This window comes from Vulpes vulpes, chromosome 1, assembly GCF_048418805.1.
Source record: "Vulpes vulpes isolate BD-2025 chromosome 1, VulVul3, whole genome shotgun sequence".
NCBI classification, from domain to species: Eukaryota; Metazoa; Chordata; class Mammalia; order Carnivora; family Canidae; genus Vulpes; species Vulpes vulpes.
Window position 1 is genome coordinate 151,010,827 of NC_132780.1, and position 144,179 is coordinate 151,155,005.

Here is a 144,179-nt window from a genome sequence, read left to right on the forward strand (position 1 = left end):
ACCTGAGCTGAAATCAAGAGTCAGATGTTTAACAGACTGAGCCACCCAGGCACTCTCAGAACATTTTTATCATCTCAAACCAAAACTATACTCAGTAAACAACGTCTTCCCAACTTCCCTCCCCTAAGCCCCTGACAATTACTATTGTATTTTCTACCTCTATGAATTTGCCTATTCTAATTACTGCATACAAGTAGAATCATATAATAGTTGTTTGTTCCTGGCCTATATCACCTAGCAAAATGTTTTCAAGATTTATCCATGTCGTATTATATATCAAAATTTCATCCTTTTTAATGCTGAATGATATTCCATTGTATGGATATATATTTTGTTTATCTATTCATCTGTTAATAACATTTAAGTTTTTCCACTTTTTGGCTTTGTGAATAATTCTGCTTAAATATCATTCAAATTTTTACTTGTAAATTCTCTATTACATGGTAATTCTCCACTTAATTTTTGACGAACTGACATACTGTTTTCTACAGCAACTGCACCATTTAACATTCCCACGTGCAAATGAACAATGGTTCCAGTTACTCCATATCATCTTCAACATTTATTGTTTTCTGTTTTTCTTAATAGCCATCCTAGGTAGTGTGAGGATAATTCTCTTTTTTATTCCATTTTACTGAGAAATAATTAGGTTACATCCCTATATAAATTTAAGGTGTAGAATATTGTGGTTTGATTTACATATATATATTTTAAGATTTTATTTATTTATTCATAAGAGACACAGAGAGAGACAGACAGACAGACAGACAGACACAGGCAGAGGGAGAAGCAGGCTCTATGCAGGGAGCCTGACGTGGGACTCGATCCTGGGTCTCCAGGATCAGGCCCTCGGCTGAAGGTGGCATTAAACCACTGAGCTAGGGATCCCTGGGTGGCGCAGCGGTTTGGCGCCTGCCTTTGGCCCAGGGCGCGATCCTGGAGACCCGGGATCGAATCCCACGTCGGGCTCCCGGTGCATGGAGCCTGCTTCTCCCTCTGCCTGTGTCTCTGCCTCTCTCTCTATCTCTCTGTGACTATCATAAATAAATAAAAATTAAAAAAAAATTAAAAAAAAAAAAAAACCACTGAGCTACCAGGGCTGCCCTTGATTTACATATATTATAAAATGATTACCACAATAAGTTCAGCTGACATTTATCTTTTCATAAAGATACAGTAAAAAATGAAACAAAAAAGAAAAAATATTTCTTGCTTTGAGAACTCAAAATTAGCTCTCTTAACTTTGCTGTGAATCATACAGCAGTGTCAGTTACAGTCATCATGTTGTACATTATATCTCTTATACCTTATACTTATTTGTCTTATAACTGGAAGTTTATACCTCTTGGCTACCTTCTTCCAAACTCCCCCTGCCCTCTATCTCCATATCTAGTAACCACAAGTCTGATCTCTTTTTCTATCAATTTGTCTTTTTTTCTTTTCTTAGATTCCACATCTAAGTGAGATCATACAGTATTCGTCTTTTTCTATCTTACTTATTTCACTCATCGCTTACTTCATTGAACGGCCTTAAAGTCCATCCATGTTGTCACAAATGGTAGGATTTCCTCATTTTTTAGTGCTTAAATAGTATTCCATTGTGTATACACACCCACACCCACACAACTCTTTTATCTGTATATACATTGATGGACACTTAGGTGTTTCCATGTCTTGGTTATTGTAAATAATGCTACTATGGACATGAGGGTGCAAATATCTCTTTAAGTTAGTGTTCTCATTTCCTTTGGATATATTTCCAGAAGTGGAATTGTTGGATCATATGGTAGTTCCATTTTTAATTTTTTTTAAGATCCTGCATACTGTTTTCCATTGTGGCTATAGCAGTTTCTAATCCCACCAGCAGAATTCCCTTTTCTCCATGTCCATGCCAGCATTTGTTATCTCTTGTCTTTTTGTTAATAGCCATTCTAACAGGTGTGGGGTGATATCTCATTGTGGTTTCAGAATAATCCTTTATTAATCTCAGAATGAAAAAAATTTTCTAAATATAATACAAAAAAACCTCACAGAAGCCATGAAATAACATATTGATGAATTTCATTACTTGAAAATAAAAATTTAAGTAATGACTGCCTGGCTAAAATCATCATAAGAAAAATCAATATAAAGACAAACTAGAAAATAATTTCAACTTTTAGATAAAAAGTAAATTTCCCTAATTAACAAAAAAAAGCAACTCCTTCTCCTTCAAACAAATAATCATCAACCAACTGAAAAGAGGGCAAAAGTTAGAATTAAAAGGTTAACAGAATAAAAATTCAAATAGATCTCATGTGTGAAAAGACAGTATGTGCCTAAGTGACCTAGTTAGAAATGGCCTAATGATATTTTCTTCATTAGGCTAATATACAGATTCAAGTGTGAAGTATTCAATTAATAAATTCTGTATGTTTTAATTAACATCTGGAGTCTCCAGAAAATAGAGCAATGCAATCCACTTAGGACTAGGACATAAGAAAAAAATAGCTTTTAACTTGGAACTCAGCTAAAAAGAAAGTAATTTCTTTAGCAGCAAGGTAAGGGACAAACAATAAACATAAGGTATTGGGATCCCTGGGTGGCGCAGCGGTTTGGCGCCTGCCTTTGGCCCAGGGCGCGATCCTGGAGACCCGGGATCGAATCCCACGTCGGGCTCCTGGTGCATGGAGCCTGCTCCTCCCTCTGCCTGTGTCTCTGCCTCTCTCTCTCTATCTGTATGACTATCATAAATAAAAATAAAAAATAAAAAAAAAAATAAAAAAATAAAAAACATAAGGTATTAAAATATGAGCCAGATTATTGAATTTGATTAAGTCAAATTAGTTTCAATATAGTTGTAATTACAGAACAGAAAGAATATAGGGAAAATTTTCAATCAAACATCTATTTCTAGAATAAATCTTAATCTTTTTGGATATTAGGAACAGAAAATTATTGGAGGAGGAACTACAAAAATCTCATTCAACATGCTCATCATCAGAGGTTGAGATATCTAGTCACATCATTCATGAAGATCTCTAAAAGTCTTTGCCCACTTTAAAATGTGGCTTTAGTGAGTCTCTGACTATTTAAGTGTAATTCTAAGAAACTTCGTTAACTTTGGGAATGATTCCTCCTTGAGCAAAACTTCTTGGTAAGGAAAATATATTTAAATTTCATAAACATTTAATATGGGAGGCATGTGTTTGTCATGTTCCATACCAAGAGATCAAAATGGTAAAAAAGAAGTCACATAGCAGCACTTCTAATCTTACCCATGAAGATATTATTAAATGAGTAATTAATATTCTTCCAGATGTATACAGAAAAGCAGTTAACTCAAAAAATTATTTTCTACAATAGTTATTAACTTTTCCTACCCCCCCACTAATAAACTTAATTTATTCTCTCATTATATCCTGAATGACTTCTGTGTGCCAAATACTATTCATTACAAATGTGATAAAATCCCTGCTCTTGAAAAGACTACATGCTAATAGGAAAAGATCACAAAAATCATAAAACAACAAGAAAAATGTTATATAAGGGGAAGTTTATAAAGAAAAATAAAGAAGAGTGAAAGGACTAATGAATGACTGGGGATGGTTCTCTTATGTGGCATGGTTGGAGAAGACCTCACAGATGAGGTCATCCCGAGGAAACCATGTTAATATTTGAGGGAAACATATTCTAGCCAGAAGGAATGGTGAGTGCAAAGGCACAGCAGTGAGACTATGTTGTGGGATGTACAAGTAACAGCAAAGAGGACAATGTGTACATAGAATAATGAGTACAGGGGAAAGTCAATGGCAATGAAATCAGAGAAGTAATCAGAGGAAAATTTGCGTATGATCTTTCAGGCTTTTGCAAGAACATAAGCTGTTAATCTGAGTAGAAAGAGATGCCATTAGAATGTCTTATTATGAAGAATGATATGATCAGATATGTTTTTAAAATTTCACTCTGGCTGCTCTGTGAGAATAGTCATGATGGGGCAAGAGTAGGGAGATGCGCTAGGAGGCTCTTCCAGTAATTAAGGTGATAGTCTCTTTCCAGCCATACAGTGACTAGGTATCTGGATGGTTGTTGTTGCCAAAAACAGCTACAAGTGCTGAAGAATGCACTATAGGAAAATGTGGCAGAAACTGCTAGATGCTTCTCAATATTTACTTTTCCCTTACTCTTTGGTAATAGTTCATTAGCTCAACACATTGATGGGAGGATTCACATACTACTCTACTTCTCTTATAGTTAGGCATGGCCAAGTGACGAAGTTCTGGTGAACAATAAGTGAAATTTTATGTGATGTCTCCTTAGTAATGGGAGTAATGTCTTTTTGTGCTTTCCTCCATCTTGGGTCCTCAGAATACAGACAGGTGCCCAGGCTGGAGCAAACATCTTAGATTTGGGGGCAATTCTCTTAATACAGGGCAACAGTGAGAAAGAGTTCCTGATGACCATGGAGCCTCCCGGAAGTTTCTGTCTTGTTCATACCACTACTGTGTATTCCTGTTAAATATAGCAGCATCTAAGCTTCCTGATCATAGAAGCAAAGGTGAATGCAGGTTGACAAGTGTGGAGGCTCTGCAATAGTTCAAGTAAGAAATGATCAGAAGTAACAGGCAGTGAAATAATAAGTGAAGAGATTCAAGATATATTTTAAAGAACAATTCAATAATATTTGTTGGTGGATTGAATGCAGATTATATTGTAAAAGGAGCAAACATGCATCCATATTTTTAGCTGACATGAAAAGACATGGAGTTACTATTTACTGGAGAAGATTACAAGTAAGGCAGAATTTTGATTTGTTTTGTTTTTGAAGTCTTAAAATACGTAAGTCTTTATTTTGGATATGTTAGTTTTAGGATGCTATTATTTTTCCAAATTGAAGTATGATGGGGGCATCTGATAAATAATTCCACAGTTCAAGGGAGAAGATGGGGCTGGAAATAAAATTATGGACTCATCAGAGATCACTAGGGAATAAGTATAAAAAATGATCAAAAGGTGAACTGAAAAGTGTCAGTGTATACAAATCCAGAAGATGAGGATGAATTAGCAAAAAAAAACAAAAAAAATCAGAAGGAATAGCCAGTGAAGTGTCTTAGAGGCCAAAAGGCATGGAGTAGAGTGTTGTGTTCCAAGAAGAATAGATTGACCAACTGTGACAAATGCTGCTGATATATCCAGTTAAATGTTAATCAAGAACTGATCATTGGAATTGGCAATACAAATGATATAATGTGGATGATTTTGTCAATAGCTATTTGTGTTAAGTGGGCTGGGTGGATGAGGGATCGGAAAGAACTCATCGGAATGGATTCCAGAAAGAATAAGACAGGTGTTAGAGACTCTTGGTACAGACAACTCTTTTTAGAACCTTTGTTGTAAAGAGGAACAAAGGAGTGAGAAAGTAACTTTTTAATTTTTTTAAATTTTCTTTTATAATGTGTTTGTATATTCACAGAAAAGATTTAGTAGAGAGAGTCAGTAGAAAGAATGAAGCAGGAGAGAGAGAAAGCATCTCCTGCCTTTGAGTGGGTGCCAGGAATTGAAATCTAGTGCACATGTGGTGGAATTAGCCTTTTTCAGGAGTAAAAATAGTTTATCCAAAGGTTAGAGCAGGATTTTATTTTTAAGTCTTTATATTTGGTGGCTGGAATGTTGGGACATTTTCCTTAGATTTTTGTCAGTTTTCTCAGTAAAATTAGAGACAAAATCATTAGCCAAGAGTGGAAAGGTGGAGATATTTGAGGTTCAGGGACAGAGGAGAAGATAGGAAAATAGGATGTACAGTATGGAGTGAATTAGACAAGGATAGGACAGGTGTTGTTCTAGGTGTTGCTAGAAGTTAGTAATCATAAATGTAAACTGGGACCACTTAGCATGGTGATGAGTTTTTCTCCAGCTGTAGTCAGTCTCTCATATGGTGTATGTAGGTACAGAATAGATGGAGGGTTATATTCACTCAGAATTGGGCTCTTGGCTAGGATTATACAATAGAGGGAAAGAGGGCAAGGGAATTGAGAGTATGTATAAGGTATGTATGTATGTTCGTATGTCATGTTGGACTATGGAATCTAAGCCAGGGAGGAGAAAAGTGAGGGGTTGAGGAGGCAAGAAAGAAAGGAAAAGTGTTGGAGTTGATGAACTGAAGGTCTACTAGAGTCAGTGTCTTAGATTTCAGAGGTGTAGTGGGAACGAACAGAAGAATAAAGGTGGTGGTCAGAGAGTGTGATGTTTGACATTGGTATCATGGAGGGGGCCATCACTGAGGATAATGGCAAAGTCCAAAGTATGACCACAAGAGTGGTTACTTGAGGTAAATTGAAGACTAAAATTGTTGGAAAGAGATTAAAAACTTTAGTCACCAACATATATTAGAAAGATTATCTCTGTGGATCCTCATTCACGAAGAATTAGAGAGCAAACCAGATTCTAAAATCTTCAAGGAAGTAGAGAGGGTGACTAAGAAATCTGTAGATGGCAGCGATGGCAACAACAAAAAGAGATGATAGGTAGCCGAACAATTTGTGTAACTCCTCCAGCTGAATTGTCTGAGGTATGTGAATACACTAGAACTGTGAAATATTCTTTGTTTGATATAATATTGATTCATTTTACCTGTTTTTATCAAAAGCTCACAGTGTACTAGGCATCCAGAAGGAAATGCAAATAAGGGTGGCACAGTTTCTGATATTAAGGAAATCGTTCTAATAGGAGAGATAAATATGAAAATACATGCTAATACAGTGAAAATGCCTCCCAGCAATCTGTGGCACATTAACAGGAAATTGTAATCATGATGAATTGTTGAAATGAAAGCCTTCTAGATCATATACAAGTCATCCTTGGATGCAGTTCAAATTAGGATCTACCTTACATTGATTTTCTTAAGAATATCTAGTGGGTACTACATAAAAGTGCACAAAGTGCGGTGGAAGATACAATGATATATTAGATTCAAACCCTGCCTCTTTATATTGAATTATTTTATGATGAGTCATGTCATAGGTAAGGTTTCCCATGGTTAACTTTTTCCAGCTAATTTCATTAAGGCAGTCACATGAGTTCTGTTCAGAAAGGGCAAAATTGTCCTTTCATGTTACATCAAATTGTCTGAGTCATGTAAGCATTTGCTTAAAATTTAAAGCCAGAACTTGAGCTAAGAAAAATATCAGAGGAAAATAAAATTAGATACTGAAGACAGAATGCCCTAAGTGCCATCTTTCTGAACAGATATACAGGATTTTTACTGAGAACTTTAAACAGTGAGATATCACTTTTTGCTGTTGTTGTTTTGGGGGATTTTTTTGGATCAAATAATAGTAACTGTCAAAATGACTCATAATGCCACCTGATGGCTGATATTTGCCTCTTAATAACTATCATACCATGCTGTTGAATAACCAATACCAACAAGAGAACTTGCTCTCTTCCTGTATCATACCATGCTGTTGAATAACCAACACCAACAAGAGAACTTGCTCTCTTCCTGTAAAAGGTATTCCTTACCTTTTCTGTTGGAAGTCAATATCAGTTTATTTAGAGGATTCTATAGTTATTGATTCTTTATTTTTTTAAAGATTTTATGTATTTATTCATAGAGACACAGAGAGAGAGAGTGAGGCAGAGACACAGGCAGAGGGAGAAGCAGGGTCCCTGCAGGAACCCCAATGTGGGACTTGATCCTGGGTCTCCGGGATCACGCCCTGGACTGAAGGCAGCGCTAAACCACTGAGCCATCTGGACTGCCCTGATTCTTTAATTTATAATAATGACTCAGTTGAATATCAGTTTTTCAATTAAACATAAAACAATAAAAAAACTTGTAATGATATATGTTAACATTCATTTCATCATTGAGTTAGGGATCATAACAGCTATCTCATGAGGTTATAGTGAAGAATAAATGACACATGTGAAGCTATGAAAAATGCTCAATAAATTTTAGCTAGCGTTATTATTATCATTACCATCAAAATTATTATAATTTCACAACTATTTTATTTTGAAACATCCAGTTCAAGTAAAGAGAACCCAACTAGTAGTAGGGCAAGAACACAATGCAGCTTAATTGAATTTGCAGAGATCAAAGAGTGACATAAGGGTTGGACTGGCATTGAGCCTAGGAAGACAATAGAATTAGGCCCAAGAGAACCATCAAAATTGTCCTTCCATCTCTGTTGTTTATCCCTGCACATCTGCATAATTATTTCATCTCCACATAATGGCTTTCTCTGCTTTTCTCTGAAAAAGGAGTTTCCGTGTTACTACAACATGTGAACTCAGAGACATTGCCACAGCCTCTGAGTTTACATGTTATATTTCAAGTCATATCCTGGGACTAACTATCTAGTTCTCAAAGCCATTTCTCTTGATAAATAGGAGAGAAAATGTGATCAATCCAACTGGATTTACTAATCTCCTGACCCTGTTAGGATAAAAGAGTTGGTAAAATTTTAAAATGGCTGGCTGTCTTCTCACCCTCATGATGTTTAGATCAGTTTCCTGAGGATAGAGGATTATTGTTAACACTGCAAAAAAGACCCACCATATTTTACTCTTGATTTCTTAGCACATATATATCTTTCTTTCCATATATCCAAAGATATTCTATCCATGCTTAAACTGCTTGATGCATAACAACAAACATACTCAACTGCTCCATAACAGGAGGAAACCTGAAATAAAATCCATTACTGCACCCTCTGGCATGACACAGGGCATGTATCAGAAGTTTTAGGAGAGAAACAATTCAAATCAATTTAAAATTAAAATGGAAATGTATTAAATCATTTAATTGGGAAGTGCAAAGATACTTCTAGATTCAGGCTCAATTAGATTGCAAAGTTCAATTTTCCAATATGTGTCTCTCTATCTCCACTGCTTCCCTCTGTATGTTATTTCTATTTCAAAAGGAATTTATCTATGTCGTGATCTATTAGATTCATGGTTTGTTCCCCCAGCTTTCTCTCCACCATCAAATATACAGTACAGAGAAGGACTCTTGTGATTAATCTCATTTTGGTCATAGGTCCATCTAGGATCAGTTGTTCAGTTTAAGAAAAATAGAATTCTTTCTGTGGCCATGCTTGCATCATGTGTTTACTTCTGAGACTAAGCATGTATATGAGGAGTAGGGACATGCTATATGATTGACAGCCCCCATGGTACCTTGTGATTAGGAAAAGAGTAGATCCACAAAGTAGAAGTACTGATAAAATACTTCCCAACCCATTCCTATATTCCAACTATGGTTGCCCACCATCTGTATTTTGACCAATTATTAAATGTCTTCACCGAACGTGCTGTAATAATTACAAATGTCACTGAATATATACTCAGTCCCTCTCCAAAGGGAAGCACATCAATATAACCAATATTACCTTTAGATGGCACAGCCACTGATGTGTACTCCCCCTGGATCAGGCCCAATGTGGGTCTCTTTGAAGCATTTAACCACCCTAACAATTACAATCCACAATGGGGGTAGAAGGAGAGAAAAAGATAACTATAATAAGCCTCCTATTTGTGAAAAAGGGGGTAAGAAATAATAGCTGTCACTGAGCCTTAGCATAAATCATATTCGATAGAAAGGGATAGTAAGAACCCCTCTTTGGCTGTGGAGTGAGTTGTAGATTTGGAGTAAATTCTGATCTACTTTGTTTTGCTCTCACTGCTGCGAGGATTATGAGGGACCATTTTCCTCAGTGGCCATGTCTGAAAGGAGCATATGGAAGGATTCCCTCTGTAGGGCTATACTTGCTTAATGTACCCACTTTCAGTAGATATGGTTATAATGACCTGAGTGTTGAATTAACTGAGCAATAGAATGCTCAATAGAGCATTAGAATAGATCGATTCTATAGGCTGAGCCTATAGAATAGGCTGAGCAATAGAATAGATTCTTGTTTTTCAGGCTTGAGGTTTTTCTGAAAATTAAATTTTTTTGAAATGCCCAGAACTCTTCTACTTGTTCATTTCTATCTGAAATTTCCACAGAATGATAATTAGCTATAGAAACCCTGGACCAAGAAGCAGCTGGGTGGCTCAGTTGGTTAAGCATCTGCCTTTGGCCCAGGTGATGATCCTTCTGGGGTCCTGGGATGGAACCCCAAGGTGGGCTCCCTGCTCAGTGGACAGTCTGCTTCTCTGTCTCTCTCTGTATCCCCCACATCCCTGCTTGTGCTCTCTCTCTGCTTTGCTCTCTTTTTCAAGTAAATAAATAAAATCTTAAAAAAAAGAAAAAAGAAAAAAGAAATCCTAGATCAAGAGCACTGAATCTTCCACCCATGGGTTTTTTTTCTCCCAAGAGTTGTTACTGTATTAACAGCTGATCTCTCGAAGTCACTGGTATAGGACTTCCACTTAGCCTTAAGCTGATGGTGAGAAGGGTGAGCCGACCCCTGCCTTGTGCTGCTGTATCCCAGAAGATAGTGCTTTACCTTATTTACCTCCTAGAGAGAGTGTTAACTGTCAGTTTGGGTACAAACATTTGGAAGATGAAGTCCATGATTTAAACCACTAAGTACCAATCGTGTTTTCTCACCTTTCTGCTTTTATTTGTTCTAATTTGGGGTGGGGGGTTCAGATAATTTGTTTTGTTTTATAATTAACAAGGCATTGGTTTTCTGACCTTCAGCCACCTCAGATTTCTGTCTTGTTCTATATTAACAAATCTAAATGTTCTCTTTCTGCTTGCAGGTTTCTGGCTTGGGAATCTAAGTGTGTTCTATTCTTGCCAGATTTCACTGGAGGCTGCTAAAAATGACCAAGATTTGCTAACATTCTCATATATTTGCTAGGTCCCCAAAGGTTCCACCTAAGGAAAGCAGAGGGTCTGAACTCTAGGATACACCAGAGACATATCAAATACTTCCAACTTTCCATGCAGAGGCAGAGACCATTGCTGCTCACAATGATACATGGACTCAGATAATTTCCTATTTCAGGGCTGTATTACCCAAAATATTCTTTTTCAAGACACCATTCTATATATGAGGACTCTTATAAGTGCAAGTGTCAAAACACAACTCAGATTAAAACTAAAACAGAACTGTGTTGATGGTTTTATACTTGACTGTATCTAGGACTCAATCATCATATAATATTCCTATCCCCCATTTATGGTTTATTTTCCTTCATAATTTGGCTTGATTTCCTCCTCCAGCATTCCCTCATGCAGTTAAGAAAGAAGGAAGCCAGTCCTCCAGGCTTCTTCACTTCAGGTCACCAATCTCAGCAGAAAGACAGCTTCTAATTCTCTAAATGCATTGTGATAGATTGATAGAATTGTAAACCTTACAACCCAATCCTATATGTCACTTAGGGATACATACATATAGGAAGAAAACAAGTATCAAGATAGACATGAAAAGGATAAACACCAAATTGAGGAGCAGGAGCTGATTACCTCTGCGAGATCACAGGGGAATGAGCTATGGGAGGTGTATAGGGACTTTAGCTGTGTTGGTTTACAAGAGTCCTTGTTATATTATTCCTTATACATTTTAGTATGACCAAGATACTAAGAAAAATATGTTATTAATGTTGGGAGTTGGATTCCAGAGACAATTTCTGATTGGCCCTGTCTGATTTGAACAGCCTGCCCCCTTTTCTTTCTTTTTCTTTCTTTCTTTCTTTCTTTCTTTCTTTCTTTCTTTCTTTCTTTCTTTCTTTCTTTCTTTCTTTCTTTCTTTTTCTTTCTTTCTTTCTTTCTTTCTTTCTTCTTTCTTTCTTTCTTTCTTTTTTTCTTTCTTTCTTTCTTTCTTCTTTCTTTCTTTCTTTTTTTCTTCTTTCTTTTTCTTCTTTCTTTCTTTCTCTCTTTCATTCTTTTTTTTCCAGTAAAATGTGAAAGGCTAGTCATATGCTGACATGGTGGGTGTGAGAAGAATGAAGAGGTATTATGGTTCTCAGTCCATCAGACACAAAAGGAACAGGGAAAATATGGTTTTTCCAAAAAGGGGGTTATTGGTCAGACAAAAGCAATTGACGGAGTTTTTAAGGGGTTAATTTTCCCTGAATGAAACTCATTCCTTCTCTAGTTCATTTGAAATCTGTCTTGGTATGGATTCTCACCACCTTATATACTATGACCTGAAAGTAAACATTAACCCTGGTCAACATAGCTGATAAACAATGATGGGGAAAAAAAAAAAAAACAAGATGAAACCTTAATGAGGTAAATCTTAATCTTTTCCTTATGCAGTGCCCTTTAGAGCCACCCCTAAGAGGAGCATGAGGAAGACTCCTCTGTGTGTGGGTGTGTGTGTATGCACACGTACATAGGTATGCAAACACCCCTTACTTCCTGGTGGTGCTTGGATTGGGATCTGAGGGTGACCCAGTCTCTCCACACTATTTGTTATCATGGGTCACTGTTCCTCAAAGTTTCATATTGCCCTGAAACTTCCTAGATTGTCTTTTGACTTCATTTTGGGGAACTCTATCCATTTTATTTTACCATAAAAGCTCCCTCCCTTCGATCATGAGCTGTTACCAATGTTCAACCATCCCAATTATTCTCTGCTCAGGGACCTAAGCCACAAATCATGGATGGGTAATAATGGGATAAGGAAGAGGCCTTTCGGGATGGAGGGGCAAGATGGCGGAAGAGCAGGGTCCCCAAGTCACCTGTCCCCACCAAATTACCTAGATAACCTTCAAATCATCCTGAAAATCTACGAATTCGGCCTGAGATTTAAAGAGAGAACAGCTGGAATGCTACAGGGAGAAGAGTTCGCGCTTCTATCAAGGTAGGAAGACGGGGAAAAAGAAATAAAGAAACAAAAGGCCTCCAAGGGGGAGGGCCCCCGCGAGGAGCCGGGCTGAGGCCGGGGCGAGTGTCCCCAGGACAGGAGAGCCCCGTCCCGGAGGAGCAGGAGCTGCACCAACCTTCCTGGGCGGAAAGGGGCCCGCAGGAAGTTAGAGCAGGACCCAGGAGGGCGGGGATGCCCTCGGGCTCCCTGGGACACTAACAGGCACCTGCGCCCCGGGAGAGTGCGCTGAGCTCCCTAAGGGCTGCAGCGCTCGGCGGGACCCGGAGCAGCTCGGAGGGGCTCAGGCGGCGGCTCCGCGGAGGGGGCTGCGGGGCGGGAGCGCGAATCCAACAGCGCAGGCCCCGGAGCACAGGGCGCGGGACACAGCCCAGGATCCGGCCTCCCCCCGGGACAGGCAGAGGCCGGGAGGGCCCAGGACAGCAAGGACGCTCCTGCCCCGAGCTGAGCAGATCAGCGGCCCCGCCCCGGAGCCCCCAGGCCCTGCAGACGGAGAGCCCCGGAGCTACTGCGGGAGCTGACTCCAGGGCTGCAGAGCTGGCCCCGCCACTGTGGTGGTTCCTCCTGGGACCTCACGGGGTAAACAACCCCCACTGAGCCCTGCACTAGGCAGGGGGGCAGAGCAGCTCCCCCAAGTGCTAACACCTGAAAATCAGCACAGCAGGCCCCTCCCCCAGAAGACCAGCTAGACGGACCAGTTCCAGGGGAAGTCAAGGGACTTAAAGTATACAGAATCAGAAGATACTCCCCCGTGTTTTTTGTGTTTTTTTTTTTGTTTTTTGTTTGTTTGTTTGTTTGTTTGTATTTCTGATTGCTTCCCCCACCCCCTTTTTCCCCCTTCTTTCTTTTTCTTTCTCTTTTTCTTCTCTTTTTTCCTTTTTCTTCCTTTTTTCTTTTTTCTTTTTCTCTTTTCTTTCCTTCTTTCTCTCCTCTCTTTTGCTCCTTTTCCCAATACAACTTGTTTTTGGTCACTCTGCACTAAGCAAATGACTAGAAAGAAAACCTCACCTCAAAAGAAAGAACCAGAAACAGTCCTCTCTCCCACAGAGTTACAAAATCTGGATTACAATTCAGTGTCAGAAAGCCAATTCAGAAGCACTATTATACAGCTACTGATGGCTCTAGAAAAAAGCATAAAGGACTCAAGGGACTTCATGACTGCAGAATTTAGATCCAATCAGGCAGAAATTAAACATCAATTGAATGAGATGCAATCCAAACTAGAAGTCCTAACGACGAGGGTTAACGAGGTGGAAGAACGAGTGAGTGACATAGAAGACAAGTTGATGGCAAAGAGGGAAACTGAGGAAAAAAGAGACAGACAATAAAAGACCATGAAGACAGATTAAGGGAAATAAATGATAGCCTGAGGAAGAAAAACCTACATTTAATTGCAGCTCCTGAGGGCGCTGAAAGGGACAGAGGGCCAGTATATGTATTTGAACAAATCATAGCCAAAAAATTTCCTAATCTGGGAAGGGAAACAGGCATTCAGATCCAGGAAATAGAGAGATCCCCCCCCTAAAATCAATAAAAACCGTTCAACACCTCGACATTTAATAGTGAAGCTTGCAAATTCCAAAGATAAAGAGAAGATCTTTAAAGCAGCAAGAGACAAGAAATCCCTGACTTTTGTGGGGAGGAATAATAGGGTAACAGCAGACCTCTCCACAGAGACCTGGCAGGCCAGAAAGGGCTGGCAGGATATATTCAGGGTCCTAAATGAGAAGAACATGCAACCAAGAATACTTTATCCACCAAGGCTCTCATTCAAAATGGAAGGAGAGATAAAGAGCTTCCAAGACAGGCAGGAACTGAAAGAATATGTGACCTCCAAACCAGCTCTGCAAGAAATTTTAAGGGGGACTCTTAAAATTCCCCTTTAAGAAGAAGTTCAATGGAACAATCCACAAAAACAAGGACTGAATAGATATCATGATGACACTAAACTCATATCTGTCAATAGTAACTCTGAACGTGAATGGGCTTAATGACCCCATCAAAAGGCGCAGGGTTTCAGATTGGATAAAAAAACAGGACCCATCTATTTGCTGTCTACAAGAGACTCATTTTAGACAGAAGGACACCTACAACCTGAAAATAAAACCATTTACCATTCAAATGGTCCTCAAAAGAAAGCAGGGGTAGCCATCCTTATATCAGATAAACTAAAATTTACCCCGAAGACTGTAGTGAGAGATGAAGAGGGACACTATCTCATACTCAAAGGATCTATCCAACAAGAGGACTTAACAATCCTCAATATATATGCCCCAAATGAGGGAGCTGCCAAATATTTAAACCAATTATAACCAAAGTGAAGAAATACTTAGATAATAATACACTTATACTTGGTGACTTCAATCTAGCTCTTTCTACCCTCGATAGGTCTTCTAAGCAAAACATCCAAACATCCATCTCGTTCCAAAGAAACGAGAGCTTTAAATGATACACTGGACCAGATGGATTTCACAGATATTTACAGAACTTTACATCCAAACTCAACTGAATACACATTCTTCTCAAGTGCACATGGAACTTTCTCCAGAATAGACCACATACTGGGTCACAAATCGGGTCTGAACCGATACCAAAAGATTAGGATCGTACCCTGCATATTCTCAGACCATAATGCCTTGAAATTAGAACTAAATCACAACAAGAAGTTTGGAAGGACCTTAAACACGTGGAGGTTAAGGACCATCATGCTAAAAGATGAAAGGGTCAACCAGAAAATTAAGGAAAAATTAAAAAGATTCATGAAAACTAATGAGAATGAAGATACAACCGTTCAAAATCTTTGGGATGCAGCAAAAGCAGTCCTGAGGGGGAAATACATCGCAATACAAGCATCCACTCAAAAACTGGACAGAACTCAAATACAAAAGCTAATCTTACACATAAAGGAGCTAGAGGAAAAACAGCAGATGGACCCTACACCCAGCAGAAGAAGAGAGTTAATTAAAATTTGAGCAGAACTAAAAAAAATCAAGACCAGAAGAATTGTAGAACAGATCAACAGAACCAGGAGTTGGTTCTTTGAAAGAATTAATAAGATAGATAAACCATTAGCCGACCTTATTAAAAAGAAGAGAGAGAAGACTCAAATTATTAAAATCATGAATAAGAAAGGAGAGATCACTACCAACACCAAGGATATACAAACAATTTTAAAAACATATTATGAACAGCTCTACGCCAATAAATTAGGCAATCTAGAAGAAATGGACACATTCCTGGAAAGCCACAAACTACCAAAACTGGAACAGGAAGAAATAGAAAACCTGAACAGGCCAATAACCAGGGGGGAAATTGAAGCAGTCATCAAAAACCACCCAAGACACAAGAGTCCAGGGCCAGATGGCTTCCCAGGGGAATTCTATCAAACGTTTAAGAAGAAATCATACCTATTCTACTAAAGCTGTTTGGAAAGATAGAAAGAGATGGAGTACTTCCAAATTTGTTCTATGATGCCAGCATCACCTTAATTCCAAAACCAGACAAAGGCCCCACCAAAAAGGAGAATTACAGACCAATAACCCTGATGAACATGGATGCAAAAATTCTCAACAAGATACTAGCCAATAGGATCCAACAGTACATTAAGAAAATTATTCACCATGACCAAGTAGGATTTATCTCCGGGACACAAGGCTGGTTCAACACTCGTAAAACAATCAATGTGATTCATCATATCAGCAAGAGAAAAACCAAGAACCATATGATCCTCTCATTAGATGCACAGAAAGCATTTGACAAAATACAGCATCCATTCCTGATCAAAACTCTTCAGAGTGTAGGGATAGAGGGAACATTCCTCGACATCTTAAAAGCTATCTACAAAAAGCCCACAGCAAATATCATTCTCAATGGGGAAGCACTGGGAGCCTTTCCCCTAAGATCAGGAACAAGACAGGGATGTCCACTCTCACCACTGCTATTCAACATAGTACTGGAAGTCCTCACCTCAGCAATCAGACACCAAAAGGCATTAAAGGCATTCAAATTGGCAAAGAAGAAGTCAAACTCTCCCTCTTCGCCGATGACATGATACTCTATATAGAAAACCCAAAAGACTCCACCCCAAGATTGCTAGAACTCATACAGCAATTTGGCAGCGTGGCAGGATACAAAATCAATGCCCAGAAGTCAGTGGCATTTCTATACACTAACAGTGAGACTGAAGAAAGAGAAATTAAGGAGTCAATCCCATTTACAATTGCACCCAAAAGCATCAGATACCTAGGAATAAACCTAACCAAAGAGGTAAGGGATCTATACCCTAAAAACTATAGAACGCTTCTGAAAGAAATTGAGGAAGACACAAAGAGATGGGAAAATATTCCATGCTCATGGATTGGCAGAATTAATATTGTGAAAATGTCAATGTTACCCAGGGCAATTTACATGTTTAATGCAATCCCTATCAAAATACCAGGGACTTTCTTCAGAGAGTTAGAACAAATTATTTTAAGATTTGTGTGGAATCAGTAAAGACCCCGAAGAGCCAGGGGAATTTTAAAAAAGAAAACCATAGCTGGGGTCATCACAATGCCAGATTTCAGGTTGTACTACAAAGCTGTGGTCATCAAGACAGTGTGGTACTGGCACAAAAACAGACACATAGATCAATGGAACAGAATAGAGAACCCAGAAGTGGACCCTGAAATGTACGGTCATCTAATATTCGATAAAGGAGGAAAGATTATCCATTGGAAGAAAGACAGTCTCTTCAATAGATGGTGCTGGGAAAATTGGACATCCCCATGCAGAAGAATGAAACTAGACCACTCTCTTTCACCATACACAAAGATAAACTCAAAATGGATGAAAGATCTAAATATGAGACAAGATTCCATCAAAATCTTAGAGGAGAACACAGGCAACACCCTTTTTGAACACTGCCACAGTAACTTCTTGCAAGATACATCCATGAAGGCAAAAGAAACAAAAGCAAAAGGAACTATTGGGACTTCATCAAGATAAGAAGCTTTTGCACAGCAAAGGATACAGTCAACAAAACTAAAAGACAACCTACAGAATGGGAGAAGATATTTGCAAATGACGTATCAGATAAAGGGCTAGTTTCCAAGATCTATAAGGAACTTCTTAAACTCAACACCAAAGAAACAAACAATCCAATCATGAAATGGGCAAAAGACATGAGGAGAAATCTCACAGAGGAAGACATAGACATGGCCAACATGCACATGAGAAAATGCTCTGCATCACTTGCCATCAGGGAAATACAAATCAAAACCACAATGAGATACCACCTCACACCAGTGAGAATGGGGAAAATTAACAAGGCAGGAAACAACAAATGTTGGAGAAGATGCAGAGAAATGGGAACCCTCTTACACTGTTGGTGGGAATGTGAACTGGTGCAGCCACTCTGGAAAACTGTGTGGAGGTTCCTCAAAGAGTTAAAAATAGACCTGCCTTACGACCCAGCAATTGCACTGTTGGGGATTTACCCCAAAGATTCAGATGCAATGAAATGCCGGGACACCTGCACCTCGATGTTTCTAGCAGCAATGGCCACAATAGCCAAACTGTGGAAGGAGCCTCGGTGTCCATCGAAAGATGAATGGATAAAGAAGATGTGGTTTATGTATACAATGGAATATTACTCAGCCGTTAGAAATGACAAATACCCACTATTTGCTTCAAAGTGGATGGACCTGGAGGGTATTATGCTGAGTGAAGTAAGTCAATCGGAGAAGGACAAACAGTGTATGTTCTCATTCATTTGGGGAATATAAATAATAGTGAAAGGGAATATAAGGGAAGGGAGAAGAAAAAGTCTCCTAACTTGGGGAAACGAACTAGGGGTGGTAAGGGGAGGAGGGCGGGGGGTGGGGGTGAATGGGTGACGGGCACTGAGGGGGGCACTTGACGGGATGAGCACTGGGTGTTATTCTGTATGTTGGTAAATTGAACACCAATAAACAAATAATTTATTAAAAAAAAAAAAAAAAGGAAGAGGCCTTTCTTACCAGGGCCCCATCCTTGTACTTTTTCCTCACCATGTAGTGATGGAATGAACTTTGTAATGAAATGCAGAGACCATTACTATCAGAGACAAATGTTAGAAGGCTAATTTAAAGATATAGGAGTGGGAGAGGGTGGTCAAGTTTGATATATATACACCTAATATTTGGATTCTGTAGTTTATTAATCCATACATCAAATTTGTTTATAGTGCTCGGTAAATCTACTTACTGTAGTTCATGTGATTCATGATTTTGTGTTTGTTTGTTTAAACATCAAATATTTTAAATAAGTGACACAGGTTTTTTTTGTATGCTTCACAGCTGAATACAGGAGTGTAGCATACCCTGGACAAAAATTAAAACTTTCAAGGTGTAAACAAGACACTCCCACATATGCTGTTATTTGCTACTATTTCCACTAATGTTCATCATTGGTAAGCATTTGGACTAAGTCTCAAGAGCCAACAGATAATAGCTCAATCTAATATTTCATTGTGGCAGGTTTGGACTATCAGTTTCTTCCTCTGCAGTGAGAAACTGCCTCCCTGCCCCCTGGACCTGACCATTTACAGACTTAGCTAGTTCCACATTATGCTCAGGTCTATTATACTCAGTCCTTCACCTGATACTAAAGTGCATCACTAGTTAGAAGTTTTAGATCACAAGCAACAGAAACAAGCTTGTATTTATAAACATAGGAATGGAAAATATGTTTTGAGGACTATTTCCCAGAGTCCCAGGACAGGATTGCATTCAAGCCCACAAGAGAATCTGGATTTAGGAAGTGGAAAACAATTAGGACTCAGTGTTCTCTTTTGTTTCTACTTGGCACTGTACCTTTGCGTGTCCTTGTCCTCTTTAAATCCAGTTTTATGGGTCTACATGGCTAAATATGGTTACTCCACAGACTAATATGATAGTTCCAGATGCACGCTGAAGTTATCTGTCAATGCCAAGAGAAAATCTGATTGGCTTAATTTAAGACAAATGCCTTCCCCTACTTCATAGGTTGTGTGCAAGGTGAAAACTTAATTTTGGGGGGATATTTTGAAACATCAGATGATCTCTTTAGAATGTGATCATCCTAGATGAAGCATCAGAATGCAGTTCTGCCACATAGAGACGAAGACTGGGTTTTGTTCTAAGTCATCCTAGAGCTTGCCTTGGCTTTGATGTTTGCAGTATGTGAGGAATGTCTGCGGTAATGATAATCGTAGTAATATTGGACTTTTGTATGATAATTGCAGGTTTTCTAAGCTATGCAACATCAATTTGAGGTCAGTCAGTATTATTATAATTACACCAGATCTAGGGACATGGAGACACAGGAATTTAAGACGCCATGCTAAAGAGTTAGGACTCATCCAGGATTTCAGTGACGATCAAGTGGCTCTACAACTTGGGCTCAGTAGATTTGGTAATGGTATTGATTTCAGTCTCTGTCGTCTGAATTTCTATTTTCTTCTTTTTTTTTTTTTAAAAAAGATTTTATTTATTTATTCATGAGACACACACACACACACACACACACACACACACACACACAGGCAGAGACACAGGCAAAGGGAGAAGCAGGCTCCACGCAGGGAGCCCGACGTGGGACTTGATCCTGGGTCTCCAGGATCATGTCCTGGGCTGAAAGCGGCGCGGCGCTAAACCGCTGAGCCACCCGGGCTACCCTCTATTTTCTTCTTAATCTTTTTTTTTTTTTTTCCATTCCAGTTGCTCTAAAATCCCAAATGCTTTTCTTAATAGTTTTTTTTTAAAATAAAAAACTGTATTCTTCATGTAATAACAAATAGCAATGTAATCTGTCTATGGCAGTAGTATTTTATGTTTTGCTAATTTTTTTTTCCTTTGGTTAAACATTCTCCCGTAATTCCTTTTTTCCAACTAGCAATCATAACGATGGTGCATTTTATTTTGCCTTTTTTTTTTTGTAAGCAGAATTGATGCCTTATGGTACATCTACCTATAAAGTTTAATGTATTTAAATTAAATATCAGTTTAATCTCCAACCAGGAAAATATACTTTTGGTTGTTTTAATTGGGGATTGGTGAAGGCAATAAAGGACATTATTCAAAAGTGTATCTGCTTATATGAGTAACTTCACTCTAGTGATTATAGCAGTGATCTAGAGATGAATTTTGATACTGAAAGTTTGATACTGAAGAATGTAGAAGTCACATCCTTGAAGCTCACAGTCTCTTCCATTTATCCTTTTCACTTCTATACCAGTTCTCAGTTTTCAGAAGGAAAGAGGAAATATCAGCTACAGGAGTTGTTAAGAGATAAAAGGGACAGTACATCAGCAGTATCTAGAAGAGTTAAAGCCAGGGCATTCATATTTTATGAATTCATTTGCCTTTCTCACTCTCTTCTTCATTCTTCATATATTTTTTTGAGCCCCTACTATGCACAAGGGGTACAATGAAGGACAGAAATGGATGCTTGTTCTATGGGAACTTGTGGTAGTTCTCTGGGAACAAAAGGAGTTGAACTTTGCATAAATAAACTTAAAATTATAATTCTTATGGTTTTTAGGAAGAAAAAGCACATGATGTCTTGTAAACCTGGAATTCACTGGTCTAGGGAAGGCTTTCCTGGGAATAGAAGCTTTGCATTTAACTCTGAAGGAGGAGTTAATAGATTTTTTTCTTTAATACACAAGCATGTTTAATGCAGCATTGTGAATAGTAGAAAAATATCAATATAAAAGTCTAATCAGTGAGGGAATGCCACTTATATAATAAATATCCTCACAAAAGGATATTATGCACCCATTAAAAATTAATTAGAACTTTACCTTTTGATACAGAAGGATTTCCATGAAATGATATTGTGTAAGAAAATGAACATTTATTAAAACAAATAAACATAGGAAATATTCTACAGAGTAGTTTCCTCAAGGGAAAAAGAGGAGAAGCAGGGTGAAGATAGCTTTCTAGGCAAAGGAACAGCATCTGCAAAAGCTGTGAAGAAGAAAAGAATCTGAAAAATGGCTGATAGATCTCAGAAAATGGTGGGGTGGGGGTGGGATGTGAGGGGAGGAGGAGATGCCAGTTGAAGCAGAGAGATAAGCCAGACCATATAGGAATAATCCACGTGAAGGACTTTGTTGTTACCATTCAGTGAATGCTTTATACTTTTGAACTCCTTATTCTTTCATCACTTAGCAGTTGCATGCCATCACGTGCGGGTCCTGCAGAGTACTGAACATATATTAGAATCTAAAACATTATGCCTTGTACAAAGGAATTACTCCATAAGTCCCAGTTTTCTACTTTGCTTATCCCTCCTTTTCATGCTGCTCCTCCCATAAAAAAGTATAATGTAGCTTTATAGTTCTCACCACTCAGACTCAATACCCTTCTATGTTTTTGAACAAATGAGGTTAATAAGGTTACTGTCCCCTTATAATAGTAAAACTGAATGCCATTTCTTCATAAAATAACCTATGCACATATTTTTAAAAAGTAATTTCGTGCCTAATTATAAGAAATTTACAAAGAAGGCTGTTTGTTTGTGTATAAATATTCACACATAAGTAGACCAAAAAACGTAAAGTTGTTAGATGCTTGACCCACCGATGTTAAAGGAAAGTCAGCAGTTTTATTGGTAGCTGATGCAGTTTTGTCAGTGCTATGATTTAAAAAATAAAAAAATTGGGGTACCCAGTTAGTGGAGTGTCCAACTCTTGATCCCTGCTCAGGTCATGATCTCAGTGTTGTGAGGTCAAGCTCTTCATTGGGCTCTGTACTCTGCAGGGAGTCTGCCTGAGATTCTCTCTCCCTCTTCCTCTGCCCCTCCCCTGCTGTCTCTCTCTCTCTCTCTCTCTCAAATAAACATAAAAAATAAAGAATAATTCTGACAAATGTGTAAATTAAAAATATGTTGTAATTGGATTTCAGGAAGTTGGTATATATTCAAACTGTGCAAAAAAATTTCTTCTTTTGTATGTATAAGAGAGAAGTTCTAGACTTAAGTAATTATTAATGGCCTTTTCACTTTCATTATGTCTGGCAGGACTGCTGTTATTTGTACAACACATGGGGTAATTTTCCATTGTGAAGGACATATTATAGGACATCTATCATTCCGGATCTTCGCCCACTAAGTTCCTGCGGAGCCCTCAATCATTATAGCATTTTCCAAAGGGTTGGCAACCCTTTACTGAGAACTCCTGATCTGACTAGCAGAGAAGACAAGATACTGGGAGGATTAAGTTATACCAGAAGACTTCAACAACAACCCAAAAACCACACACACACACACACACACACACACACACAGTAATAGGGATGTTATAAAGTCACATATCTTTGGTAGAGAAGTAGAAAGGGGGATTAAGGTTTATGCATTTTAATGAGCCCACACCAGCCAAAGCTAGAATTGGACAATGAAGGAATAGAGAGAGGTAAATCTTGAGTGATGGCTATCATACAGAGAGGCAGGAAGAAGCAAGGGAGATATCACAGACTGGACATCCGCTGAGCAGAGATGGGCAAAGGCATGAAGTGAAAAGAAACATGTTTTGTCTAGGAGACAGTGATACAGCATTGCAGACATCTGCAAATTAGATCTTCCAAAAAAGGCCCATGGAGTTGACAGTTTACTGATTCGTCCTCTCCTCCCTCTCTCTCTCACCTTCTCATTGTTTTTCCTTTAATTACAAAACATAATTTATATTGCTGACTTCAGTTGAACTCTGTGAAATCTAGTCCAGGTAATGATTGCCTATGAGGACACCTAGAATGATCACTACTGATGTATTTCTACATAATTTATATAACATACGATAGCAATGGATGTCTGTGATTGTGTTAATAATGTTGGTGATAATGCCATGATAAAATACCTCTGAAGATAGCATTCATATTCATCTATAACAATGACAGAGAGCTCATGACTTTTCAGGAGAAGTAATTTAAAAGATACTTAAATTGGACAATTTTCATGTCTTAGCAAATACTGGCGACAAAAGACTAATAATGAATATTTAAAACATTAAATAATTACAATAATCAGTACTTTTTATCAAATATCTCCTATTAGCATTGCTTCATGTTCTGTCCCTCCATTTAATTGCATAATTATGCATTTTACCAGTAAATACTGGCAAGAGCCTAAAAATTATTTATTTGTGCTATGAAAAATGTAAAACCACCTTCTAGTTTCATGTATCTGATCTGCTGAAAAGAAAAAGAGGGAAGGAGAGGGCCTCATTCCCTGAAGTAATATTAAAATTACCTAACCTTTTAGATACTTCAGATTAAAAAAACTACACAGTACTACATAGTAATTTTGAAAATGAAGGAATCACAAAGTATAATAGTGCATTTTCATTCCTCTAAAGGTATTTTGTGATGGAAAATAAAACAATTATTAGTTTTATATCTATCTATCTATCTATCTATCTATCTATCTATCTATCTATCTATCTTATTGTTTTATCTATATCTAACTTTAATTATATTTCTTTCCACACTTCTTTTTCACAAATACTCTAACATTTCTGTGGGCTTTAAACTGTGTTTGCATTGTTGCATCTTGACACACATAGAAACACACGCACACACATGCAAGTCAAGAATTCAGATTAACATGGATGATTCCTAGTTATATCTACTACACTTTATTCATCTTTCCATCCTCTGCCCAGTACTTGGCACAGTGCCTTTCCTACACAAAATTCTCACAAAAATTGTCCAATTTAAGTATTGAACCAGTGACTGGCTAACCATTACTTACATAATAGTTTACATAACAATTTAAATGTGGCAAGAATATGAAATGATTATGAAGCTCATTTCAGTAAATTTCACAGTAGTCTTAACACGAAGTGTCTTATAAAAGTATTAAACTAATATGCTGATTCAGCCGGTGGTAGGTTTTGCCAACACTATTGGTAATTTTGCTTCTTAACTTCCCTCAGAGTTCTTGGGAAAACTGTTTTTGATAAACACTTCTAGATTTTTTATTGTTATATGTGACATTCTTTCTGTATGGATGGCTTTACTGCCTAGAAGCCATTGTCCTAAACTGCATTAAAATATGTATATTTTAAAGCTCTTAAAGGGAGGTAAGATTATTCCACTAACTAATGAGTTTTGTCATTATTCAATTCAAATTCCAACAGTTCTGTGAAGTTCCATCCGCATCCCTTAATGATTTAAGCAGTTAATCATTACTTCCTTTTACCTTTTAAAGACCTATGTGCTTTCCACTTCTAGTTCCTCATACTTGTTGTACTATTAGCTCCCTTTCCTAGAGCACGTGTCCACTCTCTTCACTTGGCTTGTAGGCTCCTTTAAGGGGTCAGGTCAGTTTTGCATATTTTCCCATCCCACTTAGGGCAGAAAGGCTTTAGCATGGCACCTTTAATGGCGTCTCTCTTTCCATTTACATTTTCCTCTCTTTCATCTGCTTTTAAGAATTGACACTTTAATAGATATCCTTCTTTGAAATTTCACTTGATTTATGTATGAATGAACATTTTAACAAAATGAGACTTTCTATGGACCCATTTTAACTTGTTTAGTCTAAATATTCTTGCTATTTTTAAGTGTGTATTTATGAATGCAGTCCCAGATGCCCCTGAGAAACATCCAGAATTATTTTTGAACATCATAAAAGCAAACAACTAAATTAAGTACCACACACAGATAACATGAATTGAGTGAGTCAGATGATTGCATGTCGAAAATGAAGACCAAGATTGCAAACATATTAAAAGGTTAGACATGGGAATCGCAGGAACCAAAGAAAAAAGTTACATATATAAAACAAAATAAACTGAAGATCATAATATTGAAGAAACTATAAATCACAGATACCACAATCTGGGAAGCCTATCTTTGTTCTCTCTTGGAACTTGCTTTTACTTTCTGACATAGCCCTTTGCTCTGTGCTCTGTTTCAGCATCTAGGATATGTAAATCTCACCCTCCAGTCTAAGTTGACTCATCAGTCAAGACGTAACTGAAATCCCAATAGTTTAGCATTTTCCCCAGGTACTTTATTCAGAGCAAAATAGCCATAAAAGTCATTTTTAAGGTCAATTCCATTTTATGATAATTTACACATCATGCCCAAAGCTTAAAATATGCTTATTATTACCCCCAGCTTCATTTTTTCCCGTACTAGGCTGCATTTTTAACGTTTGCTGCAAGCGGCTATGTTTTGAAGACTATATGATCATCCAGTTGTTAGAAACATTCCTGGGAGTTATTGAGGTGTAGACAAATTTTTAAAACATAAATTTTATTAATTGCTGTAATTTACGCTGAAACCACATAATGCCGTCATTCCCCGAACACTGCTCCACAGCAGCCCACCTAGAGCGGCCTGCTTTTCACGCAGGTATTCCCGTTTTAAGCAGTATCTTTTCCATCTCAAGTCAACAACCAGGGTCATCCAAAGTCGATACCAAATCTTTGATGATGCTTAGAATTTCCCTTTCACATAAAAAGGTACGTGCACAAGCGCCGCTTCTACCCCCTTCCCACCGCCTGCTGCCTCCCAGGCCTGGAAAGCCCCTGCACTGGGTAGGGGTCTGCAGAGCCGGCTGCTGATTGGCACGGTCTCCTGCAGGCCCTGCGCCCCACCTCCCCAGGGAGGTGCGACCCGGTCCCCCACGCCCCCGCTCTAACCCTGAGGCCCCCGCCCTCCGCCTTCCCGAGCCCAGGAGGGAGGTGTGGGGGCGCAGCCCCGCTCCGCCGAGGTCACCGGTTCCCAGGTGAGCGCCGCCGTCCTGCCGGCCTCTGCTCGCCCGGGCCCAGGTGTCGGGACGTGTAGGCCCCGGAGCCCGCAGGGCGGGCGGGGAGGGCAGGCTTTATAGTCGGCCGGCAGAGGGCTGGGTGGGGAGAGGGTTGGGTGTCGGGAGCTCAGGCGGGTCCTGAGAGCTTTCTGGCTGCGCGGGGTTTGCAGCGACACCGCTTCGGACTTGTTGCGACTGGTCCGCACGCCCGCCCGCCCTCGGCCGTGCGCCCGGGCCCGGGGAGGCGCGGCCGGGGCGGAGGCGGCCGGGACCTGACGCCGCAGGTAACTCCCGTCCCCTCCCTCGGCCTCGCCGTTTCCTGGGCGCCAAACGTTGGGCGGCTGGCGCGGCGGCGCGCGCTCGGGGCGCTCCTGGCGGTAAGTGGGGCTCGGGGGGCGCTCCCCGGCCGCGGGGGGCGGGGGGCGGGCGGGGGCTCCCGAGGCTGCCCCCGCGGTGGGCTGGCCCGGCGGGGGCGGAGGGATGGCGAGCACCGGGGCGGGATCGGCTGCTCCCCGGGGTGCAGAAGCCCCTTTCCTCTGTCTGGTCAACTTCCTCCGTAGTCGCGTGGGGAAGTTTGAAAAGTTAGGTCTCCGGCGGGGCGCGCTCGGCGGGGCGCGCTCGGCGGGGTGCGCTCGGGTTCCTCCAGGGGCAGGCGCCGCCCACCTCGGACGGGGACTGGCTTCCTCTCGGCTTCTGGAGCGCGCAGCAGACCGCGGGGCAGGGGGGCGGGGGGGCAGGGGGGGCAGGGGGGCGGGGGGCGGGGGGCGGGGTCTGGAAGCGCCTGGCGGGAGGGGGGAACGGGCCCGCGGGCCGGCCGCCGAGGGGCGCAGGCTGCCCAAGAGCGCGTGTGTCTTTAGGTCCCTAGTGCGGATGGACTGGGAAAGCAAGACAAGACTTACTCTGGACGAAATCTCTTCTGTTTGAATCCAGTTGCCTTGAGAATAGTTGAGACCTGTGCTTTCCCAAGTCCAGTCGGCGGCCTGTGTCCTTGGTTCGCTCGCCAGGGTGATTCTAGTACATACCAGATGTTGAGAACCAGTGTGCCCAGAGGAGATAGCTTCTGGAAAGGTAGTCGGAGACTGTAGGCCTATTCTTTGTGACACGTTCGTTAGGAGAATGATTACCCCCTATAAGGTGTGTGAGGAGGCTGAGAATGTGTGTGTGTCAGTTATTGCATTCATGAGGATGTAAAGAGACAATGGTGCTTTATGTGGAGGAGGCTGTGGGAACGAACACAGGATACCTTGCTGACTCTGCATGCAGGGATGAGGTTCTAAGTTCTGGGATTTCTGACCCAGAAGTGGAGAGGAGAACTCCGAGGAGGTCAGAACACAAAGAAAAGCCGTGCTGGCGCACTCAGGGCTGGAGACCACGATGTCCAGCAACTCATTTCCAGATTCCCACTTACTACACATTTTGCCAGGTTCCTGGCAGGCACCTCCCCTCTTTCCCTTTCTCATCCCCAACCAATGCAAGAGCCCCAGGGAAATCCATGACTGAGGCTGAATCAGCCCTGACATGAAATAGGACAAGGGAGCATGATGAAAGGGCCTTAGAAGAGAAATCGAGTTTTTGTTTGTTTGTTGGGTTGATTTTTCAAAATAACTAGGGAATGAGAATGGTGTGAAGCCGGATGAAGTGGGAGTTAGGGGTCAGTCTTTGTTTTGTTTGTTTCCCAGGATGATGGCAGTCCCCACACCTTCCTGTTTCAAATTCCACCCCCTGGCTTTTGGGTTTAGGGCACACGTGGTGTACACACCTATTAAAGAGTGCTGGCTGCACCCTGCAGAGCTGAGGGGCTGGGTAGATGCTGCCTTTAAAGCTGGCACATTCTAGACCACAGATGCTTAGAACTTATTGTGGGAAACTTTGCCTATTGAACAGTTGCTGAAAGGGATTGGCATAGATGGAGACAAACCACACCTATGGTGCTGACTCAGTAGTGTCTTTTGTGATTACTCTCTGGAGATTATTACTATTAACAGACTAAACTCTTTTGGGGTGGTTTAATTAATTTTATTATTCTTTCTATTATATCTTCTCCTGCTACGATATCCCCTTATTGTTTATGGTGGAGGTTCATACATGGAGTATTTTCTTGACCATGACTTAATGCTGCAGCAACTCACCTACCTGTTTCCTGTCCAATTATATTATACAGTAATGAGTTTCCAAGATGTAATATTACACTTTAAGTCTTGAGAATCTTGTGGATGAAAGTGTGATCCCAGTGAAGCAGGCCTCTTCTATAACATCTGGCTGGAGGAGAGCTTTTGAAAAGGCCCCACTTAGCTTAATTTAACTAATTATTTATTAAATTACAAGTTGTCCTTGTCTAGCTAGTTAGGTAAGTTTGTATATCTGCTCTCTGTAACTTGTAAAATAGGAGTGTTCCAGGGGGTGTTTCACAATTCAATGTCTGTTAAACACAATGTTACTGCTTATTTTGTACTTTTGTTTATTGAATTATTTCTAATCTGGGAGTGGGATGTATGAGGAATTTTGTTGGCAAGTTTATCATTTGAAAATGATCATACAGTCTCCCTATCACCCCCCAAATAGTGTTCTAATTGATGGTTATGGATTTTAAGGTACCCTGGATTAAATTTTATACAAATAGCACCTAAGCTCCACCAAACAATTAAATCCACCAGTACTTCCCTGAGAAAATGTGAAGCCTTCAGATGGACCTTCCCTTTTACTGAGGTAGGCCAGTGGACATTAGCCTTGTTTTGTGATGTCTGCCCCAGCCCCCAAGGGTGGAGTAGGGTTCCCAGGGGGTCTGTACTTCTAATCCTTAGAAACAGAGAACTGTGGGCTACTGCCATAGGAACTGGGGAAATGATGGGCTCCAGTAAAAGGGGCATGTGTGGAGGTGAAGTGGAGTGGGAGCAAGTTGGCTCTGGGACTGGGAAGGAGAAGGCTTATTAAGAAGTCAAGAGGTTAACATATATAGGAGGTAGGAATGAGGGATCAGAGAGGCAAATGATGTTTTCAGCAGCTGTGATGCTGTGAGGCGATGAGACTGGGTTGGAGAGATGATCCAGACATAAGGGTTATTCACCCATTGGGCACATCTGTGTTGGGAAGTGTTTGAATCATTGATCATAGCTGATATGAGGAACCTTTTCCTCAGGGACATCTAATTACTACTCAGTTTATAATTTTGTTTTATTTTCATACTGTCCTTAGGAGGGAGGCCAGATGTCCCCTAAAGGCACATGACTTTTATCTTTTGAACTATATATCAAGTGATTTGTAGACTGCACCCATTTCTGGGGAAGGTAAATTAGTGATGGTCAGCCTTTTGAGAATTGGCATAGGGTCAGGTGTAATTTCCATGTTACTGGCAGTCCTGATATCTAAAGTTTACACCAAATTTATGCAGTCCTGATGTCTAAAAGTTATGATTTTGTGCTCTAATACTCTCCATTAAACATGCACATAAAACAGCACTATTTTGTGCTGAGCAATGTGATGATTCACTCTAGGTAGGAAGGTTAATAAGATACTGTTCCTGGATCTCAGGAAGCTTACAGTTAGGGACCTAATAACATTTACAAGTACAAAAAAAATAATGAATCTGGTCCACTTATGATTTCCTTCATATTCTCTGGATGTTCCAGCAGATAGTGTATATGTCCATTAATCACTTGTGAAATTAAACATTAGCAGACCTGACTTAGTCGTGATTTTGGACAAAGTACCTAAATTCTTTTTTTTTTTTTTTTTTAAGATTTTATTTATTTGACAGCACAGGCAGAGGGAGTAACAGGCAGAGGAAGAGGGAGAAAGCAGACTCCCCGCTGAGCAGGGAGCCCTAGGACAGGGGATGGGGGCACCATCCTAGGACCCTGAGATCATAGCTTGAGCCAAAGACAGATGCTTAACCAACTGAGCTACCCAGGTGCCCCCAAAGTATCTAAATTCTATTGGCCTCTCGGGTGTGTCCCATCCTACTGGGAGATTCTCTGTGATCACTTCGTATTAAGGGTACCAGAAAATAATGTTAACTAACATCTCTCCACAGTCTCACTGGGAAGCTCATTATTTTTACTTGTTTTGTCACATTTTCATTTCAAAGGGTTTTAGTTCTCTATTTATTGTCAGGTTGCTTCTCTGATTAAATGAGCATTTCTCTTTTGGGGAAGAAAAGGCAGTTTTCAAAGCACCAAAAAGTGGCATCTTCCACTTCAGTGGCTGCAGTAGAGTCACTCAGCAGAACTTTTGTCCAGGCTGTCATTTATTTCCATGCACAGGCAATGATGGCTTTCATTCTTAACAGCACATTGCTCCAACTACTTAGTCTCCTCTGACTCATTCAACAGCTGTTTCTGTTGTTTTAAAATAATTGCCTTTTTCTTGAATAAATGTGACTTCTGAATTATTTGTTGGAGAAGGGCAAAAGCCAGCTAAGTTCTTAGAGTGAGAAGCTAGTGACCAAGTCTCCCCCTGCCCCCACCCCAGTGACTCCTTGCTTCAAATGCATGCCTTCCTTCTCTTCATCTCTTCTTGTCTCTCTAATCTTTTGTCCAATCTTATGGCGGTTTCTGGCCTCTTTGTTCCTTCTCCATGTTTCTCTTCCTTTTCTTTCTTTTCCTCTGTCTTCCCCTCCCTTCTTTCCTCATCCCCTTTCATCCTTAAGCTCATCTTCATTTTCTGTTCCACCTCTCATCTTTTCTTTTTCCTTCTCTCCCATTCCCTACTTTTATTTATGTGGCTGTCTCTCCATCTGTTCACCTATTTGTCTTTATTTCTGTCTGTCATCTCTCAGTATCAGTACACTTTTCTATTTTGGTACATTGTGGGCTTCTAAAAACCTATAAGATTCAAATAATATGAAAATCAATAACATATATTGCAGAGGTAATTTTATAAGGATCAAATATAAATAAAATTGCCAGTTATACTTTAAATGTTAGAATCATTTAGGGTTAGGTTAGAACCCTAACCTTAACCCTAACACTATTCAACAATATGGTTCTGACATGTGTACATGTGTTCAGTGATCATCTCATTAGAACTAAAGATTTGCCTTCTTTGACATGTTCAATAATTACCATCTTTGCCGTTATTATACTCAGCTTCTTAGATAAGCATTTTACTAACATAGAGACTTTCATTTTTCCATTTTCCTAAAACTGAGATAAAATAAGTTGAAGTTTCAATAAAATATTCAAATAAGAGTACAAATAAGAATAAAAAGAAGAATGGTGTTACTGAAACTGGATATTAACATGCCCGCAGCCTCTGCAGTAAGTTGCAATGTTTATTAATTGATGGATTGAAAACTGGGTTTATCATAGGAAAGGTACTCTTTAGTGTCAGCATCTAATGTAGGAAGGTTCAAAGATCGAAAAAACCTAAGTAGGGATCAACTGTACATATAATCAAAACTTACTTTAAAGAAATTTCAGTAGGAAAATGACACTAAAGAAAATCAAAAGTACTCTAAGGCTACTGGACCCAAAATAAAGTTCCGCAAAAGTTGGGACAGAAGCCCGTGAACATCCTAATTAGTTATATGCATGTGTCACACATAGAATAAATGACTTGAGTTAAAGAAACTAATTATTATATTTGATTTTCATATCCTAGGACAGTGGTATCATTATTTGGGGGTATCTTCTCTCTTTTCCATCATGCTTACACCGGTGTGGGCCTTACAGACAAATGGGAGTGAAACAGAAGAGCTGCCAGGTGCAGTTTCTGGTTCAGGTCTGGTTTATAGATGACTAGAGCTTTATAAGCGTCAGCCTTTGCTCAGTCATTACTGTTACCCAGAGTAGAACCACTGTCACAGGAATTTAGCACAATTGTGAAGGAACACTGTTTATGTGTAATCCACAAGACCTAGAAACCCATTTTACAAATCCAGCAGCATTTTATGCATTTTTTAAAATACTTATTTATTTATTTATGAGAGAGAGAGAGAGAGAGAGAGAGAGAGGCAGAGACACAGTCAGAGGGAGAAGCAGGCTCCATGCCGGGAGCCCGATGTGGGACTTAATCCCCGGACTCCAGGATCTCGCCCTGGGCCAAAGGCAGGCGCCAAACCGCTGAGCCACCCAGAGATCCCCCCATTTTATGGATTTTAAAAAATATATATTTATGTATACCTTTTTGGTTAACTTCTGTGTGTGCCAGTGTTCTATGAGCAAGTGAGAGGAGCCAATGAAGAAAACAACAAAAGATCTAAAGTAGGGTGGGCTAGGTTTCCAATCAGATTTTTTTGGGGGAATTTCTGAGGGAAAGTAAAAAAGAAGTACTTCATTTCATCTCTGATATAGCTATCTACACAGGCTTAATTAAAAGTGAATCCTGAGGGAAAAGACTAATGTAGGCTTGCTAGACATTGAGATTGCTTTACATGTTCTGTTTACTTATATGGCTCTTTATACAAATTAAATTATACAAATTAAAATCTTTCCACACTAGATAGGTTATTAACACTTCATATTTTTTGGCATATTAACTAAATAAACTTGTGTCCACTTGCACAGTTTCTGCAATATTATTTCTCTTATAAACCTCTACTTTTATTTTTTAAAAATATTTTTGTTTATTTATTTTAGAGAGAGCTCGCACATGCAAGTCAGGGGAGGAGCAGAGGGAAAGGGACAAGTAGACCAGGAGCACAACATAGGGCTCTGTCTCAGGACCCTGAGATCATGACCTGAGCCGAAATCAAGAGTCTCAGATGCTTAACAGACTGAACACCCAGGCGCCCCAAACCTCTACTTTTTAATAGTCCAAGGTCTTTTTTTATTGCTGCTAAATACATAAAACACTGACTTTTGATAGCCATTCGTTACTAACATGCATAAGGAAAATACATTTTCTTAAGACATTTTATTTGCAAACTTTCACTTTTTCATAGATGAAGGACACTGTTTTTGTTATCTGTATTTGGAAAGCCACTTTACTAGTTCATATTGGAACACTTGTTTATGATGTTTTCCTACAGCACCTGTTCTTCTGTAAATGTCAGTGTGTACCAAGATTGACTTTCTGTTGTCTTACGTAGATTCAAAAGCTGGGACAAGAAGGCATCGGAGACGCGGTCAACATTTCACTTGGTAGGGCCCTTGTTGCTAGTGGTGCTCTCATCTAAATATATCAAGCCCTTGTTCTGTATCATACAGAGGTTCAGAAACTGAGGTTGAGAGATCTTGAACCCACTTCCGGTGGTAATCAGGGAATTGTAGATAGGTGCTTTGAAGTGGGGAGGGTTGGTAAGACAGGCTGATGAGGGTGAGGAAATAGACCTCTTGTTATTTCCCCTTTGTGATTAAGAGTAAGAGAAGAATGGAACATTGATCTCAGCATACTTAAAATGTAAGACAATAGGCCTTAACTAAACAGCAGTGATAGTCAAAATAAGGAATTCCCAATATGACAGAGGCACAGATAAATGAGAATAAACAGCATGGTGGCCTTTGAGCAACTTCCATTTTAGTGAGGGGGATACAGGCAATGGCAAGTAAACAAATACCTTGATTATTTTTACGTAATAATAAGTGCTCGATGTTAAATAAAACCAGGTAATAGAATTAAACATGGCAGAGAGGGTAGGTCCTTTTTTAAAATGGGAGGTCTGGAAGACCTCTCTAAGGAGGTGCCCCATGAATAAGAATGAAAAGAAAGAGAATTCCAAGCTGTTGGAACAACTATTGAAAACATCCTAAAATGAGAATTAACTTGGCATGTTCCCTGTAAAGACTGTAAGCCAGGGAATATGTCTAGAAACCAGTTGAATACATGAGTCTGGAGCCTGAGGGAACAGTCGCATCTAGAGATTTTCAAGTCATCATGGACATAGAATATTTTCTGATGGAAGACTAGATGACATTATCCTGGGGAGAATATTGCCAGAGAAGAGTGAAGGGACAGCTAAGTCAAGTTCCCAAGTCCAAGCCCAGACAGCAGGAAAATAAATAGCTTTGATGACTTAAGAAGGAAATTCTTACCTTCTGTCCTACAATCCAGTATTGAGAATATCTTGGCAATGATTTTCAGATACCATTGGCAGTAACAGTAGTCACTTAAAAATCATTTCCCCTAGTACTGTAGCATTCTCACGGAAAAAATAAACAAAAACCCAGATACTGATCCTGTTGTAAGTTTTGCCTACCTTTAGTGTAGAGAGATATACACACACTTCTTGAACCCAGAATCTAGGTTTGCATTAGATGTTGTGTGTTGGATAAACTTCAGCCTTACACTGCTGTTTTACCATGTTGGAAAATATGGGCTTTTAAACTCAGCACTGCTCTGGAATAAATACTCTAATTTCACCTTAATGGTATACTACACATCTATAATCATAATCCATTTAAACACCCAGTGAATCCTTTCTTCCTGCTGAAATAACTTCATATTATAACAGAAGTAATATCAAAAACAGGAGAGAAATAAGTCCTACTTTACAGCTAATTTGTATCACTATGTTGAAAAACAAGACTTGGAACTTCATTTCATGAAGATTAAATACCCAGAAACTATTTTCAGAATGACTTTAACATAATTAAACATTTCAAAATGCAGTTCTTAGGGGAGAATTCCCAAATGACACTTGATAACATTTCTATCCTACTGACAAAGTGCTCATTTGAAATTAGTATTTATGTTTATTTTTATAGAGATCTGTGGATTTATCTAATTAGTTTTATAATGCTCAGGGGGTTTCTAATTACTCTTTTAAGAGTCCTGTTCTGTGGGCAGTATTTTGTATCACAAAACTAACCTCCATTTAATAGAAACAAATAGGTGCTTCAGTCTGAAGAGTTCTGCACGGATACTATCATTTAAAAAAACTTACCCTTCAGGATTTTTTGGCCTATCATAATCAGCTCTCATAATGTTATAGTCAGTTATTAAATAAGTATATTATTAGCTTGTTATGTAACAGTTATGTACTGAGCATTAATAATCGTGCTAAACAGAGATAATCTTCACCATCACAGAGTTTATAGCCTAGTGAAGAAGGTAGAGAGTAATGCATTTAAATAATGCACGGAAGGTGATAATATGTGCAACACTGCTATATAAGCTCCTTACAGGGACTCTGTTCCTTCACCGGGACGTTGGGGATAGCACAGCACACTGTGAGCTACTTATTCAGACCTCATGAAGTGAATGCAGTTATTTTAATTTTTTTTTCCTTTTTGGTCACTGAACCTATATAGCTTTAGTTTCCCATATTCTGTAATTGTTTACGTGTTGCTCTGTAAGAATTATTAAACTGTTTTAGATGAGGCATTTTGAATTACCTATGACAGTCAACTTAGTACATAAATGGAAAAACAGGAGGGTATTCTAAAGTAAAAAATAACTATTGGAATAAATCTCTTAAAAATTCATTTTTTCCCCAAAGCAAAAGAATACATATATATTGATAAAAATTTGGTAAATACAGAAAAGTGTAAAGAAGTTTTTAAAAATCACCCATAAAACCACTTCTCCAAGGTAGCCACTTTCAATTTTATGTATGTCTTTTTATTTTTATTTTTGGATGAACTTTCTTTAATTATAACTCTGTTCTCATATAGTTTGATAACATGCTTGTTACCCATAGAGTGTCATCATTTTTGTATGCTATTAAAACTACTAGAGGCAGATTTTGACTGTCTTGGCTTGGCTTTTTGTTTTGCATTTGAAAATTGGTGTGTAGAATATTCTTTAAGTTCAAAAAAGAAAATTAAGGGGCTCCCGGGTTAAGCATCCAACTCATGATTTCAGCTCAGGTCATGATCTTAGGGTCCTGAGATCCAGCCTGCCGAAGATTCTCTCTCCCTTCTCCCTCTGCACTCTTTCTTCTACCTGTGCTTGCTCCAGTGAATTCTCTCTCTCTCTCTCTCTCTTAAAAAAAAAAAAAAAAAAAAAAAAGCTGAATTATGAAGGCTGACTTAGGAGATAGGAGAAACTGAGAAACTGAGATGAAGGACTTTAGGCAGTTCTTGTCACACTAGAAGCACTTTTTTAACCACCTCCCCTCCCCCAAATAACCTTAGCAAGTTTGTGGGTATTACACATCTTTTCAGCAGGTAAAATGAATATCCTGTTAGAATTTTGTCAAGGGTGCCCTGGAGCCCAACTCATTGCACATGATAGGACTCTTTCAAAGATCTGTCCTCTACTTGATTGATTATATACAGAAAGTGGATACTCATGAAGAAAATAAGAGAAAAATAGAGCCTTATTGTTAAGTAAAATTCTCTCCTATATTACTGTTACTAGGGTGTGGGGGTTCAGGGATCCAAAAGCTCAGGCTCAGCCACTCACTGCTTATAAAATCCAAAGGCAGACAAGAAGTAGTGAATTGAGAAAGTTTATTGTAGTGAGGCCACCTCTGGGGAGACAGTGGACCAGCACTTCAAAGTCTGTCTCCAAAGTGCTGAAAATACTTTTCTTTCTTTCTTTCTTTTTTCTTTCTTTCTTTTTTCTTTCTTTCTTTCTTTCTTTCTTTCTTTCTTTCTTTCTTCTTTCTTTCTTTCTTTCTTTCTTTCTTTCTTCTTTCTTTCTTTCTTTCTTTCTTCTTTCTTTCTTTCTTTCTTTTCTTTCTTTCTTCTTTCTTTCTTTCTTTCTTCTTTTCTTTCTTTCTTTCTTTCTTTCTTTCTTTCTTTCTTTCTTTCTTTCTTCTTTCTCTTCTTTTTCTTTAAGGATTTTATTTATTTATTCATGAGACACACACAGAGAGAGGCAGAAACATAGGTAGAGGAAGGGAGAAGCAGGCTCCATGCAGGGAGCCCAATGCAGGACTTAATCCCAGGACTCCAGGATCACGCTCTGAACCAAAGGCAGACGCTCAACTGCTGAGCCACCTAGGCGTCGCACTTCCACATTTCTATAAGGAAAATGTGGGACAAAGGTCAGTGGGCAAATGCAGATGAGCAGAAGAGGTCAGCTGATAATTGTCTTGGAGTCAGTCAGAAGGAATCTTGCTGGCTCAGAGCAGTTCTTATTGCTTGAAATTCCCATCATGGGATGTTTTGCCTGTAGGGTCTTTTGCCTGAGTTAAGAGATAAGCTGGGAAGAAGAATTTAGTCAATTAGAAAGTACACACTGAGGTCAAAATGGAAGTGTTTGAAGTCATCTTTCATTACTATCTAACAATTTATTTTAGTAGTCTTTATGGCTGATACAGAGTTGAGAGCTTTTTATCTCATTTAGTCCTTTTGCAGTCAGTACTGTTCTTTTACCCGTTTTTCTGATGAGGGACATGAGGCTCAGACCCTGAAATTTCATGACCAAAAACTTAAGACCAGTTTGTGGCAGAGTAGAAGACAAAACTTGGGCCATCTCACCCACTCTGTGTCACTGAACCAACCAGTGATTTGTCACTCAACCCTACTCTCCCACTTCACACAATTAAAAGATGACTCTTCTGATCTTAAGATCATTTAAAATATTAATTCTGGCACCTAATATATATGCTGTTTGTTTCTGCAAACTGTATCAGTGTGTTTCTATTGATTCATCTGAACGATTGTTACATATATTGATCAGGATCAGGACAAGATGGAACACTTTATAGCACAAGATACAACCCCATTAGGATGACCTTATTCTTTTCATTAGAGCTTCTGGAATGCTAGTATCATGATAGAATGTTATTCAGGAGCAGTTTAGTTGTTGTTAAAACAGTAATTTGCTTTAATTTCACTTGCATTTTAAGCCATGCATAGAGTAATTCCACTTGCATTTTAAGCTATGCATAGAGTATTCCTCTGCAGTTTGACTATCTAGTGTACGCTCTCTGAGAAAAATGTTTATTGTTTTTTCTATGAATTTCTCTATAGGAATTACTTCATGATTCCAATGACAGTAAACGATTATGTTTTAATGTTGTTAACATATATTGGGAGTCTTTATATTCTTATATCCGGTCTATCATTTAAACTGGGGATGGAAAATGTATTGAGTAACAGGTAATATACACAAAACCTGGAATTAAGTACTTTGACATGAAAGCAATAACACCACACCATTGCCGAATTTAAAGAAATTAATAAATGTTCAGATATTAAGCAAATGGAATTTTTATTTATTAAAATTTATATTTTTTTATTTATAAAATGAATTGGAGGTATTTAGTTTTCATGAGTTTGATAAGATAGGTGATTCTATTTGTGATTTACCTATGGAGATATTTGCAACTAGAACCCTATGACTGGGTGTGCTGTGTGTTCATGTATTCTTTGGCCTGCTGAAAATCAGACTCTGTGTCAGACTGCAATTGGTACTCTTGGGCCATTTTGTTGTAAGTATTATTATAAAGCCAGCTGAGAATTTTTTAATAAGTTTGGATGCCAAAATTTGATACCAAATTGTACTTGACAACTTGACTATTATAGTCAATTTTTAAATTTAATAGTATCATCTTTAATATTTTAATTGTCATCTTAAGTTTCTGGTAATCAAATTCCAAGTCAAACACAATCTAGACACCTAAAAATTCAAGGGAAAAAGAGATACATAATTTTCAACTGTTGTGGAGCATGGATTAAATATGACCTCATCTTAACTTGATTATGTCTGCAAAGAAGACACTATTTCCAAATAAGATCACATTCACTGGTACCGAGGGCTTGAACTTGAACATACCTTGTTAGAGGACATTGTTTAACCCATAACAGCATTTAGGAGTTGTATACTAACAGCCTAAGACAGAAGTGGGAAGAGGATTTTGGAGATACCAGCAGCTGTGATCCTTTTTGTGTTTCTTTTAAAGTCTTGACATTCGAGGGATCCCTGGGTGGTGCAGCGGTTTGGCTCCTGCCTTTGGCCCAGGGCTTGATCCTGGAGACCCAGGATCGAATCCCACATCAGGCTCCTGGTGCATGGAGCCTGCTTCTCCCTCTCGCTCTCTCTGTGACTATCATAAATAAATTAAAAAAAAAAAAAAGTCTTGACATTCGATCATCTACTTGTACATTAGTAACCATAACCTCCAACTATTTGTGATAAGAAAGTTGTAATTTCTCTTTGGAGCATTTTTCCACTAACCTGTTGTTTCAGAAGTCTTTTTAATGAATCTTCTTAGATCAGAAACCATAAACAAGTATGTCATTTGCATATTTAGTTTTGTGATAAAACTGCCAAAACATTTTCCAGAGTAGCCCATGAATTGAAATCTAATGTTTAATACCTAGTTTTGTATCCTTTATAGATTTAACACTTAGAATTTATACTTTCCACAAATCACACCAAAGATTCAATATCAAATAAATTTGTAATGCTTTTGAGGCATAGATTTGAAACCCTTATTTTATAAGTCAATTTTTTTGGAATGAGTCACTTAACTAGCAGATGACCTTAGTGGTCGGTTTAGCTTTTACATGATAGTGAAATTTTATTTTTCTTTATTCATTAACTATTATGTATGTTTATATATACTTTCTAGGAGTTTTTAATGGTTATTAATAAAATAATGCAGCTTTACATGCTTAAAGGTATACCCAATTAATTTTGTCCTCAAATTACACCCTTAAAATGTTCAGCAGTTGAGCTCTTGAGAGTGCCATATTAAATCTGTAACTAAATGCAGGTGCTGTTTTATTGTAATACTCACTTATGCAAGTACCATTACCTTACTGTTCTCCCTTAAAATTTGTTTCTAAATAGTTCCTTCACAATTATCCCTTGTAAACAGCTCTTGTGATAAATGTGTATCTCTAGGCAGGGGTTAGAGGGTATAGCTTCTCTAGCAGGACAATATCAAGCATATTTATTTTTTATCTTAACTCTTATGTAATATCTCAACTTCCACACTCATAGCCATTGCATTTTTTCTATGATGTGTTTTTCTGCATTGCATCTGGCATTCCTATTTGATTAATCCTATATAGTGTTTTACTTTTTTCATCTTCTGTTGTTTTGTTTTGTTTTGTTTTCCCTCATTAACTTTTTGTCTCTGTCCTCATGGTTTTATTTTGCTTTCATGGTCCTCTTGATCTCTGTGATTTCACAGTTTACCTATAGCTCAAGAATGAATTTTTTTTTTTTTTTTTACAGTTGCAGAGTATATATTTATGTAGATAAAACTTGGGAATCAATAGTTTTTTTTAAAGCACTTCATGCATTTTAACTTCTAAGTAGATAATAGGTGTTTAACCTCACATATTATAGGAATCCAAAAGTTACATTTTAAAAATTAGGAAATAAGTGCTAAGAAAATTTAAGATTTTTGTAAACAACCAACAGTTAACTACTGTCTTAAGCAATTACAAATAACAGATGTGATTTTCATGGGATCACTGGATGCCATCCCTTTATGAACTGGAATTGTCAAATGAACACCACACCTCACTAAATCTTGGGGAACTACACTCTATTCCAATGGATTGATTCTATCAAGTAAATGAAAATCTTATTTCTTTGTTAAAATGAGTCCAGTATTATGTGCACAAAAGAACTTTAATGAGTGTCAAAAGGTCTTTAATTAGTAGTACAATACCATGCATATTAAGTGAGCAACTTGATGAAGATTTCTCAACCATGGCACCATTGACATTTTGGGCCAGATAATTTTTTTTTAAATAAATTTATTTTTTATTGGTGTCCAATTTACCAACATACAGAATAACACCCAGTGCTCATCCCGTCAAGTGCCCCCCTCAGTGCCCGTCACCCATTCACCCCCACCCCCCGCCCTCCTCCCCTTCCACCACCCCTACTCGTTTCCCAGAGTTAGGAGTCTTTATGTTCTGTCTCCCTTTCTGATATTCCCCACACATTTCTTCTCCCTTCCCTTATATTCCCTTTCACTATTATTTATATTCCCCAAATGAATGAGAACATATAATGTTTGTCCTTCTCCGATTGACTTACTTCACTCAGCATAATACCCTCCAGTTCCATCCACGTTGAAGCAAATGGTGGATATTTGTCGTTTCTAATGGCTGAGTAATATTCCATTGTATACATAAACCACATCTTTATCCATTCATCTTTTGATGAACACCGCGGCTCCTTCCACAGTTTGGCTATTGTGGACATTGCTGCTATAAACATCGGGGTGCAGGTGTCCTGGGATTTCATTGCATCTGAATCTTTGGGGTAAATCCCCAACAGTGCAATTGCTGGGTCGTAGGGAAGGTCTATTTTTAACTCTTTGAGGCACCTCCACACAGTTTTCCAGAGTGGCTGCACCAGTTCACATTCCCACCAACAGTGTAAGAGGGTTCCCTTTTCTCCGCATCCTCTCCAACATTTGTGGTTTCCTGCCTTGTTAATTTTCCCCATTCTCACTGATGTGAGGTGGTATCTCATTGTGGTTTTGATTTGTATTTCCCTGATGGCAAGTGATGCAGAGCATTTTCTCATGTGCATGTTGGCCATGTCTATGTCTTCCTCTGTGAGATTTCTCTTCATGTCTTTTGCCCATTTCATGATTGGATTGTTTGTTTCTTTGGTGTTGAGTTTAAGAAGTTCCTTATAGATCTTGGAAACTAGCCCTTTATCTGATATGTCATTTGCAAATATCTTCTCCCATTCTGTAGGTTGTCTTTTAGTTTTGTTGACTGTATCCTTTGCTGTGCAAAAGCTTCTTATCTTGATGAAGTCCCAATAGTTCATTTTTGCTTTTGTTTCTTTTGCCTTTGTGGATGTATCTTGCAAGAAGTTACTGTGGCCAAGTTCAAAAAGGGTGTTGCCTGTGTTCTCCTCTAGGATTTTTTTTTAAATTTTTTAAATTTTTATTTATTTATGATAGTCACACAGAGAGAGAGAGAGGCAGAGGCACAGGCAGAGGGAGAAGCAGGCTCCATGCTCCAGGAGCCCGATGTGGGATTCGATCCCGGTTCTCCAGGATCGCGCCCTGGGCCAAAGGCAGGCGCCAAACCACTGCGCCACCCAGGGATCCCTCTCCTCTAGGATTTTGATGGAATCTTGTCTCACATTTAGATCTTTCATCCATTTTGAGTTTATCTTTGTGTATGGTGAAAGAGAGTGGTCTAGTTTCATTCTTCTGCATGGGGATGTCCAATTTTCCCAGCACCATCTATTGAAGAGACTGTCTTTCTTCCAATGGATAGTCTTTCCTCCTTTATCGAATATTAGTTGACCCTAAAGTTGAGGGTCCACTTCTGGGTTCTCTATTCTGTTCCATTGATCTATGTGTCTGTTTTTGTGCCAGTACCACACTGTCTTGATGACCACAGCTTTGTAGTACAACCTGAAATCTGGCATTGTGATGCCCCCAGCTTTGGTTTTCTTTTTTAAAATTCCCCTGGCTATTCGGGGTCCTTTCTGATTCCACACAAATCTTAAAATAATTTGTTCTAACTCTCTGAAGAAAGTCCATGGTATTTTGATAGGGATTGCATTAAACGTGTAAATTGCCCTGGGTAACACTGACATTTTCACAATATTAATTCTGCCAATCCATGAGCATGGAATATTTTTCCATCTCTTTGTGTCTTCCTCAATTTCTTTCAGAAGCGTTCTATAGTTTTTAGGGTGTAGATCCTTTACCTCTTTGGTTAGGTTTATTCCTAGGTATCTTATGCTTTTGGGTGCAATTGTAAATGGGATTGACTCCTTACTTTCTGTTTCTTCAGTCTCATTGTTAGTGTATAGAAATGCCATTGATTTCTGAGCATTGATTTTGTATCCTGCCACGCTACCAAATTGCTGTATGAGTTCTAGCAATCTTGGGGTGGAGGCTTTTGGGTTTTCTCTGTAGAGTATCATGTCATCTAGGATTTATCCCTGGGACACAAGGCTGGTTCAACACTCGTAAAACAATCAATGTGATTCATCATATCAGCAAGAGAAAAACCAAGAACCATATGATCCTATCCTTAGATGCACAGAAAGCATTTGACAAAATACAGCATCCATTCCTGATCAAAACTCTTCAGAGTGTAGGGATAGAGGGAACATTCCTCAACATCTTAAAAGCCATCTACGAAAAGCCCACAGCAAATATCATTTTCAATGGGGAAGCACTGGGAGCCTTTCCCCTAAGATTAGGAACAAGACAGGGATGTCCACTCTCACCACTGCTATTCAACATAGTACTGGAAGTCCTAGCCTCAGCAATCAGACAACAAAAAGACATTAAAGGCATTCAAATTGGCAAAGAAGAAGCCAGATAATTTCTTAATGCAGGCAGCTGTCCTGTGTATATGGAAGTATGTTTAATAGCATCCCTGACCTCTACGTAGTACCTGAAAGTAGCACAAACATATTTTGTTTAGTTTTTTTTTCTTGTATCATTTTAATCTTTAGGCTTTCTGTACTTTAAGACTTTGTTGGTAAAAAATTTTGAGCCTAGGAATTCAGATAGGATTGTCTCCACTAAAAGAATCAAGTGGACCCTTTTGTCTTCCTTATTCTTTAGCTCTGCCTTAGTATGGGTGCTGAATCTTTTCTGATCTCCCCACCCTTTCAGCAAAACTTGTGGCTCTGTTTTCCATTCCTTCACAACTCCTCTGTATGATTAGTGATTTGTTACATCTTTTGATCTGAGGAGTTAATAGATGGTAATGGCTTTGTGGGTTACCCTCCCAAATTAGGTTTGAGTTAAGATAGTCTTGAGTCCGAATACACTGGGTTAAGTGGAAAATCTTAAATTAGAATAGGGCCCTTGACAAAGATGTTTTTGGTGAAATTATTCCTTTAGTGTTCATAGCACATCATTAAGCTGAGTTTTGTTTGAGTCTACACAATGGAGAGCATGGCTTCGAAAGATTGGAAAGTCCCTTATTTGGTTGAGATAAAGTCTAGTGTGTGATCTTACACAGTGAAGGATTGGATGAATGACAGTCTGTGGGCATTGTGAGAGTTGAGGTAGGAGCTTGGCTAGGCAGATTTGAATTCCTAAGAGAAATCCTTGAGTTATCTTTGATATCTTCAATTTCTTCATCACCTAAATGCTGTCAAACTATCAGATCTCAGGAGTTCTTACTTTGAACCAGCTCCTGAATATTCCTGTCACTTCTTCACTGGGTGTTTGAACACTGAAAGACTTAGCTACTTGTCTCTCCCTCTTTCCCCTGATAGTGCCAGACTAATTGTTTTAAAGACTGGTTTTGTTGAACCACAAAAATCTACCATGTCCCTCAACACCTGGCTTCACCAGGTCTATTAAAATTTATCTCCTACTTCTAGTGAAAAGAATCCGCTTTCCAGCAGACCAAGTAGTTTTTGTTTTTGCTTTTTACTAACTTACGAATGTATCAAGCTCATATCTGTTCTGTGCTTTTGCTATGTTTTCCACTCTTGTGTGAATTAAAATATTCCTTCTTGGCACCTAATCATATTTTTACTTAGTACCTCAGATTCAACTGAAGCCTATGACCTGCATAGGGATATACTTAAATCATTTATTCTGTATTGATCTCTATTTGCTTTCATCTAAAAGCATTGACTACAGGCGGTACTAATTTTGGCCCTTAGCAATATATGGCTTTGTTCAAAGTGGTAAGAGGCAGTTTTGTGTGTATATTTTGCCTCTCCAACTAATTAATACATTTCTGGAAGGCAAGTATTTCATGCTTTTTATATTCCCTTAGCATGTGAGTATCTGCATAACAAGTAACTAATAAAAACTTATATTAATGGATGTCCAGGTACTGATTATATTCTATTTTAAAATATTGTAAAACCCAAATTAAAAAAAAAGTATAGAAATGAATGGATATGACCATGTGTAGTCTCAGATTAAAATTAAGAAGAGTGACCTTCCTGGATGTCAGAGAAGGGGAGATGTTTTTCTTTAGGTGAGAAACTGAAAGTAGAGGTACCTTGGAGAAGGAAAATCAACTAGTGACCTGCAAAAGGAAATCTGTTTAGCTTATTTGTAATACGTATGTGAATTATGGTGCAATTAATGCCACTTTGGATGTGATGTGTGTGTCCTATAGAGCTACTGGTAGTAGAAACGAATAAATGCAAAAATAATGATTTATGTGGATCATTAAATATTTTCATTTCAGAATTTGATCTCTATTTCCTTCTTTTCAAACACCCAGATACCTCTCATCATTGTACGGATGGACATTTGAGAGTGCTGTTGTCAAATGCTTGCAAGCATGGAAACTTCATCAATGCTGTCCTCGTTGAATGATGAGTGTAAATCAGACAATTACATTGAGCCTCACTACAAGGAATGGTATCGAGTAGCCATTGATGCACTAATTGAACATGGCTTAGAAGCATACCAAGAATTTCTTGCCAAGGAACGAGTATCAGACTTCCTAGCTGAAGAAGAAATTAATTATATTTTGAAAAATGTCCAGAAAGTTGCACAAAGTACAGCACATACCACTGATAACTCCTATGATGATACCTCATCTTCAGGGACTTACTGGCCCATTGAGTCTGATGTGGAAGCTCCAAATCTTGACTTAGGCTGGCCATATGTGATGCCTGGACTCTTGGGAGGCACCCATATAGACCTCCTCTTTCATCCACCAAGAGCACAATTACTTACAATTAAGGAAACTATTCGGAAGATGATCAAAGAAGCAAGAAAGGTAACATTTTCCATTTCTAAATGAAGTTTTTCTTTTAAATGGATTTTTTTCATTGAAATATAGTTGATACACAATGTTACATTAGTTTCATGTACATAACATGGTGATTCAACAAGTCTGTACCTTATATGGTGCTCACCACAAGTGTAGTTACCATCCATCACCATACAAAACTATTATAATGCCATTGACTATATTCCCTATGTTGCACTTTTCATCTCCGTGATTTATTCATTCCACTCTAAAGGAAAATCATGAAACATGTGGAAAAGGCACCAAAGTAGTATAACATATGTATGTTAAAAGAACCTCTATATTTGTGGGCCATGCCTATTATTCTCAGAAAAATATAATATGAATACATAGAGTTGTACTTCCTGTATCTTGTGTATACTTAACAGAGCAATAGGTCCCTGCTACAGGAGATTTCCTTCTCTTCTCATACCTTCTTCTGCCTGTGAAGGCTAAGGTGTATGAACTGGCAACAAGATGACATGATACATTCATTGAGTTCAAAGCTCTTACATTTTCCTTAATCTCTGAAAGGAAATGTATTATTGGTAAATCTGGTGAAATTTTTTATGTATTCAAAAGGACTGAGCCCTAATTCTTTCTCTGAACATCATTTATGCTATTAAATAAACCGTAGATTTATTTATTTTCTCACTTGTATGGAAATGGTATAAAGTCAGGTATGACAATGTAAAATTCTGAGGTAGGGTCCTGAGGGACTTAGCATTTTATGGCCTCTGTGCTGTTTATTAAATATTTATATTGGCTTATAAATCTCAGAAATTCTATTTTAGGGCTCAAATAAAACTGTAGAAGTTTTCTTTTAATCAATCAAATAAAAGTTATTGAACGTTTTTTAGGTACTCAGTACCATGATAGACAATTTTGAGATTACAAAAAATTACCTAAGCTGTTTATTGAACTCAACCTAGAGTTTTAAAAATGGATGGATAAGGAGTTACAATTTTTCACTGTGTCTATTTCTTATTTACGGAAACCCTGCAATATAGAAATGTAGATCTAAAAGGGACCTGAGCATCCACACATACATGACATTGCTTTATTTCATGTCACCAAGACCCAGAAGTGCTTCAAAAGCTTGCTTTTATGAAGTACAGAAATATAAGACCCTTGAAATTTGCAGTGACATTGTAGTTTGCAAGGTAGGCAACTAAAAGCCTCGCAATCATGTTGGGGAGACACAATGTTCTAAGACTAATGTCAAATGTAGGCTTTGCAAAAGTAAGGCAACTTTTTTTCCTCAAACATTTTGCACTCAAATAACCTGGCTTTTAGCCGTGAATTTAGGAGTATTACATTAAAGAAAGTGCTAATCTACTCCACTTGTTAAAAATTAGCTACAGAATCAGGCACATGGTAGGTGTCCAAACTTATTGAATGAATTAAACTGTTGGTTCAATTTTCTGAATTGTACCATGAATGTTTTCAATACTGCATTCTATACTCTGTGGACACATCCTACAATTGTATTTTTATAAAGCAATAGAATGAAAGTCAAGAATATATATGAATCCTTGCGAAGGTAGAGTAACAAATAGCAAGTAACATACCATTTGCTAATTTCTGTTCCAGGAGGTGGTATGATTTTGAACTGTAATAGTAACTTAAAATTTAAAAATACATCAGTGAAGATTAATGTTATTATGGTAAATTTAGTTATGAATTCATCAGCCTACAACACAGCTAGTTTCCTTTGGAGCGTTGCATTTCTGTGATGCAAAGTGAAATTCAGGAGCTATCATAAGTTCTTGAGCTAGCACTCACTGGAAACTGAACATTAGTCATGAGCATTTGATGTGTTTTTCTTTCTAATGAGGCAGCTATTTATTTAGTGAGCCTGTAAAAGTAATATCCTTGCCTGGTCATCGTCTGCTGGGAACTCCCACTTGAACTGGCAAGATGAGCAACGTGAAGTTCATACTGTAAAACAGTGATCTAATGTTCTGCTTCTCTTCCACAAAATCAAAATAGCATGGAATAAGAAAGAGAATTTTACCTTGATTTGATTTAGGTTGTACATACCCAGGCTGAATTAAAAGAAAGAGAATTATTTGAACATTATGAATTGAGTATATTGTGATTGGATATAAATCATACCAGATAACTTAGTGTTTGTTTTCCAAAAGTATTGGAGAACATTTTAATTTCTACCCAGATGTGTTAAATATTGAAGTCCGGTGGCCTATTTATGTACATAATGTGTATTTCTCTAGTGTTTTTGGAAATATCTTTGTGTGTCATTATGAATGTTTAAATATTTTTGAAGAATCTAGTACTCCAGGAATAAAAAACTTATTGACCCGATGTTTACAAAATGTTGCGTTATTTAGCCCATAACTGGAAAAGGTCTTGTGAAAAAAAAATTAAGAAGAGAAAATATTATTTTTAAGTAAAAGCTTATCAGAACACATTGCTTTGTAGATTATGTGTAGTGTTCATGACTGTCATTTACTCAGCAGATAAGTCAGGTTCTTATATTCTTCAGATTCAAAGGAAACTTATTACTTATCAGGATCAAACTTTTATTTTCAAACTATTTTCAGAAGAAATTCTCTTTATTGAATAACTCTCAATTAATTGTCATTGCATTATGAAGAGGATGATTTTTTTTTTCCATAAAGTGAGTAATGTTTATTTTAATGAATAGAACACATTTTCCTGCCTTCAGATTTCTTAGGAACATTGTTTAGGTAATCAACATAATGAAACTATTGAGATATGAAGCCAAACAAGTAGGGCTAACAAAGCAGGACCCAAGAAGAATGATCTGGGAGAAGAATTTAAGTCTGTTTTCACTGTTCTGTTTGCAATTGACAGAGGGTAATTATGAAAATAAATGTCATATTATGGAAAAATCTTAAAGTAGTGAAAAGAATCCAGAAGCACTTTTTTTAGAGGTCCAAACATTAGAAGTCTGATTACCAAATTAACCTTCTAGTCCCCTGAGAAAGGGGATAAAAATGATACTATATAACATCTATCTTTACTGGAAATATTCTTGTTTTTAAATTTTACTGATTTCTATGCTCTTGTCTCTAAAGTCACAAGTCTGAATCACTCTTTTATAAGCAGAAGATACTCTTTATAATATTTCAAAAATCCATTGATTTGTTTTTGTTTATTCATTTTTATTTTTGCCAATTGTCACTTAGAAGTTGTATAGAGGGTTTTTTGGTTTGTTTTCTTGTTTTTTCCTTTTGTTTGTTTGTTTTTTTTTCTTTGTACGTCTGCTTATTTTGTTATTAAATAATTCTCCTTTGGGAAAATCCAATTACAAATAACTTCTTGTGCCCTTTGAAAAGGGCCATCTTTTTATTTACTGGCTCTTTTTTTCTAACTCTTTCTTATATTTTTCCGTATGTGGTTGCCGTAATTACATTTGGGTCGACTTTATATAGTCTGATAACGTCTAGCAAAACTTTTCCCAGGTAATTACTTGTCTCTCAAGAGGTGTTCCCAAGATGATATATGCATGTATTCCTAATTACTGTGAACACCTCTTATGAAAGTATCCTCTCTAATTACTTTAAAAAGTCATCTTTCATTAAAGTAATTTTTCTTCAAGCTACTCAGTGGTGGATATCCATAAAGTTCTAGTTTCTGATGGTCTTGAATATGTGCTTAATCAGAATGCTATTTTCATCTGTTTCCTTCTAGGCTAGCTTCTTCTGTGAGGTCTGACTCTTAATCTTCTGAAATAGGAACTGAGAAGACACATAAGCAAGAGTCTAGTGAGAATTAGGGCAAAGAAGTTCCTGAGGTGTTCTTTACTGCCTCTCTTGAGTCATTGTTTTTGGGTGTGGCTGTTATGGCCTGGGGAGCTATTAGTAATACAGAGAAACATTAACCACCAATTGGCCCATGGCCACAAATGGGAAGGTGAACAGATGATGGGGCTTTTCCTAGGATTTGCGGGCATTATAAAGGTACTACTAGACTAGAGGCTCTACTATCAGGGGCCTACCACTAACTAGTTAGAGACTGAACAAGTCATTGTACCTCCCCAGGTATCTTCATTTATGTAGTGAAAGACATGAAGCAAAGCCTTTTAGTATATATATATTTTTTAAATCTAATGTTTCTATCCAGATCTCTAAGAGTGCTTACCAATTCAAGATTATTTCAATATGTTGTACTCCTTGCTGAATTAGTCCAGTATATCAATATTTTTGTGTGTGGCCTAGTGTGTCACTTCCATCTGTATGACTTTGCGATTATATCCTGCCCAACTAAGTGATATTGATGTATTTATCAGTGCCTTTATTAGGCCAGTACCATCACTCTCCTGATGTTCCCAATTTACTCTCTGGGATGCCAGGGTGGCTCAGGGGTTGAGTATCTGCCTTTGGTCCAGCGCATGATCCTGGAGTCCCAGAATCAAGTACCATGTCAGGCTCCCAGAATGGAGCCTGCTTCTCTCTCTGCCTGTGTCTCTGCCTCTCTCTCTGTGTCTCTCATGAATAAATAAAATCTTAGAAAGAAGAAAAAAAGAAAGAAAACTTACTCTCTGCCCTTTCTGTTGCACCTCTCGCTGTGAATACTTTCATTCTTTGAATTGGAGTCCACATAAGTTTTTTTCCAGGAAATTTTTTTTGCTAAGTCAGATTTAATGACTTTTTTTTTATCCTGTGACATTAATTTGAATATCTCTTCTCTAAGTGAAATGTATTACATGTTCATACACACACACACACACACATATTTGTGTGTTATGTGTATATGTGGGAGAGAGAGAGAGAGATGTCTTATTAAAATTGCACTGGCTTTGCTATGCTAACTGTTGCTGTGTCTGTATGGGAATACTCATATATTTTGAGCTCCTTGTGCTATATAGGAAGGTAACACATTTCACATTTTTCTCAGTTCATTTACCTACTTCCTTTGTCCTACTCTGCAGTAACTCTGTTGACATTAAGTATATAATTTTTAGCACAATTGCTTAAGGGAGAGGAGGGAGGAAAGAGGACACCATGTAGGGACTCTAACCTTATTGCAAGATCAAGTTTTGGGTTTTCTTAGTTGACTTGAAAACTTGTATGGAGGAAAAAAACACCGTAGTTTCTCTCTCTCTCTCTCTCTCTCTCTAATTATCCAAATTCAAATAATGCTCTTTTTTTTTAAAGAGGTTTCAGGGAATTATACAAAGACTCTGAATCTTGGAGTCAGTTAGGGCTGGGTTGAATCCCAGCTCAAACAGCAGTTTGTCTTAGCTATTATATTACAAGTTCTCTGAGCTTTATTTTTCCCATCTCTAAAACGGTGATGCTAATACTCCATAAGATCCTTGTGGGGATGGAATGAAATAGTTGATATGTCTAACATGACACCGACCATATATTTAATACCCATTGTGTGATGTTGAAATTCTTCCTCCTTTTCTTTTTCCATCACCTCCTTCTCCTCTTACTACATTATTCCAGGCTTTTCTATATCTTTTTGCATCATTGTGATTTGGCATTTATTCTTTAAAAGTGAGAGCAACATCTGACCAAGTTCAATACCCAACAAGATAGTGTCTTACTAGGAATGCCAGTTTGGATTATTAGCTGTTCATGAAAAGCTTATTCCTGAAAAGGCTTAAACCAATTTCCGAAGCATTATAATGATTGCACATTCTACATCAGTTGTAGAGCAACACAACATTTTGCCAATGTTTGCTTCGAAGGGAAAGTATTGATTCAATGTAAGTAAATTGGAAAATAGGACCTACTATGAAGACAGCTTCAGGATATACAAAAATGATATCATTTTTTATGTAAAGCTGTTACATGTTGAAGAAAAAATTCTAAGCCATACATTCATACTTAAAATCTGAAGCCCTGAAAAGAGAGAAAGCTCTGGTTATACCAAAGGGAGAGGTGCATATTCTATAGGTCATGACAAAAAAGAAATCATTCCATTTTCCTCTAGAATTTTAAAGTGATAACTTTATTAGATTTTTAAAGAAAGAAATTGTACAAGGGTTTCATATTTATGAACAAGAACAAGAATTTGTAAACTTTTAAAGTTCATGATAGACTTGTCATTTGGTGTTAAGGTTGGTTTAAGTAACTCTGACTTTATGAGATATTATCACTTGCTGAATATTTCTGATATAATTCAAAAAGTGATAAGGATAGGTGTCTGGCTAGCTCAGTCAGTACAGCACACAGCTCTTGATCTTAGGGTTATGAGTTTAAGCCCCATATTGGGTATTGGGATTACTTTAAAAAGTAAAATAAAATAAAATGATAAGGAATATTATTTAAGGCTTACCATAATTATTCTTCTTATATGTTTTACCAGGCTTGTGTTATCAAGTAAAATCTAAAGACCACCCATGATTTTTTTTTAACAGAATTTCTTTTGAAAAATAGTCACTTAAGAGTTTAGCTTTAATAAGAAAAATTAGAAAAACTTACAGGGGACAATAAATTTATCAGAAACTCCATTTTGATAATATTAACCTATACCTCTATTAGTGGTTGGAAAAGAACAATATGAAATTTGAGCTATTTGAAAATGCAGTTGACTTATTTGATTAAGGGAATTTTTTTAAGGATTTATTTATTTATTTTAGAAAACATGAGCAGGGGGAGGGGCAGAGGGAGAGAGAGAGTGAAAATCCCAAGTATACTTCCAGCTGAGTGTGGAGCCCAGCCTGGGACTCAGTCTCATGACCCTGAGATCCTGAGCTGAGCCAAAATCAAGAGTTGGAGGCTTAACTCACTGAGCCACCCAGGCACCAAACTCAGATCCCTTTAGAGCCACACTATAAAAATAACTTCAGAGGGGGAGAAGGCATGTAGTATCCAGCAGAGAGTGAAAACAACATAGGCAAAAGGAAGATCATTTGTAAGCATTCTTGTTTAAAATGTAATAAATGAAACATAGCTTGCAGCTAAGTGGGATAAATTTAGAAACTCAAGTGCACAGTGAGGCATCTTATCAAAAGTTAACTTTCATGAGAATAACAGGATATAACTGACCTTTGCTTATCAGTCCTTCTAATGAGATGTAAAATGTAACAGGGGTTTGCTGCAGGAGCCTTTTTTAAATGATGAGGGCTGAACACCAGACTTGTATTTTGTTTTTAATGGATTCTACATACTGTTCTGTAGTTGCCACAGATTCATCATGTGATATATACTTTTATGTTAATTATTCTTTTTTTTTTTTAAACTAGTCACTCTTCAAATTATCTTGAAAAAAAATTGTTGGCTTTTATAGTAAGGACTGAAACTGGGATCTGGTTTTGAGTAATGGATTTATATTATGTAATGTAGTAATAGTATCAGGTAATATTTACTGAACACTTCTGTGTCAGGCACTGTACTAAGCACTTTACATGCATTACCTTAAAGTGACCTTCACAACCACCCTGTGAAATAAATGCTTTTTATCATCCATATTTTACTGATGAGTAATCTGCTTTTTTTGTGACAGGTATGACTCCAAAATGATCATAATTGGAAACTAATGATGACAGCCTATTCCTAAATAGAGGTGTTAGAAGATATAGTTGAGGGGATCTAGGATTAACACCAGTTGGCAGAGATATAGTTGCACTGGTTTCTAGATGAACCATATACAAAGCCATTATGAGGTTGCTCTTAAAAGTCAGAGTTAATGTACCTGTCACTGACAGAAGGTTATGATTAAGTTGATGACATGGAGCATCTAGGATGAAGACTACACATCAGGAGGCACTAAAACGAAATCAGTTCCCTTCAGTTTAAATACAGGGGAAGTTTGAAGAAGTAAAAGAAGAGCAGCCCAATTATGAAGTTGTTCTATGGCCTCTTGAGGCTTCAGCTGTGAGTGGATCAGTCGGATTTGGCCAACCTTTTAGGTACACCTCATCAAGAAAGGGGCAGTTGAGGAAAGTGGAAATGAGCCATGCATCTATTTCCAGCAGAGCAGGTTAGACATAGGAGAGGCTTTAGAGCAGGAACATGCTTCTTGTGTGTTATAGGATGCCAATAAAGATGCCAGTTGCTGGACCCAAGGAAAAAAAAAAGGGGGAGCTGAGTAGGTAGCTAGTTCAGAGAAATAACATAGAGGCCCACATGAGCCATTATAAGGACCTTGGCTTATGCTGTATGTAAATTGGGGAGCCGCTGGAGAATTTTGAGCAAAAGAAAGATACCATTTCAGATATGCTATTAAAGGATACATCTGACTATGATATTGAAAATTGACTATAGGGCTCGAGTAAGCACAGCAGAGGCTTTGAAAATAATTCAAGTATGAGATGATGATACATTAGATGGTCGAGATGGCAAGCAGTGATGGTTAGTTTTTGGATATATTTTGAAGACAGTAAATATGGGTATGAAATAGGTTAAAGAGTATAAAATAATCTCAAAATGTTTGGCCTGAACAATTGGAATGATGGCATTGTCATTTGAAGGTGGTATCGGTCATCAAAGAGTTGGAATCAGGAAGCACAGAGACTAAGTTACAGAGGCCTGAAAATTTCTGTTTCCACCGCTTCCCCAGGATGGTTGACCAATAGCCTAGCGACCAAGACCTACAGACATATCTAAGTAGAGATTAGGGTTCACATTTGACTCTAAACACAGAAATACTGGACTTGGAGGATCAGTCTTGATCCTGAGGGTCTAGGTGAGGGATGGAAAGTAACTTACATAAGATTCAGATACAAAAAAATGGGGGAATAGAGAATGTGAGAGACAAGAAGATTGACTAGCTGGATGCTGACCCAGGACCTGATAAAGCAGGAGTTTACATAACCTGCTAAGACGTGGAACCTCCCAAAAGCAATTATTTAGCAATGCTGATATGCTGGGTCAGGTGAGTGAAAGACAGAATAAGATACTGGGAAAGTGTCACTTGGGAGGTCTCTTTTTATATAGGTCATTTGGGTGAATAAATTTGGCATTTTCAGATAGTAGGGAATATGGAGTGAGTAGAGTGGGTTTGATAAAAAGGCAGAAGTTCCTGGAAGAGATCAAATTGTGGAGATCTTTTAAATCATCTGGATGGATATGGCCAGTAAGAAGTCATGAAATGTTTTCGAGTAAATCAGTGATGGTGTAGAACTTGGTCTTAGGCTTATTCACATTCACATTGGTTAGTTAAAATGTAGGGACAATATAAAATAGGCTGTAACATATTGGGATAATACTCACCGTAAGGCTAACAATAGTTTAAAGTGGACTAAAATTCAGTATAAAAACAGATGTCTTTTTGAAGTGAAAATATACATTCCATTTTCTTCTATAATAGAAAAATGTAACTACTTTTGTATCTTAAGGAAGGTGATTATGGAGAATCTTAAAGCTGTTATTTGAAGGTACCTTGGTGGCTCCATCAGTTTAGTGTCTGACTCTTGATTTTACTTCAGTCATGATCTCAGGTTCATGAGATCAAGCCCCACGTTGGCTCAGTGCTGAAAGAATAGTCAGCTTAGGGTTTTCTCTCTCTCTCCCTCTGCACACTGCCTCTTTCATGCACACTCACACTCTCTTTCAAAAAATCAATATATAAATAAAATCACTCTTTCTCTTAAAAAAATGAAAGCTATTATTTAAATCTTATCAGATTTTAAGTCAATAAAATTAATTTTTGTACAAAAAGTTTACATGAATATACATAATTAAAATCTTTATGTACAAAAAAAAAAAAATCTTTATGTACTTATTGAATCCCTACTAGGTGTAAGATACTCTGTTATGTCATAAGTGGAAAAGGAAGCACTTCACATGGTTTACAATCTAATATTTGAAAGCTGTACTAACAGATTAGATTCATAGAGATATATGGATAAAATGCTGTGAGTGTATGAACATTATGTGAGTGACCTATGTATTATAAAGGATCTGGATTTTTTTCCCCACCTTTTAGGTATCAGCATATTATGGAGACATTTCATGAAGTTTCAAAGTAGAAAAATTTTGATATAAATAAAAGACCTTCAAAATATTGATTGACAAACACTGCTTACTGGATCAACACATGTATATATAAAAATAGTGTATTTTTTCCTATTATCAGAGTACAAATATTCCCTATAGAAAATCTAGAAAAATACAAGAAAGATATAAGGAAATAAAATTTAGATATTTTCTTCCCTGTATGATAAATAGATGGATAGAGAAGTACATGTGTACACAACTGTGTTGTGTATGCATTTTAGTGCCTTATATAGATTTCTGAAATAGAATGTTTATATGTAATATACTTGAGATAATATTTGAAATTATGTATAAAAGTTTGCCTCTGACTTCTTTCACTTAGGATTTTTCCCATAATAAAATAATTGATTTCCTGTACTGATAATCAGTGGCATAACAAAGCAGGAACAGTAGGAGCTGCCTGCCCTGAATGCAGGTAATAAGGAAGTTCATTATCTCTAGGGAATTTAAAAACAACAATAAAATTCACTAAAAGGCATTCTGCTTTTTGTTACACCATATACTGGCAGTTGTAAACAATGTCAGTGATAATATGGTGCTCCTCACCAGGGCAGACTCTGCTGCATGGAGGGAAGATCCCTTCTACTCCCACCCATCCTTATCGTAACCTCCTATCATTCCTTGGTACACCAGTGCTGATATGCTGAGAGTCTCCTGGGAATTCTCCTTTAGAAAGGAACAAAGCTTCATAACTGCTTTTGGATAATAATTAAACACTCAATAATTAGTTGACTTGCAAAGCTTTAAAAGCAGGAAAAATCAGTAAGTACACATTTTCTTTCACAAACCAACATTTTCCATTGGACTGTGTTAATTTCTTATTAATAATCACCTTTCAGTTTCCCCCTGAAGAATTCAAACAGGTATTTTAAACAAGTAACTAAATGTGAAAAGCAAAAACATTGCCATTTGGCTAAATACCAATCCAATATGTGCTACTGGAAAATCCATAATCATGAAAAAAATCAGTATCTGCTGTGTCATAGTAGTCACATTGAAGCCTGTTGAAATTCTGAAGCAATTACTGGGGGAAAAAAAAAAAAAAGAATCATGAGCCATGTGGTCTTTTTACAAATGAACAATTAGAAATTAAGAAAATCCAAAAGTGCAAAGTCACCGACTGGTCAGCAACGTTAGGACAGATAGTATTCAAGCTTCTCAATTTCGTTACCAGACTCTTTTTTTAAAGATTTTATTTAATTATTTGAGAGCATGCATGCAGGAACAGAGGGGTAGGGGAAGGAGCAGAGGAAGAGGGACAAGGAGACTCCACACTGAGCATAGAGTCCTACACGGGGCTCTATCACATGACCCTGAGATCAGGACCTGAGCGGAAATCAAGTCACCCAAGCACCTGTCCATCACCAGACTTTAATGTTATGTTGCTCCTCTACTGAGAAGGAGAACTAAATTTCTCAAGGGCATTAACATCATCTAATGTTTATTGAGTGGTATGTGCCAGGCAGTGTTCTAGGCTCTTTATATGTATTAACATTTTTACATCAGCTCTCTCTAAGGTAGAGACCTCTATTGCCTCCTTTCAGAGGTGAGAAACAAAGAGGTTGAGTAATTTATACCTGGATTTAGAAATAGGAAATGGCAATGCTGGTATTTGAGCCCAGGCAGGGGGCTCAAACAGAGCACTAAACCATCAGTATTACCTCTGATAGACCATTCTATGCTGGTACCATGCAGACCAACTGAATTCTTACCACACTTTTGTGCAGATACTGTTACATTTGATTCCTGCTTATCTACTAGAGTCCAACTCAGTAACCATGGCATATATGAGGATTTTCATGCGTCCTTACCTTTGTGCTTTATCTTCTTGCTTCCATCAGTCACCTTAAACTCTAGTATTATTGAATTTCTGTTTTCTGGGCCTTCCATGGCAGCTTATTCCCTCTTAATTTTATAATGATTATTTTTCTACTTGAGGCATCTTTTTCTGTATTGTCTCCTATTCAGTTTTTAAAAATCAGTGTTAAATTTTACTTGTTTGAATGAGCTCTGGTCAATTCCCTTGCCAGACTTTGATTAGTTACCTCCTATGATATTGTCACCTTTGTATTTGTCCCTTGATTTTAGATGAGATAGATTCTCCATTCTGTCATAAGGCTCAGGATTCTTATCCTTTTCTTTCTTTCTTTTTTTTTTTTTAACTAGGTTATTTTTTTTTAAGAATAGATTCATTTTTAATTGAAATATTAATATACAGTGTTATATTAGTTTCAGGTGTACAACGTATTGATTCAACAGTTCTCTACATTGCTGAATGCTCACCATGATAAATGTAGTCACCGTCTGTCACAATACATTATTTTTTAAAATTGATTCATAATAATTTTTGTTTGCTGTATATGAATTATTTGTTAGAAACATATATTGCGAATAGATTCTGAGGCTTACTTTTTCACCCTGGTAATGGTATTTTTACATAAACAGAAGTTCTTCATTTTAACACAGCCCAATTCGTTCATTTTTTATATTAAGGTTAGCTATTTTGTGGTTTCTTGGAGAAAATAGTTACCCTAAGATTTATTGGCTTTTAGAAGTTTTATTTTATCTTTCATATTTGGCTATACAGATGCTTCTAGTATTGATTTATGTGTATGATGCGAGATCAGGATCCATGTTAATGTTTGTATAAAGATCTAGTTGAACCAGCATCTTTAAATGACAAATCATCCTTTCTGTGCTTTACTACAGTGTCACTATTGTCCTAAATCAAGTAACCAATTATCTACTGGTATATTTCTGGTCTCTGTTCTGTTGATCTATTTTCTAACCTTGTGCCAAGACTACAGTATTTTAGATATCCTAGCTTTATGTTAAGCCTCACTATTTAGTAGTGTAAGTCCTCTGCGTTTGTTGTTGTTGTTTTATTTTGTGTTTTTCAGTATTGCCCTGGCTATTCTAAATCCTCTGCTTTTCTGTAGGAATTTTAAAATCATCTCATCAATTAAAAAAAAATTCTAATTTTACTTGACATTACATAGAACAGAACAGTTTGAATCATCTAATCCATAAACAAGGTATATGCCTCCATTTATTTAGTTATTTCTTACAGTGAGATTCTGTAGTTGTCTGTATATGGTTCTTGCATATCATTTGTTTGGTTTGTTCTGGATTATTTATTATTTTTCATCCTATTGGAATTGGTACCTTAAAAGTTTTTTCTTCTAATTTTTTGGTCTTTTTTACTAGTATATAGAAATAATTTTTTAAATAGATATTGACTTGAGTCCAATGACTTGATAAATTCATTCCAATAGTTTTTATATAGATTACTTGGAATTTTCTATATCATATCTGTAAATAATGCTATTTTTATTTTCCCACGTAATTTTCAAAGTTTTTGACTACCTTATTACATTGCTAGGTCTTCTGTTACAATGTTGAATATAACATGAAATATGAATAGTGTTTACTGTAGAATTTTTTTAAAACTCATTTCAATTTGTAAAGTTAACGTTTAATGTTATTTAAAATAATGTATTTTTTTCTATGTCTGATTTTAAGACTCGTTCGTCTCTCACTTTCAGTAGCTTTAATATGATGATATAACTACATGAATACTTATTTTTCTATTTTTTCCCCCTCTTGGACATAGGAAAGCTTCTTGAGTCTATGTCTTAAAGTCTTCCTGCTGTTTTAAATATCTCAGTGGCATCTCTTCCAATATTGCTTCTACCTTATTCTATTTCTCTTATTCTCTTAGGAATTCTAATTAGAAGTATGGTATACATCTTTGCTTTGTTATTCAAAATATCCCATATAAATTTCATATTCATTTTTGTAATTTCCATAATTTTCTCTTTATTCTAGATACTTTCTATATAGTTATTGTTAAGTCCTGAATCCTTCTTCATTTGAGTATTATTTACTATTAAACTCATCTGTTGAGCTCTTAATTTTAGCATTGGTATTTCTCAGTCATGTAATTCTTGAATATCTAAATAACAGTTACTTTAAATTCTGTTTGATAATACCAGTATCTAGATCACCTATAGGTCTGTTTCTATTGTTTGTTTTTTCTCTTGATGTTTGGTCATTTGGTTCTGTCCTGTCCTGTGCTTGGGATTTTTTGATTGAATGCTGGATATTTAGTATAAAAAATTGCAGAGATAATTTTCTTTAGAGAGGATTTAGCTTTCCTTGGGTTGACAGCTAACATAAGATTAGATTGCCTTATTCAAATAGGGCTTGAGATATAATGAGGCTGAGATTTAGTCTTTCAGAATAGTGGTCTATCCCCAGTTTTTCCTTACCCCTAGGATAACACTTCTGGGATTTCCTTTCAACACTGAAGGTGTTTACAAGAGCCTCTTTCTTAGAAGAATCTGAACTCTAATGTGATTGTCAAAAACTTTCTTAAGCTTTCTCCCCTTTTAATAACTTCCTTTTGTTTGGTTTCTTATCCTTTTACTCAGTGAGGAATTTAGGATTTGGCAAGTATCTTAAGGGCAATACTTCAAGGATTCTTGAGTTCCCTTTATTGTGATTCCCTTTGCTCTGTGATTAGGAGTTATGGAGTCATTTTTGCCTTTGTGGTACTGGCTTCCGGTTTTGTTTGTTTTGTCTATCCCTCTGAAATTGCTGACTAGTCTTCACCATAACTTACAGTTTGGCATCAGTGCCTTGCTCTGAATTGACAAATGTGTAAAAGTATTGGGTGAAAAAGTGGCAGGAAAAAATTGTCTTACTTTGTTATTCCTTTTCTATCTATGATCTTGGCTCCTTAAATACTGGCTGCCTTTATTATTTTTTCCTCACCTTATTATTTCCAGTAGGAGAACTAGTCTAATAAAATTATCATTGTCTTGTATTAGAGAAGTCCCGTTTATTTTATTTTGAATACATTAGTATGATTAAATATCACAAAATCTGTATGTGAATTTAAAAAATACACATCAGATATATAGTAAAAGAGTTTAAAATAAAAACCAATGTGATAGTGTTTATGTTAGCAGCACATACACTAAAAATTGGAATGATACAGAGAAGATTAGCATGCTCCCTGCACAAGAATGACATGAGAATTCATGAAACATGCCATATTTTTACTAGAAAGGTAATGAGTATTAAGGAGGGTACTTGTGATGAGCCCTGGGTATTGTATGTAAGTGATGAATCACTGAATTCTACTCCTGAAACCCATATTAACACCATATGTTAGCTAACTGGAATTTAAACAAAAAGTTAAAAAATTGATAAGCTATCACTATTTTTATGTTTAGAAAAAATTATTTAAAATTTATGTCTAGTATTAAAATTTGATATTACTCATCCAGTGAATCAGTTAAAGGCCCGTTTTATTTTATTCTTACTTTGAACATTTCCAACATTTTTGTGAATGGAAACTGTCCTGTATCTTATTTTAACTTCTCATGCCTTACTTTTTCAACATTTCTCAGGACACCTGGGTGGCTTAGCAGTTGAGTTTCTGCCTTCGTCTCAGGGCATGCATGATCCTGGGATCTGGGGTTGAGTCCCATTTTGGGCTCCTTGAAGGGAGCCTGCTTCTCCCTCAGCCTATGTCTCTGCCTATCTCTCTCTGTGTCTCTCATGAATAAGTAAATGAAATCTTTAAAAAAAACCCCACAAAACATTTCTCTGTATAGTGCATGTCATGCAACTCATTATTTTAACCATTATTCCAATGAAATTTTGTCTATAGAAGCTACAAATGGTAAATTCTTGTGTTTAAAATACTACTCACAAATAGTATACATGTGAGAATATGTTTAGATACAGATATGCTACATATGTAAGGTTGGACATTCATATATACATATGATGGTTTAGGTATAGACTTTTAGTTTTGTGTGTTTAAAATATTAGAGAGAGATCTGCAATTCCTTGAAACACACATACAAACATTTTACTAGGAAATTTAATAGGGTTTAAATGTTTCTAAGCTTAAAATATTAAAATTAACTTGATGTGGCATAAATATCATATACAGCTGTATTTAATTTAGTAATAGTTTTTATATAAACTTTATGTATATATAACTTTTATATTTTAACTTTCAGTTAAACTTTTTTAAACGAAGTATATAATGTCATAATCTATTTAAAACATGAAGATGGGGATCCCTGGGTGGCGCAGCGGTTTGGCGCCTGCCTTTGGCCCAGGGCGCGATCCTGGAGACCCGGGATCGAATCCCACATCGGGCTCCCGGTGCATGGAGCCTGCTTCTCCCTCTGCCTATGTCTCTGCCTCTCTCTCTCTCTCTGTGACTATCATAAATAAATAAAGATTTTTTTAAAAAAAAGAAAAAAAATAAAACATGAAGATGAAAACAAACAACCCTGAATAAAACCAAAACCAAGAATTTTATAGCATTATGTTCTTCAGAGTTTTGTTCTAGAAAATATGAGTTTGGGAAAATATAACGTTAATTTTTTTCAAGTGTATGTTTATTTTTCATCTTTTTTTAAAAATATTTGCTGCATTCAAACAGTAAATGTATTCAATGAGCCAAGTACACTACCCTTTTTCTCTTTGTAAGTTACATTCCAAATACTTTATTCCAGTTAACAATCCAATTTAAAAAATCATGCAGCTCATTCCTAAAATAAAAGATTGTCCTGTCAGTTGCCATTTTATGGTTTTGTAAAAGTAGACCAGTTCTAATTCAATCAACATAGCTTTTAGGATTTATTTACATAGTTTCACAGTAGCAAAATACCTGGAGCTCAAAATCACATATTTCCCATAGCTTAGTTTCACGTAAATGTGTGTGTCCACACTGTTTTATTTTCAAAGGTGATATCAAAGAAATTGAGAAGCCAAACGATTATTTAAAAATAATATTTTGGGAAATGTGACCCAAAGAATGCACTCATTTGTTACTCATGTGAAATTATCCCCTCAACACCAGAAGTAAAAAGTCCATTTCTTTTCCTGGTTACTACTGAAGAAACTGCTACAGATTGCTATAACCTATGTAACAATATATTCAACTGATCTTGTCAATACTGAGAAGAAACAGTGTCAAGAACAATTTTTCTTTTAATTACACATTTATCAGGGGTTTAACATTTAAAACTGGACTGAGCATCTTTGTTCTCCTCAAATGCCAAGGGCTGCTTTGATAAAAATCCCCAAAGCTTCCTTCTCAACTGGGGATTTTCCAGGTGAATTCTTTTAAGTTTCCAGCTTTTCCACCTCAGATGCTACCCTCTTCTAATCTATTTTCTTCAGAGGAAAAAAAAAAATCTGTAATCTTGACCCATACCCTGTGATTCTATTACTTTGATTTTTTTGTTTTTTACTATATTTGTCACCTGATCAGTGATTCAACAACTATATTTGTCAGTGCCATGTCACTCTAAATATAGCTACCATTTGTCACAATACACCATTATTACAATATCACTGACTATATTTTCTATGTTGTATCCTTTATTTCCATGATTCTTATTCATTCCATAACTGGAAACCTGTATCTCCCACTTCCCTTCACCCATTTTGCCCCTACCACTGAATCATCGGTGTGTTTTCTTTATTTATATCTCTGATTCTACTTTGTATTTTATTCATTTGTTTTCTTTTTTGGATTCCACATATAGATAACATCATATGGTATTTGTGTTTCTCTGTCTGATTTATTTACTTTACATAATGTCCCCTAGATCTGTCTATGTTGTCACAAATAGTAACATCTCATCCTTTTTTATGGATGAATAATATTCTTTTATATATATGTTCTATTATATATATACATATATATATATAAAATCACATCTTCTTTATCCATTAACATTATTGACAGCATTTGGACTGATTCCATATCTTGGCAATTGTAAATACTGCTGCAATAAACATGGGGGTGCTTGTCCCTTTTCAAATGAGCATTTTCATTTTCTTTGGGTAAATACCCAGCAGTGGAATTATTGGATCATATGGTATTTCTATTTGTAGTTTTTAAGGAGCCTCCATAATGTTTTCCACAGTGGCTGCACCAATTTACAACCCCACCAAGAGTTCAGGAAGGTTCTTTTTTCTCCACATCCTTGCCAACACGTGTTATTTCTTGTCTTTTTGATCCTAATCATTCTAACAAATCTAAGGTGATATCTCATTACGGTTTTGATTTCCTTGATGATAAGTGATGTTGTGCATCTTTTCATGTTTCACTTGGCTATATGTATGGTTTTTTTTGGAAAAATGTCTATTTAGGTCCTCTGCCCATTTTTAATTGGATTATTATTATTTTTTGGTGTTGAGTTGTAGAAGTTCTTTGTATATTTGTATACTAACCCTTTATTGTATATATCATGTGCAAGAAATATTACAAATAATAAATGAATTTAGTAAAGTTGCAGGATATAAAATTAGTACTTAAAAATCAGTTGTATATTTATACATTAATAATGATGGGGCAGAAAGAGAAATAAAGAAAACAATTCTATTTATATTTGCATCAAAAATAATAAACTCAGCCAAGGAGGTGAAAGACTTGCCTATACTTTAAACTATAAAACACTGATGAGAGAATGCTTGTGGTTTGGAAGAATTAATATTGTTAAAATGTCCATAGTATCCAAAGCAATCTACAGATTCAGTACAATATCTATCAAAATACCAATAGCCTTTTCCACAAAACTAGAGAAAAACATGCTAAAATTTGAATGGAACCACAAAAGACTCTGAATGGTCAAAGCAATCTTGAGAAAGAAAAATACTGGAGCTATTGAAGGGGAGAGCTAGGTTCTTATCTCACAGAGTCAAACAATGAATCTCTCGGACAAAGAAGAGTGAGGAAAGTGGTAGAAGTTTATTAAGTGAGGATACAGAGAAAGCTCTCTGAAGTGAGAGGGGTCCTGACAGGGTTGCCACTGAAAGTTTTTAGGCTGATCTTTTATTGAAACCTTGACCAGGGAGTTTGTGGCCTTGAGATTCTTGTGCAGTCTTGGTTTCAGTAAGGACTATTGACAGCACACTTAATGACTTACTTCTCTGTGGTCTGGTGAGTTTCTGTAATTACTTTGTAGCCACCAAAGAAAAATACTCCATAACATCCAGGAACAGGCGGTCTGGTCTATTTCCTGATCTCTGGTGTTTACATTTCAGCATCCTTGGGATTTCTGTGAGCCTGATTTCATGCCTGCTCCCCCCTTCCCCCCAATCTATCTCTCCCTGCCCAGCCTTGCTTGTCCCTTACTCAATATCACAATTCCAGATTTCAAGATACACTACAAAGCTGTAGTAATCAAAATAGTTGGGTACTGGCACAAAAATAGATCAGTAGAACAAAATAGAGGCCAGAAATAAGCCCATACTTAAATGGCCAATTAATCTACAACGAAGGAGGCAAGAACATACAGTAAGGAAAAGATAGTCTCTGAAAAAAATGGTCCTAGGAAAATTGGACAGCAACATGTAAAAGAATGAAAAAGAAACCATTTTCTTACACCATACACAAAAATAAACTCAACATGGATTGAAGACCTCAATGTGAGACCTGAAACCATAAAACTCCTAGAAGAGAGCACAGGCAGTAATTTCTTTGATGTCGGCCATAGTAACATTTTTCTAGATATGTTTCCTCAGGCAAGGGAACCAAAAGCAAAACTAAACTATCAGGACTACATCAAAATAGAAAGCTTTATCACAGTGAAGGAAACAATAAACAAAATGAAAAGGCAACCTACCGAATGAGGGAAGCTTTTACTTTGATTTTGATACCTTTAATTTGTATTTATGGTTATTTCCTTTCTGCTCTCCAGTATGGTACTCCTCTAGAGTGAATTGCTTGCCTCCATCCTGCTATCATTTTTTTTCTACCATTTTTTTCTCATGTTTTAACCATTATGCTTCCTTAAGAAATAGTTGCTGTCAAGTGTCTGTACTTCCTTATTTTTCTTTCCTCCCAACCCTGCAGTCCAGATTTCTCTTCCATTCTCCTCTGTGGGTGCCTTATAGTCTGAGTGATTGAGACATGTTGGCTACTTTTTAAGTCACCCTAGGTTTATTCTGCTTTGCTCTCAGTGTCCATTTGTAATTCCCATGCCATTGGTGTCTATGATATTTCTCTCTTCATCCTTTTCCTGTACTTTTAACTGGTGTTTCTTAATGTTTTCTTTTCTTTTTAAAAAATATTATTTATTTATTTATTTATTTATTCATGAGACACACAGAGAGAGAAGCAGATGGAGAAGCAGGCTCCCCACAAGGAGCCTAATGCAGGACTCGATCCCAGACCCCAGGATCACACCCTGAGCCAAAGGCAGATGCTCAACGTCTGAGCCACCCAGCTGTCCCTTCTTAATGTTTTCCGAAAGTAAATGTTTAAAAGGTTTTTATCCTTGGGTCTCCTTTCTCTCTGAGCATTTTATTTCTTAGTGCTGCTTTCTACTCCACATCTTCTGGAATAGCCTGTCATTTGAACTTGGCCTTTAGTTCAAGCTGACCATCCGACATCCTTACCTGTTTGGCCCACTTTAATGCAATATGTCTAACATAATAGCTGGAAGTCTACAAACTTTACTAGACTTTCCCTCCTGTCATCTCTCTGTGAAAGGCATCATCATTTCCTTAGACACTGAGGCCATAATACTTTGGAATCGCATATGATTAATCTCTCTCATTTTACACCTCCAGTTCTGTGCGGACTGGACTTAGTGACTCCCTTCCAATGAAAAGAATATGGCAAAAGTGATGGTGTGACCAGGTTACAAAAGACAGCTTATTCCTTGCTCTCTTTTAATTACTTTCTCTGGGGAAGCCAGTTTCTGTGACTTGAGGTTACTCAGCAGTTTATAAGTAAGCCCATGGGGTGAGGAAATAAGACCTCTTACCAACAGATATGTAAGTGAAGCATCTTAGAAGCAGATACACCTCCCCAGCCAATTCCAGATGACTATAACCTTGACTCTGAGTGAGAACCACTCAGTTAAGCTTCGCTCAAGGTTTTCACCCATATAAACTGTGAGATCATAAACATTCGTTATTTTAAGCCACTAAATCTGGGGAGTAATTTAATGTACAGTGATAGATAACCAACATAGGAAGCCTGATGTCTACTAGTGAGATGAAACTCCTCCTTAGAATTCTCTTCATTTATACCACTGACGTGTTTCTTGACACTGTCTGTATTGTAGTTATTCATCGATAAGTTTTATACTTTGGTGTATTAGGGCAATTTTTTGCAAGTCTTAACTGTTTATTAACTGTGTAAGTATGTTAGACCTTAAAATATGAGCCAAACTCCTGTATCAGTTCAGTAACTTAACACTCTAAATCTTAGGAGATTCCATATGTGAATGTTTACCATCACCTGGTGGCTCTTAAAAGACATTCGCAGCATCTTAAGTTTCATATTTCCAGGTATATGTCAACATCCACGAACCAAATAAAATATTGTACTATATCAAGTTACAAGTTACATACAGGGCCAATTTCTAAGTTAAATCTAAGGTTGAAAATCCTTAAAGTGATATAGATGGAAAGTGATTCTTTTTTATAAAAACCTAAAGTTTAGCATCAAGGCTTCTTCTTTGATAACATTTTTTATAACATTTATAAGCAGAGAAATAGAAAAGGGAATCTCAAAGAGTACTTTATAATGGACATTTGTATGTGTGAGGCTTCAATATTTATGACAATAGCCCTCCTACTTCTCCATTTTGGAAGTGATTTGACAATCTAATCACTTTAAGTGTTACAAGTGCTAAATGATAATTGGTTTTTTTGTCATCTTATTTTAACCTGAATCACTATATTTTATGGTGGTCAGAAAATAGTATTCTTTAATTATTCCACCAAGGAAACTCTTCTTTTTCATTTGGACATTTATATTTGTAGAGGGTTAGTTTAAGGGTAAGGGAGAAGAGTTCTTTCTAGGCTCATATTTAAGAGTGTGTCTTTTGCTCTTTAATCACATTAATTCTGTAGTATATGCAGACAGTGGCCTTTGATGACTGTGGTGTCCACTGCTTTAAGTGGCTCTCTAAGTGTTCCATATCTAAATTCAGGAAGCAATGGATCTTCCAAGAATTTGTAAACTCCTAAGTCCTAAAGGCATTTTTTTTTTTAATTTCTTGATAGAATAGTGGTCAGATGGTACAAATCTATTGGATCTGATGAATGTCTTGATTTTGTTTAGGATGACAGTTCGTAAGTAAATTGGGGAAATCTACTTTCTGTAACCTAACATATGTATGTGGTATCTGCCAATAAAAAACACATATGCCAAAAAAACAGATATAATCTGGTTTGGGCAGGTGTCTAATATTTGAGAGAATATACTTGAAGAGGTTTTAATTAAGAATATGTGTCATCTTGGGGAACCTAAGAAACAGAACTCTACAGGGGTTTGTCCTCAACCATCTGGTGTTTGAATTAACATTTTTGTTTTTGACTGGAATAGAATACAAAACCTCTTCTTTTAAATTTTTGGTAGATGATGTGTTGGAAAGGGTACAGGCTCTTGAAATTTAGGACTCTAGTGGAGAATAGCTTTCTTTGGCCAGAAAAGTATTAGAAATAAGCAGGGACAAATCTGATATTATGCCTTTCAGAGAGAAACTTCAGAACATACAAGTGTATGTTGTGCTTAGGGCAGTGGTTTTGAGCATGGGCTCTGGATCCCGACTGCCTGGCTTTGAATCTCAGCTCTACCAACTTAACTTTTACTGTGTGCTATGTATGGTGCTACATGCCTAAATAAAGTATTTCATTTGACCCTTGAAAACACTGTATGTATGTATTATTCCATTTTTTTTCAGATAAAGAAACAGATTTCAAGAAGTGAAGTAATTTGACCAAGATTAACAGCTGATATATATGGTAGATCGAAGACTGTAACCAGTTTCTGACTTATTGCCAAAGTATTACAAGTACTTTATTGTTGTAGACTTTGTAACTCAGAAGGGATATGGGAAAACAATAACAACAATAATTTCCAAATACTGGATCAGTGAGAATGAGCATTACAAAGACCTATTGAAGAAATGATTACTCTTGAGCCAAGAGAGGACAAGTTTTGGTTTGACTGGAGCAGGCATATTCTTGGGAAGGTAAAGGGGAGGGTAAAAGGCCCCTTCAGTCTGTATCATTTTAACCTTGCATAAAATTCTATTATACATCTTTTTACTTCCTTAAGATTTGTGTGTTTCTTTTTATAATACATATGTACCTTTTCTAACCAGTTTGTGGTTCTGGCTTTTACTTTCACAAGTGGTATGTGTTCAAACACAGTTGTTTCATCAGAGAATGTTAATAAATACTTGTGTCACCAAGGTGACACATATTCTAAAATTAAGCATGTGAAGTTTACATTCATGCTTTTAACTTTTTATGGAATGTATGTATGTGTAATTGGTTGTCTCTGTTGAGAGACACTTCAACTAAATTAGGGGAAATGGGCTTTAAAACCAGTAACCAATAACATGGCATAGAATTTATTTTTAAAGACCTCATTGGTTAAAATATTTTATCAATTGCTTAAACCAAAAGTATATGCTTAACATTCTACCTTTCCAGATTCAGCTGCCAACTTAAAGCATTTATGTAGAGTGATGCAAAGTAGGGGAAATCAGTGAGTCAGCCCTAAAACAGCCAAGAGAGACCTGACAAAAAACTACAGCTTTTTTGGTGTAGCATGCCACCTGGTCTTCCTCAGGAGCCTCTTTACCTTTATTTTACACACAATTAAAACAAACTCCCTAATCTTTCCCAACCCAGATCAGATTACAGCTATTAAATTAGAATACAAGAAGCCATACTGACAAGAAAAGGAAAGATTAGTTTGGCATCTTGATAGCAGGAGAAAAACTGTAGGAAGCAGACAAAAGAATACCCTAAGTATAGTTGTTAAGGCCCTTGAATGTAGTGACTGGCACTGTCAACAACCTTCTAAATTGCCATTGTTTTAGGAAACCTTTAAATAGTTCCAGTTTTAAATTACATTCAGTATACTATGTCTGAAAAGTCAGGGAAGAATATTATATATGTAAGAATGTTTTCCATTCAAAACTGATAGAAAAAAAAAACAACAAAAATATTTTAGTACTTAAAGTTTCTACCACTGTCAGGAAAATTTACTTAGTTCAAGTGTATATGTGTTAGCCAAAATACTTGGAAGGAACTTCTTTAATAAAAATCAAGTATATTTACTAAAACTTCAACATAATTGAGTATTATAGTCAAACCTAGATTCTTAGAGGTCAAATGGAAAAAAAAAAACCAGGAATGCAAGATAATATAAAAATAGATTTGACACCATCCTATTAGTATTTAGTTAAAAGTTGTCCCTGTATTTTCTTCACTTGAGTCTTCTCTGTTGTTATTAATACTTCATTTAATTTTGTATTCAACACTGTATCCATTCCTTTCCATGTCCTTTCCCTGAGCCCCTTTAGGCTACTTACTACCCTCTGACAGACCTGAGGATGGCTTTACCTGCTAATTTTGCTGCCACACTGGTGTGGCGGTAACTCAGCATGTGACCCAGTGGAAAACCACAGCAATGACATCTGGATAGTAGGGAAACCACAGATGGGAAACAGCTATGGGTACCATGATTAATCTAAAATAATGTCTATCATCTTACTGATAATGAAAGCCTTAACTGCATTATTGTGTATTCTGGATAAGTTTAAATCTTATAAATAGAAAGCTCTTAAGTAGAGTCAAAATTTCTGGCCTTTACTTACATAGTATCATATTCTCTACGAATAGAATCGAAGGGCAGAGGGTTAAGGAAATTTTCTTAGAACTTTTGACAGAAATCCTAATAATTTCTACCTGAAAAATTATGCAGATTTGGAAAAATACAAAAGAACACAAAAATCTAACTGTTAAGTTAGCTGACAAATTCAGGTCACAGTGTTTAAGCTTTTGTTTGATAGATTTATATTCTGGAACTTCTTAGTAACTTGTTTTTTCTGGACTAGTAAGGATAACATGACGGTAGAAAAGATGTGGAAGTAACACTAAAATATCTGACCAAAGAAGAATTGATCAGCTCCTTTCACAGTCAGCAATGCTTTTGGGGAGCAGGGAGGGATTAGGCATGTATAAAATAGAAACAATGGCTGTCCTATTTTCCTAATCAGCCACCTTACAGTTTAAGCAATTGCAGTGTTATAGCATAATCAAGTAAAACAATTATCTGTGCCAAAGAGAAGACCTGTATAAGGAAAACATCTGAATTAGTATACATTTTTGCCTAGCATTATTAGGCATTTTCAGAATCATGCTATCACTTACATACTTTTCCTTTTTCTACTCAGATTGGCCTTTCTTAGAGTGTCTAATGTTATGTTCTCCCTACCCCTTTGGATGTTTAGCTACTTTTTTTTTCTTTCCTTTTTTTTAAAAAAATTTTATTTCTTTTTTATTTTGGCTTTAGTAGCAGTTTCAAGGAACCAACATAACTCTCTCCATATCCCCTGGGAATTAATGCCTGAGATGATCAAGAAGCTTCTGGCATTCTCGAACTGCCCTATTGCTTGCCCTCAGTTGCTTTTCTCCTCCCAAGCTGCCTGTAGCTCCAAAGATAATTTTCTGCACCGCCCCCAACCCAAGACTGTGCAGGAATAATAGGAATCCTGGGAAGACTCATCACTAGCTGTGCTCAGGAGGGAAGCAGGCTCAGGTACTCCTTATATGTCATGCGGAGACTCAGACATGGAGATGGCTGGTCTTGCAGGTCATTTGTTACTTGCTGAGGACTGGGACAAAAGCAGAAAGAACGAATTGCTGCCTATCATTTGTTCACAGTCACTGTCTTCTGGACATCTCCATCCGAGTGCTTCCGGTACCCCAAACTTAGTACTTCCCCAACTGAACTATTTTTCTCTACCCTTCTTTCAAATTGAGTATTCCATTTGTATTTTCTAATTAGGATAATGACATCACCATCTTACCATGCAATGAAAAATAGTAACCTTGGGGATGCTTGAGTAGCTCAGTGGTTGAATGTCTGCCTTCGGCTTAGGGTGTAGTCCTAGGGTCTGAGATTGAGTCCCACATCAGGCTCCCTATGAGCTCCCTGCGAAGAGCCTACTTCTCCCTCTGCCTATGTCTCTGCCTCTCTCTCTCTCTCTCTCTCTCTCTGTCTCTCATGAATAAATAAAGAAAAATTTAAAAAAATTGTAACCTTGAAGTCAGTTTTTGAACTCCTCCCTCTCCCATATATCTTCCTTTATCCTCATTTAAAATTTTGATCAAGACCTGTTGATTCTCTCACCAACGTATGCCAAATTGGTTTTATCTGTTCTGTCCCCAGTGCCATCTGCTCTCCTTCAGGCTGGCGTGGTCTCTTGCCCATACTGTTTTGGGAACCTCTTATCTGTGTGTTCCCCTGCAGTGTTCCTTTCTACTAATTTCTTCTTAACCTTCAAGCTTTAATTAACATGTCTTCTCTGCTAAGCATTTCCTGAACTCCCCACATTAGTTCAGTATTACTTTCTGTGCTTCCATGCTCATCTTTGTAGCACTTACTCATGCTGTGATTCACATATTGTTTATGCCTCTGTTTCTCCAACTGGACTTTGAAGCACTCAAGATAGGATCTTTGCTTTCTATGTTTTAAAATTCCTAGCACATAGTAAATGCCCAGCATCTTTCTTAAATAAAAATGATAAATAGAAATGGATTTGTTATGAAATACAAAATTGGTGGTTTAAATTGATAAAGTGGAAATTAGGAAGGCCTTATTATTATATTTTAAACAGACATTGTGTACAGCATTTATGTGAATAGGAGAATAGGTTCCAGGTTTTCCCAAATGTTTATCTTGTAAGCATTTTAAAAATTACAAGCAAAGATAACTTTACACTGTGATTTTAGGATGTAGTAGTAAATGTGGCAACTCTGTGCCTGACTCAAGATACACATTTTGTCTTTTGGCATACCTAATATTCCAGCACTCTACCTGGTTCTGTCAGTATTCGGTTCAAAAGCTAGTGGAAGTTGCCATATTGAATGCTTTTCAAGGGTTCATTGGTGAATGAAGATAAAAGTTGAGCTCCAGGGGACCAATGACCCAAAGCAACTTTTTAATCATAATGAAATGAAATGATTCAGGTAAAAACAGACAAAAATAAAACCTGTATATGAAATAGGTTAAAATAATTTATTCCATGACATATAGTTTATGAATGATTACAAAATGTAGTATCACAATGAAAATGGACTGCAATTTTGTGAAAATGTACATTTCTGGGCAAAATATACTTGTGTGCATGAAGTTATTAATGTAATAATTATTATACTTCAGCTTAATGCTGGGGCTTTGCAGCTTTTAGTATCCTCATGTAAATTACAAAGCACAACTTGAAAGCAAAAATGTAGAATTAATCTGTCTTTAGATCATTGCCTTTCAGTGAGGTGGAGTGTTTGGAAGAGAGTAAGGCATCTCAGCTCATCCCACCGTGGCAGTGTATCAAAATCTCTCAATGCCTTTTCAAACTTTTTTATTCTTCTTGGATGCAGTAGGATTCACTATGTATAAAGACAGCTTTTACTTGACAGGAGTGTGGTATTCTTGAAGAATATTAAAGCAGAAAAAAATGAGAGGACTATTGCAAAAGGAGCAGTGGTTGATAGCACTTTGATTTCAGATTTCAAAAATGCCAAGAATAAAATGCCTTTTATATTTTCACATACTCAAAATGAAGCGTTTGTAAAGTAATAATCTTGGTGCTAAAGATTCTGTCTTTTCTCTTAATCAAGTAAGTATTGATGACTGAGGGGAGAAGAAGGGACCTCTCAGTGACAATATATGCCTATACACCTGTAACACATATACATAGCAAATACAATGCGTGACATTGGAAGGCTGAACCAACTCTGTGCTTGTAGCTAAATAATAGTAAGCCTCAAAAATGTTCCTTTAACAATGAAGTGAGAGATGTCAAAACTGAAGAGCATGATAGACCACCACCTATTCTACTTAGTATGAATGGTTTGAAAATATGGATGCAAGACCACAAGAACTCTGTCTACAGATGTAACTGCTAAGTAACACCAGACACTGGTGCACTCACTGTTCAAAGCAACGTTATTTGTGTATTCAGACATTAAAGGGCAATCATAGGTCAGAATTTAAATTTTTTCAATAGAACATGACTGTTCTTTGACACTAGTCAACTTTGCTGACCTGCTGGCAACAAAAGCTGTTATTGACACACATGTAGGAAGAACTGGGAATCTGTCTATGTATCTAGCCAAATCAGAATTCTTGAATAGTCTAAAAACAAAAAGCCTGAAGGTTAAAGATGAAAAATGTCTCAGAATATAATTTATGTTGATCCTGCCTTTTTTTTTTACAGTTATTATCCTTGAAATCTATTGCCCTTCTCTTAATACATTTACCATGTTTTCCTAGATTGGAAACACTGCTGAGATGGAGAATTTGTTAAATACCTAGCTCAATACAGTATCTCAGTAAGAGAATTGTATCAGGTTTACTGTGTTGCTCACTTTATAAAAAATTGTATATTATTATTCTCTTGAAACAAATGTGGCAGAAGCCTGTTGTAATAAGGCAAAGAGGTGATGGTCTTATCCCCTGAAACCATTATGTTCAAGACTTTCTTGCCCTATGAAAGAATATGTAACACATCACATACTCACTGAAAGAAGCTTTTAAAAATTGGTGACACAGCATTGCCATGATATAGACAGCTAATAAAAGAACATGTAGGTTCTTATAAAAATAGCCTTGCTTCTTTTGTCCATTCCTTAATATTGAAACAAAAGAAACAGCAGTCGCTGGCTGAAGTCATGCTGCTGAGGTAATACTAAGTTCTACCTTGGAATGACTTTGAAGAGAAGTTAGTATTTTACATTCAGATCATTTTTATTAACCAGCTTTATAAAGAAATAATTTAAGGCAATTAAGCACTTTAACTCTGACAGGTTGATGTTGTTTAGTGACAGGTATGTCATTTGTATGGCAAGTAGCTAATCTGACAGACTGTACTTTCAGGAGTCTTTCCTGCCTCCTTTTCCAGTCTATAGAGGTCAGCTGTCTTCCCATCCTTGAGTCTTTCTTTTTTAGGGAGGATAAGACTGACTTTATTTGCATTCATAATATGTGAATGTGCCACTATTTGCTTGAATCACTTTCAGGAGAGTTGTTTATTTCATTTAATTCATAGCAAAGGCATTGCCTTTTGGGGTTGAACATTGTTTCCTATATCTCTGTGCTTTGCTTCTGATACTGAAATCAAACTGCATGTTGTGAGATAGCAGAGTAATTGTGTTTCATGATGTTGACTCTGAAATTGGAAGACTGTGTCCCTAAATGCCCCTGCATTTCTCTTTCAGAGGCATATGTGAATCTATAAATCATGAATTCACTTTAAGTAATTTTGGATCATACTTCCATTGTTTTGACTCCAGCAACTTCCAGAAGTAGAAATTTTGGAAATCTGATTCCTATATGGAATTTCATCTTATCTAGGGACACATTAGTAGGAATTGTCTATGCTTCTCATGAGAGTCATCAATTCTATTGTGATAATAGTCTTTCTGCAAATTCTAATCAGTTTGTTGTGGTTATTGGAGAGGCTACACATGCCTTCTTAATTATAGTTACCTTGTTTTTGACAATTTCCCATACTTTTGTGTTTGTCTCAAGATAAAAGGACTGTAGAATTCCAGGCAGACCTTCCTTATTTTGTATGAGGAAGATTTAAGATTATTCTTCTCATTTTACTTTTACTACTCTACTAGTGATGTCCAAAATCTTTTATATGTGTAACCCATAGTTTACTCGGACAGAAGTAAGTCTTATTAAAACAGAATTTTTTAGGGTGCTGGTTATTGTGTTTTCTCTCTAAGCACAAGAATCTTGAGGAGCTCTTTAACTTCAGCCTTTACGATAAAACAAAATGATCTGTTCAGAGTGACTGAAGTCCCTCTTATGTAAGCTAGAATCTATATAATTTAATTCCATAGCTATTTAAAACAAATTTGGATAACCTAACAATGGGATTAATCCTACTTATCATATTAATACAGCACAAGAGGTAGATAGAAGACAATAAAAATAACCTGAAATAATTTTGTGATTGTAATTGTAGTTTTTTTCTATATATGTTTTTCTCTGTATTTCAATATATGGGTTTCTATTCCTACATACTGCTTTAAACCTGGCTTACTTTTGCCACTTCTTTTCCATTATATGTGCCATATTTGTAATGCCCTTTTATTTCCCGGACATTTAGATTGCTTATATAATTATAAAGAATGCAGTGTTGAACATGCAAGTACATACATTTCTACATTTGAGTAATGTTTCTGCTTGGGATAGGTCCAGAGAATTGGTCTGGTGTGACAAAAAGGTATAGTTTGGTAACCTATTAACTGTAAAGACCATTGCTGGATTGTCATCTAGGAAAATTATTTCAATTTGTACTACCTCTGAGATTTCATATGAGTACCTCTTTTCTCTCATTACCTACAACATTGAGTGTTGTTAACCACTTCAATTTTTTGACATGATTATAGGTAAAACCTGATAGCTGGTTTAATTTACAATCCTGTCTGTTATTGAGGTCTTGTACATCTTCTCATATGTTTATCGGCTATGTGTATTGGTTTTATTTTTTTTAAGTTTTTATTTTAATACTAGTGTTTTGTTTTGTTTTGTTTTAAATTTTTATTTATTTATGATAGTCACACAGAGAGAGAGAGAGAGAGAGGCAGAGACACAGGCAGAAGGAGAAGCAGGCTCCATGCACCAGAAGCCCAACGTGGGATTCGATCCCGGGTCTCCAGGATCACGCCCTGGGCCAAAGGCAGGCGCCAAACCGCTGCGCCACCCAGGGATCCCTGTGTATTGGTTTTAATCACTTTTCTATAGAAATGTTAGTCTTTATTTCCTAACCCCATTAATGTAATACATTATTTTTCTCAACTGTTCTAAAATTACCATTATCAAAAAACATTTTGAGTATATTTTTTACTTCTTTCCTTTATTTTTTGCTCCATTCCTTTCTACTGGTCTCTCTCTCTCTCTCTCTCTCTCTCTTTTTTTTTTTTTTATGTGCTGGTAGCATGCTATTTAATTCTAGCAAAATATTACTTTTCACTTACTCAGGTTTTTGTGAATATTTATATATATTCATGTTTAATTTTCCAGGTAAATATGAGAATCATGACTCCATATATTTATAGATCATGCACATGTATGGTAGGTTCTGATAGCACTGCCCAGCTCTTCCTCACTAAGGAATTAGTGTCAACCCTAATGACTATCCAGTATGACTAAGGGAAGAGTTCTTCGTCAGAGTGAAAATTATGTCACGCACCCTAGATTGTTATTGTCCCATCCCATTTGGCTAAGATATTTGCTTTTTATTTTAAGGCTCCCATGACTAATCACAAATGGTTTAAAGTCTTTGTTGACATACTGTTCAATGTTCAGTTATTAAGTAACAAGTCAATGCTTTAAAAAAATTACAAGTGCAAGACTATTTCTCTTCTAAGACGCTTTGCAAAGTAGTTTTTCTTCTCAGATATTTAATAGTGTTAGGGAGTGATGATCAGGAAGTATGTTGATATGAAGGCAGTTAACAAGTTCACCTGAACAAACAAAATTTGTTCAAAAGCAGTGAGTAGCATTATCTTCCAAAAGTCCTAAAGCCCCCTGTTGAGTGAATTTTCAGATATTGCCATGTCTGTCTGGTAGTACTATTGTCCAATGATTAAGTATTGTTGTGATCTAGATTATTTCCTCCCTATGCTTTTCTAAGGTAATTTAAGATAAACAGTCAGTTAAAGTACTCTGCCTTCCCCCTCTCTGGCCCTGATTTAGTACCTCTCATAGTGACTGGCAGAGAATGAGAACTCAGTACACAGTTTTGTTTTGTTTTTAAATTAAAAAATATACAGATAGACACGACCCCACTTCTGCCCATTTCAGTTATTAGTGTTTGTTTCATGGGTGGGCTTAAGAGGTTCTGATCGTTAAGACATTAGACTAAGAGATTCAGAGCCTGAGCCTGAAGTTGACATTAGCATTAGAGTCATGAGGCCAAGAATAGTCAGACCCAGAGTTTAGCTGGGGCTAAGTGAACCTCACGCAAGCCAAAGTTGGCCAAGTGGCCATGGGAGGCAAAAAACTAACTCTGTGGAGAAGCCAAGGGATCAAGAGAAGGAAAGAAAATAATATATATCCAGAGGGACAGAGAAACCGGGAAAGAGAGAGAGAGAGAGAGACAGAGAGACAAAATGATAAAGGAGAAAGAGGAGGAGAGGGGAGGGGACAGGACGGGAAGATTGATTACCTGTAAGGAAAAGGATGTTCTGGCAAGGCACGGAGAGGATTCCCAGAGGCAGGAGCCTTGTGGAAGTAGAAATAGAATAGGCAGAGATGAGGAGGAGCTGCTGGTGTCATGCTGCTTCCTTAGTGTAAAGTCTTCTCTGTTTCAAGGCAGGAGGGAGAAGGTGAGGAAAGGATGGAGGGGAAGCAGAAGAACTGCTGCAGAGAAAATGTCAGGCTTTGGAGCAGGTAGAAGTCCCTGTGGGCTCCAGCCATGCTTCTCAGAGCTGCTCTCCTACTGTCCACGGGCCAGGAGTCCACTCCTCAGGAAACGGGTCCCCCCAGTGCTCCCTTACAGAACCCTCAGTGTGTCTGTGAATGAGCTGACCAGACTAAAGGCAGCATCCCATCTTGCTTCAGCTGCCCACCATGTTCCATCACTGTGGAGAACCTAAACTAACCCAAGTTGTGGCACTTTCAAAGGGCCACAACTTACAGAATGGCTCAGTTCAGAAATAAATGAGGTCATTTATGTTATTCAGAAGAGATAAAAGCACCAAAAGCTGTTGACAGTGATTCCATATATGTTATACATGGACTAAGTGGAGCTACTACTTTATCTATTTCATCTGATCATCTAAATTGAAATTTTCAAAAAAATCCATACTTTCCTAGACTCAGAACTCAATCTAAGTCTGGACTGTAGACTACAGAGTGAAAGCAAAACAAGTTATTGACTATTCCTACAGTTGCTATAGGTGTTTTAAAAAATAAGGAGATTTGATATAATGTTGCTAAGAATTATCTTTGAGTCCTGGTAAAATATTATGACTAAATAACAACATAGTGATCCATAGGTATAGCAAGTATTATGCAGTCTCTTTCATCCAATATGTATTCATGAACCATTTTGGGTAGACATCCTTTCCTAGTTATATTAAAATTCATTCTGTTTTATGAAGTGCCCGTTTCCATTTTATTTTATTATGGCAATGTATTTAGAGTAAATAGCACCATCAAATATAAACCTCATTAGAGTTATAGGGAGAAAGCCTACTTTTTAAATATGTGCTTTGCATCCATTTTTACCCTGTGCCCTTTTTTGAATGCTGGTTAACTGCAAAAGAAAACAAATAAACAAAATGTTAGAAACATATTCTATCCTCTTTTGTGGCGTCTGTAGTGTTTTATAGCCATTATGGAGATGTCTTATTATATTTTTAACTAACTAAGGAAGATAATTCCTATCATTATTTTATTCAATCAAATAGAATTTAAGAATTTAAGAATGTGTTATTTTTCTTAGACAGTGTAATTGTATTTACAGATCTCAGTTGTTTGGAAATTCTACCATGGAAAACCATAAACTCCAAAGGATTGTTAATGTTGCTAAAATATAAAAGTAAAAAGTTTCATTCCATGTGGCTAACACTTTTGAGTACTGTTAGCCATTCTGTGTCTCTTCAGTTCCTTATTCTCTTTGCTTTCATTTGATCTTTACTTTCAACTTCTATACCTAACATCTCATTAGCTTGGAGCATAAGAAGTCTCCTGAGAGCATGAGACCAAGGAAATAGAAGTCTTGATAACATTTGCATAGGAGATATGTTTTATGAAGCTGCTGTTGTTTGTGTTTGCTTATGTTTTTTAAATAGGAACATAGAATCTCAAAGTTTGAAAGAATTTCAGAGGTCAGAATTGATCTAACTTATTCCTGTGATAAACGAATTAATTTCTTTCATTCTGTGCAGGATTCCAATTAAACACTAGTATTGACCAAATTTCAGAGAATGTATTAAAATTTGAAGGAATCTCAATTTCTAAAGCTATCGTGTTTTTTTATAATGGGTTGTAAAGAGACCAAATATTATAAATGTTATGATAACACATTTAGCTTGAGTCACCATATGATTTTTATCAAAGGAATGGCATTAAACAGATGTGATATAGAACTCATGAAAGAAAATCCACTCAAGGGATTAAAAAAATTACCACTACTTATTTAAGGCTCTCCTTTACCAAAATTTAGAGGAAGAAAAAAATAAGTGGACTTGATGCTTGTGAAATAAAAGGCAACTGTTGCTACTTCATTTGTTGACCAAATGGAGGGCATTGCCTTTTTGGGATTTCATGGGGGGGAAAAAACTAGCAAATGCTGGCAAAGGTGCTGGGAAAAGGTATTCAACTAATAGAAATTGTAGTCCGTGATTTCATTCACTCTCAAATTTCTTATTTGATTCCAGTCTTTTCTCTTCCATTTCTTTATTACCGACTAAGCAGTTTCTTTGATGAGCCATTCTATTTATACGTTTGCATTTTGACTCCTTTGATAGATAGGTAAAGTTCTTCCATTCTTAGAAATATCTCTAAGGTATAATTCTACCACTGAAGAGTTCCTTTAAACATTTTGAAACCTGTCTTATTTAAATATTCTATGAATTTTAGCATGGATGAATATATGATTCATTCTGATTACTTGATTTTTAAAATTTATATTAATGAAATAGACTTTTCAAATAACCACTTTTCACTATACTTTTTAAGAAAAAATCTAGCTCGAATTTTCATACCTCATAAACTTTACATGTATTGAAAATCACTTGTAATGCATTTAGAATAGAGCCTCTCAGAATAAGGTTCTACCTATAGTGACTTTAGATATGGCTCTATATAGACTAGAGAGAGAAAGTAGAATTCAATACTAGTTTAATCCAATGATAATAACATGGAGATTGTCAGAATTTTTAGACAAAATTCAGAACATAGCATACAGTTTTATTTCAAGAACGCAACTCTGCATCAAACTATTCTTTGCCTCTTGTTATCAGTGAAGCATTAACCACACATCTGGGATCAAGTTGGATTCTACCAAATGAGATGGCCACCATGTCCTGGAACTCTCTCAAATATATACATTTTCCACTGATTCAGACAGAGGCCTGGGGTCATATGGCATCGTATTAGAGTGCTGAACTAGAATTAGTTCTCGTCATAATTTCATCACTTCCTACGTGATATTAAATACATATCTTAGTTTCTGTGATCTTTAGCTGTTTGTCATGGATGTCATTGATGTATACTACTACTAGTCCAGCCCAACTCTTAGGGCTGTTTTGAGAAATATGATTCTTACCAACAACTTCCACAATGCCAATATTATTATTCCAATTTCTTAAAACCTATATTTTTAGCACTTATTATCTGTGGCAATTACAATATATTTCAGGACATACTTTATTTGAATAGCATGCAGATAACCTTTAGGAATCTTTTAGCTTTTTCATACAGGTACACATACATAAAATGTTGTCTACAAACACAAGACGCTGAACATCATAGTAACAGCAGTCCAAGTGCTCATATATACTTCTTTCCCAGAACACTGTTGTGTCTTTTTAAAAGATTTTATTTATTTATTTATTTATTTATTTATTTATTTATTTATTTGGAGAAAGAGAGAGAGAGAAAGTATGCACATGTATAAGTGAGGGGAGGGGGAGCAGAGGGAGAAGCAGACTCCCCGCTGAGCTGGGAGCCCAATGTGGGACTTGAATCCCAGGGCCCTGGGATCATGCATGACCTGAGCCAAAGGCAGACACGTAACCAGCTGATCCACCCAGGCTCCCAACTCTGTCAGTTTGAAATGAAAAGAACCATGAGAGGTTTGCTTTATTTAGAAAATCACAAGAATTTTGAGGAGTTCAATAGAAGATATGTAAATACTCGTTTAAAATTTACTTGATTACTATTTAAAAATAAACTTGATGCTTTGGAGAAATAACAGTAATTTAATAAATTTTATTAAGCTTTATTGGTAAATTGGTGGAGACAGAGAAATGACTGGTATACCTCCCACCCTCTGGTAGCTTATTTCTTCATTGAAAGTAACAAGTAAGCATCTGAATAAAACAAATGCTATGCTAAAAGTATAAACTATAGATGGAATATAAATTAGGATGCACCCTTAATTTAGGCTTAGGGAATTGGTAAAGGCTTTATGAAAGGGGCCTGAAGGTAAGCTAAGACCTGAAAGGTAAGTTGGATTTTCATAAAGAAAGGGAAAGATGGGGATTTTAAAGAAAAGGAACTGTACAAGTACAGTATGAAAGATGGTGAAAGAACATGGCCATCAGAGTGGGATGCATGAATATGCTCTGATTAAGGAGAGAAGCTAGATTGTAATAGATGGTGAATTCCATTATAAAGAATTTACATTTGATTTCATAAATTATTTTTAAATTGTCTGAAATATAGAATGGAATATGTGAAATTGGAGACCACATGCCCTCTCCTGAATCCCAGACCCCAAAGACCAGCAGCTTCTATCTATGGGTTTCCACCTACTGTGTCATAGATGGCTGAAACTCAGCAGACCCAAAGCCAAGTTCACGCTTTCCAACCTCCCATCTGCCTATGTCTGTCATCGGTGATACCAACTACTCAGTGACACAATCTAGAAATCTGGAAGTTCTCCAGGAGTGCACTCTCCTCATGTACCCCGCCAGCCAGTTGACTGTCACATGTTGTTTTTGTCACCTACGTCCTAAATATCTCTGAAATCTGGCTTCTGTTCTACATCTGCGAGTGTGTTATCTGCTTGCCCATACTTATCGGATCTATTTTCCACCTTTCTCTGCCCTTTGGTTTTTGAAGGCTGGTGCACTAGGCTTCATCAGCTGGGTCCTTGCTGCCTGCTCTCCTTTTGGGGATGGGGGATGCCCAGTGGGAGGCACCAGCAGGAGAGTGAACAGGACAGAGAAAAGTTCACTTTCTGTTTGTTTTTTACGCTGACACACTCCCTGCTTAAATGCTAGGCCTTTGTCTCCCTTCCTGGTACCCTTAACTGTGCCCACATTTCTGTAAATAGTCTTTTCATAATTTTTTTTTGTCTTTTCATAAATTTATTAACATTGAAACCCTGTGGGAAATTTGTTTTCCTACCAGAATTCTAAAAGATGGAATCTCCTTTTCCAATTAGGTTTCTGGACTTTTGTAGCAGAATTCTAACTGGTCTTCCAGTATCCAGACTGCATTCTTCACACTACTTTGGAGAACAATGTTTTCTGAACATGTGATGTTATGACAGTTTGTATAATAGGAGAATATTCCGTAATGACCAATATACAACATATGGAATTATGTAAATAATCTCAGTTTTGTAAAAAATGTATGTACTCCAGTATGAAATAAAAATGCCATTGTCCCTGACATAACTGAAAATATTGCTATTTTTCTTTTCTTTTCTTTTTTTTTAAAGAATTTATTTATTTATTCATGAGAGATACACACACAGAGGCAAAGACATAAGCAGAGGGAGAAGCAGGCTCCTCACAGGGAGCCCGATACAGAACTCAATTCCTGGACCCAGGATCATGACCTGAGCCAAAGCAGATGCTCAACCATTGTGCCACCCAGGCATCCCACTATTTTTCTTTTCTTAGTCTACTTTTGTTTGTTTGTTTTTGTAATTTTTACTCTGGGAGGGGAGAGAATTAGACAAACTATGTTATTTGTATAATAGACAAATGTTTTATAATTTTTTTGATACTATAAAATGTTGCTAACTGCTGGTTTGTTTATTTTCTGATCCAAATGCTAAAATTGAAGGAAATGGCCTTAAATTTAACTTTCTAAGTTTGAGTTCAATGTAAAAAAGGGCAAATCTAACGTTAAGTCTAAAAAAAACAGTGAGATGATCTTTTAACTGGATATATGAAGTAGGATTGTGAGTCTTCTGGATGCTCATGAATTAGAATTTAACTTAAAACTAAATATGTTATTTAAAATGCTGCATTCAATCAGATATTTAAATTCCCAAGAGTCTTTTATGTAACCCTTTCCTACAATTCTCTCAGAGGACAGATTACTTTAGACCCCTTATCAATAGGCAAGCTTGCAGCTGCATATTAGTTCAATAATAAAAGCTTATGGTTGAATTTCTTATTGAGTTTCTCCACATTTTAATGATTTGGATAATTTTTCTTCTGCTGTGAGTATCTGAATGTCTTGATGCCTCTTTGGTATAAATTTCTTTACCATTTGATCTATTTCCAAAAAAGATGCCTCAAGAAACCTAAATTATAGGCATATTTAAATTTTTTTAAAAATATTTTATTGCCCAAATTGAAACTCCAGTCTGAATTTTGTTAGAATGGAAGTACAAATTTAATGTATTATTCCAAGAGAGCTTTTGTATAGCTGTTCTTCTTTTTGTCCTCATCTCATTCTGTTCCTCTTTAATCATTAACTTCCATTTTGCCTATATTTACAGACTGGTGAATCCTTGAGGATATATTATATGGAACACATTTTATTTTTTAAATGACATATTTATGTAAAATTATCAATCAAAGGTGATATGTGAGGGCATGGAACTTAATTTCATAGATGAAACAGTTGGCTTTAATGTAATGGAAATAGCTGGAATAAATGTGATTATTTCAGCTCTCGATGTCATCCTCATTTTAATAAAACCTCAACTTTCAGATGCAAAATACGTAATAAACAGAAACAGACTTTATGTAGACATTTGACCCATCTCTTGCTATGAACCTGCTTTAGGAAAACAAGTAAATAATACTTTTTCATTTTCTCAGTAGAGAAAATGAAGATTTTCACAATGGGATTTTAATAATATTATTGAAAACTTGAAAATAAAATAGTTGCTAATAAAATAAAAAATCTGTGTCTTCTGACTAGAGCCCCACTGAAAAACATTTACTCTTTTGTGTCTGTATATCGTCTATCTGTTTAGAATGACTGTCATTAGGTGTTCAAACTGCTTAAGAAACCTGAAGTGTGTGGGAGAGGGATTATTCAGGAAATAGTCTAAGTAATGTGGCTAAAGTTTTTCAATTTAGCTTGATGGTCTCCTGAAAATTATTGTCCGTATCTCCTGGCTTTTAGAAACACTGCTCCCTATACCAAAGGAATGCTGTCTTGCAACTTTCAAACATCAAAGTGAAAAATAATACACAACTCACAGAAGTTAGTAGTGTGAAAATTACCGTAGAGGGAAAAGAGGTGTAGGCAAGTTAAATAAGCTGGGGATTAAGTGCATACGATTTGACTGTAAGGTAAGAGGTGGGAATGAGTTGCATTAAATGAAAAAGCTGCTGTAATGATTTCGTGATTTTATTTTATTTTTTATTTTTTTAAAATTTTTATTTATTTATGATAGTCACAGAGAGAGAGAGGAAGAGACGTAGGCAGAGGGAGAAGCAGGCTCCATGCACCGGGAGCCCGACGTGGGATTCGATCCCGGGTCTCCAGGATCGCGCCCTGGGCCAAAGGCAGGCGTCAAACCGCTGCGCCACCCAGGGATCCCGATTCCGTGATTTTAATGTAACTCTTTGATATTGAAGTTCCTTATTCAAATAGAAATTACTACAATAAATAGGATTTGTCATATTTTTGCCTTGAGGTATGTTTGTTTTTTTTTTTATGTCACGTTAATTGTTTAGGGTTAGCATTAAAGTGGAACACTTATTGCTCAAGTAAAGAAAACAGCCTCTTTAAGCAGGAATAGAAAGTTTTGTAGTAGTTGTTCTTTTAATTATTCAAGAATATTTCATCAAGACCAGCATTATAAATTGAGAGAATAATGATGTGAGAAATGCGCAACACTTCACTCATCTTCTTTTTAAATTAGGGACTGTAAAGTTCTGCTCAAATATAACAAAAGTGTCTATTCTTCAAGCTATGTTATCAACAACATTTTTATTGATAATAGCAACTATCTAATGATCCTTACCATGTGCTTATAATGTGTATCATTCTTTATCGTGACCCACGTAACAGCAACCTGATGCATGTCATCTAAATTTCTCTAACAATCCTAGGATAAGAGTTATTTACTTGATTTTATAGGTGAGAAATTCGAGACTCTTTTAAAAGGTTAATTTTCCTATCTGGAGTTCACCCAGCTAGAAAGTGGCTGATCCCAGATTTAAATAAATATGTAAGGACATAAGGAAACCTTGAAAACTGACTTAGGAAGAATGAGCACAAAAACAAATGGAAATTTTAGCATGGATAGCAAATGAGTTAAAGAGATAAAAACAGGGGAAAAAAAGAGAAGATAAGTAATAAAATGGGTTGAGTCAAGGTCTAGTTTCTAGATTCCTTATCTTGTTAGGGAAGTTTTCAAACCTTCATAAAAGAGAAAATAATACAATGAAAACCTCATACACCCACCACTCTTTTCAATAATTATCAACTTGTGGTCAATTTTGTTTCCTCCATATTCCCCAAGGTTGCTGAATTAAATTAAAGAAAATCGCATACCTCAGATCATTTCATCTATAATTGGTTCAATTTCATTCTCTAAAAAATAATAGATTTTTTAAAAACATGTATTATCAAACCTAAAAAAAATCATTACTATTATTAAATATCTAACCAGTATTAAAATTTCCCTGTTTGTTATATAAATGTCTTTGATAGTTGAACATTGCTGGAGATTTCTCAGAAATGTGCTAAAATGTCAATGACGGGTTAACATTTTTTTTATCCCAATTGGTCTCTCACTTAACATAGCAAACTTAATTTCCCCTTAACTTCTTACTGTATTCCTGAGAACAGCTCTTTTCCATTCCTATGCAAAGACAATCTGAGCTCTTACTGAACACACACCCAGAAGAACAGGTTAAATCCAACTATGAAGTGTATGGTAATTTTCTCAGTTACCACCCTTTGTTTTCTTCCACCGTGTGGTTTTGGCACTTTTGTGTAACCTAAGTCAAAAACAAACTCTTCCTCATTTGCTCACCCCATCCCATTCTAACAACATTGAGATCTTATACCATCTACCTAATCACCTCTTTCCCATTTTATTCTTTTGGTGTCCACCCAACTTTTCCTGTATGCCTAAAAATGCTGACGTTTCAGTGGTTAAAAAAAAAAAAAAGGACAATGCATGGATGAGTGAGTGGGTGGATGGTAGGCAGGTTGGTAGATAGAAAAATCAAAGAATACATCTTTTTTAGTACATTATCACATTGTTTTGGCTTCCCTGAATACAAAAATGAAATACTACTGAATTTTAAGTTTTCTTATAATGGTGCTATAATTATCCATTTAATTTAGGTCTTTTATCCCTAATGATCCCAGACTAGCTGCTCTGTATTCTTCAAGCCATTGAGTTTTGTTAAAATACCCTTTGCAAATTTATCTCCACCCCTTCTTTTTATTTCTGCTACAACAATCAACTTTGGGATCATATGCATTTATGCTGCATTAAGATCAAAACCCCCTAACTCCTCTCCCTGCTGGTAGATATTCCAATTTCTAATTCATCCCATACATACCAACATACTCATTTTCCCAAGTATTGTTTTGATCACATCATTCTTTGAATATAAAGCTTTAAATGTTTCCCCATTGTGCCTTATGGAATCTGATTAGACTGGCATTCAAGGACGTCCTCCTGCAATCTGGGCCAAACTGACCATTCTATTCTTTCTAGCCTAATGGCTAACTCCTCCTCAGCAGATGAAGTCTCAGCAAAACTGGATCATTAGCTGTTCCCACTCTAGTGCTGCTGTGCCTCTGAGCCTCCCTCATAATTCAGTTCATATTACCCAAACTCCTCCTCTTCAGACACTATTCTATGATATTCCTAAACACATCTGGATTTTCACTCTCTTTCTGATTGGAGTGCCCTTCACTCCTTTCTTCATGACGCCTCATTATATTGCAGAAATTGACATACGAGGTATTTCAAGCCCATGGATGATTATGTTTCAGAAGGAAAGATCTCCCAGGAGTCTCAGGAAAGAAAGTTAAGTTTAGTCAACTTAACTAAGATCTACATTCTGGACCTTAGACTTAAAAGCCTCATCCATTACTTGAAAGTAAATTTATTTAAGCTAAGTTTTGAACACTGATATCTGACATCAGAATGCCATTTTCACAGTGCCTGTTGTATGGGCTCACTGTCCTCACAGATCTTAGTTATCTAACTGTCTCCAGTCTCCCTGTGGCAGTATGCACAGTTAAGCCCTGGTATACTTGAAGGCCACAAAATTAGAATAAGAGAAATTTGTTTCATGAGGTTTAAAATGTGTCTGGCTCAGATACTGTTACTAAACCAAGTCTACTTGGCCAATATTACAGAAAGAATAAGTGCCTTTGGTCATTCACCTGTCTCTGGACAGTACTTAAATGAACTGGGGCAGTATTTGTTTCTGTGACTTTGTTTCCACAATCATCCAACTGCTATATTCTTCTATTGAAGTGTCTACTTTTGTTTAGGTTGCTCCATTCATCTGTATTCATTTAGCTCTAGTCATATTATGCAGACCTTGCTCTCTCTGCTAAGGGACTCTGTGTACCAGTGCTTTGATCCACTCTTCAGTGACTTTGAATTCTTAGAAAGTAGTCTCATTCCCTTATTTAACAAGATCTAAGGAGACACCTCACTCAGGCTCCAGGTACTGATGGCATACAATTCTTAGTTAGAAGGAATTTTTCCTTTACACTAGTTTGGTCATAATTTTATGATGGCAAGTATCACATTAATGTATAGTTCTATAAATGAGTGTCTCAGAAAACTCTTTGAATGCAGGCACCCTGTAGCCACTGCATCCCAACAAAATTTAAGCTCAGGTATACTTGATCTATCTATACTTGATCTATTTCAGGTATACTTACCTTGGGAGCTGGGTAACAATGTAAATATATTTAAACTCTGTGGAGTTAATTATAGAAAGACCAAATAATTAACAGCACAATTAAATATGTTTTAATCTAAATAGAGGTTTGACTTAAAATTACAGTTTTTATAAGATTTTTAAAGAATTTAAGATATAAAGATTTAAAAATGATTTTTAAGAATTTTTGACTCCTAATTATTTCTTTCCCAATGGCTTCCTCTTAAATTTAAAATATTGATAAAGAATTATCATTTTAATGCCATGCTAATATTCATGATTGGTGAAAATTAAAAAGCCCCCAAAATTAAAAATATAACAATATACCCTTTGCCATAGTTTTACCTCTTTGGTCATAATTTTGCATAGTTTTGCTTGGTTTAAGTTAATGATTTAAAATAATAATTACTATAATCTCATTTTTCCCATAATATTTTCTTTTAAGCATAATCAGTGAAAATAACCAATTACACATACAATTTTAGTGCAAAATTGAAAGGTTAATAGCAAGCTGTTAAATTAAGTAGAGAAATGTTTATTACTATCAATGAGTGGTTGTTGGTCTCAAGTGAATCTTCTAGTCTAGTCAGGTGCCTTTTGTATCCATCCCAAGCCTCTCCAATACCCTGGGTAAAAATTACAGCCATAATCCAATTTATCTCAACTTTTATTCTGAATTTTGATCCCAAATTTCTTAATACATTTACATAGAATTAAACATAACAACATTTTAACCCTTCTTAAATATTGGCGTCAATATGGATATTCATTCTGGTGTTCTTTCAACACTTCTGTATGTTTGACACTTTTGATAATAAATGATTTTTTTTAAAGCCACACATAAATATTACATTTTAACTCATTCCTAGTGAGGTAATACCTATACTGCCATATACCTTATATACCTTAAGTATTAGGGTAGTATATAGCATGTACTGTGTCTTTTAAAAATTATGAATGCTTCATAATTTTCTATTAAAGTCTAATATAACATTTATTTATTTATTTATTTATTTATTTATTTATTTATTCATTTAGAGACTTTATTTATTTATTCATGAGAGACACACAGAGGGAGGCAGAAACATTGGTTGAGGGAGAAGGAGGCTCTCTGCAGGACTGAGTCCCAGGACCCTGGGATCTCACCCTGAGCTGAAGGCAGATGCTCATGCACTGAGCCAGCCAGACATCCCTATTATTACTTTTAAATAAATATATAAATTTAACTTTCTCATATTCTTACAAATGTTTCCAGTATTTGACTAAAATGTGACTGTTTCTCCCTTAGCAGCAGAATAAACTAGCATTTCTAGTGCTATGATAACAGAGCACAAATCTTTAAAGAGCATCCTTTTGACACACTGAGCTAGGGTTTGCACAAAGTCAGTGGGATTGTTAACTGTTGCTGGTTGAACAGAATTGGCTTTGGTACTGCCTCCTCTCATCCAGGCTCTCAAAGTCACTCCTGGTGGAGCTCCTGCTCTGATCACAGACCCTAGGAAGTTCTGAGCTCTTTTTTCCCACTGCTAACTACTCTGTCTAGATCCTCTGGCACCTCAGCTTTGGGGACTCAGGCTAGCAGACCTTTGCCTGGCCAGACCTTAGGAAAACTCACTTCAGGCAAAGTACTGAACTGTGAAATCAATGTAAAGAGTATGGCTCTTCTTTCAAGTTGTTTTCAGTTTTTTAGGCCTGCCCCCAATTCTTTCTTTCTTGATTTCTTGATTTCTGATTTCTTGAAGTATTAGAGTTAAAGCTATTTTAAAAAGCAAAGAGGAGCACCTGGGTGGCACAGTTGTTAAGTATCTGACTCTTGGTTTCCCCTCAGGTCATGATCTTGGTTGGTGAGATTGAGCCCCACTTTTGGTTCTGTGCTGAGCAAGAAGTCTGCCTCAGATTCTCTTTTCCTCTCCCTCTGCCCCTCTTGATCACGCTTGCTCTCACTCTGTCTTTCTCAAATAAATACATCTTTAAAAAAAAAAAAAAAAAGCAAAGATCCTACTTGCACAGAGCTGATAAAAGGCTTTACTTAAATTATAAAGATAAAAGCATAATTCATTTTTGTAGTCGTCTTAGTCTGTTTAGGCTACTATAACAAAAATAACACAGACTGGGTAACTTAAATAGCAAACATTTATTTCTCATAGTTCTGGAGTCCAAGGTCAACATGCTGGCAGATTCAGTGTTTGGTGGGGACTCCCTTCCTGCTTTATAGACCGCCCTCTTCTCACTGTCCTGGCATGGTGGAAGGTACAAAGGAGGTCTCTGGGGCCTTTTTTATAAGGTCATTGTTCTATTCACGATTGCTCTACCTTCATGACCTGGTTATGTCCCAAAGTCTCCACCTCCAAACACCATCACATAGAGGACACAAGCATTCAGTCCATAATAGTGGTATGTAAGTACTTTCAATTATATAACACAGTGTAAAAAGATGTAGGAAATAATTTATGCAGTTTCTCTTCTGAGTTGTCAGACATACATAACTGGTTCTACAAATTTATGTCACAGCCATATTAGAACCCAGACATTCACCCGGGTTTTGGGTAATTGGGAGTAAATCAACAGTTCTTTAAACAGAACTCTAAAGCTTGATAAAATGAAAGATCTTCTCTCATTTATTTAATGTATAACAAAAGTCAGTGACACTCAGAATGGTTTCAGTGGCTTCCTTAAGGTCTCTTGTGATAGACGAGGCAAATGATAATAGTGGTAACAGCTATTAGTACGGTACTTAAATGTCTGTAAAATTAAGGTATTCATAATGTAAAACTGTAACTTACTAAACAATAGTATAGTGCATACAATGTATTGTATATAACAGTATAACAGTTTACAAAAAAATGAACACTTTTACTTTAGGCTGTAGAAGAAGGGCCAAAAGCACTTAATATCAGCCTCTCTTTTTTCTGAAATCTGCTTAGCTCTTTGCTTTTGACAGGTTTTACAGACTCAAATATATATATTCCCTAAGTGATCATTGCCTTTGATTTCTATTATTCAATCCGAAGTTTTCTAGCTATGTTGAATTTTATTAGAAATATAGTTATTATAGAACTCCATTAATTTATTTTTTAAAATTTGAACTCTTTATTAGCTTTTCTTCTGTCAGAAAAAAATAAGTCCTCCTGTATCTATGCAGGCAATTACCAAGGAAGTCCGAACCCTTTCAAATGGTGCTTAGTATTTTGAAGCATAAAAGGTATAATATTCAATTTTTCAATTTTGAGGATGATAATGACAGTTCTGTGAATACAGAACATTAACCCAAGGTATACTTACATTTCATGAAGTATCTAGGTCATATAAAAGCATATTGCTAATGGCTTTCTTTCCTAATGGATTACAATGAGAAAAATAAGAGCTCGAAATTAAAATTCTGAAGATTGTGAAGCATGTTTCGAAGGCAATACAGGTATTGAATATTAACATTGTGATAAACATTTTCTATCAACTCCGTCTTCAATTTTCAGTTCTTTTCATTTTATCACTGGTTTCTACCTCACCTTTTTTTTTTTTTTTTGTATTTTAGTGCATTTATAAATACTAACATTATAATGAGAATAATGGGGCTTCATAATCTTTAGTCAGTATCACTCAGTGGAATTTAGGTACTTTCAATATGAAGATTGCTCTCAGACTCATTTTCTCAGGACACTATTCTGACCAGATATTTAATTTTCCAGGGTTTATATTGCATTCCAGATCAAATCTAAACATTTGTCAGATTCTCAAGATCTTTCATAACCTGTATAAATCCTAACTAAGTCCATTCCATATTCATAAGTAATGACGTTTGTGTTTAACTTTAGGTTAATTCAATAAACATTTTTTAAAATATTGCTATCATCTTCATTCGAATCTTTCCCTTTTTGTCTTTGCAATGCTGGTTCTCTAGCTTGGATGGCTAAAGTAATCTTTACTCATTATTTAAGGCTTATCCATGAAGCTCTGGTAGTCTGTTTCCTTCTGCTGTGTACCCAACCCCTAACAACCATGCATGTATAGAGCATTTTTTTTCTTTCTCTAAATTATGTTTACAGTATATTACTTAACAACTGATTATATAATCTCCTGAATGGCCTTAAATTGTGTCATGATTATGAACGTAGGAAAAATTCATTGTCAGTATTCATATTATTTTAATATAGTGTCTGGGTCACTTTGGGAAAATTTGTTACTGTAAGATAAGTGAAAACCAGTGTCTTTGAGTCAGGTTCTCTGAAACTACTAAAAGATCTGAGGTTTAACTCAGATTTTTAAAATGACCCAGGATATCTTTCTAGGATTTCCTAGGTCTCATGTTGCTGATGAATATATTTATTTGTTTACTTTTTTCAATTTACACAGTAAGAATAAAGCAGGAATTAATGAAGAAGCAAAATAAGAATTTAAACAGTATATAACATCATAGTAGTTTAATGAATACCATTGAGTGTGACTGGTTTCTTTATTGACTTAGAAAATCAATTGATTTACCTTTTGAAAAGTCTTATGCTAATCAGGTATATAATTTTTCTTTCATTATTGATAGTCATTGTGGTCATTTCTACAACACAGTGTGATTTAGTTAACTACCTGGGAATGTAATACTTTCAGATCAGGTTGGCATACCTCATTAGTAATTATTATTCCTCTCCAGGAATATAACCCACCATAAAAATAAAAAGCTACATTCTATTTTGCTTTTCTTGGCACAGCTGAAATTTTCTGTAGACTTTATGTAATTTTCCATCTCATGAGGATGCGGGAAATCAGAAGTTCTGATAAGCTACCTGGCTCAGTTGACATCAGATAAGCTTGTCAAAGATGTGTAATCTAGTCTCTTGGATCCTGATCCAGTGTATTATCTGTCATGCAAGAGAGACTGTAATTTGTTCTACATTTAGTATTCTAGAATCATCCATTGGCTGACTGACTTCAATTACCTTTTTGCAAACAGAAACTTTTATTTATCCTGGTAATATTTGTATATTGACTTTGTTTATTTCCAAAGTCTTAATTAATTTATTACATGAGACTCTAGCAAATAAAAGATAAATTCTTTAGATGTGCTGATTAATTTCTTAAACAATACCATGTTGTATAATAATGTTTCCTTATTTTTTAAAAAAATTCCTCCCTAGTTAAAAAAAAGCAGTGTTAGACTGCTCCAGACATATATTTTTATTTTTTTATTTTTATTATTTTTTTTATATTTTTAGAAGTTATTATGTAAAATAAGTTTATAATATGGACATTTTCTTTTCCTTACATGGGTATTCTACACCAACGTACCACTTATTATTGCAGAGGGAATGCATTAATTAATAATTTTGACGTGGTATGAAGATTTTTTCACAAATTTAGTTTTATAAAGAATATGCACAAGACATGAATGAGGTTATTATCACTTTTTTTTCCTTCTTCTGACACCTCATACCATTCATAAGTAACAAAAGGGTCATGTGAGGCTACTAGAATGATTGAAATTGTTCTTCCCAGAAAATAGCTGATTGAAGTATGTTTCATAGGTAGATTGAAGAATGTCGTCAACTTGTATAATTTGGATATGGTCCAGTATTTTGTTATAACATCTCATTAGAGTAAATAGAAACAATTTTACATATATATCATCCATGACTTTCTTCATCTTTTAACATATTCATGATATGTCCATTACATTTTCCTAGTTATTGTTGCCAGGTGTCTATTCCATCCTCGCTCATTTCCTGACAATTTTTGTTCCTTGGTCTCTATCACTCTTTCCAATGCTAATCCTTTCTTAGCTGTATATTAAGAGATGCTTCTAAAATCCAATTCCTTGCTTCCCATGATCTTGTCCTACATATACCTCAGCTGTTGACTCCCAGTCATATCCTTGATAGCAACATAACCTATAATTGCAAGTCCTATAGGACCTAATTCAGGTATCCCCCATCTGACTATCACTTCTCTATATATTTATGACTTACTCCCTTCGGTACCTGCTAACATCTAATATTCCTGTGTTTATTTATTTTTTAAACTTTGTGCTGTGGAAGTTTCCAAAAGTATATAGAACCCTCATGTACCATCAGCCAGTTTCAACAATTATCAATTCATTGCCAATTTTGTTTCAACTACAGTGTGAAAAAAATACAAGGCAGTGTATCATTTCATCTGTAGCTATATTAATATGTTAATATGTATATTTAAAAGATAGGACTTTTATTACTATTATATTAGTGTCAACATAAAAAATAATAATTTATTAATATTTGTTTTTTAACCCCCTCAAGACTTTACAAATTCATTGATTCCATTCCCATTTCACTGCATCTCATACCCATGATGTTTATTTTATATCCTATGACCAGTCACTTTAGCTCTTCCCATTACCTATGTCCTCAGTTCCCCTTCCTTCTTTCACTCCATTGTACTCTCATGGCTATAACTACATCCAGGATTAGGTCAAAACTCTCTGCCTGCTCCATGATGACATCCCTGCAGCTGAATAAAGTTGGAGAATAATTCACAACCACATTGACTGTTCTCATTTCATTTTTTTATTTTTCTAAAGATTTTATTTATTCATGAGAGACACACACACACAGAGAGAGAGAGAGAGGCAGAGACATAGGCAGAAGAAGAAGAAGCAGTCTCCCCTTGGGGAGCCTGATATGGTACTCGATCCCAGGATCCTGGGATCACAACCTGAGCCAAAGGCAGATGCTCAACCAATGAGCCACCCAGGCACCCCTTCTGTTCTCATTTTAAGTTTGTAATTTAGTGAATCCTTAATACTGCCCTGTAATTATACTGTATTTCTATAGTTTATTCTGTTTCCTACCATCCTAGATGATTACTAAATACCCCTTTTGTCATCTTTTAACATGTCTTCCATAATCTAGGGTCTTCTCAGTTGAAGTTTTGCTTCCCAGTTCATGGAAAAAATTGAAGCATTCACCAGAGAACTTGCACAGCATCACTACCACACCTGCCTTTCCACCAGCATCTGCACCCTTGGTCTTCTGTCTTGATATTATAGATGATCTTTTACTGGTCTTTATTCTTGTGCTCTAATTATTTTTTACACTAGCTTTTCTCTTTTATTGCCTAATAATACATTGCTTCAGAAATTCTTTTCTTCCCCATATCTCTTACATCATTCATTTGCACTCATTCCATTAGCATACAGACATGCTGTTATTTCTCTCACCTTAAAACAGAAAAGTAAAACTCCTCTTGACCCAGCTCTACCCACAGCTACCTCTTCATTTCTCTGCTGCTTATTATAGTCAGCTTACTCAAAGAGTTGCATACTGCTTTCCAGTATCTGTCTTCCCATTCCCTTTTGAATCCCTTACAGTAGGGCTTTTGCTCTTACCACTCCACCAAAACTAGAGTGTTCTTTGTTGGCACTCTCTCTTGTCCCAGGGCTGAATCCTTGGTTTCCTTTTCTATTTAAACTAGTCTCCCTTGGTTACTTGGATTTAATTGTTATCTCTGCACAACTGATACCCAATTGACATCTCTAGCCTAGACTTCTCTACTTAGCATTCCACTTGGCCCCTTGAACTTAACTAGCCATTTTAATCTTCTGCCTAAGATTTAGTGTAGCTGCATTCTTCCCCATCTCAGTAGGTGACAACTTGGTTCTTCAGGTGGGTGAGACTAAAAATTTTAGTCACCTTCTATTTCCCCTCTTTTCTTCTAACATCCTATTTTTTTTCTTTTTCCTTTTAAGATTTTATTTATTTATTCATGAGACAGGGGTGGGGGCAGAGACACAGGCAGAGGGAGAAGCAGGCTCTATGCAGGGAGCCTGATGTAGGACTGGATCCCAGGACTCCAGGATCACGCCCTGGGCCAAAGGCAGGTGCTAAACAGCTGAGCCACCCAGGGATCCCCTAACATCCTATTTTCAATCCATTCAGAAATCCTTTGGCTCAAAGATATCCAGCATTTGGCCATTTGTCTTCATCATTGATGGTGATTAGGACCAGGACCATCCTCCTCCTAGCCACCATCACCCCTCACTTAAATTGCTCCAGTGATTCTTACTGGCCTCTCTGTTTCCACCCTGATTCCCACCCTTAGAATCAATACGGTAGACAGAACAGTCCTTTTCAAACATAAATCAGATTGCATATTGCCTTAACTGATGAGCTGCTTATAGCTTACAATCTTACTCAGATGGAAGCCTGACGGCTTTATAATACCTTCAAGGCATTGTGATTTCATTTCATTTCTGCTGTCTCCTTGCTGTTTCTTAAATATACCAGGCAAATTCCTGATGTTCGGCCTTTGCACTGCTAGTACTCCCTGCCTAGAACACAGTTTCTCAGGATATCCATGTTGATAACTAACTCAGTTCCTTTTAATTGTCTTTGCTCAAAGGACACTTTATCAAAGAGATCTATCTAGAAAGTCCCAAACCTTACCTTCTCAATTTCTTGGGGCTCATGATCCCCTTATTCTTTTCTATTTTTTTTTCCAAATAAACTTCTCATCGTATAGGGGCACCTGGGTGGCTCATTTGCCCCGTCTACCTCTTGATTTTGGCTCAAGTCGTGATCTCAGGGTCATGAGATCAAGCCCTGTGTCATTCTCCATGCTTGGCCAGGAGTCTGCTTATCCCTCTTCCCCTGCCCCTGGCCCTATATATGCATACACCGACATGCAATCTCTCTTTCTGAAATAACTCTTTTTTAAAAAAAATTGTAGCTTATTACTGAATTACTCTATTTATGGTTTCTTCCCTGACCTAAATGTAATCTTCACCAAGGGCAGGAATTTTTTGTTCTTGTCTAGCACATAGTAGGTGGTCAGTGAAATGATTTCCCCTTTCTTTAAGCTTTATTTTACTCCACTGCTTCTCAGAGTCAATATTGGTTTTGTTGCCAACAGTTAACTTGGACTCTCTCCATTTTAGGGATCTGTTCTTCAGGAAATTTCTGTGTTCATCTTCTTAATTTTACTGCCTTTTTGTCCATTTTCTTTCTTTTGTTTATTCTGCTTATTTTGCCTGCTAAGCTCATTTTAGGCACATGTATTTAATTTTCTAGTCTTCAAGCTGTATACCTTTTCGCAGCTTTGGCTGCTTCCTAGCTATATTTGTATTTCTATAAGATTTTTTTTTCTCATTCTCAGTACTGCAAGACATTTATTACTAACAACTAGTTTCAGAAAGCTTATTTTTCCCCTGAAATGTTTCCCACAAAAATTTGTAACACTGGTTTCCACCTTCAATCTTCCTGTCTTCTACTACTACCCTACTTGCATCCTTTCAACTGTGATTTGGGTTTGCCCTTTGTTCAGCATCCTACTGAAATGAAGATCCCCCCCCCCTTTTTTTTTTTAATGATAGTCTCACAGAGAGAGAGAGAGAGAGAGAGAGAGGCAGAGACACAGGCAGAGGGAGAAGCAGGCTCCATGCACCAGGAGCCCGACGTGGGATTCGATCCCGGGTCTCCAGGATCGCGCCCTGGGCCAAAGGCAGGCGTCAAACCGCTGTGCCACCCAGGGATCCCGAAGATCCCCCATTTTTAAAAAGATTTATTTATCTGTGAAAGACACACACAGAGAGAGAGAGAGGCAGAGACACAGGCTGAGTGAAGATCCCCTTTGACTTAAAGTCAGTATGAAATTACTTAGTTCTTCAAATGTGTATGTAGTCACTTGTTTATTTTGCATCTTTGCATCTTTAGGAAACTGCAAACATATTGTGTATATATTTATAAATATTATGTATTTGATTATTTTCTTTTATCCAGTTATTATTGAAAACAAACAATTTCTAAACCTTTCCCTACTGGGTATCTAAAATTGTTTCACATTCTCATTTTTAATAGGTCATTGCTTTAGTGATGGATATATTTACAGATGTGGACATTTTCAAAGAAATAGTAGAGGCATCAACTCGAGGAATATCTATATACATTCTGCTTGATGAGTCCAACTTTAATCATTTCCTAAATATGACTGAAAAACAGGGCTGTCAAGTTCAACGACTCAGGGTAAGAATTCCATCTTTGTTTGTTTGTTCTTCAAATATTTTGTGTACCATTTTTTTAAAAGATTTTATTTATTTATTCATGAGAGACACAGAAAAAGAGAGGCAGAGACATAGGCAGAGGGAGAAGCAGGCTTCCCACGAGGAGTCTGATGTGGGACTCAATCCCGGGACACCAGGATCACACCCTGAGCCAAAGGCAAATGCTCAACCACTGAGCAACCCAGGGGTCCCTTTTGTGTACCAATTTTTATCTCAGTTGAATTTAAGGCAAGGTAAGCTGTATTACACCAAAAATAAAAACGTATACAAATATGCATTAGTATATATAAGGTAGTATAATGCTTGATCACAGAAGGGTACCCTTGTACTTTTTGGAATGTGGCTGAAAACACACGTCTTCATGATGGTTTTATAAGGTGCTTTTCTTGACGATGGGGCACTTAAGCTTCTGAATTAACTTTGCTCAGTCAGAATGAGTGCTTCAATTTCTCCATGCATAACCCTGAAACCACTGACTCAAGTGATTCTTTCACTCAGCAGATGTTGCTTATCACAATCGTTAGGCATAGTGTTTTCAGTTACATTTGACTTTTAAAAGGAACATGGATTTTAATCGTAGTTATTGTGGAATCATTGCTACCTGTAACCTGAAAGGTTCTCTTACATGGGATCCCGGGTGATTTATGAAGTCATCCTGTGTAAAATATAAAATAATGGCTCCTATTTATGTTATGTCAAAGTACATATTTTAAGTGACTTTTTCCTGAGTATTTCTTTTTTGGGTGATGTTTTAAAATTTGCTTTTGCCATTTTTTGTTGTTGCTGTTATGTGTTTTAAAACATTATTTCAATATACTCTTTTGGTACTAAGATTATACATTGACATGTATTTCACTTTCAAAATATCTCTTTTCAAGTTATAATTTTACTTTATATTTACATGTAATTCTAGAATATTCGAGTGCGGACAGTAAAAGGCCAAGATTATCTTTCCAAAACAGGAGCAAAATTTCATGGAAAATTGGAACAGAAATTTTTGTTAATTGACTGCCAGAAAGTTATGTATGGTTCCTACAGGTAAGATCATTATGTTTACCTCCAGCATTATCATTCATTTATAGAATTTATTAGTTTTAAATTTTAATATAATCTATTTACTTATTTCTTAGAAAAAAAGAAAAAAAACTTTGCATGGAAGCTTGGAGACTTGGGTTTTAGTTCTGGTTGTGCTTTAAAGAACATTAGACATTGGGCAAGTCATATAACTTTCTTGGGCTCCAAGTTCTTCATCCCCAAATTTGGGGTTGGGGGGGGTGATTGTGACTAATATTTCAGGTTCCTTACAGTTCTGTAATGCTAGGAGTGATTTTACTCCTTACAAAAACAGTCTTGGTATGGACTTAATAATAATAATTGCTCGTAAAATTAGAAGTACTTTATCACTTTGAGCAACTTGACATATGGATTGTCCTTATTTTAGTATTATTAAGAATCTGATGGTTATCATCATGTAGTCATTATATATAGTGCTACCCAAAAAAGCATTTTAGAGTCAGGCTATTTAAAATCCCTTAGTAGATATTAGACAAGGTTACTTGGGTTACTATTTTCTGGCATATTTGAAGGCTACCACTGGTGGAATATCTACTCTGTTCCAGCTTGGCTCTTTTGCATTATGCCATCCCCCAATCCTTACTACTTATGTAGAGGGCAGCTGTTCTCATCTACATTTATAAATGATGAACCTGAAGTTCCAGAAGGTTAAGTGACTAGTCTAAAAACTCCACAGCTAAAGGTCAGAAGCAGTCCAGCCCTGGCAGCCCTGGCAGCCCAGTCTGAGCCCTGCTGTCTCCAGAGTACAAGGGCTACCCTAATAGTCTCTTGTAAATTCTGGGAATCAGTCCTAAATGGGATAAACAATAAGATTATATCAACAGGCAGATAAAAATACCAACAAGCACATGCAAACTACTAGGTCACCAGGGCAGCACAAACTCATTACTAAAGACTGTGGAAGGAGCCAGGAGAGCTGTGGGTATAAATAGGACGAGGGAAAACTTTTACCCTTTCTCTTAAGAATTTAAAAAGTCCACAAGAAGGAGATAACATGTTGAAGTGATTGGCCGTAGGCAAGTTACTCATCTTGGTTGCACTTACCTTTACTCCTCTGTAAAGTAATGATAATCCTAGAGCCTATCTCATGTCATTGGTGTAAGAATTAAAGGAGTAAATGCATCATAGCCCCTAAAGTCACCTATTATTTTAGGAATGTTTTAGTTGTTACTCCCTGCCAACTTTCCCTTTAAGCTCAGGGACCTTTTTTGAAAGAGCCATTTGGAGTTCTAAAGGAAAACTTGTTAAGAACAGAAATTACAACCAGTGCTTGAAATTAATGAGTGCTTTTAAAGACTCATTATACATGTATGTATTTCTTCAGACACATTGGTTTTATAGGGTTTTTAATTGAAATTTTAATTAAAATTAGGAGTTAACTTATAGAATGGTATTTATTAGTTAATCTCATCATAATGGATGCTTTATTTTTATTATTTAACTTGACTTTTAAGATTACCTTGAACAATAAATTCGCCTTAACTTTGTTTTGCTACCACTAGGCATTAATAGGTTCTGTATGTTGAGATGACTATGCCTGAATTACTTTAAAAGGCTGTTGGGAAAAACAAACAGCAGCAACAAAACCTCTTTGTCTATGTATATCATAAGACAGAGGCAGAATTTAAGTTACTGTTTATAAAAGTGAATATAGAATGCCTAGGACCGCAGATGATAAAAATTCACCAAAATTCTTATGTACCAATTCTGCTTGCCTTATTATTACATGTTAATTGTAAATATACTTCTTTAAAAAAATGATTATCTTTTTTTTCTAATTATTATGAACCTTTCGTATTAATAGTATTGTAACAGGATTTGATGTAACAGTCATGAACCAGTTTTTGTAGAAACTGATTAAAAGTTGACTTATTTTAGGGTAAAATTGTTTCCTTTTCCAATATTGCCATAATCTTCCTCATACCCCAAATCAAAATGCCACCTTCTTTAATTCAAAATTCTTTGCCATAAAATGTCTTCATATTTTAAACTCCAAGCATTTCCAAAGAGGCCTGTTGTCTGCACTCACCATACTCCTACATTGTGTGGCAGTTCACTCATGATGACAGTTTTATCAGAAAAACACAAGTGTTTTGTCTTATCATGATACTAACATTGATAAGACAAAACACATAGACATTTTTAATCAATATGTACAAATCAAATTATAAATTGGATACCCAAAAAATTAAATAAATAAAAATAAATTGGATACCCTCATTTGATATTGTCATGTGAAAATCTGGAACATATTTAGTAAATATGGTCCACAAATTTGACTGAGAGAGAGCTTTATAAGCTTTTTTTTTTTTTTTTAATCTTATGGTTTCTATAAAAGCTACTTTAAACATAAGTTTCACTGAAGTTGTTGGCTTCTGGGTACCATCTCTAATCAGACTTGAAGACTATCTGACTCTTGATCTCAGCTCAAGCCTTGATCAATCTTTGTTCTCCACCTGTATCCATTCCTGGATCCTCATCTCCAGATACAGTTAGTTATTTAATTCTCTCAGCTAGTTCTTCTGATAGTTACTACATTCTCTTACATAATGTGATTATACTATGAATGCTCACTTTATCACTTTTAGATTTTATCTCTTGACTCTATACTATGATAATTGAAGGGTTACATTTCCTATTCACCCATATCTACTTGCCCTCCTAGTTGCCATTCACCCAGTACAGTTTTATCACAGTTATTTGTTCAGGGAGAAGTCTCAGTTTACATTATTGAAATTATGTCAGAATTGATCATTGATGGGCCACGGAGTCATTTATAATATGCTTCCTATTTATATAATGAAGTTAATAATGACCATTTGGTTTTGGTTTTTTCATTGTCTTTGTTTCTTATTTATCTATTGCTATTTTTTTTCCAGTTGATTCTACAGATTTCTTAGCACATGAACAACTTTTCCAAATGCTCATTTACTACCAGTAATCTGTCATGTCCCATCCAGACTAGCAGATCTTTAACTTGAAGCACTGCTGGGGTCCTGCAATTTCCCATACCCCTGGGTAGTTTGAGCCACAATTTCTTAAATCTCATTTAATCCCATTTTTCCTTCTTTTTTTTTTTTTTCAAGTCCTAGTTTTTCTCTTATGTTTGCTCAAGAACAATTTCCATCAGTATGGAATTTTAAAATTTATATTTTTATAAAAATGTTTTAAAAATATAATTTATAAATATAAAATTTATAATTTAGGTGATTAATGGCTTAACTGGGGATGGAACTCTAAATCGAATCATCTTTCCTCCAACTTTGAAAGGCACTGCCTGGCAATCAAAATTACTGTTGTTTGAGAAGTCTCAAACAATTGTTATTCACATTCTTATGTAACTTTTTTTCTCTTTCTGGAAACTTCTAAGGTTTCTCTTCCATCCCCTGCTATTCTAAAATTTATTATGTTTCTAAGTGTAGGCTTTTTAAAAATGTATTGTTCTAGGCAATCCAAATCTATATTTCAATTCTGGGACATTTTCTTATTTATTCTTGGATCATTTCCTCTCTTCAGTTGTCTCTATTCTCTCTCTTTATCTCTCTCTCTCAGGCTCTTACTAACTAGGTTTCTGCTCCCATTGTATTTTTTTTTTTCTTCTGATTTTCTGTTTGGGGCTGAGTGGCATTGTACTGCCTGGGGGATTTTCCTCAGTTGTTTATTCTAACACATCTATTACAACTTCTTTTTAAAATTTTGCTATCAAATATTTTGAATGTCTTCTACTTGTACCATTTTCAATGCATCCTGTTTGTGTTTTATAGATGCATCATTTTCTCTTTTTCTTTGAAGATATTAATTATAGTATTTTTGTGTCTCTGTTTTTATATTTATTCTTCTCTGTGCAATGTCTGTTTCCTCCAGGTGCCTGTTTCCTGTTTGTTTTGGTCTCTGTTTTGCATCTAAGCTTTTAAGCTTTTTTAAGCCATCTTCTAACTTTCTTCAGATGTCTGCTGATCTTATGCTGTGAATTTGTTTAAAAATGAGGGACTCTAATGCTTATTGGAAATTGCATGGGAAATATTTATCAACAGCTGAGTTTACAGGAGAGTGATTGGCTAGTCTTGACAGTTTTATTGAAAGTTGCCTGAATGTCAGTAAAATAGCTCTTTTATTTAGGGCTGTTCAGTGTTTCCGGAGAATAATCTCTACATTGAATATATACAGTTGGATGTCTTACTGTTACCTAAAGTGATATCACAATATTGTTTTCTGATTTACCAAAGCAAGGTAATTTCTCCAGTTGCAACATATATTTCAGTACCATTATCTTCTCAGTTTCCTGAGCTCAACACCTGAAAGCTGTTTATATTTCAGAATCTATACATGTCCTTTATGACATGCCAATATTCTGGTTCTCCCTTCTTGTTACCAGCTCAACATTTTTATCCTTTATTCCAATTTATACACTGGTTTGGGCTCTTACCACCTTATTCCAATTATTTTACTCATCACAGTAAATTTGGTTGCTCATCCTTCAAGTCTATACTACAAATAGCTACTGGAAAAAAATTATTCCAAAACATCTTTTTATGATAATTTATCTGAATTTGGCGGGGGGGGGGGGATCCTATGCAAACTTTGCTTTGCTTTCAAGACTTTCCCCACTCATTTGTTAGTCTCCTATATAACTTCATCAGCTAAATATGTTTTCTTTGTTCAACCAAAACATGGCCATTTTTATTTCCTTTTTATTCCCATATGTTTCTTCTCCCCCCACAAACTGTTCCACACCTTTTTGTGTTTGACCTTCTGGGTTGTCTGGTCTCTGTCAAAATACAGCTAACTTCTACTTGTCTCCAGGAATTTTCTCATATCTCATAACTAACTATTCATTCCTTTATTTGCTGTTTCTTATGAATTTTGTATTGATATTTTCAATGGGGTTGAAAATTCCTTTAGTGAGTCACTTTGTATCATTTATTTTAAGTCAGCCGGGTGGCCCACCCATCTGTACAAAAAGAGCACTTAGTGAATTATTCTTCTTCTACCATGCATTCAATAAGTACACTGTATAAAGCTCACTATATCAGAATAATAAGGCTCTTAAGTTTTACACTATTATTTATGATATTTTGTGTATTTTAAATTCATACTCTGTACATTCTTTTAGTATTTCATCTGTTTTTGTTATTGTGTCTCCTCTATAACAAGTAAGTTCCTTCATGGTAAAGAATGTCTCTGTCTCCTTTCTCCTTTATTAACTCCTATTATATCATGTATAGTATTTGGTACAGAGCATATTAGCAATTCCGTTTTTGGTTCAGTGACTCTGTAGGTTAGATTATCTAAATTTTTACAAATCAGGTTTGAAATTGTATATGAAATTTCATCTGTCCCCTCTAAACTGTAGAAGTTTCACAACTTAAACTGTATAGTTCCACAACTATAAAGTAGTTACAAACTTTAATTTCCTAGAGATTATATTTTATATCAAAAGATTTTATTTGGCATTCTGACTGGCATAGCTTTTGAGGCTAAATTTACTAGTTCCCTGTCCAGCAAAGTAAGCAGTAAAGTGCCCTTTATGGACCGGGGCTACTGGCCACAGATCCTCTCTCTGTCCACAAGCCCTGGCATCCCAAAGTGCACTTCCTGAGTAAGCCACAGAGATAAGATGAATGTATTAGCAACGACCTATCTTGCATTTTAACATGCTAGAACTATAAGGAATGATAGGATTGTGCTAGTATTTTGGAAACTGAGGCCCAAGCTTGTGTGGGTAGAGAACTCAATAAAAGCCAAGTCTCTCAACTTTTCCACTGATACCTTCTGCCAGGATATTAGATATGAAATACAATGTTTTCTATACCATAAAATCTTAGTAGGCAGAGATGCAGAATGCACAGCAGGCTTTTCTTTGGACTTCTAGAAAGTAATGTCAGAAATTATGGGTGGGTTCAAAGCCAGGACTTGAGTTGCTTTGTTATTTAGGATATGAAAATGGGAGTAGGGAAATAAAGGTACTACAAGAATTTAATGATTGAAGATGTTCTAAATAATGGTAGCCAGGGAAAATGAACAAAAATACTCTTCCTGTTGATGTTAAATGACACATTTTTCTTAGGTATATATTGTCGTTAATCTTTTGATAGAAAAATTGAAATTTTCCAATTTTGATTCTTTTTCAGCTACATGTGGTCATTTGAAAAAGCTCACCTCAGCATGGTTCAGATAATCACAGGACAACTTGTTGAGTCCTTTGATGAAGAATTTAGAACTCTCTATGCCAGATCCTGTGTCCCCAGTTCATTTGCTCAGGAAGAATCAGCAAGGGTGAAACATGGCAAAACACTCTGGGAGAATGGCACCTACCAGCGTTCACTTTCTTCATTAGCTTCCATTTCGAGCCAGAGAAACCTTTTTGGCAGACAAGACAAAATTCATAAGCTAGAATCTACTTATTTCAAAAACAGAGGAATATATACTCTAAATGAACATGACAAATATAGCATAAGAAATCATGGATACAAGCCTCATTTTATTCCAAACTTTAATGGTCCAAATACAGTCCGTCAGTATCAATCCAGTCAGATAAATGAAAATTGGAAGAGGCATAGTTATGCTGGGGAACAGCCAGAAACAGCACCACACCTGCTGCTTAACAGGGTTCTGAATCGAAACATTAATCCTCCAGGTAATTGGAAAAAGCCTTCAGATAGTCTTAGTGTGGCCTCCTCATCACGAGGAGGCTATGCAAGCCACCGTAACACACCTGCCCAGAGTTTTGCTGATCGGCTTGCCCAGAGAAAAACAACAAATCTTGCAGAAAGGAACTCAAATGTGCGGAGATCTTTCAACGGGACGGATAATCATATTCGCTTTTTGCAGCAAAGAATGCCAACCCTTGAACATACCACAAAGTCATTCTTGCGTAACTGGAGAATTGAATCCTACTTAAATGATCATTCAGAAGCTGCACCTGATTCAAATGGATCGGCTCTAGGTGACCGGTTTGAGGGCTATGATAGTTCTGAAAATTTGAAAGCCAATGCCCATTACACTCATTCTCGGCTTCGTTCCTCTTTTGTGTTTAAACCAACATTACCTGAACAGGAAGAAGTTAACAGTTGTACAACTGGCTCCTCAAATTCAACAGTCATTGGTTCCCAGGGAAGTGACACACCTAAAGAGGTCCCGGACACCCCTACGAGTGTACAGCATACGACAGACAAACCTGTGCCAGAATCAGCCCCTAAGCTCCCGTTGCAGTCAGAGGCACCCAAAATGCACACCTTGCAGGTTCCCGAAAACCACTCAGCAGTCTTAAATCAAACTACAAATGGCCATACAGACTCAAACAACTATTTATATACATCCTTGTGTGTAAATAAGCAGGCAGAAAATCTGAAGAATCAACAAAATGAGAATCTGCTCAAAAGGCGAAGTTTCCCATTCTTCGACCACTCAAAAGCCAATTTAGATCACGGACATAGTAAGCATTATGTCTATAGTACACTTACCAGGAATCGAGTTAGACAACCAGAAAAACCCAAAGAGGATTTGTTGAAAAGTTCTAAAAGCATGCACAATGTGACCCAGAGCATAGAAGAGGACAGGGAGGTCATCAAGAGAGAACCTCCAAGTGGCCCTGCTGCCAAGTCAATTTCCATTGCCGCTTTGCTTGATATGAATAAAGATGAACCTAGCAAAGAACTCACTTCAAAGAAGGAAGTTAAAGGTTCTCCAAGTTTCTTGAAAAAGGGATCTCAGAAGTTAAGGTCATTACTTAGCCTTACCCCAGAGAAGAAAGAAAATCTATCCAAAAATAAAGCACCTGCCTTTTATAGGATGTGTAGTAGTTCTGACACTTTAGTTTCTGAGGCTGAAGATAATCAAAAACCAAAAAAATCAGAACCAAAAATGGATTCATCTCCTAGAAGAAAGCGTTCTTCCTCATCAAATTCTCAAGGCAGTATTCACAAGAGTAAGGAAGATGTAACCATTAGCTCACCTCAGGGCATGAATTCTCCACCCGATGAAAGTAGTAAAAGAATGCCTTCTCCAGGTCCGGTTGAAAACAAGTTCTTGGAAAGAGCAGGAGATGCCTCTGCCCCTAGATTTAACACTGAACAGATCCAATACCGAGATTCAAAGGAGATTAATACAGCTCTTGCTCCTGAAAGAAAACCAGCTTCTTCTCCAAGGCCTAAACCCAATGAGCTTCTAAGATCTCATTCAACCGACAGGCGCATTTACAGTCGCTTCGAGCCATTCTATAAGATCGAAAGTTCTATTCAGCCAGCAAGCAACATACCAAATACTGGTGTGCATCGCCCAGAAATAAAATCCACAACTGTGGGCAATAGTTATGGCAGGTCCAGCCCGATGCTTAATTACAACACTGGTGTTTATCACTCATACCAGCCAAATGAAAACAAGTTCCGAGGATTTATGCAGAAGTTTGGAAACTTTATACACAAAAATAAATGAAATAGTATAATTTCAAATAGTTGTTAAAATACAAATGACTATAGCTATAAATATTTCTCCAAAGAATATTGTGGACAGTTTTTGTAACATGCCAGTAGATTTTTGTAGGGAAGAGAGTTTGTGGTATGACATGTTTACCACTGATATACAGTGAAGTTGTTCTGTGTGATAAAGTTAGTTGTGCTTAATTACAATGCCAATGGAATGTCTCTATATACATGATTTTTAAATGGTAATGGCAAAAAATGTAATATATTCTTCAGACTCAAGATATTCTTAAGTCTCAAATAGAAACTTTAGTGGAGAGACAGTGTATGGATTTTAAGCATTTATTCTGAAGTCTTTCCTTTTAAAAAAGGATCATAGTACTATCAGTGGCCCTCTATAATATATCTTTGTGGGTTTTCATATGTCCAAATTATGAGAAAATAGGACAAAGCCTCTTTGGGTTTTAATTCCCTTTAAACTCTATAGAATAAGTTATGTTTTATTAATATTTCCTTAATTTTCCTATGAAGCATATACAACTGGTCGGGCAGCAACAGTGCAGTTTAAACCATGTAGCTCAGCATATCTTTCATTTTGACTGAGGTGTTTGCAAAGGATCAGCTTCATGTAGTACATGGTAGAAATTTCTTTTCCTAATTTTGTGAAAACCATACATGTTGTCCTTCTTTCTATTCTGGACCAAGGGAGCCCATACTTCACTCATCGGTGAGCTGCTGAACTTTCATAGTCATTCCTTCCCTGAAATTAGAGCAAGCAGCAGATAATTTAAGAAACATGAGTTATACCTCTCTTTCTAAGATTTAAAAAAAAAAAAAGCTTTTAGAAATGTAAACTTCTACGTAATTTTTTATCTTAGATCAGTATGACAATGCTTAGGTGTTTTGCTTGCAAAAGTCCTTGCTCTTTTTCACACTGGGCCAAATATACTATGAGTGCATAGTGTTTGCATGAAAAGTACTGTGATGAACATGAGAAGTGGTATCTAGCCTAATTCTTTCATGAGCATAGACAGTTGAAAGTTTTAAATCTCTCCATATCTTAACTGGATGATGATATTTAGATCATAAGATGCCCTTTTGCCCTTCTTAGAGTAATTAAAGCCCCATATGCATTAAAGAGACTTTACCTTGGTTTTACTTCATCCACAAAGGACAGAATTCAAGAAATAATGTGTCATTTGAGAGGTGTGAAGGGTTTCTATAATGCTTTAAATGTATTATTTAACACCTTCTAAGTTATAATATGGGGCAGTATGTTGTTTTAAAAATTCAGGATTCAGTCAAATAATATCCATGTCATTAAATAAAACAAGAGCATTAAAATATCAATCATTAAGATACTTTTCTGTAGTGGTTAAACACCATGATAAGAACATGACAAGAGAAAACATAGTAGGGAAAAGAAAACCTAACATTTAGTTGAGCACATGTATAGACCAGGTCTTGAGCTAGAACCTATAGTTCCCACAGTTAATATCTGCTGTGCTGGTTGACCTGTGACAATGAAAAAGGGAAAGGAACTACAGGTTTAACTTGTATCTATGCTAGGGAAAGCAGCCCATTAGGTTAGAAAGCTAGGCAGGGAATGAAGCTCAGTGTTAAATATATTACCTTGTTAAATATTCACAATAGCCCTGTGAAGTCAGTAGCTCCTTTTTGCAAATGAGAAAACTAATCCTTTGAATAGTTACATAACTTTCCAAGAGTCACACGGTTCTTCATTGGTAGAACTAGGTTTGAACACAAAATTGGTTTTAAATGCAAAGGCCTCTTTTTATTACTAAACAACACCACACTTTGCTGGCTCCTACTCCACTATAATTGAGGGAACTTTTCTGAATGTTCTCTCTCTTTTGCTCTATCTTTACAAATTGCAGAAATCTTGTAGTAACATAGCCACTTTATCACACTTTATAAACAAATCCAGAATATAAACTCAGTTTAACATCATTCATAAAAGAAGGTTTTAAAACTCCCATTATAACATAGGAATTCCCAACTACTACAACATGGGATTTTACTGTTTTGGAAAGCTACAGGTAACAGATTGAAAATTTTGCAGACTTTCTAATAAGTGAGTAGCATACAAATAAAACTTTGAGAGAGAAAACTTATCTTTCAGAGGAAAAGTAGTCACATCTACCAAAGTTTTGCATTAAAAAAATAATAACCATGGGAATGTGCATTTGCCTATCATCCAGTAAGGAATTAAATTGCATTGAAACAATCTGATTGTTAGTGGACTATTTTTTAGAATTCTAGAAATTGTATCATCTTCATATATTAGTATCAGCTTTTAAAAAGCATTAGAATTGGAGTCCAGTGAATGAAAGAGAATTTTCCTTTTGCTCTTAGAACAATTCACTTTTTAAATTCTGGATCATGGTCCTTTACCCACTTGCCAAAGACAGAACCCACAGTTACCCAAACCAGATTGACTTTAATATTAACCATTCTTTGTCTGTTAGATGGGACATTTTTCAGGTGTAAGGGGATAATGGGCTAATTTTCATTAGGCTGCTCTGAAAGTGGAAGTCCTAAGATGTAGAACAAGATAACTTTGAAGCTGAAATTACATAGACTAGTTTTAATCATTTTTAAATTACAAGCAAAAAGCCTGTTGCCTTTTTACAGCAACTGCTACCATTTCTGGAAGCAGACAGCTTTTAAATAGTTGCTGAATTGCTCCTCTCCCTAGTGGCATTGAGAAGTGCAGGATGCTTTGTTTCAGGATGCTGTGACAGGTAGCTTCAGCTTTTGTACAGACTTATTCTCTTCTGACTTTTGTCTTTATTTTCCTTTTATTTATTTATTTTTCACTTCAGAAACATCTGTATATCAGAATCTTTGTGTAGTAACTTTCCCAAGTTTCTGGGGCTGAGAAATTCCTCAGGGTGAAGGCTGAGCAAGCACATAACACTTCAAATAATTTACTCAGAGTTTAAGTTTTAAACAGACACTTACAGACTTCACAAATGTAATCATTTCAAGCAAAATACTTTTGTTTTCTTCCCATATTAATATTGGTGGAAAGATAATGACACTTAGGTGTACTTTCATATTAAAAACTAATCCTTTGAGTTGGTAAGGCAGTTTTTACTCTCTACGTAATATATTAGTTTGTAAGCAGAAACTCAAGAAAGTAAGTATGAATTCAAATAGGTCTTGGCAGATACCTTTACAATAGTTTTAAGTGCCTATATTCTGACCATGCTGGTATCTCTCTATTAGAATGATTGGGATTAGCCATACTTCTAATGTGGCATATTGAGTAATGGGTATATGTTGGCAGTCTACTTTTATGGAAGCAAGTATCTCGTTTAATCAAGATGACATCTAGTGTGATCCAGATAAGCAAGGAAGAAGTTGAACTCTGGCTACATTCAACTTTAACTTTACTCAAGATTATCTAGTTATTCAACTATTATTCCAAAGATTTGTCATGAAAGACAAATATGACTCAATGTGACTATGGCTAAGGGAAATAAGTAAATCATTTATTTCACATTAACCATGTCTGATACTGTTTCTTAAAAGGTTTATTTTAATATTTAGTTTGGTTCTAGCATATTTAAAATGAAAAGGATGAAATTATAAACCAAAGAGTCATTTTTTTGTATATCTAAATGTTATCAAAGAAATATTCTTCCAAAGTAGCTTGTTTTTAGATCTAATAAATAAATATTAAATAATTTTGTACAAACATCAATATATTGTAAGTCGTTTTTTATCTTCATACTCTGCATTTCTCCATTTAAATACATGTTTTTACTTACTTTTATATGATTTACATCATGCATATTTTTAATATTTATGAATTTTGAAATAAAGTCAAACACTTCGTTTTACTTTTGATTAGCAATTATATTTCATACAATATTTATCCATATTTGATAGCCAGTGACAGTATTCTTCCCTTAAACAACAATATCCTATACACATTGTCTTCATTATTACTTTAAATTCATTACTTTAAACTCATCAATTTAATTTTTAATAACTTGGGATGTTGAAAAATAGGACAATTTTGCTAAAAAAAAAAAAATAAAGAAAAACCTGATAGCTGTCTTTTGTTTAACTTTGTAGCATTTAGTTTGAATAAAATATTCTAAAAATGCATCTGTAGTAGATCAATTAGTGACATTAAACAACCTAAAGTTATTTAAAATTCAAAATATGTTTTTCCTAGAAAAAAAAAATCCCTTATCTCACACAGGATATATATATCCCTTATATAATCCCTTATATATCACAGAGTAAGATGCAGTTGAAATTCTGTGTATTGGGAATTAAATAGTGTCATTTTAAAGACAAATGTAATTTTTAAGTAGGTAAGTATAATTTTAAGGAAAAAACTTGATTTCTTTTTTCCATTTACTATAAATACACTAAAAAAGCCCTGTTTCAATGGGATGGTGAGGAAAATAAGTAAAGTTTTACTTTTGTGACCATCCTAGAGGAAACCCACAACTAGGCTCTGTTGATTTAAGGAGTCAAAGACCAATCAAAGGTAGCTGGACATAAGACAAAAGAGAATTGAAAGGAGTAGGTGTGTGTCTTGCCTATGGGAAATAATTACATGCTGTTTTAACAATCTGGCTCTTTTTTGGGGGGCGGGGGGTCACACATCTGCCTTTATTGTGGGCAGCAGGTAGGACATTTGCAGCAATAGTAAAAAAAAAATAGTTTACAAAGCAGGTATTCAGTGAAGCTACCTAGTTGAAACCCTTGGGAGTTCATACATGGATGCCAATCTAGAGCAACAGGAAGAAGATTCCAAAGTCAATGAAGATCAAGGCCACCAAGGAGATGAGGCACTCTGTAGCTATCCCAAGTGCAGTTGGTGGAGGTAACCTCATAAACAGAAATAGACAGTGAAGAACATGCCAATGATCACCACAGTCAGATGGGGGAAGACAGCAAGGTTGGTGTATCTGGCCTCCAGCTCTATTTTGCCATGTGTGGAGTCCTCCACGGTGCTGCCTCCAGCTCTATTTTGCCATGCGTGGCAAAATCTCTATTTTGCCATGCATGGAGTTATCCACGGTGCTGCCACTGGAATCCAATCTAGCTCATTTTTTTATCTAACATACTGGGAACCTACTTTGTTCCAAATATGTAGGTTATAGTAGATACTTTTTTATTTTAAGATCTTATTTATTTCAGAAAGAGCACCAGCATGAGCACAGGGAGAGGCAGAGGGAGAAGCAAACTCCCCACTGAGCAAGGAGCCTACACAGGGCTTGATGCCAGGACACTGAGATCATGACTGAGCCACCCAGGTGCCCTTATAGTAGACTTGATGTAAGGAAGAAAAGAGAATGTCTGCATAATCAGAAGCTGTAGCAAATCTTCATGAGTGTTTTAAGAATAGCCCAAACTAATAGCAAAAATGTGTATGCTACCCGAAGCCTATTTGTCCAAATTTGTGCTTTGATATACTCCTAATGCTTACCAAATTACACAGAAGAGATGCCTAATAGATATTCTATGTGGCTATCCCGTCATTTCCTTAACTACAGTTGCATAAATATATGTTCTACTAATATCCATACATTAAAATATACATTTTGTATTAAAAAACCATGAATGAGTTAATGCAACATGGGTGCTAGTTTAAATTTCAGCCACATTACCCTAGGATCTTGTCATCTTTATAGATCCAACAGGGCTAGTCTTCTGAGAACAAATTTTTTTTTTTTTTTTTTAAGGAAAGAAAGCCCTTGGTGAAGAATATATCCTAAAGGAAAATGGAGTAGAGCTATTCAAATTCAGTTGAAAGACAGTTGGCACACAAGGAAAGGAAATGGTTACTGTGTGTAAAGTCATTCAAATCGGCCATCAATGTAGGTCAGCTACACTGCCAGTGGAAGAGTGGCTTCTCTAAACTCTACATGGCTGGTGCACAGGGAGTCAGGTGTCGGGCCACCACCATGGACATCCACACCATGATCCTCAGCACAGCTTCCTGTATTCAACAGCAGCCTCTCTGCTAATGTTAAAATGTTACAGCAATGACTGCAGACTGCTGAGCAGCAAGTAGGTACATCTACCACTTTTGGTGTGAGCAGTAATTGGCAGTATTATCACAGAGGGCCAGAGCAGTGAAGAATAGGTGCCATGAGGAAGCCAAGCTAGTTAAGTCTCTTTAGGGACTCTTAGAACATATGTGGTAAAAAATGAGGGAAGGTGGACACCCCACCAGGACATATTTAGATGGGAACTTACTGTTCCCTTATTCTTACTGAATGCGAATGGCTTGGGAAGTACAAGTTGCAGCTGTAACAGAGCCACAAGAAAACACAAAACATTGTGACAAAATTCCCAAAATCAATTTGACAGAATAGTTCCCACTATTTTGCTTTAATTAGAAAGAGGTAAATGTGGGGGGGGGGGCAATAACCCCAAACAAAACGAAACCAAGAACATTTAATCGGGGACTTATTTTAAAGAAAAACTTTCAGGGTCTATCCTGACATTAACACATTTTGTCTCTAAACTTTTCTCTAGCTATAGGAATAAAGATTTTTTCACAATCTCTCTGTGTCTCAGGTATCAGGCTCATTTGATTAGATTTAATAGACCACATTTTTAAAAGAAGGTTCTTTTAGGTTGTGAGAGGGAGTGTTTTTTGGTTTATTCATTTGATTGTTTTACAAACTATCAAAATTTTTAGTTCACTACTAAGGCTAAATAAGTTAGATACTCTTAAATCAAAATAAGCATTTTTGTTAGTAAGAGTCTACCGGAAAGCTTAGACTTAGTGTTTTTATAACTGGGGTGCCAACTGGAAGAAAGCCAACCTCAAAATGGTAAATTAGTAAATGTCTTTTTGTTGTTGTTGTCTTACTGAGGACCAATGCCTAGTAAATAGTCTTTCAAATTGCTTTGAAGAACTGCTCTGAAAATTTCTAGCTACAGGGAGTTATATATACAAAAAGGGGAAAAGGAGACATACATGCTTTTAAGCAGTTCTCCCAATATGTGCATGTCCCAAGGTATAATGTGTAGTAGTTGTAAAACTAGGGTTTTCTGATTTCTTCATCAAATACCTATGTTTTAATCATAGCTGATTATTCAAAAGTACTGTCTGCATGCCTCTATTTAACTGGTTTTCTGGTTCTTTCTGTTTTTGTATCTCCTTGAGGTCACCTGAGACAGTCACAGAAGGCTGGTATCCGTCGCCTACTGCAGTTCTCATGCATGATCCCTCTTTTTGGCAACTGCAACCTATGGCAGGCAATGGTGACCAAATATCTCTTTGTCCCAGGGCATTAGGAAGGTTCCTTCAGTTATTCTGATATACGAGGCAAATATCTCCTAGAAAGGAAAACTATCTGTAAACTTTTACATTTGCTAAAGTTTATGAATTTTATAGCCTGAGGTATTTTGTTGTGTCTAGGCATAAACTGTCAAACTTTATACAGAAATGTATATATTATTTATAGCATCTAGATATTTGACCATTAGCTTAGTGCAAGTCTGAGTACACCAGTGCACACAAGTTAATTTGTACTGTGTGTTAGCAGTAAAAAGGCTGACATCTTAGCCAGAACCATTAGAATAGATTTAAAACCAAGAATTTCAGAACCAAGCCATTGAGCTAAAATTTTCCTGAGTCTGGGTGTTGGGTCACTTAAGGCTGATATTTGGTATGATTGGCATGTTCCAGCAGAGTAGAGCCCTTTGACTTAAGCTACTCTGAGAGTCATCCAGATAAATCTGTCTCATATCTGGAATAAATTTTCACCAAAAGTCTTTGTAGTGTGGGTACAATTTAACATTCCCCCTTTTGATAAGATTTTTTTTTCTTAGAATAACATCACATATCAACCTTACTCCCTCCTAGCTGGAGTTTAACTGGATCTTAGGTAAGAAATGTGTTTCACATCTCATGAACCACTCTTCGTCTTGAGACTAGGTCAGTTCAGTTAAACAGTTGTCTTAATTTGAGAGGTGGTCCTACAGTTGGACTCTCATTGAGCAAGCAATGTAGGTAATTAATAGAGGCATTTCCAATGGAAAGAAAAGAAAAACACAGGTTAATAGAGCAAATTATAAACCCAGTGTCTGAGTCCTACTTTCTATCCATAAGACCAAGTCTAGATGTCAGGCTCAAAGCATCTTCAGATGGAGTAAGGCAGGCAGTGCAGTCTGACAGATTACCCTGGTTCACTTGGAATATCTCTGGTGATTTTTCTGAGTGGCCCATTTAGCAACAAGTACGATGATTATCTAAATATGACTGTTGTGGCAATTTTTCTGAAGTTGACCTCAAATTTTCTAGCTTCAGTCTAAAGTTCTCACTGATTCTAATTCAGAAGAACAGAAGAAAATTGGAAATCTTAGTTTGGAGAATCATAGCCAGATATTGGAGGAAACCAGAATAATTCAGAATCCAGCCCAATTTTATAGGCAAAGAACAAACACTCAGAGACCATCAGAGCTAGAATCTAACATACACAAAATTATGTTACTAAAACAATTTTTCTCTTAGAAATCACTCTCATTTTCACTGAAGATTGCCAAATTAAAACCACTTTGTCTGTAAATAAGTCGTCTTAAAAATCTTTTCCTAATTATTTACACAATGCCAGCAAGAATAGGAATTGTCCACATAGATCCTTTCAAATCTGTGTTGCTGCAAGAATTTCAAATTGAGTTTTTAATAGCCCCTTGAGACTAAGAAGCCAAGCCAAATACTTGCCATCAGATTTGGCTATAATACCTATAGATTTGGGTTACTTCTTTTCTTCTTGAGGTCCCCAAAATATTCTGATGTGCACACCTGCCAGAAAGTGACCTTCCTTATTCACTTGGTAAGGCTCCCAGGAACCCTGTCAGCAGTATCCGGCTGATTTTTCCAAGGGGCTTCATTGGCTGCATAAAATCAATTTTAGTTCCTCAAAGCAGTCTAGTCATCTCTGAGTCTATGTATGTCTCTCTCAAAAATGACATTCCAGTCAAAGCCTTGGTAATATAAGTGATGTTTCCAATGATGTCCTGTTAGGAGAACAAATTCTTATTGAACTTATGCAAATAACTATAACTGCCTTGGAAGTAAGAGAACTTACTGAGAGTTTCAAATCCTCTAAATCATGGATAGCTTAAGAGAAAGTTTCCTTAAATCTGGAAGAGCAAACATTACAGAACTAGTAAATGTTTCAAACAAAAGTCCATTCACTACTGTGTTACTAATTCTTGTTCTGTTTGAATCCAGTTTCCCACTAGTTCTGGCAACTCCTTAACCCAGATTAGTTTTATAACTGTAAGGGTATCAGATACCTGCATGTGTCATAAGTCTTTTCCATGAATCTCCTTGAAGCTGAAACACATTTGTAAGAGTCTCACATTTGTAAGGTAAAAACAATAATGGTAAATGAAAAAAGATTCAAAAATGGCTATGGTTAGAGATCTGATGAGAGTTCATTTTAAGGCAGTTGACAAGGAAATCTGGCTATTTCTGTGACACACACCATTTCAATAATTAGACTTACAAGTGATAATACTATACCAAAACATATCAAAACTTGAGCAATTTCATGTAATATCTAGAACAATTATATTAGTAGCATTCACTCATATAATCTAAGAAGTTTTATCATTTATCTGACAATGCTTCCCAAATAATTTAACATATCAATAAACAAGACTAATGAGTCAAAAAGACTTCACTTAAAATTTAAATTTTGTGAAGTTTGTCAAAAATATCAAAGTTTTCAAGAACATGCCTAACTAAGATTATAGGTCAAAACTTAATATTTAATAATACTTATCTATTTAACCAAGGTAGCAATAAAAGATTCCTTTTATTTTTGCAATAAAAGATTCTAGAGGCAAATATAGAAATTACAAGTTGTTGGCAAAATTTAGCTCTTTTAATATAAGATTCAGTTTTCTTAAGTGGTCAAAGATTTCATAAAGACAAAACAGAAACTTTGTTTTTCTAGGTGATAACATTAAAGGTTAAGAAACTTTGTTTATAATTTCACATTAAGAGTAGACCAATAATCTAAGAAAACTTTGTCATTTTAACAGAGAAAAACCAAATTCCAATCTTATACCAGTGTACTTTTGACATTAAAACTCATTTTATATAAATTAATTCTAATCTTAGCCACTACTGATCATATATAAAATTACTTTCCAAAGATTTCCTTCTTAAGAACTTTCTACAACTTTTTTCTTTTCTTTCTTTTTTTGACTTCTCTCTCTCTCTCTTTTTTTTTTTTACATTTAGATTTGTCCTGTGTTTTCCCTATTTAAATAGTCTCACTTTTGGACAAAATAATGTTCATATTCCTCAACAAAAATGCATTCCTATTCCTCATGCCTTTTGTTTTTTATATCAAAAGCATGTATCCCACTTTCCTTGCATAGAGTTGTTTTCTTTATTATGTTCATTAATCTTAATTACATTTACTAGAATTCTTAACTCTTGGGAACCTCAGTTTCTAGTGGAAACTAAAGTAGTAAGCAATTGTGAGCCTGTGGTTCCAGTATTCTTTAGATGAACAATTTACAAATACATTTAGTAATTTTTAGAAATACATGCCTTCTCTATAGTATATGTTTCAACATGGCACAAAATGTTTATTAATAGACCCAAATACCTTTAGTTTCTGTATAACAGAAAGTCAAAGGTAGATAAACCTACGTTAATAATTAATGTTTCAGTATTTTATCTTATTTGAAAATGATCTAGATATTTAATGGCTATCCATCATGTAACTTTGCAAAACTCTAAGGTTTTAAGTTACACAAACAAAAAAAAAGTAGGGGAAAATACTTGAAGTAGACCCGAATATTGCTGACAAATTTTAAAACTTTTATATCTATTTTAATTCACTTGTTATTAATAAAAAATTTGAGATGCTTATCAGCTATCATCTTTAAATTATCTTTTTTGCAGGGATGCTAGGTGGCTCAGTGGTTGAGCATCTGCTTTTGGCTCAGGGCATGATTCTAGAGTCCCGGGATCAAGTACCACATCGGGCTCCCTGCATGGAGCCTGCTTCACCCTCTGCCTCCATATCTGCCTCTCTCTCTGTGTGTCTCTCATGAATAAATAAATAAAATCTTTAAAAAAATTATCTTTCTTGCTGACAAATTCTGTAACAGAGGTAACACGAGCTTATTTGACTTTGAGTAAACATAGGTAGGATACAAGTATATTGAATGTTGACAGTTCTAAAAACAAAAACAAACTTGTTTTAAGTAAACCAACAAACTTCAATTAGTTTTAGGGGTTTTTTTTGTTGTTTTGTTTTGTTTTTTTAAGATTAATACTAGGTCATGTGAACTGAAAACTTACTTGGGCTAATTCTATTATATTTCTGAGAAGTTAATGCATACAAATGCTTAATTTTCTGTAGGCCAATTAGAGCTCTTTTACAAATTACTTTTTTTGGCAATACTATCCAGAGGTGGAAAATACCACAAATCTACAATACAGACACTCTCAAGCAGAAGTCTTATTGTTTTTCAATTTTTTAACCATAAGATGGGTATGATAATACAGAACACATGAGTTTACAACACAACAACTGGATCCAAACTGGGGTTTTTCGGCAGATAGAATAAGTTAAGGACACTTCTCAGATTGTTAAAGCTCTTCGTTTTAATATTTGTGAGAAAGACATTTCATATTTATATTATCTTTGGTAAGTAAACTTTCTCAGAAGCTGTGGGCTAGATTTTGAGCAGGCATGTTTCTATACTCATTTGAATTTTTAAAAGCCCTCTTTTTCCTTTTTTTTTTTTCTTCCAATTCAGGAATAGGGATAATTTAGCTAAGAGTTACCAGAGAGGTTACAAACCTTGACCTAAATAAAGGAGGTTTGGAGATTCTGAAAAGGACAGGTTGAAGTACTTTGAATTGTTTTTGGGGCCATAGGTCTAGTTTTGCAAAGATTTGTGAGATTAAGACAGTTGCTTTGAATCCCTCAAGGAATTGGGTGACAATTTAAATAATGTCACAGGTTTATCTACCCATCCAACTACATTATCCTCAACTTCCTTTTTTTCCATTTGGGTGTATAGTTCTAACTTTAATTTAGGGGAGAAGACCTAAAAGAAACCATCAGGCTTTGAATTTCAGCTTCTAATCTGGCCAACTTTTGACTATAAAGCCACTATGGGTTTAGCATGGTGAGGAGAAGGAGGCTTTGATTTTAATACCTCACTCCTGGCAACTCATTTAAAGGATAAAAAGAAGGTGGAATAAAAGGAAATACTTCTTCAGGAGTTGATGATTTTAAGCTCAATTTTGTCACTGTTTCAGAAAGGTTCTTATTAGTTTCTTGCATGCATAGTATGTGGCCAGTGTTTTTTTTTTTTTTTTTTTTTTAGAAGCTTCTAAATACCAATCAAAATATGCCTCCCACTCCAGTTGTTGAATTTAATAGCTGGCTTTCTTGAGTTGGGTGGGTAAATCCAAGGTATTTCAAAAGATCCCCAGTTAGGCCATTTGAACATTAGAATCATTTTTAATATAATTTTCTCATTTATTTAGAAGCTTGCAAATATATGATCTATGTGTGTTAAACATGAATCCCCTGGAATGTTGAAAGTGTTACTCATCCTGTTTTTCTGGTTGTAATGGTTTATCTCATTCCTAGTGGGTTTAAATGCTTGGTACTACCTAAGGGGTTTTAGGTGTGGACCAGTGTGCTGATTAAAGTGACCTTGTACCTCCAGGTCTCATCCTGGAGTTGGTTGATGGTATTTGTGTCTCAGTGTTTCTCTGCATTAAGTCGGGCTAAAACAAAAGTGTTCAGAATGATGAGCAAAAGTTTCTTATATGTATCCCTCCATAGAGAAACCAAATTATCTGTACTGTAAATGGGGATCCCTATGAGACCACCACAGGGTGTAAGATTAACCCCTACACTCTCCAATGAGAGGAGCTCCTGTCCCTTGTCTTTGAATTTCTTCAGATTCTCATTTATGCCATTGTAGCATCGAGTATTCAAATTGGCAAAATTCTGAAGAATTTTTAATTTCTGGGATAAAAAATTTGTCCCTCAATAGACTTGCAACCTGTGTTCTACACAGCACGGCACCCCTTCCTGAAGTACGCAGGAAGAAGGGACAAAGGATGGAACAGGAACCTGTGTTAATTACAAAATGGGGCTCTTTCCTGACTGCAGGAGAAAGAAAGAAAGGTTAAGACCTGAAATATGGGTCATATGCAGAATGGCACCTTTTCCTAACTTTGCAGAAGAAAGAAAAATAACAACAATGAATAAAGCTCTGGATCATCTACCAAGTGGGGAGCCCTGGATCTCAGGAAGAACTTACCCAGTCCATTGTACTCAATGTAAAGACACATTTGGGCACAAGAACCAGTACCAAAGCTCTGTTTCCTGGTGGAGTCCAGATGAGAAAGTGGTGTCTGTTTTGGGGTCCCTTCGTGGTTGCCACATTGTCAACTGAAAGAAAGCCAACCTCAAAATAGGTTAGTAAAAACTTTATTAGTTGTCTTACTGAGGACCATAGCCTAGCAAGCAGTCTTTCAGATTGCTCTGAAGAACTCCTCCAAAGCTTGTTAGCAACAGGGGGGGTTATACATACAAAAAGGAGAAGTGGGGATACATGCTTACAAGCAATTCTCCAAATAGTTCTGTGTCATAAGGTATAATTTGTTACAGTTATAAAAATGAGGGTTTTCTGATTTCCACCTAGACACAAGAAAAACCCTTAGGTCATCTTAATACATTATGTTTTTGTCATATCTGATTATTCAAAAGTACTGCCTGCATGCCTCTGCTTAACTGGTTTTCTGGTTCTTCCTGTTTTTATATCTCCTTGTGGTCACTTGAGACACTCACAGAAGGCTGGCATCAGTTACCTACTGCAGTTTTCATGCACTTGGTTTGATGTTTTATTGTTCTCCCTCAAGCAGAATATAATACTGCTTTTTTAAAGAGAAGAGAAAATTCTGTTATGTATTTTGCTAATTCAACAACAACAACAAAAAAAAAACAATGTGTATTGAACTTTGCAAAGAATTTTTTTTAAACGTGTTTTATGAGATTCAGAGTTAAACATTTGTTGTATCAAGTGCTTTCACAGTGCTTGGCACAAGGGAGGGTCTATAAGCACTAATCTCATTTGATTTCCAGAGGGAAAACTTGAGAATATTTTGCATTCTAATCATGATAAGATGAAAGACTTTGTTTTAAAATAAAATTAGATAAAAATGGAGGGAAGAACAGAGGGAAAGTGAAAATCTGAATGTACTTCTGACAAACCACGTATTGGCACTGAACATCTTTGTGCTTGATTTCCTTTATTATAATGAAAATAATAATATTTGGTATTTCATAAAAGTCTTTGAATATGAAAGACATTTACCATGTGATTTGAGGGCCCTTGAAAAAAGGGCACAGGTAAATATTTGCATAGTAGGACCAGCATTTTTTAAATGTGTTTTCTTGGATGAAGGCGATAATAACTTTTAAACTCTTGGCAGTATTTTTCCAGTGAACTCCAAGTTCGACAAAGAGGTTGATTTTCAGATGTTGGGAATTAGAACTTTAAACATGTGAAGGTAAAGAAAATATTTAAATATCATTTAGCTTGGGATCCCTGGGTGGCGCAGCGGTTTAGCATCTGCCTTTGGCCCAGGGCGTGATCCTGGAGACCCGGGATCGAATCCCACGTCGGGCTCCCGGTGCATGGAGCCTGCTTCTCCCTCTGCCTGTGTCTCTGCCTCTCTCTCTCTCTTTCTCTGTGTGTGTGACTATCGTAAATAAATAAAAATTTAAGTAAATAAATAAATATCATCTAGCTTGAAATGTTTCTGAGCAAGTTACAAGAAATAGAAAACCAGAGGTCACAGATTGGTTAGAGCAGAATGACTGGGAGGTGGGGCAGGCCAGTGGGCGGCAGGTGGGCGGCAGCAGGTGGGTCACAGGTGCTGTGCCAGTGTCAGCTTGCGACACGTGTTCCCTCCCAGCCTTTCTGTGATTTTCATGAAGTAACAGCCTTTCCATTTGTCAAAGTGATAGAATCCCATTTACTTTTATTAGATTCCTAAATGCAATGGTTTAGAGATTGTGAGATGTCTTAATGTATAGCGAACCTGAGAAGTCAGTTTTAAGTGCTCTTTGTCTCATGTCAGGGAATCTTAAGAATGTTTGGGATTCTCACAGACCACGTGCTATGATAGCAATACACCTTAGTTTGGTTAAGTGGCAAAACCTGTTTTTAAACTGTGGCAACTGATCATGATCCTTATCCACACTAAATTATGGATTTTTAGATTAGTTACTTTTCTACATCAGGCTCCATTATTGACTTATCCAAATTCAAATTTATTTTTTTTTCTTTAAAATCATTTTAATAACCTGACAGTGATTCAAAATATGGAAAGAAGCTTCAAACTGGTTCCCTTAAGGGGGATGCTACCATGATTGCCTCACACAAATGTGATCAAAGGCAACAATGACACAGGATTCCAAAGAGCAACGGGGTAAGAAGGCTTCAGGGTTCACAGATTGAAGATCTTGGTTTCAATAAGTCTCCGGGGATCAGGAGACAGAAGAGGCATGAAATTTAAGGGACCCTCAGAGCACAGCGTTTAGTTGCTGGTTCATGAGCGCCTTGGAGTATTTCTTGATGGTGATTCAGTGTCGAGAGTATTTGTCATCTGGAGAGAGCCCAGCAGGAAGAGCCACGGAGGTCTGTTGTCCCACCGGGTCAGGCTTCTTCAGTGTAAAGACATCAGCTCCATGCTGTTGAGATGATACTGCAGAAACATGACTATACTGAAGCCAGATGTTGTGATTAAGTCCGCAGTTCCTTCTGACTCAACTTTTATTTTTTTTAAAGGTTTTGTTTGTTTGTTTGTTTTCATAATATTTCTCTATATGGAATCACCAAAATCTATTTGTAGGTAAATTTTTTCATGTACTCAACAAATTATTTTTTCTGTGCCTGGATATTTGTCTTTATTTCTTCCTATGTCAGAGTAGTACTGAAATAGGACCAGTTGCACTTTAATTCAATATGCATAATATTAAATTACCTAGCAGACATCAAACACCATCTTCCACATTATGGAGTACAGATCTCAAGGATTATAACATACATTTGTGGAAATTATGTACACACATAAGAACAATTATAGAAGGCTAGAGACTATAACACAATGTGTAAGTTTATATGTATGTTCATTTTATCAAGTTTTATGGTTCTTAAATGTAGTACTGTAAACGAATATCTATCAAATCACCCCCAAACTGTTGTTTGTCACTTTTTAGATAATCTATATGGCTTAGTAGCAAGAACTTAGTGGTACACAGTTGTTCCTTATTTATTACGTTTATTTGATCAGAACAGGTTTGAGGCTTGAAATAAAGTATCACTATGTTGAGGTGACAGAAAAAAAAGTTGTACGGTGGGACTGTATTCAAATTTATCATTTATCTGGATTCTTCTATATAAAAAGTCTTTATTTTTTTGTAGATGGCGCCATCCCAGGAAGCCTAGCTTGTGCCATAGAAAAAAAGATAGAAAATCACCTTGGTATATGGAAAAGTAAAACCACAGAATGACATTCATTTTTTAAAAATCTGAAAAATAGGCTCTCCAAACAAGCTAAGGAATGACTTGGATGCCTGGAGAGTCTATGAATCTGGACATTTATTTGTGGCTTCAAAGTCAAAGAATGATCAGAACATAATTCTAGAAAGACCAGTAAAAGCAGAATACAGACATTACATACAGAGTGGAACATAGGGAAGAGTATATGTTCAAGAGGACTCTCCTTCTATACTAGGGTCAAGTTTGAATAAAGGATACAATTTCATCACTTGGAACTATACTGTTTTATTCAAAATAATGTTTCCATTCAAATATATAGTTGGGAACATAATTTTAATATGCCACTTTATTTTTAAGATGCTACATTTTGCCATGTGACAAAACTGGAGCAACATCAGGGAGCTATAAGATGCTTAAAAGTTTGGGAGCCTTATGAGATGGTTGATATTTAATATGAAATGTAGAAAACACTGTGCATTGGACAGGGGGGAAATGATCACATGAAGAATTATTCCATTGGGTAAAACAGTGTTTTCCATGACTCATTAGCAAAAACAAATAAATTTAATCGTTCATCATTATGTTTTTTTAAAAAAATAAAATAGAAGAAGAGAGAAAAAAATAGAAAATACCAGAGTGCCTTACAAGTAGCAATAACAAGTAATGGATATCACTTTGATTGTTCACAACTATGTAGGCACTGGTCATGAATGGAAAGTGTTCTTGAATATATTGTTTAAATATATTGAGAGAATTTCAAACACATACAAAAGTGGACAGATATTTTAATGAATTTCCATTATCCATCACCTGTCCTAAACACCCATCAACACTAGGTAAAGTTGCCATATCTACATTCTTACTACCTCACCATTTCATATTATTTTTGAAGCAATCTTTGATGTCACACTTGTATTTTCACTATGCATCACTAAAATTTAATGAATATTGCCTGATGTAACTGTAATACCACTATCAGTTATTCCTTAATAACATCAAATACCTAAAAATGTGTTTATTTGTATCATTCATGGTCACTATCTCTGTTTTACTTAGAAGTATGCCTGACATTACTCATGGGGGACTGAGTAGATACTATATGTTGGAAATGTATGACATAATTTCTGAATTAGTCTTTTATGGGAATGTAAAGTAACCTTCTTTGGGTTCCTTTCAATGTAGAATTAAGTTTTTCCTCATTCTTCAAGTAACAGAAGAGAAAAAATGTTATCTTTCTGGAGTTTTCGTCCTTTAAGTGTGTATGTCTTCAACAATTTCCTACTCACTGATTTATCAACCTTATTCTAACATTACCAAGATCCTTATTTATAGATGTAATTACTATGCATGTTGCCTTGGATTCATTTATTATTCAGTCACTGAAATTAAATGTCCATTGTTTGCTTGATATCTATGATTTACTTATATTCCCTTCCTTTCAGGAACACAGTTTAGTGAGCCAAGAGTCAAAAATAAACAGTATTGTATATGAGAAGCCATAATGGAAATACTGAATGCCAGTAAAATAAAGTAGAGGATGTACTCTAGACAGAAGGAAAGCATATACAAAGAAAGAAATGTTTAAAAGGCATGACATTTTTGTAAAACAATGAAGAGGTTTGTGTGGTTTGATCACAGTGTTTATCGGGGTGCAAAGAAGGAGCAGTTAATGTCAGAAAAGAAAGTTTAGAGCTGAATTATATATCTTATGTGTTGAGCTAAAGTTTAGACTGCATTTTGGAAGCAGTGAGAAATCTTTGAAGTCTCTTAAGTATGGAGCAAACTTGATCATTGTTGCTGTGACGATGATGGTGATGATGATTTTTTTTTTTAAGATTTTATTTATTTAATCATGAGAGACACAGAGAGAGAGGCAGAGACATAGGCAGAGGGGGAAGCAGAATCCCTGCAGAGAGTCTACTTGGAACTAGATCCCAGGATCCCAGGATCACGACCTGAGCCAAAGGCAGATGTTCAACCACTGAACCACCCAGGTGCCCTGATGATGATAATTTTGTAAAAAGAAGTTCCAGGAAGTGACTCTGAGAATTGGTTGGGAGGAAATGTGAAGACATGGGATTCGACAAGGAGACTCTTGCAGTAAACCCAAGAAAACTGTTGGTGGGTGACAAACTAATACAGAGGCACTGCAGAATGAACGAGAGGGAACAAAGTCGCTAAATAATTTGGGATTAGAGCAAATACCTGCTAATCAAATATATGATTTTTATTAGAATAAAAGGATGAGCATTGGATATTTGTTAGGTTTTTAGCTTGGAAGACTGCATGGTTTCCTTACCAGAGATAAGGCATGCAGAAGGAGGAGCCAGCTTGGTGTGTACTGTGGCAGGGACAATGAGGATGAGTCATTTACAATTGTATTATATTTCAGATGCCCATGAGATGTTTAGTTGTAGGCAGCCATTAATAGTGTGTATCCGAACTCAGGAGGGAAGAAGGAGACACATGTGAAAGTAACCTGCATTGAACTGGATAATCACACTGAGTAAGATTTTCCAAGGAGAGATAGAAAAGGAAAAGAAAGGAAAAGAAGAAAGCAAATGAGTTTTTATTTTGTTGTTGTTGTTGTTGTTGTTTTTCACAAAAAAGTGACCACAAAATAAATGTGTCTCCCCTGCTGAAAATACATTTATTTTGTTATTTATTATATATTTTAAATAGTCAATGAGACTTTTCCTGAGATTTGATTTAAATCCAAGATGCTATCTATGTTTTTTTTTCTTCTTTTTTTTTAAGACTTTTTTTTTTAAGTAATATCCGCACCCATTGTGGACCTCAAACTCACAACCCTGAAATCAAGAGCTGTACGCTCTACCAACTGAGCCAGCCAGACATCCCACTGAGGGATGCTGGCCAGTATTCTTAAATACTTCTTCCACATTCGTGATGAGGCTACAAACTTGTATAATGCATACCAATATTTCTCAAGATGGTAGCAACCACAAAACTGCCATAGGCTAAAAGTAACAAAGAAGCTTTTGATAACTCTTTAAATGTTTTATCTATTGAGCTATTCCTTATCCAGATGGCTTTTCATGACAGAAACATAAACTCAAAGGTGAAACTTTTTTACAAAGGATCTCTTTGTCCTGACATTCTTAGCCAAGTAAAGTTACCATATTTCAAAATATGACCAGACAGGGACCAAGCAACCACAGCACAATTGTAAAAGAAGATCGACAGCCTAGAGCTAAAACTACAATAATTTCTAATGAGGCATGGGGAGAGTTTGACTACTTCAGTTGGAAGGATGAGAGGAAAGAGAAACTTAGAATGTTGGAAATATAATAAGAAATCACAACAGTTTAGTTCAAAACAGAATCCAACATTTGGCAGTAGTAACATGGAGTAAGATGAGGCCTCAAAGACAGGAAGTGGGGACATACAAACTACTAGTTCATCTGAGAGTAGTTGGCATAGGGAGTTATGGCTGGCCACAGGAACCTGCTCCTGACAGGATTTCTAGCACATATTCTAGTTAATTTTGGGACTTGTTAGAGTAACTAAGTTCCTCTAAAACTGAACATCTTTGGTCCAAGCCGAAATCTGGATTTAGAGAACAAAACAGGGATGCAGTGACAAGATCTGAGAAATCAGAGTTTTGGGGAATGAATGTCAGTGTTTGAATTCTGTACTTTATTTTTTCTCCCTTCTCTAATAAAGAAGCCTCTGATACCCTGGCAGTCAATCCTCACCACACTCAGAGTTTGGCTAGAAGGGAGTGCTAAAGATGAGATCTAGGAGTCTGTTGGATGCTTCCTGCAATACTTCTGTTCCTCTGCACCCTCTTTCCTGCCCAGCCCCCTGTTTCATCCTCATATAAACACACATGGCATTTTTGCATGCTGGTGAAAAGTGGTCTGTTCAATGACTTTCTTTCTGATTAATCTTACTAATCAATCCATCCTCTCAGAGGAGCTAATAAGGTGGGTAGTCAGAAGCACATGCTTGGCTGGACATTCTATCCTCTGTGGGAAGGGGTGGAAATATAATAAGAAGAACATTATGTTTTACTCTTTTTCTAGAAATAGGGACTTGATTTGACAACTAGAAAGTAGAACTAACCCATATGGTGAGTCAAACTGGCAGTGAGTGTCATGACACTGAATCTCAAATTGCTGATCTCAAGTTTATTTGAATATCCCTGAATATGATCAAGATCCATTTTATATACCAAAATGACTTTGAGCTGTAGCTGGTTACACAGAGAAAGTGGAGCAGGTATGGCACAGTGTAAACTGTTCTTTAATTCAGTCAAAGGACTAAAATAGTTAGGACCTGAAAGGATCAGGAAAAGGCATCTATGACAAACATGCTACTTAAGTTAATGATTTCATGTGGTTGCTCCTAGACTTCCTGGCACACATGTCAAATTTCTCCTTTTTGTAAGGAATTGAATTAGAATTAGAGAGGAAGAAGGAGCCTGATGTGGGGCTCGATCTCAGGACCCTGAGATCATGATGTGAGCTGAAGGCAGACACTTAACCGACTGAGCCACCCAGGCACCCCCAGACTAATGTATTTTATGTTTAATAAATGATATGTGAAATTGGATTAGAAGTTATATACTCTATATCATTTATAGATCGTCAAAATATAATTTAATTTGCCATCTGAGGATGGACTCTCCTTTTTTTATAAATATTTTGCTGTATTCATTGACAAGGGAGCTCATTTGCTGTTGCTCCAGAGTTCTATGGTTGCAATCATTTTGATCTGGCTAACATGTAGCACAAAAGACATTATTAAATAATCTGGACATCAAACGTGAATTCTGAACTTTATAAAGGTATTCCTAATGCCAATGATGATTTTAGTAAACTTGAGTAGAAGCCAATAAAATACTCCTCACAAAAATTTCATTTTCAGAAATAATAGTAAAATTAATCATTTTAGCCAATTAAACCCTCTCACTTCTTGAATCAGTGTCATATATTCACAGTAAAGGCATATTGAGTAACTGTGTCAACATCCTTATAAGACTAACACACTAGAACTAGATTTTTTAAAAATGTACTGTGGGTTTATATTCTATTCAGATTAAATAACCAATGAATTATAAGATATATGTGAACACATCATACTATTTAAAGCTGGCTAAAAAATTAAAATAAAAAGGGATAGATCAAGCTTAGTGATTCTGTTTTGTTAAGTATGGAGAGAAAATACCAAGGACTTGGAGACTTGGGACAGTTCTCTTTATATAAAGCATTTGGAATGAACAAATAATAGCTTATTATAGTTCAGTTAATAAATTAAATTTTATCAGCATTAACTATCCACTCAAATATGTCTGACCCAGAGGTCAAGAGATCCATAATAGAGGCTGCTGTAGATCAACTCTAATTACAATATTATTAATAGTATTTATTGAGTGCCAATAATGTAGAGAGCATTTTAAATATATTATTTCAATTGATCCTCACAGAAATGTTACTGGCTAAGCTCAGCTATCATCTCCATGTATCCAACAAGGAAACTGAATGCTTATAGAACTTCCTTAATGATCTCAAAGTACAAAGACCTAGTAAATGGTAGAATTAGAATTTGAACTGAGACAATTAGCTTTCAAAGCCTATGAAAGAAAAAAAAAAGTTATGTTTTAGAATTGACTCATCTTTCATTGGACTGATATGGTTCAAAAAACGTGGCATGACCACTAGTGTCTTAACCATAAAGTCTGTGCAGATCAGATTTATTATCATAAATTAGCATAAACAATCATATTTATCCACCTCAGCAAAATTAATTTGAGGCACTTAGAATACAAAATATTAAGGCTCCTAAAGAGTAGTTTTCTGCATATACTAAATATTTAATAAGTATTAAAGACAGAGAGAGAAAAGGGGAACATGCTTGGGTGCTCTGACTGTACCTGGAAGGAAGATTATACTAAAAACCAGGTTCAGATTGGGCACTCTAATGCTTCCAGTATGACATCTTCTGCCTTCCTTGCTCCTCTCCACTTCCTGTTTATCTAATCTTTCTCTTTGCAAAATATCAAAGCGAACCAGACATTAAAAGTAGTTCGGTATTTATTAGTTTAACACAAGAAACTGTATGGTTTCTCTGTGTCTGTCAAACAAAAGCACACATCTGTGCCTTATGTACACAATTGTGTACATTTACACAATTAAATCTTTTATCCAATTGAAGTCAATGATTTGTCATTAAGCTGCTATCGCAGGAGATGAAAATACCTTTATAAGATTCAGTACCTGCCCACAAAGAATTTACAGTATACGGAATCTGCCAGAATGACTCAAGTTAACAAACAGCAATAATAAGAAACAAAAGTACAGAAGGAATGCAGACAAAATCCTAAGAGGGCTGAGAGGAAGGAAGAAATATAACCAGGCAAAGATACACATCATTTATTTACTATATGAGGTAGCTTCAGTTTGAAGGAAGTTTTGTCCAGAAAATGAGATAAAGGCGCTAAAAGTAAGAAGACAGTTTAAGGGTATCTTATTTGCTTTAGTTTTTCTTATTTAAAGACTTTAAGAGCAGTTGTAGGTTTATGACAAAGTTGAGTAGAGAGCACAAAGTACAGAGATTTATCCTATGCTCCCTGCCCCACCCCCACATGCCTATTGTCCCCTATCAACAACACCACTGATAAGGAAGGTACATTTCTTACCAAGGATGAATCTGCAATGACACGTAACAATCACTCATCGTCCACAGTTTACCTGAGGGTTCACACTTGGTGTCTTACACTCTATGTATGGGTTTGGACAAAAGTATAATGATGTATATCAATCATTGTAATAGCAGATGGAGTATTTCACTGCCTTAAACATCCTCTGTGGCCTGCCTATTCATCTCTAGTCCTCCATTCCCACCCTCTGCAAACACTGATCTTTTTACTGTTTCCATGCTTTTGCCTTTCCCAAAATGTTGTATAGTTAGAATCATACAGTATGTAGCACTTTCAGACTGGCCTCTTTCACTTAATAATATGCATTAAATTTCCTCTATATCTTTTAATGGCTTAATAACTCCTTTCCTTTTAGTTATTTACTTACTATTTTTCTAAATAATATTCCACATGTTATGTATCCATTCACCTACTAAAGGACATATTGGTTGCCGCCAAGTTTTGGTGATTGTGAATAAAGCTTCTGTAAACATTCATGTGCAAGTTTTTGTATGAATATATGTGTTTAGCTCCTTTTGGTGAATACCAAGAAGTGCAAAGCCTTGATTGTATGGAAAGAATGTGTTTAGTTTTATAAGAAAATGCCAAACTGTCTTCCAAGTGACTGTACCATTTTGCATTTTGTCCAACAATGAATGAGAGCTCCTCTTGCCCTCCAGCTTCTCCTGTATTTAATTTATCGATGTTCTAGATTCTGGCCATTCTAATGGAGTGTAGTGGTATCTCATTGCTCTTTTAATTTGCTTATCAATTTCTTGATCTTTTCAAAGTACCAGCTTTTGCTTTGGTTGATTTTTTTCTATTGATTTCCTATTTTCTCTATTGATTTCCCTATTGATTTCTGCTCTACTTCTTACTATATCTTGTCTTCTTTTTACTTGGACCTAATTTGTTCTTCTTTTTCTAGTTTTCTAAGGTGAAAAATTAGACGATTGATTTTGGATCTTTCTTCTTTTCTAATCTATGCATTTCAATGCTATATCCTTCCCTCTTAAGCACTGATTTCTCTGCATCTTGGAAATCTTGATAAGTTGTGATTTCATTTTCATCTAGCTCAAAATATTTTAAAATATGAGATTTCTTCTCTGACCCATGTGTTATTTAGAACTGTGTTGTTTAATGTCGAAATATTTGGGGATTTTCCAGTTAACTTTCTGTTAATGACTTCTAGTTTAGTCCCACTGTGGTCTGAAAGCAGACATTATATAATTTCTGGTCCTTAAATTTGCAAAGGTGTGTCTTATGGACCAGAATGTGGTCTCTCTTGGTTCAGAAAAAAATGTGTATTGTTGCCACATGAAATGGCTTGTAGCTGTCCCTTATATCCAGTTGATAGATGAAGTTGTTGAGTTTATTTATATCCTTACTGATTTTCTGCTTGCTGGATCTATACATTTCTGAGAGAGGGGTAGTAAATTCTCAAACTATGGTAGTGGATTTGTCTACTTTTCCTTGAAATTCCGTTAGTTTTTTCTTAAGGAATATGATGGTCTCTTGTTAGGCACATCTATATTAAGAAAATGTATTTTTGGAAAGCTGATCCCTTTATCACTATGTGATGCCTTTCTTGATCTCTGATGACTTTCCCTACTTTGACATATAGTCTGTCTAAAATTAATATAACTATTTCTGCTATCTTTGGATTAACATTAAAATGGTATTTTTTTCCCATGAATTTATGTTTAATCTATGTACGTCCTTATATTTAAAAGATATTTCTTGGGACGCCTGGGTGGCTCAGTGGTTGAGTGTCTGCCTTTGGCTCAGGGCGTGATCCCGGAGTCCAAAGATAGAGTCCCGCATCAGGCTCCCTGCATGGAGCCTGCTTCTCCCTCTGCCTATGTCTCTGCTGCTCCCTCTCTGTGTCTCTCATGAATAAATACATAAAATATTTAAAAAAATAAAATAAAGGATATTTCTTCCTAGTAACATATAATTATGCCATGTTTTTGGTCCACTCTGACAATCTGTCTTTAATTGGTGCATTTAGATCATTTATATTTCTAGTGGTTATTGATATAATTGGAGTAAGAGCTACTATATTACTGTTTTCTGCTTGTTCCTCTTATTATTTGCCTTCCACTCTTTTCCTCACTTTCATGGTTTTAATTTAGCATTTTTATATGATTCCATTTTCTTCTTTCTTAGAGTATCAGTTATGTTTTATGTAGTTTTCCTAGAGTTTGCAAAATACATTTACAGCTCATCCAAATCCACTTTCAAATAACACTATTCTACTGCGTGTGAAGTGTAAATACCTTATAATAAAATAATTCTAATTTCTTCCTCCCACCCTTTGTATCATTGCTGTAAGTCATTTAACATTTATAAAAATATATGTGCATATGTAATTGAATGCATAATTACTTTTATTATTTTGAATAGTTATGTATTAAATCAATTAAGAAAAATAAAAGTTTTTATTATACCTTTATTTGTTCCTTCTTTGATGTTCTTCCTTTGTTTATATAGATTCACATTTTAATTATATCATATTCTTTTTCTCTAAAGAAGTTCTTTTAACATTTCTTTTAAGGCAGGGAATAGGTCTACTGGCAACAAATTCCCTCCCATTTTGTTTGTCTGATAAAGTATTTTTCCTTCACTTTTGAAGGAAAGGTACAGAACTCTAGGTTCATAGGTGGTTTTCTCTCAATAGTAAATATTTCACTCCACTCTTTTCTTGTTTGCCTGGTTTCTGAGTAGAAGTCAGATATAATTCTTATCTCTGTTCCTCGGTAGATACTTTTTTTTTCTTCTGGCTTTTTTTTCAGGATTGTTTTTCTTTATCTTTGATTTTCTCTAATTTGAAAATGTTATTCTGAGATAGTTTTTTTTTTATTTAAATTCGATTAGCCAACATATAGTACATCATTAGTTTCAGATGTACATAAGCACTGAGTGTTATACACAACTGATAGATTGCTGAACTCTACATCTGAGTTATAGTTTTATTGGTGTTTATCCTGTTTGGTATTTTTCTGGGCTTCCTGGATGTATGGTGTGGTTTCTGATGTTGATTTGGGCAAATTCCCAGTGATTATTGTTTCAAATATTTTTTTCTCTTCCTTTCTTTTTCTTCTCCTTCTGGTAGTCACATGATGCATATCTTATGCCTTTTGTAATTGTTCTACAGTCTTCTGATATTGTGTTCTGATATTCTTTGTTTTCTTTGCTTTACAGTTTTCTAGGATTCTACTACTACACCTTCTAGTGCTGAGATTCCATCCTCAGCTGTATCCAGTCTGCTAATAAGCCCATCCACCAAAGGCATTCTTTATTTCTGTTGCAGTGGTTTGTACCTACATCATTTCTTCTTGGTTCTTTTTTAGGATTTCCATCTTATGTTTATACTACCCATCTGTTCTTGCATGCTGTGTACTTTATCCATTAAAGCCCTTGACATATTAATCAAAGCTGTTTTAAATCCTCAGTCTGGTAATTCCAACATTCTTGCCATGTCTGGTTATGACACTTGCTCAATCCTTTCAAACTGAGTTTTTTGCCTTTTAATGTGCCTTGCAATCTTTTCTTGATGGGGGTACAATGTGCTGGGTCAAAGGAACTGCTATAAACTGGCTTTTAGTAATGTAGTACTGATATGTGTGGGAAGAGAAAGCATTTTTAGCATTCTAATCATAGTCCAATGATTGGGTGTCAGTATTTTAGTGACCTTCTGCCTCTGAACCACAAACTACACGAGTATGGGACAGGATGGCTACAATGGGCAGGATTTAGGTATTACTCTTACCTGAATTTTTTAGGCTCCATTAATATCCCAGCAGGTTAGGCCCTGGTTAACTAGTTTCACCAGAGGGCAGACCCTGTTAAGAACAGAGTCCTGTAGAGTATTCCAAAATGGTTCCATTCCCACTCTCCCCATGGGAATCTGACTGAGCTCCTCTAGGTAAATCTCCCAATATTGTAGAGGCTGCCACTATGACTGGAGTCCCCTAGAATTTTAATTCTTGGAGAAGTTCACACCAAAATTCGAGGAATTCTTCAATTTCAGTTTGGGTTCTCATGCTCTGGCCCTGGATGCCATGGTGATTTCTGCTTGTCAGTCTCTGCTCTGGTGAGCCATGACCTGTGTGTCTTTTCAGTCTTTAGGGCAGTGTTTTTTCCAGTGTCTCACCTTCTCTTACAGATACAAGACAGTCATTGATTTTTTAGTCTGTACAGTTTTTAAATTGTTAGGATGAAATGGTAATTTCTAAGCACCTTACAAATGGAATTTGAAATAGGAAGTCCAGCTTTAATTTTCAGCAAGTTACTTTATCCTTTATAATATTCTGATACATATGCCCTCGCTTCTTACCTAGAGTTTTTAGAGTTTTTTTTTTTAAGCCTTTCTCTTTTACTCTTTTACTGAAGGTAAATGCTAGTCTAACAAAACCAGGGCTTGTCCAAGATATGCCATTTACCTTTACTGCCAAGTCACAAAGACAAGTATCTTTAAGATACAATATAGCAATATAGTTGAAATAATAGTTGAAGGATGAAACCTTTCAGAGTGAGCAGTCATGACACAAAATAAGTAGGTTGTTTTTCAGCCCAAAGATCTTAATACTGTTGACAGTGAGGATAGCATGTGATACCAATTTTGAATTTGTCAACTTGTAAGTCAGTATATCATCACAATGCTAATTATTAATTTGTCACTGTGCCCCAGTCTCTGCAGAGATGGAGTCTATTGTGTCCCTTCATCCTTCCTGGTCCTAGCTGAGACTATGCTCTAGACCTATGCTCTAATGTATGCAAATGGATTTCTTAAAGATTAGCATTGTATGCCACTACGGTGAAAAAGAACAAAAACAGACTACAATTATTTTCAATTATTACCTCTAAATTTAATAGTTGTTGAAGTGCAAATAAAATAATATTATAAATGTATTTAAAAGTTAATCTTAAAATGAATATTGGATATTAAGATGCTGTTCTAAGATAATGACTATGATGATGTCATTTTTTTTTTCACTTATTTAATGGATTGAGTCTTTTGCCGCTATTTCTGGCTTCTGAAATAAGGAAGGGATTACTTTTTCTCTTTACTGGCAATTAACTGAATGTATAATTTTGAATAATCATTTGTAATTATTTCTTGGGCATAGTCCCATACCTTTCATCCAATTCCAAAAGCCTAACATATGTGCTGAGCTTTTGAAGTTAGCTTAGAAGTAGAAGGGTTATAATATCGGGGTTGGCAATCATTCCACCTGAAATAGGACCAAAACTTCACTGTGCCATGCAGATGTCAGCAAAGCAAAATGCTGTCCTTATAAATTCACCAACACACCATTTTATAGAATTGGTAGCAGTCACCTCCTGCCAAACCTATCTGTAATGGTCAAGATAGAAAATATGCCTACAGCAATTAAATGTGATTTACTTTTTGTGTGTGAAATTCACTGAATTTCATAACAACCAGAACTATAGTAACAGTGTACAGTTGCTAAGGTATGATCTCTTGGATCAAATCAGACCCAGATTTTATCTTAGTTTTTTGTTAGGTAGACTTGGGTAAATTACTGAATTCTCCAATCCTTAGCTTCATTATCTGTAAATGGAGTCAGCAAAGATTTCTATAAAGGACCAGAAAGTAAATATTTTAGGCCTTGCCAGCTATAGGGTCTCTGTTGCAACTACTTAGCTCTGCCTGGTAGAGCAAAAGCACCCATAAACAAATGGATGTGGCTGTTTTGTATGCCAATAAAACTTTACTTACAGATATAGGATTTGAATTTCAAATAATCTTCACATGTCACAAAATATTCTTCCTGTTTTTTATGTTTCAACCACTTAAAAGGTTAAAAATCATCCATGGTTCATTGGGCCACACAAAAACAGCGAGCCAGACCCGAAGTCCATATTTTGCCAAATTCTGATCTATAAAATGGGATAAATTTTAGTAGCTCCCTTATGGAGTTCTGCTGAATAAGAGAAGTAATGAAGGTAAAGTTCTTAGTATTATTTTGGCCTTTATGATTTTTATTCAAGTACATGCAGTTTTTATAGACTAGTCATCCTGGGAGTTAATATATATTTTCAACCATGTTATTTGGAATGGTTTTGTGTACCTCTTTAGGAAGTAGCTTAAATGACTGCATCAGACCTTCCTACTTGCTGAGTACTTGGCAGCATAAGCCAGCAGGGAAGAGAAGCATGAATGTACTAGATGAAATCAAATGACTTAGCTTTGTAGCCAGCTCCTCGGTGCTACAGGGCTTGAGTAATTCCAAGTTCCAAGCAGCCCAGCAATGATGCTGAAGGAAATTCAATTTAGTGGGTTGAACAGGGTAGCAGGAGTCACTCACATGAAGTGTTGAAGTCAGTAAGCCATTAATACAAAGTACCCTTATTAGGAATACATTCAAAATTAGTCAAGGGATCGGAAATTTACAGCAAGGATGGAGACATGACATGCTAAACTCAAAAATGTGATGTTAGACAAAGAGTACTGAAATTGATATCAGCTATGACTTGATGCATATTTGAATTGGCAATGCTCAGGAAGGCTCCCTGCCTGCCAAGTTGTTTATTGCAATGAAACTTACATCACTGGTGGAGCATATTGGTTTTGATTGGGTCAGGGGAGATGGTTGGGATTTAACAGTAAACACATATAGGCCAAGCAGTGCACTGTCCTTTGCACATATATCTCATTTAATCTCTACTCAACAGTCCACAATATGTATTGCTCTCATTTAACAGAAACGCGTAGGGGCAGAGCCAGACATAGTCTATCTGGAACCAAAGCCCATTCTCTTTTATAGCATTGTAGAGTCTATACTTTTTCTCCTAAGTGCCTCTGCTGGCTCTCTCTCTTAAAGTTTTGATAAATAAAGTTGACTAGCAAAACTGAGCTTGCTCAATGAAAGAACCCAAGGTCTCTAGGACAAAGGCAATGCTGATATTCAGACTCACCTGGATTTTCTTTTTTCCAATAGGTCATTTCCCTAGTTAGGAAACTTCCATTGTTGCATAACCCATGGGGTGTTACTTGCCATCTCCTACTCCTCTATGAATACATAAAATATGATAATCAGAGATAGCTTTATCAAGAATCTAATAAAGCATAGCTTGGAGCCCTCTCCATAGTGGATGTGGAGAAGTGCTGGGATTATGGTAGGCTGCCCAGCTTGGGTATCACCCTCTATCTCATTATGGTGGCTTGGGCTGAAGACAAGCCAATAGACTACCATTTTTACCTTCAGTAGTTAGATCTGTGCCTAGTAGACCTTGTTATGTATCTAGGCCTCATCTTTGACTTAAAGAAGAAAGAATTCATTTGGAATCTGCTCCATTGCTGCCTACTCAGGGGCTACTATGCCCAAGCATCATGACTGCATCATGCCTGTGCATCAATGGCCCAGTGAGAGCTGGCTTGAGAAGAGGTGATAATACAGGGAAGATGTGGCCAAACTGGACCAGCAGCATCATTGCAGTTCTCTTATGACTCACCTCCATACAGGAAGCACTTTCTGGGCAGACGTAGCCTTATCAATAAAGAAATGTGACAGAGAGAGAAACTTTTGAATCAATAATTTTTAAAAATACACCCAGCTTTCTATCAATGATGCCAGAGGAGCAATTGAATATTACCTCTCAGAAAATTATAACATTGCTATCATGTGAAGAGGTAGAGAATATGTACCACAAATTGTTGGCAATTAAACTTTAGACAAGTGTATCAGATTTTTAATTAATGATACTGACATATTATTTTTCTGCATTGTGTGATATTTATGGCACTTGGCCATTTAGTTTTTTTATTTATTGGGATTTCTCATTCCTAATAAATATGTACCTTCATCCCTTATTTTTATTAACACTTTTATACTGTTTTCCTTAAAGAGAGGGTCATACAATTGAATGTGTTTCAGGCACCACACAATCTGAATCATCCCGAGTCTAAGGGTAAAGTCTCTCTTTTGCATGCAATGGTACCAGTTCAAGACTGCTTCTCTGGTAAATAGAGATCTTGTATCCTTTGTAAAGAAATATTGCAATTTCTTTACACTATAAATCCTTCTTTCTCACTTTGTGCATTGCTCATAGTATATTTGTCAGTTGCCTGTGTACTTTTTGACTTGGTCATAAATGACTTGGAAATGGACAATGTTGAACCTGCACATGCAGAGGATTTTACTAGCTATGGCCTAAGGCAAATTATGGGATCTCTCAATATATCATTAAAAAAATCTATTATAAGTGTTGTGTTGAGCATTGAATGAAATTATATAGGTAAAGGATCTAGAATAGTTTCTGGCTCTCAGGATATTTTCAGTAAGTATCAGCTAATATTGTGTTTATCAACATCATTTTTTGTTCTACAGATCTATGAAAGACAAGGATGAGTTTTGGTGTCTCATTCTTTGGATATTTTACATTGGTTATTAAATCTTCATAGTCCGATGATGTAAATAGTAAGAAAAATAAAAGTAAATTGGAGCTCTGTTTGATGAAAATGGTTGTGTTCATAGAGTGATGTGTGGCACAAAAATGGCCCACCAACTGGCTCCAAAGACAATACCACCCTTTACCTAAGAGAATACTAAATATATTTGATACAGAGGAATATTTCTCCTTCCACTGTGACTACTTTGATAGAGTTTCTGCAAACACAATCCCATATATAGATGTATGAGTTCTATCATGTCTAAAAGTAAATCAGTCTCGTAGCCCATATAGATCTACTTGGTTCTGCTGAGCTCCCTTGATTAGATGGCAGGAGAAGTTGGTATTCATTCTGCCAGACACATCTTAGTACATAATAGAACACAATAAAGACTGGCAACCTGACAAACATCTTGTAAGAATAATGCAAGTAATTTTGAGTTCCTGGGAAGAAAACTATTTTATAAATTCAAAGCAGCCTTATATCTAACTTCCTTCCTGATGCTTTGTTAAAATTGAGTTTGAAATATAAAAGAACAAAGAAGCCCAGCCCTCCACTGTGTACAGAGAAAGTCATATTCAATTATGTGTTTTCTTAATTATATGTCTGAATTCATAGTTAATGATAACAAACACATTCCTTTTCAAATAAAGAATACAACTCCCACATTTGCATTCATGCAAAACAAACAAATATTTTCGTACTAGTGATGATGTACATATCATTGTGTGAATGCTTTTTTCTGCAGGGCATAACTAGTTTTTAAAGATATATTTCAGTAGATCAAATTAACATATCAATCTCTTTTAGAAATTGCAAATCTTCTAACAGTTACACATTTTGCCACTTATTCTCTCCAGTAAATTTTTAAAAATATATAGAGACATAGTTTTCATATTCTTAATGACATAGGTGAAGGTACATGTAGAGAAAACAAAACACAAAAAACCCAGCCAGTATTCTATTACTGAAAAACACTGAAAATAGTTGATGCATTGGACATTTTCACATTCATTTTTACAAAAACAAGTCAGTTTCCAAAGACAGAGATCATTGTTTCTTTGAAATATGGAATAATTAAAATTATAATACATCTTATAAAAATAATTTTTATAATTTCTTCCTGCCTGTACATACTTTGCATTTGATACTCATAATTAGGTCTCTAAGAATCAATCAGGGAAACTGTTCACCTAAGGTAATTTTCTAAATTTAATAAATCTTTAATTCTCAAACTGTGGAATGACTCAGAAGAGAGAGCTCTCCAGGTGATTCTCATACAGACAATTGTTTTAAACTATGACAACTGCCAGATTTGAGTAGTTACTGGCCATGATTTCCTCTTTTCTTTCCTATTTGATTTTTTTTAAACTTTATTGAGGTGTTGTTGACAAATGAAACTGCAAGATGAAGTGTACAACGTAATGATCTGATACATAAACACATTGTAAAAGGATTCCTCCTATTGAGTCTGTTAACATACCCATAACCTCACATATTTACTTTTGTATATATGTGGGAACATTTAAGTTCCAGTCTCAGTGAATTTCCATCATACAACATGGTGTTATCAACCACAGTCACCATGTTATACATTAGATCCTCAGACATTATTCATTTTATAATCAAAAGTTTGTACCCTTTCACGGACTTCTTGCTATTTTCCCCACCCCCTAACCTCTGGGTGCTTTTCTACCCTCTGTTCCTAGGAGTTTGACTTTATTTTTTCAGATTCCATATACAAGTGATATGCGGTTTTTGCCTTTCTCTGTCTGGCTTATTTTACTTAGTATAATGTTCTCTAGTTTCACTCATGCTGTTGCTAATGACAAGATCTCCTTTTTTAAAGGCTGAATCATGGTTTATCACTTCTACAACACATTTTTCTTATCCATTCATCTGTAGAACGTTTAGCTTGCTTCCATACCTTTGGCTACTGTGAACAACAGTGCTATGAACATGGGAGTTCAGGTAACTTTTTGAGATAATGATTTCACTTCCTTTGCATATACTTTGAAGTGGTACTGCTGGGTCTATTTATAATTTTTTGAGAAACCTTCATTCTGTTTTCCACACTGGCTGTACCAATTTCTATTCCCATCCATAGTATACGTGTTCACTTTTCTGCACATCCTCACTAGCATTTATCTCTTATCTTCTCTGTAATAGTTATCCTGACAGATGTGGGTTGATACTTCATTGTGGTCTTGATTTGTGTTTTCCTGATGATTAGTGACTCTGAGCAGCTTTTCACATGCTAGTTGGCCATTTCATTGTTTTCTTTGGAAACCTGTGTCTTCAGATCTTTTTCCTCCTTTTTATTGGGTTATTTGTATTTGCTATTGAATTAGATGGGTTCTTTGTATATATTGGATAGTGGTTTGCAAAAATTTTCTGCCATCTTATTCTGCCTTTTTGTTTTGTTGACTATTTCTTTTGCTGTGCAGAAGTTTTTTTGTTTGATGTAGCCCCATCTATTTATTTGTGCTTGTGTTGCTTTTGCTTCTGGCATAAAATCCAAAAACTAATTTCTAAGACCAATGTCAAGGAGCTTACCCTCTATGTTTTCTTCTAGGACCTTAAGACTTCATGTCTAACCTTTAAGTAATCAATCCATTTTGGGTTCATTTTTATAAGTAGTATAATATAGGGACCTAGTTTCATTCTTTTCTCTGTGAGTATCCTGTTTTTCCAACACTGTTTATTGAAGAGACTATTCTTCCCTCGTTGTGTGTTCTTGGCAGCCTTGTCAAGTGGATCATATGTTGTGTGAGTTTACCTGTGAGCTCTTCATTCTGTTTCATTGGTCTATGTTTCTGTTTTTATGCCAGTACCATACTGGTTTGATTACTACAGCTTTGTAATACAGTTTGAAATCAGGAATTATAATGCCTTCAGCTTTTTATTTTTCTTTCTCAATATTGCTTTGACTATTTGAGGTCTTTTGTGGTTCCATACCAATTTTAGGATTCTTTTTTTCTATTTCTGTGAAAAATTAGAATTTTGATAGGAATTAGGTGGAATCTGTAGATTGCTTGGGTAATATGGACATTTTAGCAATATTGATTCCCTCAATATTTGAACACAAAATATCTTTCCACTGATTTGTGTCTTCAGTTTCTTTCATAAATGCCTTATACATTTCAGTATACAGATTTTTTTATATTCATTGATTAAATTTATTCCAAAGTATTCAATTCTTTTTGATGCTATTTTAAATGGGTTTTCCTAATTTCTCTGACAGTTTGTTGTTAACATATACATACAACTGATTTTCACTTTATATTTATTTTTTATTTCTTAAATATTTTATTTATTTATTCATGAGAGACACAGAGAGACAGAGGCAGAGACACAGGCAGAGGGAGAAGCAGGCTCCATGGAGAGAGCCCAATGTGGGACTAAATCCGGGTCTCCAGGATCATGCCCTGGGCTGACTGGGGTGGGAAACTGCTGAGCCACCCGGGCTGCCCCACAACTGATTTTTATATATTGATTGCAGGCTAATTAGAAATTGGATCATCAGGCAGCAATTGGGAAAGCATGTAGTTAAGCCCTTTCCGGGGAAAAAGAAGCTGGGTATTTTTGCCCTGGGTTTCCTCTGTGCTGCATCCAGGTGTATGGGGTGAATGGGTGGATGTATGTATGGGCGGGAAATCTGGGGGCCCATCCCTCAGGTGGCAGCCACAAAAGGTGGGGAGGCAGATGTGTGTACAGGCTCCTTCCAGAGAGATACTGGTGGCTTAGTTTTACTATTTAGAGCAGGCTGGAGGGAGGAAACAGGAGAGTGTCCACCAGTTGCCCTGGTTACTGGGAAGACTGGCAGCCAGCACCTTGATGCCTATTAAATTAGAAACCTGGTCCTCAAGCAGCAGATTTTAAAGTGTGCAGATAAACCCTTTTCAGGGAAAGATTGGGAGATGGGCTTTTTTTTTTTTTTTTGGAGATGGGCATTTTTAACTTGCTCTCTCTGTGCTGAGCCCTAGAAGGATGGCTGTGGAGACTGTTCAGTGTCCCTGGTAAGTACTGTTTCTTTGTTTGCTATAGTTGTGGGATTTGAGAATAAAGCCCTGTTGGCTGACAGAGCCAGGCAATCTGGAGACCTATTTCTCAGGCGGCAGCCAAAAGAACTGGGGTGCAAGCTTATGTGTACAGGCTCCTTCTAGGGAGATA

General features: G+C 36.3%; 1 protein-coding gene, 1 non-coding gene and 1 pseudogene across 3 annotated transcripts; 2 read left to right on the forward strand and 1 right to left on the reverse strand.

Annotated features, from left to right (window-relative positions):
• Positions 1–26,431: 26,431 nt before the first annotated feature.
• FAM83B (family with sequence similarity 83 member B) lies at positions 26,432–112,084 on the forward strand. Of its 2 annotated transcripts, none has more exons than XM_072734363.1 (5): positions 26,432–26,498; positions 45,500–46,003; positions 98,658–98,822; positions 99,774–99,898; positions 106,066–112,084. In XM_072734363.1, the coding sequence occupies exons 2-5, from the start codon at positions 45,548–45,550 to the stop codon at positions 108,365–108,367; spliced, it is 3,048 nt and encodes a 1,015-aa protein (XP_072590464.1). In that variant the 5' UTR covers positions 26,432–26,498; positions 45,500–45,547; the 3' UTR covers positions 108,368–112,084. The 2 variants fall into 2 exon arrangements, with proteins under 2 accessions (XP_072590464.1, XP_072590462.1); XM_072734361.1 differs by lacking the exon at positions 26,432–26,498 and adding an exon at positions 26,758–26,896.
• On the forward strand, positions 60,914–61,021 carry LOC112914268 (U6 spliceosomal RNA). Its single transcript, XR_003233818.1, has one exon. It is a non-coding gene; the product is annotated as a U6 spliceosomal RNA (small nuclear RNA).
• An 11,863-nt stretch (positions 112,085–123,947) lies between the features above and the next one.
• On the reverse strand, positions 123,948–124,141 carry LOC112914246 (H/ACA ribonucleoprotein complex subunit 3 pseudogene; annotated as a pseudogene).
• Positions 124,142–144,179: the final 20,038 nt, after the last annotated feature.

Excerpts from the sequence above, each read along its gene's own strand:
- FAM83B (XM_072734363.1), top strand. The coding sequence starts at position 45,548 with ATGCTTGCAAGCATGGAAACTTCATCAATGCTGTCCTCGTTGAATGAT. Across the intron at positions 46,004-98,657 it reads TGATCAAAGAAGCAAGAAAG|GTCATTGCTTTAGTGATGGA; the intron begins GTAACATTTTCC and ends CATTTTTAATAG. Across the intron at positions 98,823-99,773 it reads GTCAAGTTCAACGACTCAGG|AATATTCGAGTGCGGACAGT; the intron begins GTAAGAATTCCA and ends ATGTAATTCTAG.